At 35.3% G+C, this 135573-nt stretch overlaps 3 protein-coding genes across 7 annotated transcripts; all 3 read left to right on the forward strand.

Annotated features, from left to right (window-relative positions):
- Positions 1–19203: 19203 nt before the first annotated feature.
- Positions 19204–88687, forward strand: vdra (vitamin D receptor a). Of its 4 annotated transcripts, XM_058763830.1 has the most exons (10): positions 19228–19366; positions 19772–19830; positions 57081–57228; positions 59762–59892; positions 70346–70530; positions 71592–71691; positions 75640–75820; positions 77612–77763; positions 78100–78216; positions 79992–88687. In XM_058763830.1, the coding sequence occupies exons 3-10, from the start codon at positions 57083–57085 to the stop codon at positions 80243–80245; spliced, it is 1266 nt and encodes a 421-aa protein (XP_058619813.1). In that variant the 5' UTR covers positions 19228–19366; positions 19772–19830; positions 57081–57082; the 3' UTR covers positions 80246–88687. The 4 variants fall into 4 exon arrangements, with proteins under 4 accessions (XP_058619812.1, XP_058619813.1, XP_058619814.1 ...); XM_058763829.1 differs by lacking the exon at positions 19772–19830 and having other exon boundaries at positions 19204–19366; XM_058763831.1 differs by lacking the exons at positions 19228–19366; positions 19772–19830 and adding an exon at positions 46697–47448.
- Positions 88688–91543: 2856 nt separating this feature from the next.
- lmnl3 (lamin L3) lies at positions 91544–110310 on the forward strand. 2 transcript variants are annotated; one of them, XM_058763826.1, is made up of 12 exons: positions 91544–92104; positions 94079–94235; positions 95893–96018; positions 96104–96274; positions 100029–100160; positions 100243–100368; positions 101145–101365; positions 102810–103032; positions 105409–105516; positions 105586–105705; positions 107258–107359; positions 110153–110310. In XM_058763826.1, the coding sequence occupies exons 1-12, from the start codon at positions 91725–91727 to the stop codon at positions 110192–110194; spliced, it is 1908 nt and encodes a 635-aa protein (XP_058619809.1). In that variant the 5' UTR covers positions 91544–91724; the 3' UTR covers positions 110195–110310. The 2 variants fall into 2 exon arrangements, with proteins under 2 accessions (XP_058619809.1, XP_058619810.1); XM_058763827.1 differs by lacking the exon at positions 100029–100160 and having other exon boundaries at positions 91546–92104.
- A 10388-nt stretch (positions 110311–120698) lies between these two features.
- On the forward strand, positions 120699–127532 carry LOC131532476 (natural killer cell receptor 2B4-like). The gene is made up of 4 exons (XM_058764157.1): positions 120699–120880; positions 122009–122062; positions 125240–125494; positions 125603–127532. Exons 1-4 carry the CDS (start codon positions 120706–120708, stop codon positions 125743–125745), a joined length of 627 nt encoding a protein of 208 aa, XP_058620140.1. The 5' UTR covers positions 120699–120705; the 3' UTR covers positions 125746–127532.
- Positions 127533–135573: the final 8041 nt, after the last annotated feature.

The raw sequence follows: 135573 nt of genomic DNA on the forward strand, positions 1-135573 counted from the left end.
ATAAATTGAACATTAAGCAGTTAATATTAGCAATGTTTAGTTTTTATTATAAAACATTAACTGTATTTTTTCCAGAGGAATGTGACCTTTTCTGCTGAATAACAAAAACATATTTTAGTAAAAAAGCAAAGTGCATGTGTTCTTTGAGTTTTTGGAATGAACTGAATGGGTTTACCCCCCCCCCCCCCACCCCCGGTAGACCAACATTGTTCTGTTATTTTCCTTCCACTTTCAATCTTGCAAAAATACACAAACATTTTAATGAAAGAAAATGGCTTTTAAAATATCCAAAAATAAAGATGTGAATAAAAAGCAACAGGAAAAATGTTAAAAGTGTTTACTTCACTGAAAAATGAAAACATTTTGCTTCATTTACACTGATGCATCTGGCAGATAGATTCACCCAAAATAACTCACGCTGCGTTCAAGGATCGAACCCATGACCCTGCTATTAGCATCATGATTGAGAAACTCTAATCCTGTGTTGTTTTATTTTATTTTTATCCATGGAAAAAGTACTTAAACATAGTACATAATAGTTCATCTGACTGTTCGTCTCTTCTGAGGCCATATGTTATTTAAGTTGTTATTGACTGATAATCTTCCCCTCTGGGACTTTATTAATACACTCGAGAACACAACACACAGAGGTCACACGTGACTCCAGATGAAGAGCAGGAGCTACTCAAACACTCGTCTGAAGCTGAGGAAGTGAGTGAGGACCGATGGCTTTCTCAGAGGAAGAGACTCATTACAGCTGAGGAGAGTCACACGTAAGAATGAGTGAAAACACTTCACATGCACCTCTTCTGTCTCTCTGTGTGTGTGTGTGTGTGTGTGTGTGTGACAGATAAACCTCAATGTTGTTCTGCATGTAACTGATCATGTTCATGTCACACACACACACACCTCCTCATGCGACTCTGTAATCCTGCGATGTCTAACTTTAGTCCAGATCCTCATTAGAGTTAATCTCAACATTTACCTAATTACTGTTTCCTAGACCACTGATTAAGATGGATTTAAAACCTTAGAAACACACACACACACACACCAATCATATCATTAACAGAAACTCAACACAAGAGCAATGAGCCGTCAAAAGCCAAAACACAGATGAGACGAGCGGCTGTTATATTCATACTGACCAGCAGAGGGCAAAACTATCTATCTATCTATCTATCTATCTATCTATCTATCTATCTATCTATCTATCTATCTATCTATCTATCTATCTATCTATCTATCTATCTATCTATCTATCTATCTATCTATCTGTCTGTCTGTCTGTCTGTCTGTCTAACTATCATCCATCCATCCCTCTGTCTATTATCGATCTATCATCTGTCTATCTTTTTGTCTGTCTATCATCCATCCATCCATCCATCCATCCATCCATCATCTATCATTCATCTCTTTGTCTGTCTATCATCCATCCATTATTGATCTATCATCAATCTATCTTTCCATCTATCATCCATCCATCCATCCATCTCTCCGTTTGTTTGTCTATCATCCATCCATCATCCATTGATCCATCCAATCATCCATCCATCTCTCCATCTGTCTATCATCCATCCATCATCCATTGATCCATCCAATCATCCATCCATCTCTCCATCTGTCTATCATCCATCCATCATATATCATCCATCATCAATCATTCATCTCTTTGTCTGTCTATCATCCATCCATTATTGATCTATCATCAATCTATCTTTCCATCTATCATCCATCCATCCATCCATCTCTCCGTTTGTCTATCATCCATCCATCTCTCTGTCTGTCTATCACCCATCCATCATCCATTGATCCATCCAATCATCCATCCATCTCTCCATCTGTCTATCATCCATCCATCATCCATTGATCCATCCAATCATCCATCCATCTCTCCATCTGTCTATCATCCATCCATCATATATCATCCATCATCAATCATTCATCTCTTTGTCTGTCTATCATCCATCCATTATTGATCTATCATCAATCTATCTTTCCATCTATCATCCATCCATCCATCTCTCCGTTTGTCTATCATCCATCCATCTCTGTCTGTCTATCATCCATCCATCATCCATTGATCCATCCAATCATCCATCCATCTCTCCATCTGTCTATCATCCATCCATCATCCATTGATCCATCCAATCATCCATCCATCTCTCCATCTGTCTATCATCCATCCATCATATATCATCCATCATCAATCATTCATCTCTTTGTCTGTCTATCATCCATCCATTATTGATCTATCATCAATCTATCTTTCCATCTATCATCCATCCATCCATCCATCTCTCCGTTTGTCTATCATCCATCCATCTCTCTGTCTGTCTATCACCCATCCATCATCCATTGATCCATCCAATCATCCATCCATCTCTCCATCTGTCTATCATCCATCCATCATCCATTGATCCATCCAATCATCCATCCATCTCTCCATCTGTCTATCATCCATCCATCATATATCATCCATCATCAATCATTCATCTCTTTGTCTGTCTATCATCCATCCATTATTGATCTATCATCAATCTATCTTTCCATCTATCATCCATCCATCCATCTCTCCGTTTGTCTATCATCCATCCATCTCTCTGTCTGTCTATCACCCATCCATCATCCATTGATCCATCCAATCATCCATCCATCTCTCCATCTGTCTATCATCCATCCATCATCCATTGATCCATCCAATCATCCATCCATCTCTCCATCTGTCTATCATCCATCCATCATATATCATCCATCATCAATCATTCATCTCTTTGTCTGTCTATCATCTATCCATTATTGATCTATCATCAATCTATCTTTCCATCTATCATCCATCCATCCATCCATCTCTCCGTTTGTCTATCACCCATCCATCATCCATTGATCCATCCAATCATCCATCCATCTCTCCATCTGTCTATCATCCATCCATCATCCATCCATCATCTATCATCCATCCATCCATCTCCATCTGTCTATCATCCATCCATCCATCATCCATTGATCCATCCAATCATCCATCCATCTCCATCTGTCTATCATCCATCCATCATCTATCATCCATCCATCTCTCCGTCTGTCTGTCATCCATGCATCCAGTCATCCATCCATTCATCCATCCATCCAACTTTCTGTCATATATCTACCATCCATCCAATCATGGATCTATCTATCTATCTATCTATCTATCTATCTATCTATCTATCTATCTATCTATCTATCTATCTATCTATCTATCTATCTATCTATCGCTCGTTCTATCGCTCTATCGCTCTGTATCTGTGTGCCTGTGGTTGTGAATGCAGTATCAGTCTGTCACACAGGAGTCTTCTCTCATAATGAAACTCTTCTGGTGGATCAGACTCATAACTCACAGGTGTGGTGTGGTGTGGTGTGGTGTGGTACAGTGTTGGGTTTGTGTTGAGTTCAGACTTGAGCAAACACAGGAATCACGGCGTCTGGCACAGCAACAGATCGCAGCAGCAGCGCATGCGTGTCTTCTGCTAAATCAAAGAGCGCAGACACGTGCTTCACGAGCCGCGCTGATGCAGAACTACAGCACCCACAATGCTGCTTTAAAGGAGACACAGGAGGAAGAGATGCGGTAAATTTAGAGCGGCTAAAAGCAGGCAAACACTACTGCCAGTGTTCTGTGAGACTCTCACTTAAAGGCTCTTCCAAAAGACAGACAACAACAACAACAACATTATTCTGCCTTGTAACACACTCATTTTGCTCAGATTGTTTTAGGCAGCATTGCATGTAATTTCATAGACAAATCAATCCCAGAATGCATTCCAGAGCTCACTGAAAAAAAAATGACAGATGGTTGAAGGAAAGGTTGTTTATAAATAATATATTTTGGTAACACTAGTACACTTTGGGAATATTTTCCTGTGCAAATTGCCAACAAGAAAAAAAATAAGAATATGAGGCATTTTTTGAAGCATTTTTTTTTAAATTGTGTCATTAATAAGTCAATAAAATTGCATAAAATCAAATAATAAAAAATAAAAATAATAAAAATAAATAAAAGCATTATATTTGTTTGTTTGTTTATTTCTGAGATGCAGTTTTTTATTAATATTTTGAATCAGTTTTTACTTTTATATTTTACTTTTAGTCATTTTTATTAAGAAAAGGTTAACTGCATTTTTTTTTTAATATGTTGAAAATAAAGATGAATATTCACAAAGCAACTTTCGTATACAAACTCGAACTAAAGTTCAAAACTAGAGCATTTTACCTACATTTTTTTTTTTTGTGCTATTAAGAGTATCATGTTATTAGCTTAGAAATATGTTTATGTCTCTCATGCATTATTTGCTCAACATTTCTATGACGCATATGGTCGATGCCTTTAGAAGTTTTGGTCATTATTGAGTTTATTATTTAAGTTTATTATTTAAATGAGTGATCTGATTAGTTCCCACAAGATATCGTGCATACGTTCAGGTCATGAGTTTGTGTCTTTGTTTTCAGGTCAAAGGTCAGCAGATCATCATATATCTCACATGGGTCAGTCTTGATCAGAAATCAGCATCAGTCACATCAACATTCACATTTACGCATTTGGCAGATGCTTTTATATAAACAATAATGACATTGAGTTTTTAAGGTATGCCTTTTTATTTGTACTTGATTTATTGGGAAATGCAAGAAAAAAAAGAGCAGTTTCTCTATAAAAACAGCTTATGAATTAAGAGCCTTTATGTAAGATGTCAAAAGATGTAACTAAAATATTGTGAGTGTTTGTTTGTTTATTTATTTAATTTTACACTGTGACTTTTTTGTTGCTGCATTTTTGCATTTGTCTTATCCTTCTATATACTGGACTGTATAAAGAAAATACAATAAATAATTGATTTTATATGTCTTGCAATGTTGTTATAGTATCACTGAGAGACTATTACAGTTTTTATTACTATTTTATTCATTTTTAATTGTTTTTTTTTTTTTTTTTTAGTAATATAGAACAGCTATATATATGCTCAGTGCAAACAGCAGCTCATCTGAAATACTGCACGATCAGCACTTTCCTGACAGCAGCATTAGTGAGGGTCTTTGGCAAACAAGCGTCTGGTTGACTGCAGGGTTAATCTGCGTCTGGAGTTACATAAGAGCCGCTTCAACACACACAATCACGCAAAAACAGCAGGCGGGTCGAAGTCTGAAGACTCTGTGATGAGGCCTTGTGACACAAATAACCCCGAGCGGTCAAACATTGACTCTGATTTAGAGTCGGGGGAAACCTGACCGCTAGACAGAGAAACCCCTCACTGTCCTCACAGACCACATGTATTGATAGACCGAGTCCTGTCGTGTCATAACGCTGCCATATATAAAAAATAAAACACTTACAACATGCTAATTAAATGTATTAGGATAGGTTAAAATAGATTCAAACAAGACATTAAGAAATCCACAAGAAGGAGATTTTGATATGAACAACATCCCTGCCAACAGAGAACATCCTCACAACTTTCACTACTGTTTTTTTAAAAGCTAATTAAATGTTAGGACAAAACATTCTTAAAGTAATTTTTATGGAACGTTCTAAGAACTTTATTAATATTTGATATATATACGTTCTTATAACATTGAGAAAATATTCTTAAAACAACATTCTAATTAGCTACAGTGCATTAGAAAACTGGACATTTTAACATTCTTGAAATATAAAAAGTAAACATTCATATGACATTATTTTTGAAAATAAATTTAGTAGAATATTGTAAATATACATATATTTGTAACCTTTAAAAAACAATGTTCTAATAACATTAGAAAACTGGACATTTTAACGTTCTTAGAAAATTAATGTTTGAATGTTATATTTTGTTTGCAAAAATAGTTAGCAGAAATGTATTAACAACCTTTAAATAACGTTCTAATTACATTAGAAAGCTGCAAGTTTTAACATTTTTAGAATATTAAAAATATATATTAAAAATAATGCTACATTTTGGGTGAATATAAAGAACATGGTTGGAAACGTTCTTGTAACCTTTAAATCGATGTTTTTTACAACAAGAAAACTCAATATTTTTACGTTTTGAATAATTTAAAAAGAATGTTCCCACAACGTTTTTATAATCTATATGTCATCCGGGCTGTGTCCTGCAAAAACATGTTTTAGCAGAATAGTTTCATTTCGTCCAGACGTTGCACTTGCATTTGAGTGAGTCAGATGCTCTATTTGATTCATGTGAGTGAAGGATTCTTCAGACTGATTGAAACCAGCCACCTGCAAACAGTCTCATCTAAACTTTAAGCGCAGATGTCACAACCGTTTAACCACAACTGCAGAACGCAGGAGCTCACCAAAGCAGAAACTTGTCAAATCCACCAAAATTAAACGATTTTTGTCATCATGTGAGTCACATTGGTCAATTGTTTTGTTCTGTTTAATATAATATAAATGTCAGACAGATTTTGATGTTTGAAGGGGACCTTTTGCATGTGCTCACAGGAATTGTTGTGAAGAGTATGACATTTCAGCCTGGTCTCATGAAAATGCGTATAAATAGTACGCCAAAAAAACGAAAACTCGTGGTATTGATAGGCTACGCAAAAATTGGTGTTCATATGATACACACGTGTTTGGCGTGCGTATAATACGCAGTTTTCGCGTGCATATGACATGAAATTTGTTGCAACAAATTAGAATGTCGTGGAAAAGTTCATTTATTTCAGTAATTCAATTCAAATTGTGAAACTCGTGTATTAAATAAATTCAATGCACACAGACTGAAGTAGTTTAAGTCTTTGGTTCTTTTAATTGTGATGATTTTGGCTCACATTTAACAAAAACCCATCAAATTAGAATATGGTGACATGCCAATCAGCTAATCAACTCAAAACACCTGCAAAGGTTTCCTGAGCCTTCAAAATGGTCTCTCAGTTTGGTTCACTAGGCTACACAATCATGGGGAAGACTGCTGATCTGACAGTTGTCCAGAAGACAATCATTGACACCCTTCACAAGGAGGGTAAGCCACAAACATTCATTGCCAAAGAAGCTGGCTGTTCACAGAGTGCTGTATCCAAGCATGTTAACAGAAAGTTGAGTGGAAGGAAAAAGTGTGGAAGAAAGAGATGCACAACCAACCGAGAGAACCGCAGCCTTATGAGGATTGTCAAGCAAAATCAATTCAAGAATTTGGGTGAACTTCACAAGGAATGGACTGAGGCTGGGGTCAAGGCATCAAGAGCCACCACACACAGACGTGTCAAGGAATTTGGCTACAGTTGTCGTATTCCTCTTGTTAAGCCACTCCTGAACCACAGACAACGTCAGAGGCGTCTTACCTGGGCTAAGGAGAAGAAGAACTGGACTGTTGCCCAGTGGTCCAAAGTCCTCTTTTCAGATGAGAGCAAGTTTTGTATTTCATTTGGAAACCAAGGTCCTAGAGTCTGGAGGAAGGGTGGAGAAGCTCATAGCCCAAGTTGCTTGAAGTCCAGTGTTAAGTTTCCACAGTCTGTGATGATTTGGGGTGCAATGTCATCTGCTGGTGTTGGTCCATTGTGTTTTTTGAAAACCAAAGTCACTGCACCCGTTTACCAAGACATTTTGGAGCACTTCATGCTTCCTTCTGCTGACCAGCTTTTTAAAGATGCTGATTTCATTTTCCAGCAGGATTTGGCACCTGCCCACACTGCCAAAAGCACCAAAAGTTGGTTAAATGACCATGGTGTTGGTGTGCTTGACTGGCCAGCAAACTCACCAGACCTGAACCCCAGAGAGAATCTGTCAAGAGGAAAATGAGAAACAAGAGACCAAAAAATGCAGATGAGCTGAAGGCCACTGTCAAAGAAACCTGGGCTTCCATACCACCTCAGCAGTGCCACAAACTGATCACCTCCATGCCACGCCGAATTGAGGCAGTAATTAAAGCAAAAGGAGCCCCTACCAAGTATTGAGTACATATACAGTAAATGAACATACTTTCCAGAAGGCCAACAATTCACTAAAAATGTTTTTTTTTATTGGTCTTATGAAGTATTCTAATTTGTTGAGAGTGAATTGGTGTGTTTTTGTTAAATGTGAGCCAAAATCATCACAATTAAAAGAACCAAAGACTTAAACTACTTCAGTCTGTGTGCATTGAATTTATTTAATACACGAGTTTCACAATTTGAGTTGAATTACTGAAATAAATGAACTTTTCCACGACATTCTAATTTATTGAGATGCACCTGTAATAGGCCTACACAGTTTTCGCGTACATATGAAACGAAATTTGTTGGCGTGCATATGATATGCAGTTTTCGCGTACATATGATACGCATCTACCCCACAACCCTAATTCTACCCATCGCGTAGCATCTACACGCCAAAGTCCATTTTTTTGCGTATCAATACTACGAGTTTTTGTTTTCATTTGATGTACTATTTATAAGCACTTTCATGAGATCGGGTTGGACATTTTCAATGAGAATCAACTCATCAGCAAGCCATGTGCATTTACTTATTGTGCAAAATGTAGACGTAATTGCACGTGTGCCTAAACATGTGCAACTTGCTTAAATTAATAAGAAATTAAAATCTGCTTTGACCTTGAGTATTGTTCAGTGATTGTTTTGAGAAATAAAATATCCATCGTGAACTGAGCCAAAGCAATTGTGAAAAACTGTACAAAGGCAGTCTAATACACAATTCATGAGTTTATATATTTATAATATTGATAATATTTATATCAATATATATATATATATATATATATATATAACACTGTTCTGTATAATTATTCTGTACAGTGATCCTCAAAAATAATGGCAGAAATCAGCCTGAGTGCATTTGATAATTGTTCATGTACAGGATATATGCATTATGCAGCAGTTTGTTCATTTTTAGCAGTGATGTGCTAATGTTATGCCATTTTGGGTGTGTGCAGGTTTATATATGTATTTGGCAGCAGTTGATGCTACTTTAGCTGTCTCTCGGTCTCTGTCATCTTTTAGATAAGTGTCTCTGCGTCTGGCCTTTTTGGGCCTGTTTTACCATGCCATTTTTCTAGGGCAGTGTCTTCAGTGTTTGGCAAAGGAGTCCTGTTATTTTCTAAGTTTAGCTCTGGCAGTGGAGACTGATTCTTTAGTTCTGACGATTCGACTCTTTAATGTTTTTTCTTGAGCTCAAGTCAATATAGAACAATAGAAAGATGTAAAATTCCCTCCACAGGCCCCAGAGAACGCAGACAGCCGACCACCATCCTGACACATGAAAGTGTATGGAAAAAATGTGTTTTTTTCTTTTCTTTTTACACTGACTCAGACTTGCGGTCCATTGACTCATTGATTTGCTCAAACACTTTAAAGGAAACACGTCTGTCTGGTCATCGTTTGCTGAGGCGGTCAGCGTCCTGCCAATCAAATGACCATCAGTTTCATTAAAACAGGAGCTCTCTATGAGTCTAAACAATCACATGTATCTATTTGTGTCATTAAACAGGCAGAGATTACCCATCAGGCTAAAGTGAACACGCTAAACTCTCACCTGAACTCACCTGCACGCTTTTATCTTCCTAATCTGAGTGCGAGTCATTGCCAAAACAAGGATTTTTACAAGAAATTAATACTTTTATCCAGTAAGGATGCATTTATAATGTTACAAAAGATTAAATTTTTTTAAATAAATGCTGTTCTTTTGAGCTTTATATCCATCTGTGAATGCTGAGAAATAAAATATATCACAGTTTCCGCAAAAATATTGTGCAGCACAACTGTTTTCAACATTGATAATAATCGGAAATGTTTGTTGAGCAGCAAATCAGCATATTATTATGATTTCTGAAGATCATGTGACACTGAAGACTGCAGTAATGATGCTGAAAATACAGCTGCACATCACAGAAATAAAATACAGTTTAACAGATATTCGCATAGAAAACAGATGTTTTAAATTGTAATAATATTTCAAAATTTTACTGTACTTTTGATCAAATAAATGCATAAAATTTCCTTGACTTGTCATTACAGGTTTGAAAAACGAATTAGCTGTGATTTTTAACATTATTATGCAATTGCCAAATTGCATTTTCACACAAAATGGAAATACGGCTTTCTGTTTATAGTAAGTGGGAAACTAGTGTTATATTTCAAACACAGTCTGAGAAATCTCCAGAGAAACATATCGGCTGAAGGAAAAACTGTATTTGCATTAGCTGGACAAACCCCAAGCAGCAAAATACAATTCATTTGAGCCTTGTTTGAGTTAAAGAAGCACCATTTATAAAAGCCTTGTTGTCAGATTTTACTGTGTAAGTGAAGTATGTTATTGAGATGTGGGTTTGGCAGACGCTTGTGGAGATTTCAGTAAATAGAGCCGTTTTTAAACGGCGATGACTGAATGTGCTTTTACAAAAGACCTGAACACGTGCTGAACTTGATGATTGTGCTTCAGGTGTTTTAAAACTTAAAAGCCTACTGTGTCATATTTGATTAGCCTACATTTCTAAGTCTCTGAATGATCAACACGTTCAGTCTTTTCTGTCTCACACAAGCTACATCATGTCTTCGGTCGTCTGTTGTTTATCCAGTAAAAGCTCTTTTAGTGTAATTGTAGAAGCGTCCAGCCTCAGCTGCTGCTTCTCGTGTCAAATCTTGACTGATTTTGATCAAGTAAGCGTCAGAATAACTGCAGTCATATTTCCAGATGAACACTTACTGGACTGAAGCAGCTCAGCTTTACTTGATTCTCAATCAATCATTTTCTAGAAAAATCAGTGCGTCTCAAATCTGATCATCAGGATCTTTTGAGGAGCGTTTGTTTCTTCATCTCTCCATCAGCATTGGATTGCATTGCATTATATGTTTGGATCATTTCAGTCTCATCTTACTAAGACATATTATTGGAGATATAGATCATTTTATGTCAGCATCTGTTCTACTGTTACAAAGATCTCACTGATTTACATTGCAAGAATCAGATTTGCATCACATAAATTTCAGCATCTGCACCAAACTGAATAAAATCAAACAGTTTTTTCTTCTATAATCAGACTATATGAGCCACAAAAGCCTGATTGATCAGATATGATACAAAAACAAAAGGGATTTACTATTATCTCATCTCGTTCCTCTTCTGCTCTCCATTACTTCTGCTTCCTCCGTATTTAGACTCATAATTAGCCAGAATGAAGCTAATTGTCTAAATATTTCGGAATTTGAGCTCTATACACGTCTTTGATCTGGTAAGTGGAAGCTGCTTGTGTCTTATTATACATGACCTCTGAACTCTAAGTGTTCTTCACAAACATCATTTCCATTTATGCTATTGAGAAAAGATTGAATAAGCAAACAATTTCTTGTTTTTGCATAATATGTGAAGATGAGCCTGCTCTCAGATGTAAATGCATCTCAAAGGCTTTTGTCTCCAGATGATGAGCATAAAGACAGACAGACGACGATGGCCCCAACGGCGGACGCTGGAACCCCCCGCCACGACGGCTGTGGATGCTCTTGATTATAAATGAACATGACCGGTCAGGCAGCGCTGCTGTTGACCTGTTTATGAAGGAAGAAGAGCGAGGACGGTACATCACATACACACTCGCGCAGTCAGGACCGTCGCCTCGTTGGAAGAGAACATTTGAAGATGCCAGAGTTCTGCAGGAAATCACGCACAGCGTTACGACAACAATGTAAACAGAATTAGTGCGTATACATGCATGTTCTGAAGGAGATGCGAGTGCTTGACTCATCTGTGTCTGCTTTTTCTGAGACCATAAATGACATTAAATATGCGCTTCCTGAGCAATAATGTTTGTGTGCTGCGTTAAAGGAATAGTTTAGCCCAAAAATGAAATATTTGCTGAGAATGTACAACCCCCTCAGGCCATCCAAGGTGTAGATGAGTTTGTTTCTGAATCAGATTTGGAGAAATGCATCACTTGCTCACTAATGGATGTGAATGGGTGCCGTCAGAATGAGAGTCCAAACAGTTGATAAAAACATCCACACCACTCCAGTCCATCAGTTAACATCTGGAAACAAATCCAGCATTAAGACGTTTTTAACTAAAATACGAGTCCATAATCCATAATTACGCTTCCTCCAGTGAAAAAGTGATGATTGAGAGTCACAACATGAGCATTTTACCGCTTATTTTGAGTAAAACTGTCATGTCATATAAAAACAGAATCTTAAAGGTCTTAACAGCAACCTGTCAAAATAAAAGTTAGGTTTAACTTGAAGAAACTGTGACAGAAATATTACTTAATGTAATGTTACAACTACTACTAATAAAATTATTATTAAAATAATAATATAATAATAAGTGTGACAGCCTTTTGGATTCCATGCGTTCACAAGAGTTGGATTATGAGTCAGGATGTCCATTTCCAACTCATTAAATGCAAGCTGAATAAGGCTCCTGGGCCGGATGGAATTCGTGGTCGGGTCTGGAAAAACTGTGCTCTGGAATTAACTCCTATTCTTCGTTCTCTCTGCACTTCAAAAATACCTGTCATATGGAAATCATCAGTTCTCATTCCTGTTCCCAAAAGATCACATCCATCGGAGTTAAGTCATTACAGGCCGGTGTCGTTAACCTCAATCATAATGAAATTTTTCCATATGTATAACCATTTTTGGATTCTTTTCAATTTGCATACAAGCAGAAAAGAGGTACAGATGATGCAGTGGCTTGTCTTCTGCATTGTTTGCTTCAACACTTGGACACCCCTGAAAATTATGCTAGACTTCTTTTTATTGACTTTCGTTCTGCCTTTAATTCAGTTCAGCGTCATCAGGTAATTAAGAAATTACAGGGCCTGCAAGTTCCATCACCATTAATTCACTGCATTTATAATTTTCTGTCTAACAGGCCTCAAGTGGTAAAAGTGGACAATTCGTTATCACCCACCGTCGTTCTTAATACTGGGGCCCCCCAGGGATGTGTATTAGGTCCATTTCTTTACATTCTCTATACGAATGATTGTCAGAGTCCATTTACTACTATTCATTATTTTAAATACGCAGATGATACAGCTATTCTTGCGTTGCTCAAAAACAGTAATAACAATTCTTTTTTGGATTATCAACATATGTTCCATACCATATTTTAGCACATTTTTTTTTTTTTTACATCTTAACATTTCAAAGACTAAAGAACTGTTTTTTGGCTTTTCCAAAACACAGATTCATCCAAGTATTGATATTAATGGTTGGGGAACATAACTGTTTGTGGTTGTATTGTGATGTGTGTGTAGTTGTCCTTGTGTTCCATATGCACCTTCTGTGAAAATTAATTTCTTCTTTGAGGACAAATAAACTAATGTATTTAATCTATCTATTTCTAATCGATTAATTAGAGATGCTTTTCATGATTAATATTTAATGAAACCATTAAAATGGAATCCAGAAAATGTATGGGAAACAGAATTTGGTTTAGAAAAAATAAAACATATTTCATAGGGCCTTAAAAATGTTTTAAATAAATTGCTGTTTAATATTGTAAGTTTCATATTTTCAATTTAAAAAAATGAAAAAATGGAAAAAAACAAAACTGATTTCATATGGTCCTAAAAGCTACATGTTTGTAAGAAACAAATCCATCAAGATGTTTTTAACTAATATACGAGTCCATAATCATAATAACGCTTCCTCCAGTGAAAAAGTGTTCTGGTGTGAATCAGGAGAGGAATCTGCAGATCAAGCAGCGTTTACAAGACAAAACAGCTCTAAACAAATATGTGGCTGGGTTTTGATGCGAGAGACAACAAGAGATGCACTTTTTCACTGGAGGAAGCGTTATTATGGATTATGGACTTGTATTTTAGTTAAAAACGTAGTTAAAATGCTGGATTTGTTTCATCTTTTGTCTTCTCCAGATGTTAACTGATGGACTGGAGTGGTGTGGATTGTTGTGATGTTTTTATCAGCTGTTTGGACTCATTCTGACGGCACCCATTCACTGCAGAGCATCCACTGCTGAGACAGTGCAACATGCAACATTACATGTTTTTAGCCAAAAAAACCCCCAGCACATTTCATACATAGTGGTCAGCTGTCATCACTATTTGCAATATCTCCTTCTGCTTTCTGTCGCAGTCAAAGTTTATTGGCCAAAAGCGGTGGTTCTTTCGAGGAGTTTGTTTTGGCATCATTAAAATCAACACGAAACGGCATTTACAACCCATTTTACTTCCGTAACGTGACATGTTTCATAAGTGAAACTGAATATTTGATGATAAACACGTGGCCTTGATTTCATCCATCAGGAACTGATTAAAAGGTATCGATTACAGTCCGTGAGCTACAACTTGGAGGAAGTGGAGACAAATATTATTTCGATTAACGATTACAAAGAAAAACATGCTTTTTCTGTAGAAAAACGTGCCTGGTGAACATACTCAGTGCAATCTCAAATGAATCTCTGTGTGACTGAATATTATAGAAACATTTCTTAAACATTTCCCATATTAGTTGACATAATGGGCGTCGTGCCCAGATAGAAAACCTCGCCAAGTTTACAAATGTGCTTTACTGCGCGCATACCGTGAAATCTGAACGGACAAATCTCAGCATTAGGGTGGTTACCCCGCAGGTAGAGTTTGTTTTTGTTCTCAATTAAATCATTTTTAACTCAATTTTTCATATATTCTCAATGGGAAGTCATGAATAAAGAACTGAACTCGCACTCTCTTGACTTTCTCCTTGTTTTTGTTAATTGACTGGAGCGTGATTATTGATTTATTTGTCCTGATCAATCACTCATCATCATAAACCAGCGCAGTAACCCTGATGCATCACACAGACCAAACGCTTTCCCGACATCCGTCCAGCAGGATTCATTAAATGGCTTTTTCTCCTTTGGAGCTTTCGTTTATGTTTCTTTGAGTTTGTTTGTCTGTTTTATAGGACACGGTTAGTTCACATCAACATCGAATGCGTTGACTTTTCTCTAATGCACCTATATTATTAATGCAACTTACAGTAATAATTACGCTGAAAAACTGATGTAGGATTTAACACCATTTTCATTTAGAATTACTCAAATTTAAGCCAATAATTACAAAGAAAGGGCAAGTAACGCATTGAGTTAAACATGACATTTTGATGTAGAAATTCTGAAGTTAAACAATAATCTTAATAATCTTTTTTTTTAGCTACAACAAATTTTACTTAAAATTTATTTGATTTTATTAGTATATTTTCTGTTTTCATTTTTATTTTAGAGATTTTGTTGGATGTTTTTGGCATTTTATTATTGATATTATTATTATTATTATTATTAAATGAGTTCTGTATAAGTACTTCAACTTAAAAAGTTTACATTCTCTCCATCTCTCCAAATGTATATTTAAATTTTTGTTTTCATTTTTATTAAAGTTTAGTCATTTTTTGGGGATGTTTTTGTCGTCATCATCATCATCATAATTATTATTAAATATGTCTGTTTTATTAAGTTCTAGTTTACTTAAAGTTATTTTAGTACTAAACAAAAATGAGTAACGTTGCTTTGTTTTAAGTTTTACATTTTATTTATTTTTCATATTTTATGTGCTTAATATTTTTACATTTTTGCATTTTCTCTTTTCATTTTAATTTCAGTTAAAATTTAGTCATTTTGAAGTGTGTTTTTGTCATTTTTATTTAGTTTTTGTTTTTTAAATATATGTCCTTATGAGTTTTGTTATTTTTATTTCAGTTTAAGTTTATTGTAGTACACCAAGTTACACTAAATGAAAAGTGCAACTAGCTGGTATAAAATACATTTAATTTTTTTATGAATACAACTTTCATTTCATAGACAAACATTTTTAATGTGGGTTTATAATCAACTCGAGAAAATGAGTAAACGATGAGGGAATTTTCATGTATAAAATATTAAATATTTTATTTCAAGTACTTCAAATGTTTTCTTTTATGGTTAGATTTTCAGTTACAGATAATAACTCCAAGCTCCAAGTCATGCAATGAAACCTCCAGCGGTGACGTTCGCAGAAAATCCCGTTCCTTCGTATTCAGTTCAGTGTTTCCATCAAAGCTCTTCTCTTCTCTTCTCACTCCCACACTGTGTTTGTTTTTCCAGCTGGATGCAGGAGTAGGATCCCAGTAGAGGGCCGGAGCACACAGATCTCCTCCTGTGCAGCCGGACTGATGGACAAGAGCTGATCTCAAAGCGCGTGCATCAGAAAGCTCTTAAAATGTACAGTATGTGCACAAACATGGCTCTCCGGTCGCTCTTGCCCTTTGACCTGGGAAGAGCTCGCACCCTTCGGATCCCCTCCAGCCCTCCCCCTCGATCCTGATCCGCCTCGCAGACACAAAGCTGACGAGATGGCCTAGATTCAACCCTCAACACACACGGGCGGGGGGGAAACATTGAGAAAACATTATATAAGCCTGCTCATCCATGCACGCTCATGCAATCATGCTGACAAGAGAAAACGCACCACACGTGCTCATATATGACTTTGATTTTATGGTCGTTAACATTATTGCCTTTTGTGTTTGACATGAGGTCGAGTAGACGATGAGTGAATTTTCATTTTTAGGTGAACTGTCGCTTTAAATGTTGCAGGTTTAGAGTTGTCTATGGTTACTACAAGGTTGCAAGGCTTTCAGGGTGAGGTCTAAAAATAACTGAACAATTGGAATAAATACCTTTTTTGTCTCTTCTGCTCGCCAAGGCTGCATTCATTTGATTAAAAATACAGAAAAAATAGAAAAATTGTGAAATATTATTACAGTTTAAAACGGGTGTTTTCTATGTGCATGTATCATAAAGTGTAATTAATTTCTGTGATCAAAGCTGAATTTGTGTCACATGATCTTTCAGAAATCATTGTCAGAATGAATGCTTCATATTTTTGTGGAAAGTTTGGGGTTAAAAAAATAAATTAATATTTTTTATTCCACATGTATGCATTAAATTGATTAGAAGTTACAGTAAAGACATTTATAATGTTACAAAATATTCCTATTTCAAATAAATGTTGTTTTTTTAACGTTCTATTCATTTGTGAATCTTTATAAATAATATGCATCACGGTTTCCACAAAAATATTGTGCAGCACAACTGTTTTCAACATTGATAATAATCAGAAATGTTTCTTGAGCAGCAAATCAGCGTATTAGAATGATTTCTGAAGACTGCAGTAATGATGCTGAAAATCACAGAAATAAATTACAGTTTAACAGATATGTACATAAAGACACCTGTTTTAAACACTAATAATATTTCACAATTTTTTCTGTATTTCTAATCAAATAAATGCATCCTTGGTGAGCAGAAGAGACTCTTTCAAAAACATTAAGAAATCAGTAATGTAAATTAAAAGTCAAGACTTTCCTCTTCCAGAAAGGAAGTTCAGACCAGTTCAGCTCGGTTTCAGGAACAATTCTGTCCTCAAACTATAGCAAAATAAACACACACCTAATGTATAGATGTTTCAACAACAGAGTCAAAGGCCCTCAAACACACCCTAAACACAGGATGTGGCCCCGGTGGGAGCAACAGTGTTCAAAGCACGTCCCAGGCTAAACGAACAAAAGAAACGCTGAGGAAAACCAGGCCAGTGATGCTTCATAAAGATGAGGTCAGAAGTTTAACCGTAGCCCCTCGATTCGGGTTTCAACCTGAAACCACGTGCTGCTGCTGGGACTATTGTTTTGCGGTTCTGTAACACACACACACACACACACACTATACAGTGGCAGAAGCAACATATGGGAACAATACGTCTGGAAGAAGATTCTCTGTGGTCTCGGCGTCATTTTTCAGCTTTCACGTGATCTACTGTATGCATTACACATGAGACACAGCCACTCACAGTATATACAGGATTCACCCTGGAATTCAGAACATAATTAGACACTAATCCTATAGGATTCTGATGGGAATTTCCCAAAGAATACAACGAACAGGATCCTACTTGTAGGAAATACCTACAGTATGTTTTGGTTTTGGAATAATATGTTGCAGCTAAATAAAATCATAAAGATTTTGTTTGTTTTGCATGTTTATACCATGCATATTACATAAAAATAAATATTTATATGCAAATGAATGGCTACCATCTTGATGTACCACTGTATTTATATTATTTATTGTTGTTAGATATCCATCGATATCAGTATGTGGAATAATAATAATATACATATTCATTTATTGAAAAGGAAATCTCAACAAATTGTCATAAATTACAGTAAAATCCTACATCTTTTTGATATCATTCTTTATAGAATTTTTTTTTTACCCATTTTTACAAAAAAAAAAAAAAAAATTGTACAATTTACCCTGTTGTTGTTAGATGTTCAATAATACTGGCAATCGTATAATAATAATATTAAATGTTAATCATATAGTCATATTGCTTGCAAAGTAAATTATGCCACAATAATTACAAAAACATCATTACATTATACTGCTAAAATCATTTTTACCCAAATGGTGTTTTGAAATGTATACCATGCAGCTGATGGACATATTCAAGTACCATTGTATTTATATTATTTACAAAAAGTGGTACATTTACCCTGTTGTTGCTGGATATCCATATAATAATAATAATATAAAATATTACTCATAGAGTCATATAGATTTAAAAGGAGATCCCCACAAATGATGCCATAAATTACCATTAAAAAAAAACTACATATTTAAAACATTTGTACCTATCATATTCATGCACCGTTGTGTTTATATTATTTACAAACAAATGTACCCTGTTATTCACCCTGGATGTCCAACGATATCAGTTTATATTATTGTCAATAACGAAATAATAATATTAAATATCAGTCATAGTAATTGTAGAAGGAAATCCCTACAAATAACGCCATAAATAGCAATAAAATCCTGTTTTTTTTTTTTTTTTTTTTTAAATCATCCTCTTATTATGCTGCGAAGCTCACTCTTACCCAGATCTGTCCTCACACTCTTTGTGTCCTGACTGCACGGGTCTGCTTCTGAACGTGAATGACCTACTTTTGATATTTTTAACTTTTTAAACACAGAAACACTGTGAGGGACAGATTGTTTACCTCTTAGCGGCTGGGCGATGACGTCAGGACACACCCCTATAGAGCAGGGGGCGTCGCCCGCTTTCGCAGTCAGTGGCGCGCCATTCGGCCAATCACGATCGAGCTGTCAGGCGGCTCAGCCAATCGGCGGAGAGGGGGTCGCGAAGGCCGCTCGCGATTGGCCGTCGCGGTAACTATGTCTATAGATATGCGAGGGGAGGGCGGGGCGAAGCAAAGCTGCTGTCCGTTTAGCTGCTTGGTTTATCTGGAGAACGAAGAAGAAGAAGAAGAAGAAGAAGAAGAAGCGTTCTGTGGGACTAAACGCGAGTTTAAACTGCGGCCTGAGAACGGATTCAGTGGATGCTTACGGAAACAAGTCCGATAAACTCGGGTAAAATGCGCTTAAATGATATTCTAGTGTTCGTAGTGTGGGCAAAGTCAGGTTTTTTTTGCGAATATGTGGCTGTGGAGAGTGCGTGCGTGCGTGCGCGTGTGCGCGCGCGCGTGTGTGTGTGTGTGTGTGTGTGTGTGTGTGTGTGTGTGTGGCAGATTGACATGCTAACACACAAAACAACACAATCACACAAACATATTAGCTTCTGTAAAACAACACGATGTTATTCCTGTATTTGTTCGGTTATATGGTGTGTAAATGATTGTGAGGATTGGTTCTGGGCTCTCAGTGATTTATAACCGTGTTTGTTAAGTGCTGTTAATATGTGGTGTGTAATATTGTTGAGTGTTGCTGTCAAACTCTGTGTGTGTGTGTGTGTGTGTGTGTGTGTGTGTGTTTTAGGACTCAAATGTGAGAAGCTGGCGCGTGTGAATCCAGAATAAACGGTGATGCCACATCAGGTAGAGACACTTTCACTGGATCCAGTGTTTTTATTGTTTTTATGTTTCTGTTTATTTGTTTACAGTGTTTTGTGTTGCATTTTCACTACTTCTCAGATCACTTTAACTCGATACAGTGTTTCCATGTTGGTCAAGTTCAGTTTGCTGCTGGATCGTGAATGATAAGATCTTACATTTCACAAATAGCATTAGTAAAAGGTTTATAGTGTTTGTTAGTTTTTCTGTTTGGTCAGGTTACAGTAATGCATTCATTTCTGTTCGTCTTGTGCATTTCTCTGCATTGATATTGAATTACCACATTTTCATCTGAATACTGAAGTCTTTATTTAAAGAATAAGATGTGCTTCAATTATTAAATGGAAAAGAATTACATGTTAATGCAGAAATTACTTGGGATTTGTAGCTTGTTTATTTAATTTGGGGAAAAAGTATTGTAATATTTAATACCAATAAATTAAATTTATTTACATAGGACTTTTGAAAACAAATCAATGCAGTTCAAAGTGCATCACATGCAACAATTGAAACTAAAATTTGCATAAATAGACCTATGATAAAAAAACTAGGGAGAAAAAAAAAACAATAATACAGTACAGACTAAATTACAGATGCACAATTTATTGGAAGCCATATCAATATTGATCAATTAGCATGTTTTAATTAAATACATTGATCTGGTTCTGATGATAAATCTTTTTTTATAAGGTCACAAATATGAAGTTTTAAATTTTTCTTCAGGCTTTGTTTAAATGTCGATCTGTGCTTTAAAAACAACTGCTCACAAAGCAATATGGATTTGATCATTACATCATTTAACGGCCATAACGAAGCAATTATCAGAATCAAACCAAATGTTTTTGTCTTTTTATATATAACGATTTGTGATAATTGCATGATTTTACTGAAGAGTAATTCCACGTGTGTCCTTCAGCATAAATCCGTCTGTTATTGCAGTGATTGTTAGTGGTATTATGAGAGTTATTGAGTCTCTTCTTTTGGCTTTATTAGTTAGTTTTTGTCTGGATCAGACGCTTGCCTTGGGCTCAGACATACAAATAAGACGAGAAATACGAGACGTCTCTTTTTGGTTGAGACGGAGCAGGATTTCTCGAGTGTTTTCTGCAATGCAAACGGTTGTAGCAGTTATGATCAAATTCATAGTATGGTATTCCATCTGTTGCGTTAATATTTCTCAGTGCGACGGCCTGAAGTGTTGTATTTCACTGGGAACGGCTGCAACGTCATGCATTTCTGTATTCTTTAGAGGAAAAACTTGTGTTAAAGAGCACTTAGCATGCATTGCATTTTCACATATTACATTGTATATTTCAGAGCCGTTTGTAGGTGAAACAGCGGTGTGTCGCATGCCTTTTTTTCCCGTGCATGATTTGAGACAAACTTTGTCCTGTTTGGCGTCCACCGTGTTTGTTTTGTGTCAGAGCGTAGCCTTTGCTCCCTCTGATATAAATCTTTTATAGTCTTTTTAAAGGGAAAAAGCGCTGCATTGCAAGAATGGTTGTGAGCTTTAAACAGCACACGCGTCAATTGTGGTGGTGTGCCGTGAACATGTGCCCCACACACACACACACACACACACACACGGGAGGCTTTTCCAGTTCAGGGTGGTTATTGTGTACGACTCCGATCGTGCCTTTCATAATTGTGTGATTAGATATCTTTATGAGCGTGTTTGAATTACACATCTGTAAACAACACTCACGTCAAAGTTACAATGTGTGCTTGATGCCAGTTGTTGAAAGGAGGACAGAAAATGGCACCTGTGCTGTAGTTGTTTTTATATATAGCTGTTAGTTCTTTTATCAGACCAAAATTGTTTATTAAATACAGGATGATTTAAAAAAAAAATTATAAAATCGATCTTCTACAATAATTTTATTTGTTGTATTTTAATGACCAGTTCCTAATTTGGAGTTTCTAAACACTAAACACAATTGTTGAATAGAGTCTAAACTACTGCAAAACTACAAAACCAGTTTTTGTTGTTATTTTATTATTTATTGTTAAGCAAACATTACATGAACTTCTTTTATAGTCTGTTGTATTTTGGCAACCAATGTCTGAAATGCAAGTAATAAACTGTAAACTGTGTTCAAGAGAGTCTAAACTCCTGAAAAGCATCAAAACCCAGCGCATATGTTATTGTTATTTATTGTTAATCATAAGTTTATGTAGTGGGTTGTATGTTTGCTTAACAAGAAACAACGGAGTTCTTATACCAGTCAAAAATGTTAGGTAAATAAATTGGCAACTGAAAACGCTCTTATGAAAGAGTAGTCTTAATTAAAATTTTATTGAATTTATTAAATTAAAATCCGCTACATTAACATCATTTTAGCCTGTTACATTTCAGCAACAAAAGTTTGCAAATTCTAATCACTAACCAAGAGTACATTGTGTTCAAGAGAGGATAAAGTACTGAAAAATTATTTGATGACATTTTATTGTTATTTATTTTTAAGTTCATGTAGTGGCTTGGTTTTTGTTTTTAGTCTGTTGTATGTTTGTTTAACGACTTTTTTTTTTTTTTTTTTTTTTAAGGGAAATAAATTGTAATGTAATTAATTTATTACATTTTATTAAATTATAATAGTTGTTTTACAAACCAATCCTGATAACATAAGGGTCATAACTATAATGTAGGAGTTGATAAATAGGGTTGCTTGATTTGTAATTCATTAGATACAGAATTAGGGTGAGTGTTGATAAAGCATTGGCTGAAGCTGTGATAAATCATCATGTGCAGCAACATCCTGCTGTGAACATGAGAATCACCATCCGACAGACACGCAGTATTAAATCCATAATCAGACACTTATTGAAAGGGAAGATAACTCTGAGCTGTGGGATCTGATGTTATTTAGTTTTGTGAAACAAACAAAATATGAAAGGTCATGCAGTGGATATAGATTGGTGTAACCAAGTTGTTACATTAAAACTGCAAATTAATACTAGCCAGTGTTAGGCCACAGTTATAAAACACGGAACGAGAGAAATTGCGTTAGAGAAGTTAGACTCCTGAAAAAGTACGAAAACAGCTCTGTTGTTTGTTTGTTGTAAAGCAAACTACTTTTTTTAGTCTGTTGCATTTTAGCAATGAAAGTCCAAAAGGCAGTTTCTAAACATTGAACAAGAGTAAACTGTGTTCAAGAGAGACTAAAGTACTGCAAAACTACTAAACATGCTTATTTTTTGTTTTGTTTTTGATCAATATTAAGCAAACCGCTACATTAACTTCCATTTTAATCTGTTGTATTTTAGCAATGAAGGTCTAAACCTCAGTTGATTAACACTGAACAAACATAAAGAGAAGCTAAACTACTAAAAAACTACAAAACAAGCTTCTTTGTTGTTATTTATTGTTAAGTAGACCGCTACATTAACTGCATTAACATTTAGTCTGTTGTGTTTCTGCCAAAAAACTCTAAATTATACACTGAACAAGATGTTCAAGAGAGACTAAAAAACTACAGAAAACTACAGAACCAGCTCTTTTTTAAAATTTTATTATCATTTATTATTAAATAATCTTCTTCATGAATTTCCTTTTACTCTGTATTTCAGCAATAAAAATCTAACAGTGGACAAGAGTAAACTGTTTAATAGAGACTAAACTACTGAAAACTACAAAACCAGATTTTTTTTTTTTGTAGTTTATTGTAATTAAGCAAATCGTTACATGGACTTTTTTTAGTCTGTTGTTGTATTTTAGCAGTGAAAGTCTAAACCGCAGTTGCTAAGCAAGTCTGAACTACTGAAAAACTACAAAACAAAGCGTAAATTGTAGTTTCTAAACATTGAACAAGAACAAACTGTGTTTAAGAGCATCTAAACGACCGAAATACTACAAAACCAGAGTTTTTGGGTGGTTTCATTATTTTATTGTTTTAAAGCAAATTGCTACATCTTTAGTCTTCTAAGTTGCAGTTGATAAACACTTAACAAGTGTGAATTGCTTTCAAGAGTCTTTAAACTACTGATATTAACTAATATTATTTTTGTAGATTTTTTTTTCATTATTTTTTGCAAGTAAAGCAATGCATGAACTTCGGTTTTAGTCTGTTTTATTTTAGCAACAAAACTGTTAACAAACACTGAACAAGTGTAAAGCGTATTCAAGAGAGACTAAACTACTGAAAAACTACAAAACAAGTTCTTTTGTTTTAGTTTTGTTATTGTTAAGCAAACAGCTATAAACGTTTTTAGTCTGATCTATTTTAGCGCTGAAAAACTAAACTGCACTTTCTAAACCTTGAACAAGTGTGAAACATGTTCAAGAGAGGCTAAACTACTGAAAAACTACAAAACTTTTAGTTTTTGTAGTTTTTGTTAAGGACACGGCCACATGAACTTCCATTTTAGTCTATTGTATTTTAGCAATAAATAACATAACTGCAGTTTCTAAACACTGAACAAGACTAAAATATGTTGAAGAGACACTAAACTACTGAAAAACTACAAAGCTATGTTTTTTGTTGTTATTTATTGTTGTTATGGTAGGTTCTTGTAGTGGTTAGCTCCTTTTTAGTTGGTTGTTTGTTTAACAAGAAAACACCATTAGCAACGAATGTCTGAACCACATTAGACTGCAGTTATTAAATGCAGAACGAGCAAGTTGTCTTCATGACATGCTAAACGACGTCTGAAGCATGTTTTTGGCGTGCATGTGCTCCAGCTCTAAACGGACCACCCAGACACCACGAGGCCTCCACGTGACACTGCTCAGCGAGATAAAACCGTTTAGCGACGAGTTTAGCATTCCCACACTAATTACCCCGTGATTGCGCGGAGTGCTGAGTTTTAGCAGCAAGTGTCCTGGAGTAGGTGCGTTCCTGGAGTAGTGTAATGATTCCCACATGGGACGCTGCTCTTGTGTTACTGCGGACTTCCAGGAAGTCCTGCTTTAATAGTTTGGCTGATTAGTCGTTTCCAGGGGCGATGAGCGTCATTAGACCGGCTATTAATGTGCTCCTAAAGTTTATAAGTGTCATTAGTGGCACATTTGCTTGATTAATGCAGTGGTTGTTGTAGTGATATTTTATTTTGTTAATTGCTCATAGTTAGTGTTAGTGCCGTGATCAAACCTCTATATATTAAATTCGAGTGTGGATAACAAGCTGCAGCGTTTGATGACTCGAAAAAGAGATCAGACGCATAATTTTCACCATAAATGGACAAAAAATCGCGCATTATCATGTTTGTGAGTTTATATGAGGCAATAAATCTGGGTGTTGACACGGGTTTCACAAATCGATTCAATTCTATAGATATCTATGTATGCGTGTGTGTGTGTGTGTGTGTGTATTTTAATTTTCAAAATATAATAAATTTTTATTATATAAAAAATCTATTTAAAATATATATTTTTATATTCGTTCAATATTAATATATAATTATTAAATGAAATTATAATATAAAATATAATGTATATAACACATTCTTGCAAAAAAATAATGCTTTGTCATGTGTGTGTATATATATATATAAAAATAAAGTTCTTGTGCATTTCTTTATTTATTCACTCAAAAAAATCCAAACTGTTCAATTGCTGTTTATGTTTAGATATAATAATCTACACTCAAAAAAGCTGAGTTGTATACTAACATTAAAATTGCACATACAGCATAACTTTTGCATAACTTTTTAATATAATATTTATTTTTGCCAGTTTGTTAAATATAAACATTTAAATATATGATATACAATATATGAATACTTAGTGAATGTATTTACCAAAATATTTTTTTCTAGCATCAAAACCATTTGTTGAGTCATATTAATTTCATATAAAAAGTAACAAGTCATGAAATTTATTGTGATCTTTGCATGAAAACACGCTACAAATTTTCTTAAGAAAATTTAGTTCTAACACTAAATAGACTAAATACACAATCGATCTTGGGATTGAAGACGCGATAGTGGTTCGTTAAAATGAAGATCGTTTAATCAATATCAGTCACGCGCTTTCTGCACAGAAGGTATATGGATATTAGAAGTCAAGTGAGTTCATCTACTGCCGCCGACGTCATTATTTTTGAGTTATAATTTACTTTTCTCGCTTCATTTAATCGGACGTTAGCTTGCGTCTAGACGAATGCGTTTCGCCACTGCGCAGGAATGTTCAATGTGAAAGTGATTACGCGAGTTGAGATGATGGGAAACTCCCAGAGAGGCGGGGCTCCTTGAGCTGTCAATCACCCGAAGACACGCCCCCTCCTCAGCAGGGACTGAAAATAAGGTCACAGAAATAATTTATGAGAGTGTTTTACAGCACTCGAGAGTTTAAATACCAGATTGCATGTGTTTTAAGTGCAGTGGGAATCTTAAATGCGAAGATTATATGTTGTTTTTCTTGTGTGAGTGAACTCAGATCAGAGCTGAAGAGGAATTTTGTGCTTCCAGAGAAAGGCTGCTCGTCTCTCTCTCTCGTTCGCTCGCGCTGTGGTTGTCGGGGGCGAGGGTGGGGCTGCCGCGCTCTGATTGGCTGTGTAACCCGAGCCCCGAGCATCTGATTGGTTGCTGGGTGACAAGCCCCTCTGTTTGCGTTGCAGGCGTTCCCCCCCCGACAGGAAGCTGCTGATGTGATGGAATCTACAGGATGTTTCAAAGGGAACATGAGGGTGACGGGATACAGCATGTCTGACCCCATTCACGAATTCTTTGCACTGCTTTTCCTCTTTCTTTCCATCTGTTTTTCAGCTTTCATATTTTGTTTCCCTTAGAGACACGCTGTGGGCTTCTTTAAAAATAATTAGCATGATAATGATAGTTTGTGGATTACCGCAATCGCGGTGAGCCTCCAAAATACCATATTTATTACAGTTACTGTTTCTGCTGTAAAACGTGAGCTCTGCTTTAAACGGTGTAAGAAACTTAAAAAACATTTGTCTTTTTTTGAGGACAGGATTTCAAATAAATAGACAATTTAAAGAAATATATATTTTGTTTTGTCTCTTGACAGAAAAATATTGACAGAATCTGTGTGTGTGTGTGTGTGTGTGTGTGCATATATATATGTATGTGTGTGTGTGTGTATGTGCATATGTATATGTATATGTAATGGTAGAATCATTGGATTAAAAAATAAATAAATATGTGAAATAAATACTTTTTAAAAATAAATGTGAAATAAATACTTTTTAAAAATAAATATGTGAAATAAATACTTTTTAAAAATAAATATGTGAAATAAATACTTTTTAAAAATAAATATGTGAAATAAATACTTTTTAAAAATAAATATGTGAAATAAATACTTTTTAAAAATAAATATGTGAAATAAATACTTTTTAAAAATAAATATGTGAAATAAATACTTTTTAAAAATACATGTGAAATAAATACTTTTTAAAAATACATATGTGAAATAAATACTTTTTAAAAATAAAGTGTTTTTGTCACATTTTTGATGACAGAAAAATATTTATTTATAGAATTATTTTATTCATATAAAGTAAATAAATAATTTACGTAAATACATTTTAAATAAATAAATGCACATTTTTTCACGTTCAGTTTTTGATGACGATAACAAATATTGCATTACATATTTAATATTAATGTTTAACAAAAACTATTTTTTCAAATATATAAATAATTTGAATAAATGCATTTATTTAAAGATGTAATAATTTCAAATAAATAAATACATAATTTATTTAAATATGTATTTAAGTAAATATATATTTTTGTCACTTGTTTTTGATGGTAGAAAAAATATTTTTTATTTTATTTAATTATTTAATCTATTTGAATTATTTGTATAATTTTATAAACCCGTACACCTGAAGCGCGTGTGCTAAAAAGCCTGTCAAAGCCCCTAATTACTGGGCTACTGGAAGTTATGTTTTGCGTCTGATTGAGCTAATACTGTCAAAAACACACAAGCATTACATATAAACACTGTTGGTTATATCTAAAGTGAAAGTAAACGTTTGAGAGAAAAACAGATACGTGCCTGTATTTTAGATGTGTGCAGGTCTTAAAGGGACAGGACTAAACATGCTGCCACTTGTATTTAAAGGGATAGTTCACCTAAAAATTACATTTCATTATTATTCTTCATTATTTACTCACTCGTGTTGTCCTAAACCTGTATTAATTTCTTTCTTGTGCTGAACACAAAAGTAGATATTTTGGAGAATGTGGTAATGTGGCAGGTCCACACTAACTTTGATAGGGGGAAAAATTAACAAATCATGTGACACATGTGGTAAATGTCTAAGTACTATAGTACCAGTATGAGGAAGTGTTTATGTTCACTGCATAGTAGATTCTTATCAGTCCAAATAACAGAGCTTCTGTTGTCAGAAAAATGAAAGCAAACCTACAGGAAGAACTTATGGCGTGACCTTTACCCCAAATACTGAGACGTTCACCGCTGATACCACACACATTCACACACATTCACACACATTCGTATTACAGCGTGACCGAAGTCTTTCAGAGACCATTTTAGCATGTTTATTTCTCTGAAACGCACGTGCAATTTTACTCGAGGTTTCTTGCACCAAAAACATTCATGGTTTAGTTTTTATGACCATTTTCCACCCCCTATCTGTGCAATTAAACCATTGTTGTTTTCAACTGAAAAATATAAACAGCTACAAAGATCGATTTACTTCAGAAGTATAACTGCATCAAACCTGCTTTCAGAGAATATTATCTTGAATTTAAGGTATTTTCTGTCCCATTAGCAAATAGTGTTTTTTTATTTATTTATTTTTATTTATTTTATTTATTTTTTTTTTTTTAAGAATAAAGCTCAAATTAAATGTTAGATTTCTTCAAATTTATGCTGGAAAAAATAGGAGAATTCAGTTTAAATTTTATTAGTGTTTTTATGTGGTGGTTTCTTTTTTTAAACCATTAATCTTAACAATTTAATTTGAGTTTTCTCCTCTGAAAAAACAATTCCAATTTTAAAAAACAAAAAAACACAAGAAAAATATACAGAATTCAGTTTACCATTTATTAGTGTTTTTATCTAGTTTTTTCTTGTTTTAATCCATTAATCATTCAAGTTAAATGGATTTTTCCTCTTTAAAGCAAAAGCATTTATTTATTATTATTATTATTATTATATATGTAGTTGTTTCTGGTTTAAGTGCTGCTGTACCTTTAAGATGCATATCAAAGTCATGAATGAATATGAATATGTAAATGAGCTTTGCATGCATTATACGTTAGTTCTCAGAGGATGCAGGTTGTCTGTTCTTCACTAGAAAAGCTTGAAAAGCTCATTCTTGCAGACACACACTGTGTTTTAGCTCCATCTCTGTGGCCTGTTGTCTGTGGCGCTGGCAGCGGCTCCGGATCGTCCTTGAGTTTGAGAGCGTCTTCATTAGCGCCAGAGAGGGAGAGAGAGGAAGTGAGAGTGACTGCAGAGGAAATAGTTGAGCGAGTGTTTGTGTTTGGACTGGACAGCTGTTACTCACTACTCTCTCTCTGTGTGTTTGGCAGCTGTTTCTCACTTCACTGTGGCTTCGTTAAACTCATTAAGCCTCCGCTACTCTGCTGCTGCGTTGCTATTTTAAACACAGAACACTAAATTAATTGCAGAACGTGCCCCAATTTCCTCTGACTTTACCACAGTAACAGAAATGTTCATCAGTTCATTAATGAGTTATGTTTATAATAAATGACATCATGTTTATAGAACATTAGTGCCTTTAAATGATTTTTACACTGCAAAACATATCTGATTGAGACACCCTTAAAGATCGATTTTACTTGAACTTAAAATTGTTTGTTTTCAGAGAATATCATCTTGAATTCATTTTGTTTATCTTAGCCTATTGGCGACGTGTGCTTTAAAGAATTAACTTTGTTAATGCATATATTTTAAATCATTTTTTATTTTAATTCATATTGTTCATTTTATTTCCTAATTATCTTATATTTCATGATTATTTTTAGATAATGGTTAATATTTCATTTATACTTATCAATTTTAATTAGCGCTGTCAAAAATTTGTTGCATCCAAAATAATAAAAATTGATAAGTATAAATGAATATTAACTATGTTATATATATATATATATATATATATATATATATATATATATATATATATATATATATATATGCATATATATATATATATATATATATATATATATGCATATTTATATTTAAGAAAAATGTCATGTTTATATATATTTATATACAATATAAATTTACATGAATATAAATATATACATGTAAATATTTTCAAAATTGTGTGTGATTGATAAAATTTTTTGTGTGGGGTTTATTTATGTTATGGGTTTTTTTTTTTTTTGCCATTGCATTAAGTTTTTTTTAAACGCATGTAATTTCCCAATTTGTTTTGTGGGATCATTGTTCCTCATCTCAATACGTTTCCACAAACGCGCTAAAGATTTCTATCATATATTCTAGCAACTTTTACTTTGCTTTTGTTAGGTTAGATTCAGCTGGAGTTATTTGACGGAATTACAGCGGGATCTTTTCTTTGGCCCGAGCGTGTTCAGGGTTCAGTGCTCGGTCCGCTGCGTTTGTGAGTCGTGGTGAGACACGTGTTATTCTGCAGTGATTCTGAAGTGATTTTATCACCGCTGGATTGAATTAGACGCTCTTGATCAAATCACGACGGCAAGCTCAGAGATCAACAGAGATTTGCATCAGATCCAGAGCGAAAGCAGCGTGTGAAGCAGGTGTCCAGACGGGAAGATGTTTGTCGTCTCGTGGCGTTTGTTATTGCGATGCACAGCTGCAAACGAGATCGGCTCTATTAGCCAGAGACGTGATGGACTTTCAGCTGATGGACTGTACATATCACAACTGTTATGAGCCTAATGCAACATTTAAACAAGTATTCAGTATTTAGACAGCTCAGATTCATGTATTTGAATTGCATGCATTTATTAGTTTTAGCTTAAACTAATGAACTAAACGTGATTTCATATTTGTCAGTCGTACATAAATGAAAAGGATCAGATTACTGTAATACTACCAATAAACTGTAAAATAACCACAGGTGTTTTATATGTTTATTGTTAATAAATAAATTTGTTTCAGTCTAATGCATTTTAACTCATTGATTATTGCATGTTTCGACAGCTAGCCATATATTAACCATGTTCATACTTTTCAAATGAATGAACAGATTTATGCTGATTTTGGGCAATGTGAATAAAATGCATTAAAAAAAAAAGATTAAAAATATTGAAAATTAAATAAAATTTTTAAAATGATGATCTTATCAAAATAATATACTATGAAAGAAGAGGTTTAAAAATATGATAATTTATAAATAAAACTATTACAACTATAACTAATCTAAAATAAATATGGTGATTGTTTAAATAAAACAAATAAAATATAAAAATCGTGTTAAATAAAGATTTTGAAATGTGTATTTAAAATGATTGCAAATATAAACAATATAATATGTAGAAAAACAAGGATTTAAAAATGATTATTTAAATAAATTAACATGAAAATATACAAATAATATAAAAATACAAATATGATTATTTAAATAAAATGATTAAAACAAAAACAAGAATAAATACAAAGTCATTCAAGTAAAATTAAAAATCTAAAAATATGTAAAAATTAAAATTAAAATATAATTATTTACATTAAATGATTAAAATGTAAAAATAATACCATAAAAAAAAATGTTTATTTGAATAAAATCCAATAGATGCAAGTAGTTAATATAAAAAAATTGGCATGATTTTTTTTTTTTTTTTTTTTTGAGTGCAGAAATTTATTTATTTATGAATGACTGACCAATATGCATCACGTTACGTTTATGAGTATTATGTAAGAACTGTGTAATCCAAATGCTTAAAATTGGGACTAAATATTTTTTAGAGTCTTTCATAACATGCAGTGTTATTTTTGCACTGATGTCATTTGCTTGCTGTGAATCATCTAAGTTTTTAATCACTTGTATTACTCAGAAATTTGCATTTATTGTGGTCAGCAGAGACAGTTTCTGCAGAACTGGGCGGATGGATAGATGTCGTCTGCTGTTTACAGATCGAAAGCTTGAAGAGAAAAATCCATGTCTGTTAAACGGTCGGGCTGCTCGAACCGCAGGAGTTTAAGAGCTCGTAAACAGACCGATGGAGAGAAAAACAAAACAGGGTAATACCATGGTACTTGATTGAAGCCGGTCACAGTTAAACCAGATCTGAGTTGTGTTTGTCGTCAGTAAAGGTCAAGCACAGGATCAGAGGTCACGTCTGAAAGGTTTTAGTCAATATTGTGCTGCTAAACTGAGTGTGTTTTTACTGTAATGCATTTGATATTGTTTAGTTGCACTGTTGAATAATGAGTAAATTATACTCACATATTCACACAGAAAACAGCTAGTTTAAATTCTAACAATATTTCACAATTTTTACTGTATTTTTTATCAGATAAATAAAGAAGGGGCTTTGGAATCATTTAAAAAATAAACAGAATATAATAAATAAATGTTAGCAGTGACACTAGCACTATTTTAACCATGTTCATACTTTTTAAATGATTGAACAATGAACGGATTTATGCTTATTTTGGGGAACGTGAATAAAATGCATTTTAAAAAATGTTAAAATGATAAACCTACTAAAATATAATATGAAAGAAGAGGTTTAAAAATATGATAATTTAAATAAAACTATTATAAATATAACTATAATCTAAAATAAATAAATGGTGATTATTTAAATAAAACAAAATATAAAAATAGTGTTAAATAAAGATTTCGAAATGTGTATTTAAAATGCTTACAAATATAAACAATATGATATAGAAAAACAAGGATTTAAAAATTATTATTTAAATAAATTATTAAAATATGAAAATATACAAATAATATACAAATTTAAATATGATTAAATAAAATGATTAAAACATAATAAGAATAAAATATAAAAATTGGAAGAAATATATAAAAAGTATTAGTTCAGTAATAATAATTTTGTAACACTAGCAGTGACATTTATTTATTTATTCTATTCAGATTTTTTTAAATATTATTCCAAAGCTCCTCCTGTTCACCAAGGCTGCATTTATTTGATTAAAAAATACAGTACAAATTGTGAAATATTGTTACAATTTAAACTAGCTGTTTTCTATGTGAATATCTGTTAAACTGTATTTGATTTCTGTGATTAAATCTGAATTTTCAGCATCATTACTCCAGTCTTCAGTGTCACATGATCTTCAGAAATCATTCTAATATGCTGATTTGCTGCTCAAGAAATATTTCTGATTATTATCAATGTTGAAAACAGTTGTGCTGCTCAATATTTTTGTGGAAACCGTGATGCATTTTATTTTTCAGTATTCACAGATGAATAAAAAGTTCAAAAGAACAGCATTTATTTGAAATAGAATTTTTTGTGACAATATAAATGACTTTATTGCTTTTGATCAGTTTAATTTGTCCTTGATGCATTTTATATATATATATATATATATATATATATATATATATATATATATATATATATATATATATATATATATATATATATATATATATATATATATATATATATATATATATATATATATATATATATATATATATATTAGCATTTAACGCTTGATATGGCAATAAAAAAAAAAAGTATTTAGCACATCACTTTAGCACATCACTTGATGGACTTCATCTCTAGTCTTATATTTTATCATCTTGTGTTTGATTTAGCAGAAATTAGTTTAAAAGCGATGGCATGAAGCGTCTCAAAATAGATCCTCGTGCGGAGTTTGATGATCTTTCCTCTTTCCTCTTTATGGTTTTTCTCAGCTGGATGTTTTCTCTGATGTCCTTGGGTCCATGTGAGCCTGTATTTAGCGCTGAGTAAATTGAATTCTTGCGGGCTGATGGTGATGTTGAAGTGGAGCGGCTGCAGACGTAATTATGGCCGTTTCTCTTTGAAGGCAGCAGGTCGGGACGCTCTGTTCGTGGCAGAAGCGCTGGGTTCCTCTTGCTCACACTCACTCGACCGGTGTCTGTTATATCAGCGAACAAATATAAATTCACACTGTGAGGAAATATCTGGCCATATTAAAAGCTACCGATGGTGGAACGTACTGGGATCCAGTGTGACGCAGCTGCTTGGTAAAAAGCGGCGTTTCATAAATAAACGGCGGCCTTGAGGATGTCACCAGAAAGCTGTGTAACGAAAAATCTTTTTAATTCATTAAAAATGTATTTATTTAAAAGCAGTGCATTAAAATATATAAATATGTACATAAAATTTGTTACATTGCTTTTAATTAAATTAAATATATTATTTTAAATAAATTTTTAAGAATTTTAATTAATATATTTAAGAATTTTTAATTTAATATTATATATGCAGTAAAATGTTAGTGTGTGTGTATGTATGTAATATATACACACACACACACACACACACACACATATGCATACAGATAATTAGTTGCAATGCTTCTAATTTAATTAAATTCTTACATATATTATGTAATGTAAAATATATATACAATTTGTTGCACTGCTTCAATTCTATTGGAATTCAATTAAATATATATTAAGCATACAGTGCATGTATTATTTATATTAATTAATTTAATATACAATTTATAATATATAAAACAACATTTTTTACGTTTTATATAAAAAGTTTATGCATTGCTTTGATTTCAATGCAATATAATTAATTTAATCTAAATTATATGTATTATTTGTATTAATTTATTATTTAAAATACGTAAAGCATTTAATTTAAATAAATTAAATACATTAATATAAATGTGCAGTATATACGCGTACAGTTCAGTAGTATTTGTTGCAACGGTTTTAATTGAATTAAATTGCTGATCGCTGTCCGATCCAGACGAGTTTCCACGAGTGCTTTGCATTGGTTCTATTCAATGCGAGTTTGTCAGTCTAGTGTTTCTGTTTAATCAATGGAGTGGGTTTGGTTTCATGATGACTTTGGGTTTTTCTGCTGCTCTTTATTTAAGGTGAAGGAAGCTCTTGAGCATGAACTGCTCTTCAGAGAATCACATCTTTCTCTTCTGTTTCTCCTCTCTTTTGCTCCCACATAATCACAGTTTTTTTTAATCTGTATCTTGACGTTCAGTGGTAAAAACATCAATTAGTGGAGCGAGAAATGGGTTGCCGTGACAACGGAAGCTGTTTGCCAAGGACGGTACAGTTGTCATTTCTGTCCTTCATAAGACTTTACTGTAATCAACTCTGAATGAACAGGAAAACTCACGCTCATGCTGGAAGTACGTTGAGTGCTTTAAGAGCTGCTGGCCTTCATGTGTTTCAGATGAAGCTGCTGTGTTTTCTGACTCACGTGTGTTTGTTATCGGATGGTAGCAACAGTAACCGAGGGGGGCGGAGCTTGCCAGTATCTGCAGTGACCGCAACAGAACAAATCAGCACTTTTTCATTTTTAAATCTTATTTTTTGTTCGTTTCTACAGTTCTGTCAAAACCTTTTGTTGTTGTTGTTATTTCACTTTTCAACTCGTTTTCCAAATTTTATTTACAAACATTTTGTTTTGTTTTTAACCAAAAGGAGATTTACAACAAGCTGGAAATGACACAGCTGTAATGTAAAGTAAATTCATAAACTTGTCTACTTGGTAAAATTGGCACCAGTTTACATCATATTTGTTTTAATTGGTAATTCAATTTAATTGTCATATCATCATCATCATCATCATCATCATTAAAGGCTACTTTCATGACAAAAAAAAAAATCATTCTCTCTACATCGATTATAATTTTTAATCTCTTTATTTTGCTATACATTTTAATATATATAGTATGTAAAACTAATATCTAGAGAATAAAAATATATAATTGTATTAATTTATTTTATTTTTGTTTCTTAAACAAATCATATGTATAACAAATCAACATTTAAACAAATTTATATTACATTATGATTGTTTTTAGTATGAGTGTGTGTATGTACACCAAAGTGTAATACATGCCAAAAAATTTATAAATATTAATATTTTATTTAATTATATCATAAAATTATATAAAACATATAAATACATTTTATGTACAACATGTACTTAAAATAACAATATAATATAGCAAAATTATTTTTCTCATGAGCATATCTATATATTTTGTATCTATATACAGTATATATAGTAATATATATTCATTTTATATGTTGTGAATGTAGCCTTTGATACAGACAAACAAACCAATTAATGAATGAAGATGTGAAATGTTACTCTTTTTTTTTTTTTGTGTGTCATGAATATATATGTATGTATGTTTACAATTTTTAATGATAAAATTATATAATGCATAAATATAAAAATTATTATATTATTTTTTTAATGAGTCTTATTCTTTGTTCTGAATGTAGCCTTTGACCGAAATCAGTTATTTAATGTTAAACTGCTTCTAAATGTTTTTGGCCCATTCTTACTGATGCTTTCAATCTTTCAAGTCAGTTTTGCAGAATCCTGACAAAACCTCATGTTTAGATAACATCATCTCGCCACAGATCAGCAGAATGAAATCACAGTCTGCTCGAGTCTGCAGGGCATGAGAGATGATGCACATATTCATCTGTAGTTTCACATAGATTCACACACACGTGAGTGTTGTCTGTCTGTCTCTGTGTGTGTCTGTGTGAGAGTGAGTGAGTGAGTGAGGTGTCTGTGTGTGTGTGTGAGTGTGAGTGTGTGTGTGTGTCTGAGTGAGTGAGTGTGTCTGTGAGTAGGCCTGTCACGATAAAAACTTTTTGTTGTGCGATATATTGCCCCATAAATAATTGCGATAAGCGATATTATTGTCATTTTAAGACCATTTTATGCCACTGAATATATAATCATAATATAACCGCATAATAATGCAAGAAGGCTTACACACTTTCAAATGACAACAAACTTTTATTTCTTAAGAACATTTAGATAATGGAAATTAAGTATCAAAATATTAGTTACCTTAAAACTTGAATAAATAGTAAAGTAAATGCACAAAGTACTTGTATGGTGATTTTTTTTTTTTTTTTTTCCCCATCTACAAATTTTTCCTTGACCTTCTTTTCTCTGTAAATTAAGGGTGCACGCTATTACTGAAAAACACAATCACTACTTGGCAGTCAGATCTCTGTATGCACAAAATGCACAGAATCCTAAACAAGGCCATATCTGCAGATGAATTTGAACTAGCACCTCATGGCTACACCACATTATGTATGAGAAGCTGCAAAAGACACAGGTCCAAGTGGAATGCAAAAAACATGGTAACAGTAAATATAATGGTCAATATATTGCATCACCAAAAATGATTGAGGTCATGTACATATATTGTGCGAGAAGTCGATATATTGATTATTGCGACAGGCCTAGGTGTGTGTGTGTGTGTGTGTGTGAGTGTGAGTGAGTGTGAGTGAGTGTGAGTGAGTGTGAGTGAGTGTGAGTGAGTGTGAGTGAGTGTGAGTGAGTGTGAGTGAGTGTGAGTGAGTGTGAGTGAGTGTGAGTGAGTGTGAGTGAGTGTGAGTGAGTGAGTGAGTGTGAGTGAGTGTGAGAGAGTGTGAGAGAGTGTGAGAGAGTGTGAGAGAGTGTGAGAGAGTGTGAGAGAGTGAGAGAGTGTGAGAGAGTGTGAGAGAGTGTGAGAGAGTGTGAGAGAGTGAGAGAGTGTGAGAGAGTGTGAGAGTGTGAGAGTGTGAGTGAGTGTGTGAGTGTGTCAGTGAGCGTGTCAGTGAGCGTGTGAGTCAGTGTGTGAGCGTGCGTGTCAGTGTGTGAGCGTGCGTGTCAGTGTGTGAGCGTGCGTGTCAGTGTGTGAGAGTGTGTGAGTGAGTGTGTGAGAGTGCGTGTGAGTGCGTGAGAGTGCGTGTGAGTGCGTGAGAGAGTGCGTGAGAGTGCGTGAGAGAGTGCGTGAGAGTGCGTGTGAGTGCGTGTGAGAGTGCGTGTGAGTGTGTGAGTGTCAGTGAGCGTGTGAGTCAGTGTGTGAGCGTGCGTGTCAGTGTGTGAGCGTGCGTGTCAGTGTGTGTGCGTGCGAGTCAGTGTGCGTGTCAGTGTGTGAGTGTCAGTGAGCGTGTCAGTGAGCGTGTGTGTGAGCGAGCGTGTGAGTCAGTGTGCGTGTCAGTGTGTGAGTGTGTCAGTGAGCGTGTGTGTGAGCGAGCGTGTGAGCGAGCGTGCGTGTGAATCAGTGTGCGTGTCAGTGTGTGAGTGTGTCAGTGAGCGTGTGTGTGAGCGAGCGTGTGAGCCAGCGTGCGTGTCAGTGTGTGAGTGTGTCAGTGAGTGTGTGTGTGTGTCAGTGTGTGAGTGTGAGTGTGTGTGTGTGAGTGTGTCTGTGTGTGTGTTTAAAGTGGATGACTGCAGCATCAGGAGTGATTGTATCTCTGTTACTCCAGACGCTGATGTGTTGCTGTTGGGAGTTTCTCTGGCGTTTTATATTATTAAACTGTTGGCATGGTTTGCGTAAGCCGATCTGCAGCGCGAGAACATTCCCGCTCGTGACCTTTGACACACATCATAAACCTCCAGCAGTCACTGGTGTGTGACGAAGATGCCAAACGATCGGAGACGTCTTGTGCTTTTTACAGGAGTTTTGATTTGGTTTGCAGTGTAGGGCTGCAAGTTTAATGAAAATAAAACTGAAATTGCATTATGGCTTATTAAATCACAAAGCCTGTGTTCTATTTCATCTTCTTGCAGTTGAATCTTTTGAAATCACAATAAATGCGCATACAGGAATCGAGAAGCAGAATCGAAATTTACCTCATGATTTTAGTCATACGTGATAAATACCAAATAGCCTACGTTATAGCTTGACTACAAGTTTAAAAAACAACACTACAGTTGTTATAATCGAGGAAACTAAACTTACCATCATGAAATGTCTACACAGGTGATAATGCCAAAAAGAAAGAGAAACATCAGATAATAGGCACATTTTATTCAAGACATTACTATATGACATCAACATGCATTTATCATTCTTACAATCACCGCCAGAATGTCCTTCACCGCATGATGAATTTAAATTGGGTTCTATTATTTTTCCTCAACAGTTCTCCACACAAAACGAAATTCATTTCAAACACAAATTTGATTAAGAGCAGAGTGGAAATTATTAGCAGCACATGTTTTCTGTTAGTTTAAGCACAAACTAAGAAAAGTAAAACCAAACTTTAATGTGGCAATAATTAAGACCAAACGGAAAACGGTGTGTGTTTGAATTGAATTGAAATTGAATGCGATTGTCATGCACATCTCGTCAGTGAAGCCGGTTCTGTGATTAGTAGTAAATCTCCATCACATGCTTTCAGAAGGAGCAGCGTTTACTACACAGAACCGTAGTTCACTGACGAGCTACGCAAAAAAATGCGCAGATGATATAATCGCGTGATTATGCAATCGAAGAAATTGTTCGCAATAATGACAGCTGTTTGCGTAGCTTCCCAGTGAACTACGGCTCCGTGTAGTAAATGCTAATCCATCTGAAAGCACGTGAAAATACCACATTTAATAACATGTTTTTACTCCAAACTCGCTTCATGACGTCAGTCGAGTGTTTGAAATAAATCCTTCTGTGAGATGATGTGGCTTCTTCTTACACAGAATAAGACACGCAACATATTTCATAGTATTCTAAGCAGTGATAAAGGCATTGCATTATTACATACTTTATTATAATGAAAATTATAAGATGAACTCAGATGAACCATATATTGTCGTAGTCGTGTGTTTATTAGTCATGTCGAATCAATGAAAGCAGTTAAATATTCTGTTTACTCAGCTAGCGCTATAATTCCTGTGTTTCTTCTGTGGGGCGTATTTGGAGTTTCTCCGGCATTCGGGTGAAGATTTACTACTGATCACAGAACCGTGCTTCACTGAGAGATGCGTACGACGATCGTGCAGCCCTAGTGTTTATGGTGCATGTCGGCGATGTTGTCTTGGCTTGGGTAGACAATATTATCGGATATTGTGGATTTTTTTTTTTTTTTTGTAAAAAAATTTTTTTTTTTTTTAAGGCGATTATCGGTAAGATATTTTTGACTCTTCACATATGAAGTGTTTATTTGCAAAAACACCTTTTTTTTTTTTTTACATTTTCAAAAATCATGTTTTTTAATGTTATGTTTTATTGTGTTAGTTATCTGTATTTTTAGTGTTTTTTTAACCTAATCAGAATAACTCATCTGCAGTTTGATTGAGATTAATCGGAATGCACAATGAAAACACATGATTTTTGAAAATTGTTAAAAACGGAGTTATCTGTTTTTGCAAATGAACTCTTCATGTATTTAGCACGTTTACCATATGCTTTGGCCGAGATGATCTGCATGCGTCTGCAGGGTCTGTGCGGTGAATAATTTACAGGTTGTTGCGTAACGCCGCTGAAGGAGCTGGAATCTGCTCTTATCTCAAGTATGTAAGGCCAGACTGGTGGTTTTTGAGTGGTTTTGGTGTTTACACGCGGAGTTTGACTGCCTCGATAAGATCTGAGACGGTTTCTGAGCTCAGCGTTGTGAATAGTGCTCACAATCCAGTTTGAGTTGTAAATTTACAGCATTTTTACATGCTCAAACTTGCATTTACATTGTGTTACGGTCATATCAGAATGATTTCTGAAGATCATGTGACACTGAAGACTGGAGTAATGATGCTGGAAATTCAGCTTTGATCACAGCAATAAACGACAGTTTAACAGATATTCACACAGAAAACAGCTGTTTTAAATAATAAAATATTATTTCAAAATTTGATTAATTAAATAATATTTTATATAAAATATTTATATAAATATGATTTAGATGTTTTAAAATTTAAATAATATTTCAACAATTTTTACAGTAACTTTGATCTAAATAAATGACATAATAATATAAATTAAAAAAGAAAATGTTGTTGTTTTGGAGCTGTTTTCAGCTGAAACGAGGCCGAGTGGTTTTTCCATCTGCTCTCGTCTCAGTTGGAGCGGAGGCTGTGAATGAATCTCGTTCCAGTTTTCTCACACCTCTAATGAATCGTGTTGGATCTGGTTTCCCGCTGGACTTTCCTGCTCTTGGAACGGATCTAGACCTCACAGAGAGCTGCTCTGGCCGCCAGAGTCTGATTGCTGTTTTTGGTGATAACGATGAATCAAACACTGATATTTAGTGGTGAAACAGGTGAAACCAGAGCCGTATCTGGAGACAAGTACCACATAAATATTAAGTCTTTTCACTTCTTTTATTTATTTGTTTTTTAAATCTCATTTGGTTTTATTGTAGATCATATTATTTTATTTATATTTCCTATTCTATTTTTTTCTTATTTTATATCATCTTGTATTGAAAGTACTATTAGATTAAAACTTTTTTTATTTTTCTTATTTTATTTTGTTTGATCTTTTCATTTTATTTTTTTGAATTGTAGTTTTTCTTTATCTTATATTATCTTATTTATTTTTATATTATCTTTCAATCTTTCAATTGTATTTTTGATCTGATTTCATTTTGTTCATACCTTTTCTACTAGTTTATATAATTTTATTATTCTTGTAATATGTATTGAAAATACTGGCAGTTCTAAAATAAATGTTATTTTTCTTATTGTATTTTGTTTCATACTTTGTCTTCTATTTGATATTTTTTTAATATTATTTAATGCAATGAAAATACTGGAAAATAAGTACTTTTTTTCTTATTTTGTTTCAATTTTATTTCATTTTAATATATTAAAACTATATTATTTTATAGTACTATGTTTTTCTGTTTAATACAGTGTTCTCGACTGAGTCAGGCTTTTAAACCTGAGCTGGTTTTAATAGACCTCTACACCAGATGTTTCTGAGATGTGCGGCTGTGTGATTTTATCCTGTCGTGGTATTTGGACAGACTCAGATGCTGCTCTGTGGCTACAGGAGTGAAGTTGTAGGGAAACTAGGCGTCTGTCTGACGCTCTGATGTTACCTGCACAGGTGAGCATCGGATCCGGACTGATAGTTCCTCTGAGATGCTGAGCTTGAGTCGGACTGAAGCAGTTTTCATTCAATCCTGAGCTCTTATGTAATTCACAGAAGCTGTTTGCACACTTAAAGTCAACACGAGGGCAATATTGACTCTGTCTCGACTCTAACTTGACTATTTACTCAGTTCAGGCTTAATTCATGTTTCTGCTCACAAGCAATTTGTCCGAGTCTCAATATTTGTAGTCCACAAGGTTTAGTGCAAACTAGATTAATAAACCCATCTGACCTCTGCTCTAGTTTGGTTATTTGGTGCAGATTTATATTATTTTATTTTTATTTTTTTATCTTGTTTTAGTTTATATTAAGTATACGTGGTGTGTGTGTGTATATGTGTGTATATATATATATATATATATGGAAAAGGTGAGAGGAATAAATAATAAATTATTTTGAAGTGAAGTACTGATTTCATTCCAGCTTCACTTTTTTCATAATGTTTGTGCAGAATTAATTCATATATACATTTTTAGTTAAACATTCATGTAGCAATGAAGTAAACATTGTTTTTTTTAGGTAATTTAAGTAAAGTTTGATTTTCAGTGTTATTCTTCTTTCTCTCTGCACCACGTGGAAAGATGTCACGTTTGTTTTTTATTTTATTAGCATTTCTGTCAAACCACAGGTGAATTGCATTATTACAGTAGTATTGCAGTTGCATTAGTACAGTCTTTATTTTGTGTAATATTTTTATATTAGTACTATTAATGTTTTTCCCCGAAATATATATTTTGATCTTATATTAGTTCATTATTTCTTACTGTGTTGTTATTTATATTGTCCTATAGTTTTTCTTATTTTATTATATAAATATAGACACACATTTTATACACGTATACTCTATATATATATATCTCTCTCTCTCTCTATATATATATATATATATATATATATATATATATGAATGAATGAATGATCTTGTATTTTTATTTTTAATTTAATCTTTAAATCATTGGTCTAAAACTTTTTTTAAATTTATTTTTCTTAATTTTACTTTCTAGAATCTTGTTTTTTATTGAAAATACTGTTTTCATTTTTTGTTTAATATTTGTTTTAAAATAGTGTTTATTTTATTCTGTATAATTTGTTATAATAATAATAATAATTTTGGCTAAACAGATATTTAAAAAATGTGTTTTAAATTGTCATTGCAATTTTTATTTAAAAAAAAAAAAAAAAAAACTAGCTAAAAAAAAAAAAAAAGAAAAGAAAAGAAAAATAATTCCCCATATTGTGCAACCCCACTTGCTTTGATATGTAATGCGCTGCAGGGACACTCAGAGATATTTGGGTGTGTCTGTGCTCTGTCTGCTGTACGCTCATGTTGTTCTGGGCTATTTTTATTTTCTGGCGTACAGTGCGTTCCCTCACCTGGGTTAAAGTTGACGTGACGTCCGCTCTCCACCGAACACATGCTGTTGGTTTGATTTTGGCCTGCGGTGTTTGTGAAAGCTCGTCTGTTGTTTTCTGTAATCAGGTTTGGTAGCGTGCCGAACATCTGTGCCGCTTGTAACCGTGTTTGTGCAGGTCGTCGTCCTTGACTTGTTCAGCGTTTGATATCTGAAGCCGGATTTGAATTAGCAAACATGCATACTGCTCCTGTTATTTCTGCTAAATAGTGTGCTATTCTGAGAATTTCTCCCTAGCAGGCCGCGCCTCTCCATTAGAAGCCACACCCCTCATATGTTACATCATTGGCTTAATTCAGAGTAGAGTGCTAGAATTTAAGCTAAATAAGTAAATAAAAAGTTCCATGTTATAAAACGGAGAGTTCCGGTCCTTGATTCTGATTGGTTGAGCCACGTTTGAAGCTGTTGTAAATTACTCTACAAATATACACCTTTGTTTACAGTTGTGTGTTGCTATATATATATACAGTGAGGAAAATAAGTATTTGAACACCCTGCTATTTTGCAAGTTCTCCTACTTAGAAATCATGGAGGGGTCTGAAATTGTCATCGTGAGGTGCATGTCCACTGTGAGAGACATAATCTAAAAAAAAATCCAGAAATCACAATGTATGATTTTTAACTATTTATTTGTATGATACAGCTGCAAATAAGTATTTGAACACCTGAGAAAATCAATGTTAATATTTGGTACAGTAGCCTTTGTTTGCAGTTACAGAGGTCAAACGTTTCCTGTAGTTTTTCACCAGGTTTGCACACACTGCAGGAGGGATTTTGGCCCACCTCCACACAGATCTTCTCTAGATCAGTCAGGTTTCTGGCCTGTCGCTGAGAAACACGGAGTTTGAGCTCCTCCAAAGATTCTCTATTGGGTTTAGGTCTGGAGACTGGCTAGGCCACGCCAGAACCTTGATATGCTTCTTACAGAGCCACTCCTTGGTTATCCTGGCTGTGTGCTTGGTCATTGTCATGTTGGAAGACCCAGCCTCGACCCATCTTCAATGCTCTAACTGAGGGAAGGAGGTTGTTCCCCAAAATCTCGCAATACATGGCCCCGGTCATCCTCTCCTTAATACAGTGCAGTCGCCCTGTCCCATGTGCAGAAAAACACCCCAAAGCATGATGCTACCACCCCATGCTTCACAGTAGGGATGGTGTTCTTGGGATGGTACTCATCATTCTTCTTCCTCCAAACACGTTTAGTGGAATTATGACCAAAAGTTCTATTTTGGTCTCATCTGACCACATGACTTTCTCCCATGACTCCTCTGGATCATCCAAATGGTCATTGGCAAACTTAAGTCGGGCTGGACATGTGCTGGTTTAAGCAGGGGAACCTTCCGTGCCATGCATGATTTCAAACCATGACGTCTTAGTGTATTACCAACAGTAACCTTGGAAGCGGTGGTCCCAGCTCTTTTCAGGTCATTGACCAGCTCCTCCCGTGTAGTTCTGGGCTGATTTCTCACCTTTCTTAGGATCATTGAGACCCCACGAGGTGAGATCTTGCATGGAGCCCCAGTCCGAGGGAGATTGACAGTCATGTTTAGCTTCTTCCATTTTCTAATGATTGCTCCAACAGTGGACCTTTTTCACCAAGCTGCTTGGCAATTTCCCCGTAGCCCTTTCCAGCCTTGTGGAGGTGTACAATTTTGTCTCTAGTGTCTTTGGACAGCTCTTTGGTCTTGGCCATGTTAGTAGTTGGATTCTTACTGATTGTATGGGGTGGACAGGTGTGTTTATGCAGCTAACGACCTCAAACAGGTGCATCTAATTTAGGATAATAAATGCATGGCTTAAAGTAGTCCTGCCGGGGGCCGGATTTCCGGCTTGAGGGCAGGTCCGGCCTCCGGCGCAGACAAAATGTATTTATCAGGCTGCAAATTACAGTCGGAGGCACTTTCGGCGCAGACGCGCTTGGAAAAAACGAGCGCGTCGCTTCCATTATGAGCGCGCATACCGCGCGGCTACATTTGAAATAACGAACTTGAGCGCGCAAATGATGCGATATGTGAACAGGCACTAATCTGACTTGAATAACATACCGGTCCCCTTCAACCTATCACCTTGATTCAAGAGTCAGCGCGCACAGCTGTCACAGCCAATGGGAGCATGATATTAGGTTGTCTTAGCCAATTGCTAGAGAGGAGGGCGGGTTTTATGTTCTCTAACCTAATACAAATTTCTATTTAAGTTGGCAAAGTTTTCTGTTTTGGTAAAAGCACCTAAGAATGTTTGCTTATTTCAGAGTGAGCAATGTTGAGTGCACTTTATGCTGTTTGCACATTACAAAGAAACCAATGGTAAATGCACTTTATGTCATTAACATGTTTCAAAGCTAGCAATTCAATAAATTTTGGCACAAACATTCATGTTATGTTATTTTCTTGACACAGTACTGCAGTACTGCAAAAGTTTCAATTATTTTGGCACAATAGTTGTTAATGCGTTGAAAATATGACTGTGCTGTTGCTCATAGAATTGGTTAATAGAAAAAACTGGCTTGGTAAAAGTCCTGGTTGAGCCACAGAAAGTTCAGGCTCAGGATTTTTTTTCACTTTAAGCCCTGTAAATGGAGTGGAGGTGGACATTTTAAAGGCAGACTAACAGGTCTTTGAGGGTCAGAATTCTAGCTGATAGACAGGTGTTCAAATACTTATTTGCAGCTGTATCATACAAATAAATAGTTAAAAAATCATACATTGTGATTTCTGGATTTTTTTTTTTAGATTATGTCTCTCACAGTGGACATGCACCTACGATGACAATTTCAGACCCCTCCATGATTTCTAAGTGGGAGAACTTGCAAAATAGCAGGGTGTTCAAATACTTATTTTCCTCACTGTATGTATATGTATATGTATATATATATAATTAATTATTTAAAGAAAAAATCTCTGGATTATGATATTTCTTAATAAATGGGTTTTATTTTGGGCTGTTTGTCTTACAAGCCTTGTGTAGTTTATTCTGAGATTGCCATGAAAATAGCCATGATGCAGGCATGGTGTTAAAAAGTGAATGGATAGATAGATAGATACACAGACAGACGGATAGATAGTTATTGTTATAAGTTTTAAACAAGTCTGTATAGTTTTTGTGGTACATCAAGTCAAACTAAATTCAAATGAGAAATGAGAACTAAAACATATTCATATTCATGTTCTACTATTGTTAGTAGTTTATATATATATAAATATATATAAATTAGTGCTGTCAAATGATTAATCGCATACAAAATAAGTTTTTGTTTGCATAATGTGTTTGTTCTTTGTATATTTATTATGAATACATAAATACACATACATACAGTATATATTTTGAAAATATTTACATGTATTTACATGTCTATTTATATTCATAATTTATATTTTAAATAAATATATTTAATATATAAACAGCACATTTTTCTGAAATATATACATGCGTGTGTGTATTTTTATATTTATATTTATTTATATATATTTATATTTGTTATATATGTGTGTGTGTAATAAATATACACAGCACACATATATTATGTAAACAAAAACTTTTATTTTGGATGTGATTTAATCGTTTGACAGCACTTATTTATTTCAGGTAAAGAAATATTTTTCCATGCTTTTAATTTCAGCTTTAGTTAACTCTAATAACTCTGCTGGAGTCCATTTTCGAGGCCTGGATTCAGTCTGTGTTTTCTGCCTCCTGGAAATCTCTCCACTAAAGGAAGCTCATACTCCGTTTGTCACAGTGAGATGCTCAGAAGCGTCCTCAGAAGTGAGCGATGGCTCTTGCTGCTCAGGTAGTGAGTGTTTGTGCACATTCCTGCTGGGTCGTTTGGAGACGCCGCTAGTAATCCCCGGCGAGCGAGCGTTCAGCTCTGTCCTCGGCGCTGACCGTGTTCCTGCAGAGAGGCCCCGCCTGCAGCTCTTCTCTCCCTAAACGGGCCCCTCTGACGGGATTTAGGGCCCCCCGTTCCTCTGCATCTCCCGCCTGCCAGCTACGAGCCTTTTCTTTTCCTAGCGAGCGCTAAAACGAGGTCTAAAGTTCAGCGTCTCTGATGTGCAGATCTGGGTCGAGCCCAACATTTGGAAAGCGTTTCTTGTTGTTTTTTTTCTTCCCGGGGCAGAGCTGCAGTTTTTCTTCTTCGGTGGCGTGGGAGTCTGAATTCCAGCGGATTCTGGCCGGATCTGATCTGGGATCAGCATTGAGGCGTAACGCTGGTAAACGCTGCTGCGTTCGACTGTTAGCAGCAAACTTTCCAGAATGGTCAGTGCTGTATCTGATCCACAGCTGTTGTGTGATTCCAGAAGAGAACAGCTCATGCTGTACATGGCACACTTCGTCGTTGTAGTTTTCCAGTGTGCTGTATGTGGATTTGAACTTTTGCAAGCACTTGCTTTTCTTCATTAAAAATTAAGAAAGATTAAAACATAGTAACTTTGTGAATTAAAGATGAGTGTATTGAGATACTGAGAAATCTAAAAATACATTTTGTGAAATGTTTTTGCTCACTGAGGCTGCATTTATGCGATGAAAAGTGCAGTGAAATATTATTAGAAATTAAAACAGCTGTTTTCAATGTAAATATCTGTTAAACTGTAATTTATTTCTGTGATTTTCATCATCATTACTCCAGTCTTCAGTGTCGCACGATCTTCAGAAATCATTCTATACTGATTTGTTGCTTAATAAGTTTATGCATAATTATAGCATTATTATTTCACCATGCAAATTATTTTATTCGTTTTAATTGTTTATTTTCATATTATAAAAATATAATTTTCTTTTTAATGTAATTTTAATAAATAATAATAATTTTACAATGCACAAATTATATGAAAAATATATTAAATATTTACAATATAAAATATTTTTAGTTTTAATAATAATAAAGTAATGGTTGTATTATGTAAAATGTTATGTAGTCTTCATAATTATTTTTTATTATTATTTTTACAATGTACAACTGTTTTTTATTTTAATAATTATTTGTTATAAAATACTAATAAAAAGAATAATTATTTTTTATTATTATTTTTACAATGTACAACTGTTTTTTATTTTAATAATTATTTGTTATAAAATACTAATAAAAAGAATAATTATTTTTTATTATTATTTTTACAATGTACAACTGTTTTTTATTTTAATAATTATTTGTTATAAAATACTAATAAAAAGAATAATTATTTATAATTATTTTATTAATACATAATTATTAAATAATTAATTGAAATTAAATAGTAAATCAATGCAAATTATTTAATTTTAACAAGTTATTATTATTATTTATGCAATGGAACATTTTGTAGTTTAATTCTTGCATCCTGTAGATGTTTGTGAACTTCTCAGGGCTTTGAGACATACAAAATATATCTATAAAATTGTTTTCCTGTGATGCGAAGTTTGATAACATTGATAATAATGTTTAATTCATATATACACGGAAATGTTTGTTGAGCAGCAAATCAGCATATTAGAATGATTTCTGAAGGTCATGTGACACTGAAGACTGGAGTAATGATGCTGAAAATCACAGAAATAAATTACAGTTTAGCATATATTCACATAGAAAACAGATATTTTAAATCATAATAATATTTCACAATTTTACTACATATTTGATTAAATAAATTCAACCTGTGTGAGCTGGAGAGACCTCTTTGAGAAACATCTGAATTGCGCATATAAAAAGTCGGTGTGATGTTTGCGCTCAGTGATTCATCATCAGATCTGTACATCGAGCTGAAGAAGTTCAAAGCTTCATGCTGATCTGCGCTTATGAGTGTTTTGCATTTATAACCCATTTATAACACAATAGTGACTGTAAAAGTTTTTCATTTATAAAGCTCTAAAAACCTTACCGACTGACGTTTTAGTACACTTCCTGCAAATATGGAAAAAATAAAGGGTCTCAATTAAATATGTGCAGTTGCACATGATTAGTGCAAATTGTCACATGACCAGAGCAGTTTATTTCCTGTTTGCACCTTGAGATGATGATGGATGCTCCAAAAGCTCCAAAACGAAAGGCTAGTAAATTAACGCAAAGATTTTTGGTACACATTATCTTTAAGGTGTCTAGTATTAATATATGAATTCACATATATTTAGTTTTGTTGAGTGTGGTCATAGAGTGAGTAAACATGTTGATGGTCACAATAGTGACCGGTGGGATAATACAAATCAAATTGCAGTTGCTAGTTAAAATGACAATAAAATGTTGCAATGACAAAATATTGCACTAAATTTAAAAATTCAAATGTTACAAAAATTTACAATAATAATCAATGTAGCATTGATATGAAAATTTGATGTTATATTTTAAATGCGGTGATGGTTGAATTTTTTTTTGTCTTATCTCAGTGTTCTTATCAATGTTGCATAAGGTTTTTTTTAATGCATAATAGTAACCCTAGAATGTGATCAAACAGTTTAAAATAGCTGAGCTAAGATATATAACAATTTTTATGACTGCAGAAATATGTGATTTCAGTACTCGCCTTATCCCACCGGTCACTATTGACCTTATGCACGGTTACTTCCTGGTTGTAGATAAGCCAGCTCAGTCATTTCCGGTCAAGTGTACTGTGCCGTAAGAGGAGCGTCCTTTGCTCGGTTTCTCTACATAGTCCATTCACAATTAGGAGAAAACTTTTGTTAGTCTAAGATGACCAAACGTCCACATGTTCCGTTTCAGGAATGACAAAATGTGAATGTTAAATTTACGCGAGGGAATCCGTTAAATCATGCCACGAGCCATTGCTATGATTGACAGCAGCAACTGAATGAATTATCTGACGAGTCGATGTCAAAATAGAGCTGTGCATTCTGACTAAATTCAGACTTACAAAACTACAGGTCTGTGTTGGATAAGACTTAAACGATGTAGTTATTAAATTAAATCTAAACATTTCAAAATATTGAATGCATTATTTATGTTATACCAACTTATTTAATTTGTATTTGACTATATAGGTATTTAAATAATTCAACATTATAGGCTGTGACTTTGTGACTTCCTGCACTTGCTATACTTTATACTTCAGTACGTCAAAGTACTAAATTTGTTATAATATTTATTTTATAATAAATCAAAAGACGTGAAAAACTAAGTTGAAATGGCAGCTGCAGCCAATGAGTGATCCTCTACTGCCATCTCTTGGTTATAACGGCAGCAGTTCAAAGAGGGAGTGTGCTGGATGTGAGGGTCCAGAGTGATTTTGCCAGCCCTTTGCTCACTCTGGATGAGTACAGTTCTTGGAGAGCAGGGAGGGTTGTACCAATGATTCACTCAGCAGTCCGGACTACCCTCTGTAGTCTTCTGAGGTCAGATTTGGTAGCTGAGCTGAACCAGACAGTTACTGAAGTGCAGAGGACGGATTCAATGATGGCGGAGTAGAACTGTTTCAGCAGCTCCTGTGGCAGGTTGAACTTCCTCAGCTGCCGAAGGAAGTGCAGCCTCTGCTGCGCCTTTTTAACAATGGAGTCTATGTGAATGTCCCACTTCAGGTCCTGAGAACCTTAATGTGGTGCCCAGGAACCTTAATGACTCCGCTGCAGTCACAGTGCTGTTCATGATGGCGAGTGGGGTCCACGTGTTGAGCTCCAGGTTGTTAAGACTGCACCAGACAGCCAGCTCTTTAACCTCCTGTCTGTAAGCAGACTCATCACCGTCCTGAATGAGGCCGATCAGTGTGGTGTCATCTGCAAACTTTAGGAGCTTGACAGAGCGGTCTTTAGATGTGCAGTCATTGGTGTAGAGAGAGAAGAGCAGTGAGGAGAGGACATAACCCTGGGGGACACCAGTGCTGATCGTACGAGTGCTGGATGTGTATTTTCCCAGCCTCACTAGCTGCTGATCCACTGACAGACGGAGGTGGGCACGGAGAGCTGGAGGAAAGGAGGAGGTTTGGAATGATAGTGTTAAAGGCCGAGCTGAAGTCCACAAACGGGATCCTCACGTAAGTCCCTGGTCTGTCTAGATGTTGCAGAACATAATGCAGTCTCATGTTGACTGCATCGTCTACAGACCTGTTTGCTCTGTAGGCAAACTGAAGAGGATCCAGTAAGGGTTCAGTGATGTTCTTCAGCTGTGCCAGCACCGGTTTTCCAAAAGACTTCATGACCACAGACATTAGAGCCACGGGCCTGTAGTTATTTAGTCCTGTAATTTTGGATTTCTTTGGGATGGGGATGATGGTGGAGCGTTTGAAGCATGAAGGGACTTCGCACAGCTCCAGTGATCTGTTGAAGATCTGTGTGAAGATGGGATCCAGCTGGTCAGCACAGGATTTCAGACAGACTGGTGTAACACAATCTGGGCCTGGTGCTTTTTTCCTTTTCTGCTTCCGGAAGACCTGGCACTCATCGTCTTCGCTGATCTGAAGTGCAGGTGTGGGGGAGAGGGGGGTTGCTGGAGGTCTTAATGGTTGTGTGGAGAGGTGTTCAGAGCGTGTGTGGGGTGTTTTTTCAAACCTGCAGTTGGTTCTCCACAGTGCTGGGGGATGGTGTCTTGTAGTTGGTGATCTCTTTCAGACCTTTCCATGTTGATGCTGAGTCACTGGAAGTGAACTGAATCCTTATTTTTTTCAGCATAATTCCTCTTTGCCACTCTGATCTCCTTTTCCAGTGTGTATTTGGTCTGTTTATACAAAACTTCCTGTAAGAATCTTCTTTGTGTGTTACTAATGATGCATCATTTGGATATTTTCATGTCTGGGAAAAATTTGGGATTAAATGGGTTAAGATATCAGCCAATCATCAGAGAGCTCATTTGCATAAAGATATCTGGCAGGTACAGTTTTGTGAGAATGGAGAATGATGATGATCTTTCTTTCTTGGATGCGTGACGCTCCTCAGCTGATATATTTGTGTTTATGCCGAGCTTTCTCTCTTTCTCCTCGCTCTCGGAAGACACTTTTGTTTTGCTCAGACCACATTGTTAGAAACAACTGGTTGAAACTGGTTGTGAAACACCCAATATTCTGCGTCAGTATCATGAGATCTGGTTTATTCCTGAAGAACAGAAGTGAGACTTCATGAATTGTGATGAATGCAGAACAGCATTCACTCAAATGAACCTTTACACTCGGCAGTTTCTTCTCGTGATTATCGTGAGCACATGAAGTCATGAAATCTGACAGATTGAATTTCATGAAAATGGCTCATATTTTAAACTGTGACAATCTTAATCTGCATTTTGATTGAATGCAAAGCATGATCCTGATGTTACAACATTTTGCATGATGACAGTATTTTTTGTTTTGGTGAAGCACCATCTTCTGTACATTACACATTAGTTCAAAGCCAAAAATAGATGGATATAAAAGCCAAAATAAAGAAATAACTTCCAGTCATTTATACCTCATGGTATGATTTTTAGTTATAGCTGTTTTGAATTGGAGATTTTACTGGAAAATGTTCTTAATTGTCATCTTAATAAATACACACTGCAACTCTTTTCCCTTCTTTTAATTGCTTTTTATTTAAATTTTAATTATATGCATCTATAGTTATATATTTTTTGTAATTTTATTTTATGTATGTGTGTATATCAGTGTTGGGTGTAACGCGTTACTGTAATTAAATTACTTATCCACTGAAAAAGTAAATTAAGGGATTACAGTTCATTTTTAGGTAATTTAATTACAGTAACTTATAAAGTACTTGCTTCCACTCTCCGCACAAACTTGGATATAGGCTAGCACACATTAGCGCAGGTTTAACGTTTAAACCTTGTTATATACTATATTGAACTGTTTTAGTATATCTATAGATTTTATTTGTGATGATTTGAGAAGGCTAAATTGATCAAATAGGCTATGATCAGCTCACTGTATGCCGCTGGCCACTTGCTTGTTATACACAGTGTTGGGCACGTTACTTTAAAAAAGTAATTAGTTATAGTTACTAGTTACTTCTCACAAATAGTAACTGAGTTACATCATTATAAAATTAACTAATTACCAGGGAAAGTAACTATTGCGTTACTTTTTAAAAAATGTTCAAATGTCAAATAACTTTGAATGCCCCCAATATTAAATATGTTAAATTAATGAAATGGACACTAAAAAGAATAAATTATTATTATAAAACATTGTACATTAATCTACACTATGTATCTACTGACACTTAGTATCAGTCAGTCAAGCATTATAATATAATATTATGACAATTTAATATTATATGATGATAGTACTTTAGTAATTAGAATAACCAAGTATGAATGCATATTTGTCATCAATATAAAACGCCCTAAGGATTAATGAGCTGCTGGGTTCATGAATATTAATCACGTTGTCTGCGTTCGCTCGAATAGATTTGCTGAAATCAAAACAGGGAGGATAATAGGTGAGCGCCAGCCAATGAGATTGTCGTTTGCGCATTAGCTCCGCCCACCACCAGAGAAACCGGCAGTTCTTAAAAGCTGAAGAATTCCAAAGGAACTCCGTTATTTTGACAGGAAAATACAATAAAGAATATAGTTTACATGTAGCGCGTCAATTCTGCATGTTATGAAAGACTCTCTTGCTCTGTATCTTTCTTTGCGTGCGTGTCTGAGAGAAAGCGAGTTTATGGTACGTCAAATACAGCTACACTGCATCCATTCAGATGAACTGAAAAATTAATTCTAATAATATAATATAGTAACGCCACATTTTATTGTCAGTAACGGTAACGGCGTTGTAACGGGGGAAACAGTAATTAGTTTGATTACTCGTTACTGAAAAAAATAACGCCGTTAGTAAAGCTGTTTATTTATAACGCCGTTATTGCCATCACTGGTTATACATTATATAAAACTTATATTTAACGAACAAAAATACTCCAAACATTTTTCTAAATTAACCTAATTAAAAAAAAAAAAGAAACAAAATATAATAATTTTGCCATTACATACAAAAATGAACTATTTTAATAGCCGAAACAGTAGTATAAGCTGTTTTGGGAGAAGGGGGAAAAAAGACGGGCTCGGGTCGGTAATTCTGATAAGCTGTCGGACGCGGGCCGGGCCAGGGCCTAAATCTGAGGCCCGTGCAGAGCTCTACTCGCACTATCGCCAATTCCATCCGTGTTTTGACTTCAGTAAATCAGTTTTGGTGAATACAAACAAAGTGATTATTTTTCATGAGTCCAACATACCGCCGCGCAAGAGACGTGGTCAGTAAGACGTCTTTCACTATTGTAATGCTGTTAAATAGAGAAAAACATTTTATATTTAAGTAGGCTAACTAATAGCATAATTCTTAACCTTATTCTTGAAACACAAAATGACCAATAAAAAGGTGTCAAGCACCAAAAGCAGCCCATATAAATCCATAAGCTGTCTTTAATCGAAAAATACGCATTGTGTGTGTGTGTGTGTATACACGGTCACTCACCCAACGCAAATGCCCACACCTAGATAGATAAAAAAAAAAAAAATTCAAGATTCATCTAATTTTCATCATTTTTGAAAGAAGACCTGCTATGAGGAATTGACCTCATAAGAACAGCGCGATCTGACACGGCTTTATTCAGCAGAGAAGATCATTTCTGTAATTTATTCTTACCTACATTAGTTAACGTGTTATTTTTACATAAACCTGTATGGATTTTACTAGTTGGGCTTTTCCTGAACATCTTACCAAACTGAAATGTATTGTTTAACTTTTAAGCTTTTTTGTTATTCAGATATTTTGCAGAGTATTTATATTTGTTAACCAAAGAAGGTTAACATTTTTTATAAAAATGTTTTAGTATTAAAGTTGTGTTAAAGCTAAAAGGCTAAACTATTCTATGTTTGACTCAAATTGAAAGAATAAACAGTTTAATTTCTATTAAGGTTTATAGGGATTTTAAGATGTAGCCTAATTAGCGATTTGAATAATTTTAAGTAAATAAGTTAGTTTTCAGACAGAGTAATCAGTAAAGTAATTTAAATACAATATTGATGATGTAATTAGTAACTGTAATTAATTACTTTTTGAAAGTAACTTACCCAACACTAGTGTATATATGTGTATGTGTGTATAATATAATTATTTATTTTATTTCTATTTTTTTAATTATACATTTTTTTTTTTACTTTAGTGTTATGTTTTTAAATTATGTACAGTGTTATTAATTCTCATTTAAATAATCACACAATGCAAATAATTTTATCTTTTTCCCGCAATGTTTCCATGATAGGCCTATGTAAAATACTCTGTTTTACTTTGTTATATTTACATTTGATTCTATTTATCTATATTATATTTGTTTATCTTTTATGTGGGAAAATGTATTTGTCTGTCTGCGTGTGTGTGTGTGTGTGTGTGTGTGTTTTCTGAAATTAGATGTAAATGGAGTCAGCAATATAAATACACACACACACACACACACACACACGTATATGTATATATTGGTATATATGTGTGTGTGTTTTCCCACTATATTGTGATTTTAATCTATTACCTGAAAAAATGTACATTGATTTTAAGATTAACAGTGACCAATACGTCATGACCTTCACCATACAACACTGATGATAAAGACATTGTGCTGATTCTGATTATCATTTACCTGGAACAAAAAACAGCTGCACAGATGGATTTCTCTGGTGAATCTGGAGCAACTATGAACTGTAAGCGTCCACTGCTTTGGTTCTCCTGCTCTCACACACACACACACACACACACACGCGCGCGCGTCTGCTTGTTTGTGCATGCTGATGTGTATTCAGGTTTTGCTCTTCATCGCTGTTTGTCCTCTCGTTGTGCAAAACAAGCTGATCACTTCCAGGAACAACCTGCAGAATAACACACACATATTATTATTATCATAGCTGCTAGAAATGCTTTCAGCGTGAGTATTCATGGCAACCAGATCCGTTGCATGCTTTGTTTCTTTCCCTCTGCTCTCGGCGACCTTTGACCTCCAGATGCTCTTTTCATAATGGAACGCGCTTCTGTAACCGTATCTTCACTTGCTGAACATTCATTATTCCCGCAAACACAGGTGTGAATCCTGGTGTAATCCACACCATTAGTGACAGATGGGTGAGATAAAGTAATAGATCGGCCAAACATGAACATTTTCTGTAAATCTCTTCACCCTCAGCGCATCCGAGATCAGGATGAGTTTGTTTCTTCATCAGATTTGGAGAAATGTAGCATTACATCACTTGTTGACCAATGGAAGTGAATGGGTGCCGTCAGAATGAGAGTCCAAACAGCTGATAATAATCCACACCACTCCAGTCCATCAGTTAACATCTTGAGAAGACAAAAGCTGAGACAAATCCAGCATTAAGACTTTATTTATTTCTAACTAAAATATCCATAATAACGCTTCCTCCAGTGAAAAGCTGTTCTGGTGTGAATCAGGAGAGAAATCTGCAGAGATAAAGCACTGTTTACAAGCAAAAACAGCTCTAAACAAATATGTGACTGGATTTTGATGCGAGATTTCACTGGAGGAAGCGTTATTATGGATTATGGACTTGTATTTTAGTTAAAAACATCTTAATGCTGGATTTGTTTCATCTTTTGTCTTCTCCAGATGTTAACTGATGGACTGTGTATTACTTGTGGATTATTGTGATGTTTTATCAGCTGTTTGGACTCTCATTCTGACGGCACCCATTCACTGCAGAGCATCCATTGCTGAGACACTGATGCAGAGACACATTTCTACAAACCTGATGAAGAAACAAACTCATCCTGATCTGGATTTTGATTTTTGAGTGAACTATTCCTTTTAATCCATGCAAATCCCTTGGATGGAATAGAAAAGAGCGGGAATAGATTTGAGCTCATGTTTTTCAGTGGATAAAAGCAGCTGCTAAATGCATAAATGTAAGTGATTTATGTAAATGCGGTCGTGGGTTGATCGTATGCGCGGTGGTTTCTGACGCTCCTCTCGCTCTGTTTCAGTGATGGACCCCATGGCCGTGAGCACGTCCGCGACGGGTCAGGATGAGTTTGACCGCAACGCGCCGCGGATCTGCGGAGTGTGTGGAGACAAGGCCACCGGATTCCACTTCAACGCCATGACCTGCGAGGGCTGCAAGGGCTTCTTCAGGTAAACACCGTCATGATGTTAGACTTCTGCTTCAAATAAATGCTGCTCTTCTGAACTTTCTATTCATCTGTGAATCCTGAAAAATAAAATGCGTCACAGTTTCCACAAAAATATTGTGCAGCACAACTGTTTTCAACGTTGATAATAATCAGAAATGTTTCTTGAGCAGCAAATCAGCATATTAGAATGATTTCTGAAGATCATGTGACACTGAAGACTGGAGTAATGATGCTGAAAATCACAGAAATAAATTACAGTTTAACAGATATTCACATAGAAAACAGCTGTTTTAAATTGTAATAATATTTCATAATTTTACAGTTTTTACTGTATTATTGATTAAAACAATGCAGCTTTAGTGAGCAAAAAAGGTTTCAAAAACTTTGGACAACATTAAAAATGTTTTAATTATTACAAACTTTGACTAGTAGTGTGGAATATTGGAGGTTAAATTTATTTATATTACTAGTGTACAATAACAATAATAAAACTATTTAAAATATTACTAGTGTACAGTAACACTACTACTACGAATAAAACTATTCAAACTTTATTTTTTAAGCAATATCACACAATTTTTCTTCCTTGTTTTTATTTTAACAGTAAATAACAGTTACTTATATTGTTCAGCAAACTTTTATTTGCTTAGATTTAAAAATTAAATTAAGTTAAATTTAAATGTGTTATTGTTCATTTTATTAACACCATTTTTGAAATTGTACTAAATCATAAATCTTTAAGAAGACAATACAGAAATTTCATGTTTGGACAGTCCAAACATTTGACCAGAAGTATGTAAAATATTTCAGGTTAAATTTTATTAGTATTATAAAACAATTAATTAATATATTATTAAGCTTGTTCACTTATGCTGATTTTTCCCCCCCTAAAAATTCTAAAAATTTAAATGAATTTAAACCTTTGACCAGTAGTATAAAATATTTATTTATTTATTTATAATAATAATAATAATAATGATTATTATTATTATTATGCTCTGTCACTGATGCTGAAATGTTTGTCTCTAAAAATTGTGATTATCTCAAACCTTTGACCAGTAGTATAAATATTCCAAAGGTTAAATTTATTATTATTATTATTATTATTATTAGTAGTAGTAGTGAGCTCTATCAGCGATGTTGATATTTATTTTATTATTTATTTATTTTTTTGTTAAAAACATGCCAGCCTTTATGCTCTTTATTTCTCTCAGCGAGGACAGAAAACGGGCGTGTTTGTTCCCGCTCTGATCCCGGTGTTATTTTCATCCGTTAAATCCGCCCAAAGGTCAGTCGCTCAGGCGTGATCCGCGTCTGGTTCTGGAGAACCGCCGGTGTCTGCAGCTCGTTAGACGCTCGCTTTTATTACCCTGCTGAAAAATACCAGCTTATGTAACTAATGGGGTCGTTGTTTATGAGCGGGCTCATACGCAGTGACTGAGAGAACGGCTCGCCTCCCTATAGTCAGTGACGTCGCTGAAATAAAATGCCGTCTGAATGAGGGATGGGAAAGCGCTTTGTTTTCATTTGTTCTTGCAGTTTCTCGCTGATGTTCTCACTGATACTGTACCTTTAAGAGTCCTGTCTGCCCCTGACCTCTGTTCTTATTGGCTGAGTTCTTTATGGCGTGAATGTCGTTGTGATGTAAATGTGGGCGTCTGGTTTATTGGATGTGGAAAACACAGACGGAATTGTGGAATCCAGTCATAAACATGGAATTTACTGCATAATGCTGAACATGACTGAACCTGGTGAAATACGGAAGAATAAATCATCTGAGAAATTGAAATCAACAGAAAAAAATTATTCCTATTGTACAGCAGAGTTTACTTTCACTGTAACTTCAATGTTATTAATAATAAAATATAAAAATGATAAAATTAAGTTATTACAACTTTATTTTTTAAGGAATATTAGACATTTTTTTTCTTAAAGTCTAACTGTAAACCTCTATTGTGCAGCAAAGGAAGTGTTACATTTTTATTTGATGAAAATTATTCAAATTGAAAATTGTTGAAATGTATGTATTTTATGCCTTCATTTGATTACCGCCATTTTTGATAAGTTTGTATTAAATCATAAATTCAGAAAAATAAAAATAACAACACAGAATTTCTAAATAAACAAACAAACCGCAATCTATAGAGCCCTTATATTGTAAAGAATAATAAATCTATATTGTTAAGGTTTTATAAATTCATTGTTACTTATTAAATGTGATGTGATGCAGAAAAAAAAAAAATGGAATTTGAGAAAAAGATAAAACTGAAGGATCTGAACGGTCCCTCACTAACCATAGTTACCTCCAAAATACATCAGTGTTTATGAGGAGCACCGCAGTCATAAAAACATCAATAAGCCTGATAGAGATTGTGATGCTTTTGATGCACATCAACTCATATGAACTTATGATTTTACTGTGCCATTAGTGGTGTTTTGACAAATTATGTTTACTGGTTCATTCCTAATTGGTGACATACTGAGAATTAACAAATTTCTCTCTCTCTCTCTCTCTCTCTCTCTCTCTCTGTCAGACGCAGTATGAAGCGCAAGGCAAGCTTCACCTGCCCGTTCAATGGGAACTGCACCATCACCAAAGACAACCGGCGTCACTGCCAGGCCTGCCGTCTGAAGCGCTGCGTCGACATCGGCATGATGAAGGAATGTGAGTGTCACACGCCCTCAGAGTTGACCGCGGGTCAGAGGTCACACACGGGTCACGATGGCCCCTGCAGACTGAATGAACATCATCATATGAAAGAACCAACACACTGCTGTCAGACCAGAGACACACTCATCACGCCTGTCAACATCTCACACTGAATAAACCACATACTGACATACAGAAGAACATTTTATATCTATCTATGTATAATACACATACACATACACATATTTACTCATATTTAGTTATTTATATATACATTGATATCACAAACACGCACACACACACAGTTAGAATATATATAATTAGTTTATAAATATATATGCATCATTAAAATCATGTATAAAATTAAAAGTAATGTATTTAAAATATATACATACTTTATTTATATTTACATTTAGTCATTTAGCAGATGCTTTTATCCAAAGCGACTTACAAATGAGGACAATAGAAGCAATCAGAATCAACAAAAGAGCAACGATACGCAAGTGCTATGACAAGTCTCAGTTAGCTTAACACAGTACATGTAACACGTTTTTTTTTTTTTTTTAATTATATAATAAATAAAACGAAAACAGATAGAATTGAAAAATAAAAGCGCAAGCTAATGTTAGAGGCCTTTTTTGCTTTTGTTAACTGTATAATATATAAAATATTGTATAACTATATAATAAATAAAAGAAAACAAATAGATAGAATACAATAACATTAGAAAAGATATATATATATATATATATATATGTCCAACAAAAGAGAACATTATAACCTTTTTAGTCCACAACACCAATTAAATGCTTCCTTTTGTGATCTGAAGTAACTTCTTGTCACAGAATGAGGCAGAAAATATGTTCCATAGGCTACTAATACATCGATTGGCAATGGATTATAAATATACTTAATTATTATGAGAATACCAGAGATGGCTTGAATAACACGGATAAACTATACATTGTCATAGTTGAGTGTTTATTGTATTTGAGTAAACAAGATATAAACGTTTTGAATGATAAAACAGTTACATCCATAGCAATGCATTTGTCCATATTGGGGATTTCCTGGAGCTTCATGAGTTCTGCTACTTTTGTGACTGGATATGTGGATTTTTTGTGTGAGGGCGCCCTCTGGCATCCAGTATGAATAAAAGACATGTGTTTAGTGCTAATGGCCAATCCAATTATTAATTGGTAATTTTTATTTATTTTTTATTATTTTTAAGTATTGGTTCAGGCACCGTTTAGGCACCGGTACCGTTTTAAAAGTATTGATTTGGCACCGGTATCGAAAAAAAACCCAAACGATACCCAACCCTAGATGGAAGAGATGTGTTTTTAGCCGATTCTTGCAGATGGCTAAGGACTCAGCTGCTGGGATTAAGTCCAGGTCATTCCACCAGCAGGGAACATTTCATTTAAAAGTGAAAGTGATTTTGTGCCTCTTTGGGATGAACAATAATGTGACGTTCACTTGCAGAACACAAGCTTCTAGAGGCACATAAGTCTGAAGTAATGAATTTAGGTAAAGGGGTGCAGAGCCAGTGGTGGTTTTGTAGACAAACATTAATGCCTTGAATTGTATGCAAGCAGCTATTGGTAGTCAGTGCAAATTGATAAACAGAGGTGTGACGTGCATTCTTTTCGACTCATTAAACATTAATCTTGCTGCTGCATTCTGGATTAATTGTAAAGGTTTGATAGAACTGGCTGGAAGACCTGCCAAGAGAGCATTGCAATAGTCAAGTCTGGACAGAACAAGAGCCTGAACAAGGAGTTGTGAAGCATGCTCTGAAAGAAAGGGCCTGATCTTCTTGATGTTGAATAAAGCAAATCTGCAGGACTGGGCAGTTTTGGCAATGTGGTCTGAGAAAATCAGCTGATCATCAATCATAACTCCAAGATTTCTAGCTGTTTTTGAAGGAGTTATGGTTGATGAGCCTAACTGGAAGGTGAAATGGTGATGAAGTGATGGGTTTGCTGAAACTACAAGCAGTTCTGTCTTGGCAAGGTTGAGTTGAAGGTGATGGTCCTTCATCCAGCAAGAAATGTCTGTTAGACAAGCTGAGATGTGAGCAGCTATCGTCGGATCATCAGGATAGAATGAGAGAGAGAGTTTAGTGTCATCAGCATAGCAATGATATGAAAAGCCATGTTTCTGAATGACACAACCTAGTGATGCCATGTAGACGTAGACAGAGAAGAGAAGTGGTCCAAGAACTGAGCCCTGAGGCACACCAGTAGTTAACCCTCTGGGGTCTGAGGTCATTTTGGGGCCCTTGAGATGTTTTGACATGCCCTGATATTTGTGCTTATTTCAGCTACTTAAAACATACTATTGACCAACATGTAATTTTTTTTTTTGTATTCAGCACAAACTGTGCTACAATAACATATGACCAAGATGGATGTATATGTTTGCATTTTTTAGAAAAAAAATATTATGGGTGGTTAGTAAGTTTTGGGAAAAAAAATGTAGCTGAAATAAGGCTATAAAACCCATACTAAATAGTCCTGAACAAGACTTTTGAGTAATCAGTCTTGTAGGCTAGAATATTTACTTCAAAATTATGTGAAAATCATTCTGCTTACTCGTTCACAGAAAACAATATATTGATTTAAAATTTTCAAGACATGTTTTGTGGTCGAGGGTCTATATGCGAGGGAGTGGCAATGGCCATGAATATTAAGTGGGTCTCACCTGAGAGACAAAGGGCCCTCCCCTAATGGCCCATCAGTGTGACTGTGACTGTGAGGCAGGTAAGAGAGAATGCGAGGAGATTGAAAAAAAGGGTTTTTTAAATTATTTGTATTTTATTTACAACACAGTATAATTAAAACATACATAATGAAGGTCAAAGACACATTATTGTGCACACTGATCTAACCACAGAGATGTGAACAGACTTTGAGTCATTCCTGCAACAGATTCTGTTCAGCAAGTGAAACAAGGAAATCATACCTGATATTTACGTGTGTTATTTAAGTGTTTCTACTTCTTTCCATGGATTCAAGAAGAAAAAAACATAATCAGTAGAAAAGGAGCTTGTTTTAACATAGAATATCAGTGTAGTTGAACATCTGATGTTGGTGCAGCGCTCTCAGAGGAAAACAGTTTGAAGAGACAGGATATATCTGGTGCATGTATATATACATATATATATACAGATGTTCCTGCTATTAACATGCTCACAAATGTTTTTTTTTTTTTTTGTATTTTATTGAATCAGATACCAGCACCAGATGTATCCTGTCTCTTCAAACTGTTTTCCTCTGAGAGCGCTGCACCAACATCATATATATATATATATATATATATATATATATATATATATATATATATATATATATATATATATATATATATATATATATATATATATACATACATACATACACATACATACATACATACATACATACACGCACAGTGGGGCAAAAAGTATTTAGTCAGCCACCAATTGTGCAAGTTCTCCCACTTAAAAAGATGAGAGAGGCCTGTAATTTTCATCATAGGTATACCTCAACTATGAGAGACAAAATGAGGAAAAAATCCAGAAAATCACATTGTTGGATTTTTAAAGAATTTATTTGCAAATTATGATGGAAAATAAGTATTTGGTCAATAACAAAATTTCATCTCAATACTTTGTTATATACCCTTTGTTGGCAATGACAGAGGTCAAATGTTTTCTGTAAGTCTTCACACACTGTTACTGGTATTTTGGCCCATTCCTCCATGCAGATCTCCTCTAGAGCAGTAATGTTTTGGGGCTGTCGCTGGGCAACACGGGCTCCAAAGATTTTCGATGGGGTTGAGATCTGGAGACTGGCTAGGCCACTCCAGGACCTTGAAATGCTTCTTACGAAGCCACTCCTTCGCTGTTCGGGCGGTGTGTTTGGGATCACTGTCATGCTGAAAGACCCAGCCACGTTTCATCTTCAATGCCCTTGCTGATGGAAGGAGGTTTTCACTCAAAATCTCACGATACATGGCCCCATTCATTCTTTCGTTTACACGGATCAGTCGTCCTGGTCCCTTTGCAGAAAAACAGCCCCAAAGCATGATGTTTCCACCCCCATGCTTCACAGTAGGTATGGTGTTCTTTGGATGCAACTCAGCATTCTTTCTCCTCCAAACACGACAAGTCGAGTTTTTACCAAAAAGTTCTATTTTGGTTTCATCTGACCATATGACATTCTCCCAATCCTCTTCTGGATCATCCAAATGCTCTCTAGCAAACTTCAGATGGGTCGGACATGTACTGGCTTAAGCAGGGGGACACGTCTGGCACTGCAGGATTTGAGTCCCTGGCGGCGCAGTGTGTTACTGATGGTAGCCTTTGTTACTTTGGTCCCAGCTCTCTGCAGGTCATTCACTAGGTCCCCTCGTGTGGTTCTGGGATTTTTGCTCACAGTTCTTGTGATCATTTTGACCCCACGGGGTGAGATCTTGCGTGGAGCCCCAGATCGAGGGAGATTATCAGTGGTCTTGTATGTCTTCCATTTTCTAATAATTGCTCCCACAGTTGATTTCTTCACACCAAGCTGCTTACCTATTGCAGATTCAGTCTTCCCAGCCTGGTGCAGGTCTACAATTTTGTTTCTGGTGTCCTTTGACAGCTCTTTGGTCTTGGCCATGGTGGAGTTTGGAGTTGGACTGTTTGAGGTTGTGGACAGGTTTCTTTTATACTGATAACGAGTTCAAACAGATGCCATTAATACAGGTAACGAGTGGAGGACAGAGGAGCCTCTTAAAGAAGAAGTTACAGGTCTGTGAGAGCCAGAAATCTTGCTTGTTTGTAGGTGACCAAATACTTATTTTACCGAGGAATTTACCAATTAATTCTTTAAAAATCCTACAATGTGATTTTCTGGATTTTTTTTCCTCATTTTGTCTCTCATAGTTGAGGTATACCTATGATGAAAATTACAGGCCTCTCTCATCTTTTTAAGTGGGAGAACTTGCACAATTGGTGGCTGACTAAATACTTTTTTGCCCCACTGTATATATGCATAGGTTTTGTAGCCATAGACTCACACATTATTAAAAACTATTTCTGAACAGAGTAGGCTATTAATAATAAACATGTACTAAACATACTTAGACTCATAGCATTCATCATGTTACAGTGTACACTTATATTACTTTTATTGTTTTATATAGAGCATGAAAACATCATCGCGCCGTAAGAAATTTAAATACAGTGAATTGCCCCTCATATTAAAAATGTTTTACACGATTTCAAACATTGTAGTCAGGAATTATAGTTTGGGAAAAACCCAACTATGATTTTGTAGTCATATAGTCTAGTATGTATGATTTTATAGTAGCCTATGATATGATTCTGTAGCCACAGACTCAAGCATGCTTTGTACAATAAAAGGATGTACTTTGTACTATAAAAAAATGATATTTTATATCTGAGAAACTAATTATTATTGTTTGGCACGCTATTAAAATATATTTGTGAACAGAGTATTAATAACAAACATGGTCTAAACATTCTTAGACGTGTAGCATTCATCATGTTGTCATTTGGGAAAACCCCAACTAACTGTTAGTAAATCTGTTCAAGTTTATGTCACAATAAAACGTTAACTCATGCAAAAAAGAAACATTACTTACTCATCAGATTGATCTCCTCTGCTAGATGAAATCGTGTTCTTCTTTTGAGGGAAATCCTTCCTTTACTCAGCGCGAACAGTAACAGTAGCCACGATGAAGATCTCTTCTTTGTTTGTGTTGGGCGTTTGCACGTGCACACGTCCCACGCGGCTATTTACATATGAACGGCGCTCTTATCTGTACGATCAAAAATGGCAGAGTAATTCAAGCTCATTTCGGCCTTATCAGGAAAATCTGCCTCAAAACGCGTATACGCGTTTGTCGACCCCAGAGGGTTAAGATGTTGCGACTTGGACACCTCACCTCTCCAAGATACCTTGAAGGACCAATCTGAGAGGTAAGACTCAAACTACTGGAGTGTGGTTCCTGAGATGCCCTTTGCCAATAGGGTTGACAGGGGGATCTGGTGGTTAACCATGTCAAAAGCAGTGGACAGATCCAGCTAGATAAGTATTAAAGATTTGGAATCCGCTTTATTTATTTATTTATTCATAGTAATTTGTTACAAAGTAACAGGTTTCCAGCGGGGTTTGGAAAAGTATGGAATTTGATTTAAGAATTTTCCAGGTCTGGAAAAGTATGCAAAAATATTTGTGTTTCCAGACTTTCCCCCCCATTTCTTTTTTTAATAGAAAATTAAGAATTTAATGAAAATAAATTCATTGTACAAGAAGTGAGATTTCATGTCAGCTGTTAAGTGATTCTTTAGTGATTGTCAAATATGCATTTTGATTATGCAAAATCTAGGTTATAAGCATTTTGGTTTCTTCTCACAATATTCTTAGCACCGTATGACATAGCCTCAAGGACCTTAGCAAAATAAAAAATATACAGACTTTTATGTGCGCATGAGAAACCATTAAACTTAGCATATAGGACAACGCACACTGAGCCACCTATTGTGCCATCAGCCCATTTCGTCGTGTGGTTTCTGGGCCTCCACAGAGTATGTGGTAAAGACACCTAAGGCCTTGAAATATGGCATACTGCCCTAATGAAAGCCAAATTTTAAACACTTTTTATAGTACCAGTCTTTTTTTTTTTTATAGACCCTTGAACTTGGCAAATTTTGTCATTGCCCATTTTGTGTCATGGTTTCTGCGCTGCCACAGAGGATGTGCTAAATTAGACATTATGCCTTGATATTACACTGTAAAAAAATCAAAAGTTGACGAAACTTAAAAGTTTAAGGCAACCAGCTTCAGCAGATTTTTGAGTTTTCTCAGCTTCTTGTATTCAGTTTATACAACAAAAAGTTGAGCAAACTCAAAAATCACCTACAAAAATAAGTTGAGAGAACTCAAAAATCTGCTGAAGCTGGTTGCCTTAAACTTTTAAGTTTTGTCAGCTTTTGATTTTTTACAGTGTAGAGGGAATTCAATAAGAAAAGCCGAAGTAGATCTCTGTTAATTCATGTGCATCCATGCTCTTGTTTTATTCACAGTGATACACAAAGGAAATAGGTTTTATAAAACTAGAAATTGTAATGCATAAGCATGCAAAAAAAATTCCAATGCACATGTGAATAGTTTCTCGAGGGCACAAAAAGGTTTCTTGTGTGCATATAAAAGTCTGTATTTTTTATTTATTTTTATTTATTTTTTTTATTTTAAGGACTGAGAAAATACAAATATTGACAGATGACTGTACTATATACCAAATATAAAGCTGAAAATAATGCTCTATTAACCATTCATGCTAAATATAGTCCAAAAATCTACTGAGAGGTTTGGAAATTTGAGTCTGGAAAAGTATGGAATTTTAAAATGGAAAATGGGTAGGAACCCTGAAGTAATGTACATATTGTGCTTATAAAAAGATATGTATGATATTAAAATCATTAATATAAAATTAAAAGTAATATATTTTTATAGATATAAGTATTTATAAATATTTTAATGTATCATTAAAATCACATTTTATTTAATTATATATATATATATATATATATATATATATATATATATATATATATATATATATATATATACATTTATGCATTTATATTATTTAGTTATATATTTATAATAATTATATATCCATAATTTTCCATATACATTTGAAATATATACAATTAAAATAATATTTATATTACTTATTTTTATTAGATATTCATTACATATATCTGATTTATTAATATAATTTATTTTAAATATATGTAGCATGTTAAAATAATTTTAATATTTTTAAATTAGATTTTAAATATATTTTGAGAGGGTTACAATATATGATTATATTTATAGATTAGATTGTTTCAGACTCACTACTCCTTTCTCATTGTGATAGTATAACTGAGTGTTTATATATAATCTCTTGTGTTTATGAGTCAGTATTTATGTAAGATCATCTGTCTTTAATTTTACATATGGCATATTTCCATATGAGAGATATTTTGAGAGTTTGTCGGGGTTAAACCAACCACATTTAATAACTGCATTTTAGTATTGTTTTAACTAGATTTTCTTCTTCTTTTTTGGGGGGGCAAAACATTCTCATGGGTTGCTAGGGTGTTGTGGATGGTTGCCATGGCGTTGCTATGTGGCTGCTAAGGTGTTGTGAGCATTAGAAAACAGCATTGATTAAAAAAATAATCTGCTTTGTTTTCATGTTAATTCCAGTGAATTGAGGTGTTTTGAAGCGACACACACACACATACACATACACATACACACAGTTCATCTGAGGAAAACAGCCGTGGTTTCCAGAGAGAGGGAGAGAGAGCCAACAATGATGCTTTTTCTCCATGAAGTTGCACAATGAGCGACCCAGATTTATTCAGATGCGGGTGGGAGTCGTGGGGAAGGCAGATCGCTACTTTAAGAGAAAACGGATACAGTCGCGTATAAAAGAGCCTCTTTGTGCGTCGTGTTCGGTCAGCTGAGGACAGCAGGTCAAAGGTCAGCGCTGTTTGTAGCCAATAAGACGCTGATCTCACACCTCAGAGCTCTGTGATGTCATCGTGACATCATCGGGAGGGGGCGGAGTCAGATGTGATGTTTGTGATCGCTGGATTTGTTACACAGGACTTCATACATATAGTGCTGTTTCATTCTACTAAACAAGATTTGTTTTATTTTATGAGCAAAAATAAAATGTTAATTAAAAAGAAAATTATATATATGAATGTGTGTGTTTTTGTTTGTTATATTTCACCATGCAGGTGACTTTTTATATAAGCAAAGAAAGGAATTATATTAAATTTGTCGATCTTATTGAACATGAGAGAAAAGAAAATGTGTCTTCATAATCTTTAATCAATATGTGCATCAACTAATGTTTCTGTCTGACGGCAGGAATGCCTCTAACTCTGTCAGTTGTGTGTGAATGTGTTTTTGGGAATGGTTCAAACCCCGAGCGCGGCGTGAGTAAGAGACAGACGCACAGATGGCATGCACGAGACTGGCTCCCGATCCGCTCCGGGAAACACGCTCTGCTCAACAGCTCGGGACGCTTGGGCTGTCAGTCAGCGTCTGTATTTACTCTGCCGCCCGCCGGGCGTCTGAAAAGCTGCCACCCAGCACCTTCACAGGAGCCTGGAGAGTGAGCCAAGATCAGCGACAGAGAGTGTGTTCATCCACGCTGCTCTTCAGTCAGCATCACGCTCCCGCAGAGCTACTGAACACACTTTCTGACTCACACACTCGTTATATGAAGCAGCTCAACTACAGCCAAGCTTCCCATCAGCTGCGCTGCAATTAGGGCGACAAAATTCAATTTGCACTCATTGCAACTCATTTTTATAACGGATTTGGAAACGGCAGAAATTAACTGAATGTTTTGCTACAGAAACGCGTGAAATGTTGCACAGGGAATTAGTGAGTCAGTGTTGATTTAAATGAAACGCATTGGATGAAAGAGGGCATTCTGGGACAGAAAACGTCAGTGTTGACAAGGTTGTTTGGAAAAATCAACTGTTGTTTTTTAGTGTCATTTAATATGCTATTATAGTTTTTATTCATATACAATTTTAGTCATTTTGTTGTTTTGTCACTTTTTTTAAATATGCGTATACTTTTTATCAATTTTTTTAATTAGGGAATTTTAGTAATTTAGTTTTATTTTTGTCATGTTTTTTTAAATATGCATATATATATTTTAATTAATTTTTATATTAATGTTTTGAATTAGTTTTTATTTTATATTTTCCACTTTCATGTCACTTGGTTAATTTTTTTAGAAGGGTTTTTTTTCTTCATTTTATTTATAATTTTTTAAATGTCTGTATAGTTTTAATAATTATTTTTACTTTAATAAGTATGCTGTGCATTTTGCCATTTCATGTTTTTATTAATATTTTGAATTTGTTTATATTTTTGTATTTTCTGTTTTTATTTTTAGTTAATTTTAATTTTGTGTTTTTATGTCTATATAATTTTTATGATTTCATTAATCTATATTTTAAATTAGTTTTTATATTTATGTTCTGTCTTCATTTTAATTTTAGTAATTTTGTTGTTTTATTTATGTCCATATAGTTTAAATTTATTTAAATACATTATTGAATTCCATTTGTATTTTTTGTAGTATGCCTGTATAGTTTTTATTGTTATTAATTTAGTACTTCTGCTTAAACTGAATGAGAAATGTTGCTGAATGCTGAAATAATAGCTGTTATAAAACATTTCATAACTAGCTTTTTTGTATATATATATTTCATTTCAGTTAGCGTTAGTTTTATGTCAAGTCATGCAAATGTTTTTTTAGTTTTAGTTGACGTTAATAACCCAGGCTACTGGAAAAGCTTTACTACTTTAAAAAAAACGTGCTGGAGTTAGTAGTGTTGCAACCACAACACATGTATTCAGATGTGTAACTGGTTCTGTCTGTGTCTCAGTCATTCTGACAGACGAGGAGGTGCAAAGGAAGAAGGATCTGATCCTGAAGCGGAAGGAGGAGGAAGCGGCGCGGGAGGCGCGGAAACCTCGTCTGAGTGAGGAGCAGATGCAGATCATCAACACGCTGATGGAGGCGCATCACAAGACCTACGACGACTCCTACTCCGACTTCGTCCGATTCAGGGTCAGTCCCGCTTGCTTCAAACTCCTTCCTAAAGTCTCTTCTGCTCACAGAGGCTGCATTTATTTGATCAAAAATACAGAAAAATTGTGAAATATTTTTAGAATTTAAACTAGCTGTTTTCTATGTGAATATCTGTTAAACTGTAATTTATTTCTGTGATGCGCAGCTGTATTTTCAGCATCATTACTCCAGTCTTCAGTGTCACATGATTTTCAGAAATCATTCTAATATGCTGATTTGCTGCTCGAGAAACATTTCTGATTATTATCAATGCTGAAAACAGTTGTGCTGCACAATATTTTTGTGGAAACTGTGATGCATTTCATTTTTCAGGATTCACAGATGAATAAAAATTTCAAAAGAACAGCATTTATTTTAAATGGAAATCTTTCGTAACATTATAAATGTTTCTACTGTCACTTTTGATCAATTTAATGCATCCCTGATGAATAGAAGTATTAATTTCTTTAAAAAAGAAAAGAAAAAAGACTTATCTCCAAACTTCTGAATGGTAGTGAATGAGCTTTTCTGTTTCATGCATTGGTTTGATTAGAAAGCGATCTGGTTCATATTCCTTTTGTGTCAGTGAGAACCTGACAGTGGTATATTATTATTTTAAAAGCTGTCATAATCATATTATTTTGATGAAAAGATGTTACTAATTCAGTGATTTTAATTTGATGTTTCAGAAATTATTCATGATGAACAAACACATTTACAACCAATTGTGTTGCTGCTATTCTGGACTTTAATGACTCCAACACGTTTTTTTTTTCATGTATATGGAGTTTATTTTCTTTGTAAAGACTGAATGTGTCTGTAGGTTAATGTAGTTACTAAAGACTCTCCTTTTACAGTCATTTCATTTACGAGCAGAATTCGGGCTCGAGTTCACCTCGTGAAACCTGAGCTGGAGTTCATGATGAGTGATGTTTTATAAGTGTAATTATTTCTGATGTTTGTTGTGTTCTCTAATGGAGACTCAGTTCTGAACACATCCTGTGGATTTCCTCTCTAAGAGTTTGTGTAATGGTTTGTAATATCAGGTGTTTTTTGTTTAGCCTCCGGTCCGTGAGGGTCCGGTCACCCGCAGCGCCAGTCGAGCCGCGTCTCTTCACTCGCTGTCAGACGCCTCATCAGATTCATTCAACCATTCACCAGGTAACACACACACACACACACACACACACACGTTCGTTTTTGTGAAAAGTGGGGACATCTCCATAGGTGTAATGGTTTTTATACTGTACTTACTGTATGTGCTATTGCCCTACACCAACCCTACACCTAAACCTACCCCTTACAGGAGACTGTGCATTTCAACTTTCCCCAAAAAAACCTCATTCTGTGTGATTTTATAAGCGTTTTGAAAAGTGGGGACATGGGTCAATCTCCTGAAGTTACCTTCACCTTGTAATACCTGCCATACCCTTGTTATTATACACATCTATGTCCTGACTTTTCACAAAAACGCGCACACACACACACTTTTACTAAGCTATCTAAATGGGGTCATTCCATAGACTTCTATTGCTTTGTATATGCAGCTAATTATAAGTAATAAAACACACTTACAGAAAAACGTTGTCTTTTTTGTCAGATTTTGCTCACTTGTGATCACAAAATTGTCCCCAAAATACATTTAAGTATGAATACATACATCCATTCTGTGAGATCTTAGTTTCTCATAACTTAAACTAGGGGTGGGCGATATGGCAAAAATATAATATCACGATATTTTTAAGAAAAATCACGATTTTATCACGATTCTTTGTCATGTTGGTTTTACTATTTTGCAAGTTGTCTGAGCATTACAGCCAAACTAATTTCCCTATTATAAAGACAAAACCTTTCAATATAACAAAAATATTAAAAAGAATGGCGGATATTTAGGCCAAAGTGGGCGAAGATAAAAATCTTTGTCATTATTTTATCTTTTTTATTAAAAAATGAGAACAAAGATACACATTACAAACACACATACTATACAAATAAAAACAGTGTTTTATTTTCAGGTACAATAGGTGTATTTAGCAGGAGCATTCGAGAAATTGAATCAACAAATATAAAAATAAAACACTATATAGATTGATTCCTATTAAATCAACTGTATTAATGTTTTTCAGTCAAGAGTAGTGAGTGATTTTTCTCTGTGTTTTGGTGTTTTATTAACATTGAAGGAATAATTAACCCCAAAATAAAAAGTTTTATATTTATACCATCATTTACTCACTCAAAACTTTTCTAAACAATTAATCATAATCAAGTGATTTTATGCTTAAAATGAGAAAAATACCCTGAATTCAATGGGAAATTATTTAAATAATTTATCTGACCCCACTAACAGATGTTTGTCTTGTTTTAAGCATAAACTTGGGGGGTTTTTTGTCTTTTTTTTTTTTTTTTTTAAAGAAAGCCAGACTTCATGTCTTGAGGCAAGACACAACAGGTGAACGGGGTAAAAATGTAATGATCTTACCATACTTCCTCAGTTGATTAATCACAGTACATTAAGACAATTATAAGTTTGCATGATCTAATTAAATATGCACTATGTTACATACATTTCAAGAAAATAAATCTGAAAGTTGGATAAAGCCAGGTTCAAAATTATTGTTTGATTTTGTTGACATACTAGAGTTAAAGGATTTTATAAGGGGGATTTTGGTTAGGCTCTTTTTTTTTTTTATTATTACTCCATAAATTAGAAAATACTGTCAACAGACAGAAAAAAACAAATTTTTGCCATGTTTTTAGGAATAAAATGTTATATAAATCAGTGTAAATGATTTATAAGGAAATGCCTCAGTAAAAACTTTTAGAATATAAAGAGGAATAAAACTGCTAAGTTTGGTATATTCTATAGATGCAAAATAGACCAAAATCTCAAAATTGAGCAGTGCATGAAAAAAACAGTTTTGCCTGTAGTGTCTTGTCTTTGCTTCTCAAGTAAATATATATTGATTTAAAAATGTTTAGATACTAGTGCTGTCAATTAATCGCATCCAAAATAAAAGTTTTTGTTTACATAATATATGTGTGTGTACTGTGTCCATTTATTATGTGTATATATAAATACACACACATGCAGTATACATTTCAAAAATATTTACATGTGGTGTGAAAAAGTGTTGGCCCCCTTCCTGATTTTTACATTTTTTGCATGTTTGTCACACTTTAATGTTTCAGATCATCAAACAAATTTAAATATTAATCAAAGATAACACAAGTAAACACAACATGCAGTTTTTAAATGAAGTTTTTTATTATGAAGGGAAAACAAAATCCAGACCCACATGGCCCTGTGTGAAAAAGTGCTTGCCCCCTCCTATTAAATCATGAAAGAACTGTGATTAACCACATTATTTTAGAAAGTTGAGTTAAATTTCACTAGCCAAACCCAGGCCTGATTACTGCCAGACCTGTTGAATCAAGAAATCACTTAAATAGAACCTGTCTGACAAAGTGAAGCATGCTTAAAGAGCAACATTTCTAAGGCTTTGGGACTTCAGCAAACCACGGTCAGAGCCATTATCCACAAATGGAGAAAACTTGGAACAGTGGTGAACCTTCCCAGGAGTGGCCGGCCTACCAAAATTACTCCAAGAGCACAAAGACGACTCATCCAGGAGGTCATAAAAGAACCCAGAACAACATCTAAAGAACTGCAGGCCTCACTTGCCTCAATTAAGGTCAGTGTTCATGATTCAACAATAAGAAAGAGACTGGGCAAAAACAGCATCCATGGGAGAGTTCCAAGGCAAAAGAACACAAAGACTCGTCTCACATTTGCCAAAATATATCTTGATTATCCCCAAGACTTTTGGGCAAATATTCTGTGGACTGATGCGACAAAAGTTGAACTTTTTGGAAGGTGTGTGTCCCGTTACATCTGGCGTAAAACCAACACAGCATTTCATAAAAAGAACATCATACCAACAGTCAAACATGGTGGTGATAGTGTGATGGTTTGGGGCTGCTTTGCATAATTGATGGAGCCATGAATTCTGCACTCTATCAGAAAATCCTGAAGGAGAATGTCTGGCCATCTGTTCGTGACCTCAAGCTCAAGCGCACTTGGGTTCTGCAGCAGGACAATGATTCCAAACACAGCAGCAAGTCCACCTCTGAATTTCTCAAGAAAAACTAAATTAAGGTTTTGGAGCGGCCAAGTCAAAGTCCGGATTTAAATCCAACTGAAATGCTGTGGCATGACCTTAAACAGTCCATTCATGCTCAAAACCCTCAAATGTGGCTGAATTAAAACAATTCTGCAAAGAAGAGTGGGCCAAAATTCCTCCGCAGCGATGTGAAAGACTCATTGCCAGTTATCACAAACGCTTGATTGCAGTTGTTGCTGCAAAGGGTGGCACAACCAGTTATTAGGTTTAGGGGCAAGCACTTTTTCACACAGGGCCATGTGGGTTTGGATTTTGTTTTCCCTTCATAATAAAAAACTTCATTTAAAAACTGCATGTTGTGTTTACTTGTGTTATCTTTGATTAATATTTACATTTGTTTGATGATCTGAAACATTAAAGTGTGACAAACATGCAAAACAAGTAAAAATCAGGAAGGGGGCCAACACTTTTTCACACCACTGTATTTATATTCATATAATTGATATTATATATAAATATATTTAATTACAACTTATTTTTATTAAATATATACATGCATCTGTGTGCATGTACATAAACATAATAAATATACACAGCACACACACACACATTATGTAAACAAAAACTTTTATTTTGGATGCGATTAATCGTTTGACAGCACTATTAGATACTTTGAAAACAAGACAAAAATTATGAGGAAGAAATTCATTTTTTACATTGTTGAAGTCTATAAAAATCTGTTCACGACAAGTATGTCCCAACAAAAGACATCATAAAAACATTTTTTTGCACCAACTATAACGCATCAAGCACCACACAGATTTTCGCGCTTCTCTAATTTTGAGGAATCTTCACCTACCCGAATAAATGCTGAACACATACAAAAACCGTCTGATAATGCAAATATCTTAATGCAAGATATGACACTTTTCAATTTCTGGTTCTGGTATATGTGTTGTGTCTGACGTATCGTTTCGTGCCTCTGTAGAGTCTGTGGACACTAAGCTGAACTTCAGTAATCTGCTGATGATGTATCAGGACAGCAGCGGCAGTCCGGACTCCAGCGAGGAGGACAACTCACGCCTGTCCATGTTACCGCATCTCGCCGACCTCGTCAGCTACAGCATCCAGAAGGTCATCGGATTCGCCAAGATGATCCCTGGATTCAGGTGAGACTCTGCTCTCTTCTCTTTTGACCTGGTGTGAAGTGTGGTCTGCACCGTAGCTCATTCAGTCCAAAAAACGTCCCATTAGCCAAGAATTTGAGCGTTTGTTTTTTCCCTCTCACAATTCAATTTAAACTATGCATGTTGCACTTCCCAGTGATGTTACCCAACCAGTGCTGTCATTATTATCCAAAACTACAGTTATTGAAAATAATATTCGTTCATTGAAATAATTATGAAATAAAATATTTGATGAAACTTAAAATTTAAATACTTACATTTAGTCATTTATCAGACGCTTTTATCCAAAGCGAGTTACAAATGAGGACAGTAGAAGCAAGCAAAATCAACAAAAGAGCAATGATACGCAAGCGCTATAACAAGTGTCAGTAAGCAGTACACATAGCAAGGTTTTTTTTTTTATTATATAATAAAAAGAAAATGCATAGAATAGAAAAAGAATAGAGCAAGCTAGTGTTAGAGGCCTTTTTTGCTTTTGTTGATTTATATTATTGTATAATAAATAAAGAATGAAATAAAAAAAAAAATTAAGAAAACAAAAACTAATGAAAATTACAGAAGTACTAAAAATAAAATAAACTCACAACATCGAAACAATAAAAAATTATTTTCATTAATTGAAATAAAGCTGAAATCAAATATAAATATTTAATTAAACTGAAAACTTGAATGAAAATATTACATTTTACCATGGCATCTAACTTAAGTTTAAATTAAAGAAAACTGAAATTAATATAAATTACAACTAAATACAAAAACTAATAAAAATCACAAAAGTATACTAAAACTTAAACTAAAATGAAAACTGAAAATATCAAAACAATTACAGATAGATTTCATTTGTTGAAATAAAGCTGAAATAAAATATAAATATTTGATGAAAACCTAAAATGTAAAAAATTTAAATAAACATTTAAAATTTTGCCATAGCAAATATCCTAAGTTGAAGTACTAAAATTACTAAAATTGAAATTAGAAATTAAAATAAACTACAACTAAATTGAAAAATTAAAAATTACAAAAGCAAACTAAAAGTGAGCTAAAATGAAAACTAGAAATATCAAAAATCTAATTCTAAATAAGAATTAATAGTATATAAATAATACAAAAATAACAGTGTACCTAACGCCCACCATCTTCTAACAGCAGTTAAATGGTGATTAATGGTTTTATTTACTTAGCAAGGCCAGTTTTTCCTCCCATTTGGCTCTTAGCGCGAGTGTTAATGTTGGACGCCGGTGGCTCGTTCAGATCATCACAGTCCTTTCTGAAGAAGAGTCTGGAGTATGTGTGTGATCTTCAGTTCACAAGTATTAATAGCTGATTATTTCACAGTCATAAATAAATCTTCATTTGTGCTGCTGGATCTCAAACAAAACCTTAAAATCTTTCACTGATTTAGCAGACGCTTTTATCCAAAGTAACTAACTTTGCATTCAAGGTCTACAGTTCATGTGTTTCCTCTGAATTAAACCCATGAATTTAGTAGAGCTGTGCTCCATTATTTGAACTGCAAATCAGATACACTATTATAGGTATTATGAGCTTTAATGCTTATATGTTCTGTTTTCATTCAATGGCAAAGTTTTAGTAATTAGCAATTGCTGTCATTTATTTATTTATTTTTAAAAATGTCTATTGAAGTTATTTTTTAAAATCAGTTTTAGTTATTTTGCTACTTAAGGAGAAATATCTTGCTGTGTTTTCATGTGTCAGTGAATGCAAACCTGTCTGATGTTCATGAAGCTGGTGTGTGTGTGTGGTTTGTCTCAGGGACCTGACGGCAGAAGATCAGATCGCTCTGCTCAAGTCCAGCGCCATCGAGATCATCATGCTGCGCTCCAATCAGTCCTTCAGTCTGGAGGACATGAGCTGGAGCTGCGGAGGACCGGACTTCAAATACTGTGTCAATGACGTCACCAAGGGTGAGACACACACTCATGTCTGGTTTGCTATCCCTGTGGGGACTCTCCATAGGCGTAATGCTTTTTCTACTGTACAGATCGTATATTCTATTGTCCTACACCTAAACCTACCCCTTACAGGAGACTACAGGCATTTTTAGATTTTCAAAAAACTTTATTCTGTGTGATTTATTAGCTTGTTTACCCGTGGAGACCTCAATTTAGGAGACATGAGTCCCCATGAGTCTGTGTGCATTCAGGTTTAAGTCCCCACCTGAATAGAAAAACAGGTACACACACACACACACATGCATGCAAATGCTCTGACCTGTGTGTGTGTGGTGTGTGTGTGTGTAGCGGGTCACACTCTGGAGCTGCTGGAGCCGCTGGTAAAGTTTCAAGTGGGTCTGAAGAAGCTGAACATGCATGAAGAGGAACATGTGCTGCTGATGGCCATCTGTCTGCTGTCTCCAGGTGTGTGTCTGTGTTCACTTTTCACACGCATCTGCACATGCACTGCTGGATTTTTGGAAAAAACTATGTAACTTCACTACTTACCCTTATTCTTAAAAATACTTTACTGTTAATAATAATAATAATAATTTTCCCAAAAATTAAACTTAAAATTAAATTAAACTAAAATTATTTTTATTTTATTTTATTAATATTAGAAAAAATTTAATAAAATACAACCTGGACGGTTTAGAAAATTATTACATAAATGATTTACATAATAATAATAAAAAATAAAAAAACACAAAAGGGGATTTACATTAAACATAAATAGAAATTAATTTGATACTTTTCTTATCACGAGTGTTAGATGTTTCTAGAGCAGTGATTCTCAAAGTTTTTGACTCTTAAAGCAAAGTATGATTACAGTTTACATCTGGATTTTATGTTAAGCATTTTAAATTACTTTAATTATGATTATTTTAAATATTAATAGTAATTATATTAATTTATATTACTTGGAAGTTGATTGAGAATCATGAAAGCATCTGCTAATTATATTAATTTGATTATTTGTTCTGTAGATTGTTCAGCATTTTAATAAAGTTAATTAGGATTATTTTGATATATTAATATTAAATATATTAATAATAATAATATTTTCATTTTCATTTGTAAGTGCTGCCGAATAAAAATATCTGCTAAATAAATTAGTATTAATGTTCTCCTGTAGATTGTTTAGCATTTTAATGAATTTCATTAGGATTATTTTGATATTTATATGAAAGATATTAATAATATATTAATTTTACATTCGCAAGTGCCTTATGAATAAAAGCATCTTCTAAATTAATTAATGTTAATCATTTTAAGGTATTCTAATTAGGATGATCTCAATATATTAATATTAATTAGATCATTTAGCATTTGAGTTAGGAATATCTAAATATATTAATTTTAAATATGAATAATAATATACTGATTCAAATTTGATCTTCATTTGTAACTGCTGTTGAATATAAGTGTCTGCTAATTTAATTCATTTAATTGTTTAGCATTTCAATCAGGAATATCTTAATATATTAATATTACATATGAATAATAATATATGTGACCCTGGAGCACAAAAGCAGTCATAAGCAGCACAGCTATATTTGTAGCAATAGCCAACAATACATTATATGGGTCAAAATTATCCATTTTTCTTTTATGCCAAAAATCATTAGGATATTAAGTAAAGATCATGTTCCATGAAGATATTTAGTAAATTTCTTACCGTAAATATATCAAAATGTAATTTTTGATTAGTAATATGCATTGCTAAGAACTTCATTTGAACAACTTTAAAGGTGATTTTCTCAATATTTGGATTTTTTTGCACCCTCAGATTCCAGATTTTCAAATAGTTGTATCTCAGACAAATATTGTCCAATCATAACAAACCATACATCAATGGAAAGAATATTTATTCAGCTTTATTTTTAAAAATTGACCCTTATGACTGGTTTTGTGGTCCAGGGTCACTTATTAATTTAAGCAATTCATCTTTGGAAGCTGAGGTGAAGCTGTTAACATAATGTTAATGATACTCATAGTTTTGAACTAGTTCTTTTCTACACTAGTCAACATTTGAAGTGGATCAAGTTGTCCCAAAACATGAATGCGTTCTTGTCTTAGGACAACTTTGTTGAACTTTTTTCATCCACTTCAAATGTTGACGACTGTAGTTAACTTTGCATCTTTTGTTTGTGAATCAAGGTGTTTACGGTATGAATGCATGGGTCTGTTCTGTGCAGATCGGCCCGGTGTTCAGGACCACGCTCGGATCGAGGCGCTGCAGGATCGCCTGTGTGACGTCCTGCAGGCTTACATCCGGATCCATCACCCCGCCGGCCGTCTGATATACGCCAAGATGATCCAGAAGCTGGCAGACCTGCGCAGCCTCAACGAGGAGCACTCCAAGCAGTACCGCTCGCTGTCCTTCCAGCCCGAGCACAGCATGCAGCTGACGCCGCTGGTGCTGGAGGTGTTTGGCAGCGAGGTGTCCTAGCGTCCGAGAGCCCCCCGGCAGCTGACGGGACACCGCTAGAGCGTCACCCGTCACGCCCCGGGGGGCTACAGCAATGCGCACGCGAGCGAGGGCGAACGGTGCACAGGTCTGGATAACGTCTCGGGATTCCCGCTTTTAAGCTACCGGGGGATTCCCGAAAGGAATGTATTAATAATGTATGGATAGAACGATGCATAGAAACTAATATTTATATTTAAGAGAGAGAGAGAGAGAGAGAGAGAGAGATGGTTTGTATTAAATGAAAACGTATGGCCAGGTGATCCTCTGTTGTAATAGGATTAGCAGGCTCTTCTAGTTCATGTGCATAGATGAGTGTGTGTGTGTGTGTGTGTGTGTGTGTGTGTGTGTGTGTGTGTGTGTTTGAGAGAGACGTACACAAGTTGACAAATTAAATGCAATTCAAATACACAATGGCTCTGTTCCAAAATCTAGTGAGTGCCCTACGTAGGCGGCATTTCAAGATATCATATGTGACCCTAGAGCACAGTAATGAGTAGCACAGGTATATTTGTCGCAATAGCCAACAATACACTGTATGGGTCAAAATTATCCATTTTTCTTTTATGCCAAAAATCATTAGGATATTAAGTAAAGATCATGTTCCATGAAGATATTTTGTAAGTTTCCTACCGTAAATATATCAAAATGTAATTTTTGATCAGTAATATGCATTGCTAAGAGCTTTATTTGGACAACTCTAAAGGCGATTTTTCTCAATATTTCGAATCATTATTTTTTTTTTTTTGCACTCTCAGATTCCAGATTTTCAGCTTTCAGATGATGCATAAATCTCAATTTCAAAAAATTGACCCTTATGTCTGGTTTTGTGGTCAAGGGTCACCTGTGCGCGAATATATGCGTCCATATCACACTCTGGATGCAGTGCCATAATGCATAAAGTGTGGAGGAGAAAAAAAAAAAAACAGATTGCAGGGGCATAGGAACAATTTGAATGTTTTAATCAGTAGCATTGTTAAAGTTCAAAAAATATGAAATCATGTAATTTTCTTTACCATGTCTGTTATGGATTTGCTTCTACACACGAGAATTATTGATTATAAATTGACTTATAAATAATTATAAATGTATATAATAATATAAAATCATAATATAAATTATAACTATTCATTATTCTAATTATTTATAATTAATTTACGTTATATAAATGATATTATTATATAAATGTATAATCTGAGATGTTTATTATTAATAGTGTTATTATAATATAATATTATAATTATTTATAGTTAATTATAATTTTATATATTGTAATTATAAATAATTATAATTTTATATTATTATATACATTTATAAATTGTTTAGAATTTATATAATTAGTTTTGCAAAATGATTATTCTTTTTTTTTTTTATATATATAAATGTTTTTTAGAGTGGCACATTGTTAGATTAGTAACATACCAGTGTCTATTTCTATTGAAATCCGTTGCAAGTCAGGTCAAGCGCTATTTGCATGAGTTGCTGCCTATGTAGTGTGTTCAGAATGAGGTTCCTTTTCAGAACATTTTGGAGTTTACTGGGTTTTGGGACAGTGGCCACTTTTACTAACTTTTACGATTGGCTTGGTTGATATATTGATCTGTTTGTATGAGTGTATGTTGAGGGCGGATGCATTATAGACATACACTACATACACACACACACACACACACACACACTTTAAACTGAGAGAGGAGGCCTGACTGTAGGTCTAATGTCTGTATAGAAAGGATCTTAGTTGACCACAAGAGAGCTGAAGCGCAGACACCGGCCCCAGAGATCAGCCCGAATGCTGCTCGACATTATTTATCATTCATAACAAGGCTATCCGGCTGCTTCGACCTCATATTACCTGGATCTTCAGTGGATTTAGTTCAAGACAAGGCCTTGCTTTACCGTCTATCAGATATCTTGACATCAAATTATACAGACCCGCTTCACTGTAGTCCGTCACTAGTGCTGGATTTTGAAGAGCTTTTATTATTTTTGTCATGCCATGTCTTCAAACGTTGGGCCACATTCATGAAACGTGAGCAAAATTGTCCATCAACCATTTTACATGTAAATTGCGACAATGCCGAACATTTCCATACTCAAATGGTTCGTAAAACCATGTTTTTGGAAGGGTCTATGTAAATTGTTGCACAAGTGCACCAATTTTCATGCATTTCCAAAAAATTTTCTCAACTCGACTGTTTTATAAACTAATTCCACTAATTTTCCCCCATTCCAGAAGTTTTTGCGCTGCTCTCTTGTGGTCATGAGCTGTAAATACCACTCGTATTGTTTCTGTACATAAAAGATAGGCTAATACAGTTAATCAGCTGAAAAGAAGCTTGGGAGAAATATGCAAATCTGATATTTTCATATGTTTTGGTGTCTTTTTCTCTCTCGGATGACATAATAAGCTTTTACGACCGTATCTATCCCTGATGCTTTTAGGTGCGAATTCCACATCGAACTTTATTGTTTATAAACGATTATCATGGCTTAGTTTTGTACGGATTCTGAGACATCAAGCAGGTTATATTTTTATTTCCGCAAATCGACGAGACATCTCAACCAGGCTGCTGCTGAGCTGCATTAGCTGTTTCCGCGTTCGCAAACTCAACTCAAAACTGGTGCTTTAGTTTTGTTTTTGCTACAACCGCTGCCTCAAACCAGCCAATCTGACACACACACACACACACACACACACACACACACAACAGTCCGTTCAAAGGACTCAACGAAGCTTTAACATTACCGCGGGTGAAACGGGAAAAGAGGAGCTCGTCCAGACGTTGGCTGCTAACGAAAAAAACGGCGATGCCCTGTTCATCTCAGCTGGAAGGATCTTCGAGAGTTGGATGAACACCGTCCTCTAATGGCGAAACCGTCTTGCGGACGATAAACTGGATTGCAGATACATGTATGTACCAGTTACGATAAGCTTCGTTTGGATTATACTAGTTTTGCTAGCGCTAAAGAACATTGGATTATCAGCCGTTGAGTGTTTTCGCAACTGCGAACGCCCCTTTTCACCCTCAGATCCAGATCCTGGATCGCTTGCATCCGATCAACAAGGGAAATAAACCGGCAACCTCTTCGTCCCGCTCTGGATTTTCACAGGAGGCTTTGCCCTCGTCACCTCAACCAAGCTACAAAAGAAAGGACCTCCAACTGTGAGAGTCCTACAAGGTTTGCTTCATTGGGTGTCAACGGATGGACGTTATGAATGGAAAAACGGGGGTTTCTGCCGCTCCGGTGTCCGTTGATCAGTATTTTCATGAGGGGGAGTTTATCGTAAAAAAATATTTTCTTCGTATTTTTGTCTTATTTTCTAGTATAAATATCTAAAAATTCTTGAATCAGGATGCATTTACTTGACAAGTAAAATAACTTAAGATATTTTGTTTTGTTTTCTGAAAATATTATCCAAATTTTGTTAGTTTTTGCTTAAAATTAGGAACGAAACGATGAAAATCGATTCAAATATGTGACGATGAAAATCGGTTGAGATGCTAAACAAATCGCGATACAGTTGGAGTAGGAGTTTATATGAATGCATCTCTGACTGTCTTTAGGAAAGTTTACGCGGTATTTTCTTTATCTTGCCTCTGAACGATGCGTATTAAAGTGGTATTCATAAGCGGTAACCAAGGAAACGCTGTATCATTGCTGTTCATAAGCGCCACCTGCTGGCAGAGAGTGAATCTGTTTCGTTCAGATGTGTTTTATGTATCGTTTCACAAAACTAAAGTCAGAACATTCTGTGTTTGCTTCAAATTTCGAAATTATACAGTCTCTAATTTACATTAAAAACTGCTCATGCTGTATGTACGCTGCATCTTTTTTTGGATTGTGATTAAAATGCAGTGGTTGCCTCATTTTAAATGGAAGAGCTCAGAAAAAGCCATAGTTTGTTCATATTAAGATATTTCTTTTATTTGTGCAACTTGCTTATTTGATTTGGGGTTTGTTTTAAAATTTCAATTTAGTTTTGTTATATTTCAATTTCACATTTTTCAATTTCTCATTTTGTTAAAAAAAAAATGGTGAGAAAATCGAATCGTGAAAGCAAAAATATCTGCCAGTGGGGTAAGAAAAATAATCTTAATTCAAAGACTAAACAACTTATTTTTCTTACCCCATTGGCAGATAGCTTTACTTGTTTTAAGCAAAAACTAACAAAATTTGGATAAAATTTTCATAAAGCGAGACAAAATGTCTCAAGTCATTTGACATATCAATTAAATGCATCCTGATTCAAGAATGTTTGGACAAAAATACAAAGGAAGAATTTTTTTTTTGCAGTGTAGAAGAACATCATCTGGACTGTCTATGCACTTTGGATCAGTTATTGTTCATTTTTGCATCCACACGGATCATGAAGAGTTTGTTCTTCTCTGTTGGATGTTCTTGGCTGAATTGATGGTGAAAGACCAACCTAGCGCTTCAGGTGTTTGCGAAGCTTTAGGTCGGTCTTGCGCCGCACAGCTAGACTTAAGAAACCCATCGCTCGTGCTGCACTTTTCCTCCGAGAGATCGTCGATTTTTGGAAGCCGCGTGGGTTACTTGAGTCGAGCTGAAGGATATTTCACGTTCATGTACGTACGACGAAGTGGGTGAACGAATTGTTGATGACTGTCTGAATGCTGATTGTTTAAGGACAACACAAACCACCAGGTGCCGTTGTTAACCAAAATGAACTACCTCTCTCATTCATTCATGTAATCATCACACATTTCAATGTTTGTTTTTGTTTTTTCTTCATTTTTTTTTTAAGAAACACTAAATCTTCTACTTATTTATTCCTCTCCGACTCAAATGCTGGACTGTTTACCTCAAAACGTCTCCATAAGCCTGCAGCTTAAACGGTGCTTCACTGCCTCACCGGTGGCTAAAAGCCCATTTCTTGATGTGCTACGTTATCTCTGTTATGCTAACAACATGGCGGTTGTATGCACAGAAAGTTGGCGCACCTCCCCAAGACGCATGTTGAGCGTTTCCAATTGAAACGCTCACATCTTGGCGCATTTGTCGCGGGGAGATGTTCCTGCTAGCCTGACCGCTAGTATCCGTCAGTATTTACTCTTTCTCATGCAGAATGTCAAAGCATTGACAACCAAGCTAGCTAATCCCAAAGTATCCTCAATAAGCTAGTGTAAAGTATCGTCTGTTTTACAGCGCTATCATGAACTCTCTGTCGTTTAGCATCGGAAAACTGTGTATATCTACATGACCGGGCATTGCAGATGTTTGCTTTGCATGTGTATTGAAGTTTGCATCTGTATTAGTAACGGCTCACAACTCTGCCTCTGGCGCCCTCTAGCTGCTCTCTTCAGCCTTTTCTTGCCTATTTCTCTAAATCTCTTTGTCCCTATGGTCTGGCCAGATTCTTTAACCCATGTGGGAACTCAATCAAGGGTGGCATGAAGCATATCTGACTCCCCTCACATTATTATTATTATTATTATTATTATTATTAATAATAATAATGACAACAATAATAATAGTGATAATAATAGTTTTATTGTTAATAAAATGCTAAAAAGTTTAATGATAATTAGCACTAATAATAATAATAATAATAATAAATATATTACTTATAATAGTAAAATATTATTTAATAGTGCTGCTATTATTTTGTTGTTATTTTAAACAACAATAATAATAACAATAATATTTTGTATTATTATTTTAAAAATAATGCTGGTATTATTTTTATTAATAAATGCTTGTATTATTGTTTACAATATTAATTATAATAATAGTAATAATTAATGCTACTTCTATTATTATAATTATTTTTTAGCAAGAATAAAAGCATTTATTTTTTAAATAATAATAATTGATTTAATAATAATTAATGATCCAATGTTATTTATTCCATTGTTTCATTTTGTCTAGATGTTTTTGAACACATTCTTGTATACACCTGCCAAACATTGCTCTTCCAGTTTTATCTGGTTTTGATTGGGCCATCCATGTGGACACGCCCCTTTCTCCTCCTCTCTGGTCTCTCCCTCATCTAAAGCTCATCTAAAGCTCACTTTTTATTCACTAAACCTTCACTGTCATTCTGCCATTCATCCATCCATTTTTCCCTGAACTACACACACGAACGTACAGATTCGCCACCAGCATTTACTTTACAGACAGAAATACTTTCTTCAGCGTAGAAGTCGTGTTGTTGTTTTTTTTGAGTGACGGAGAGACTGGCGGATTACTGCTCAGTGTTTGGACACTATTTGAAGTTGATTCTCCACGCTAGCTCCGCTAAAGACCTCTGTGTGCCTACACCCCAAAGCCTTATTTTGGGAGCGTGTCAGGGTTTGGGTGTTAGTTTCAATGCAGTTTGTGAAGTTCTGCCCAGTTTGTGAAGTTCATTGGCGAGATCGAGGCTCACAGTCGGACTGTTCGGAAATTACTTATGAATCTCAGGCCAGAAACACTTTACTGAAGTATGGGTTCTTGAATGAGAACAAAATGTAGAGTGGGAATTGAATTCGTCCATTGGGAATCGATTGGATCGTTGTCGTGTGCAAAGAAAGGGGAAGTTCTTTTGTTTTTTTATTCAAGATTACGAGGGCATATGCATTTAAAAAAAATAAAGACGTGCACAGATAAACAATTGTGACCCTGGAGCACAAAAGCAGTCATAAGCAGCACAGCTATATTTGTAGCAACAGCCAACAATACATTGTATGGGTCAAAATTATCAATTTTTCTTTTATGCCAAAAAACATTAGGATATTAAGTAAAGATCATGTTCCATGAAGATATTTTGTACATTTCTTACCTTAAATATATCAAAACTTCATTTTTGATTAGTAATATGCATTGCTAAGAACTTCATTTGAACAACTTTAAAGGTGATTTTCTCAATATTTTGATTTTTTTGCTCCCTCAGATTCCAGATTTTCAAATAGTTGTATCTCAACCAAACCATACATCAATGGAAAGCGCATTTATTCCAGATTTTGTGGTCCGGGGTCACAATTTATAAAAAAAACAATAATGACTTTAAGAAAAACCTCAGGACTCAAGGGGAGCGTTAGTTTCCTTCAAATGCATCATTTGTGTGATTATTATTCAGCAACTCATTTTAAGTCGACTCTTCAAATTTCAGCTCCAACATGACAGCGGATCTAATCTGAAAGAGAAACAACGCAGCGAGTTTGCGTAGCGTTCTCCAGGTTGTTTGACTGAATCTGTTCAGTCTGACTGTGATTCTCGGCACTCAGAATGAACCGAGCCAAAACCACAGGATGGTTTCTTAGTGATCCAAACACATTTGTCTCAGAGAGATGAACCGAGAGAACGCTCCTGGAATCAGGTGCCTTATTGTCCATATTAACAAACCTTTACTCACGATTACGTGTCACATATGCAGTTTTGTTTTACTACGAGGTAAATTTTGCATTTTTCCAACATGGATTTTGACGAAAGATTCAAATTCAAAGAAATGGATTCAGTTTTGATATCACTGATTTAAGTTAATAATTCCTTAGTTGCAGGTATCTCCAAGAAATGAAGGATAATTCATGCAGTTGTTGGAAAAGCAGCACTTTTATTACGCTGTTTTAGACACGGTACTCATCTGTTTGAGACGGATTCACCACCGACACTGTTTTTTTTTTTTTTTTCAGTTTTGCAGGTTTTGTTTACTTGCTCTCATTCCAAACTTGTTTGATTTTCTTCTGTGAAACACAAAATGAGATGTTTAACCGAAGCTTTCCATACAACAAAAGTGGACGGTTATTTATCCTGCCAAGCTCCAAATTGGAAATGCAGCACACGAGTCAACTGGTTTTATACGATATGATAGTTTTACGATGCTTTTGTTTATCCTTTTTGGGAATTGGACGTATAAATCACAGTCCGCTTGCTTTTTGTGGAAAGGAGAAACTTGGACATTCTGCCTCAAATTCCCTGTTGGGTTTCATGGAAGAATGAAAATAATGCACGTCTGGAACAAGAAGATATGTAACTGTTTTTTTGGGGTGAACTATTCCTAAAATGGTGCAATTCTGTGGGTTCTGGAAACCAGAGAGAAATGCATTAAATTTGTTAAATGTGGTCATAAAAGAAGCTCTGAACTTGATCAAACACCATTGGAAATCTCAGACAAATCTTGGTCGGTGGTGAATCGCGGTTTGGATCTCTTACGAACCCATCGTGACTTTCCAAAACGCAGAAAGCGATCATGTCACCAACACGCCTCACATGATGTTTTATTTTTCTAGAGAAAAGCTCAAAACACTAATGTATAACTAGCGTTCTCTTGTTTTTAACCTGTCAGTCAGTGTAGACCGTCTCATTTGTGTTGATCTCTCTTTCCCTCGAATGTCTATTACACATTTATTTTGTGCATTGTATGTAGTAAATGAGATGTTTTGGAAAAATCACAAATAAACAGCTGTATATACTGATGCATAACCTGTGACTGTCTATGAGTACAGCATTCAGACAGAAGAGAAAGAGTTCAAGACATAAACATCCTTAAAGAACCGTTAGCAGTTATATTAAGAAATAAAAGTAATATAGCAGTAAAAAAAGGCAAAAGTACTACAAAACGGTAAAAAACATTACTGTAAATGTCTTGCATGATGCAATAAATGATGCATCCTAAGAAACATTGCAAATGAATGTAATAAGAAGCAATGGTATAATATAAAAATATATGTAATATCTAAATGCACGCAAATATCATCATTTAAGATCCTCGGCACTCACGTGCTGTTTCAGGCTATAGTGGAAAGTTTATTTTATTGCACTTTATCTATTTGCGTCTGTAAATGTCAATTACGGTCCATATTTTTAAAAGCTTTTTTTCTCTGCAGCACTTAGAAACACCAAACTTAGCAGTTTTATTCATATCTATATTCTGAAGGCTTTCACTAAAGGGTTTGTTCATATTTAATTTGCCTGATTTTATATAATGTTTAGAAACATGGCAAAATTATTATTATTTTTTTCTGATTTATGGGGTGATTAAAAGAGAAATCCAAAATAAATGTTTACAATTCTGAATGTAATCGATCAACTGGGGAAGTATCTTCAGCCGCCAGAACAAAACCACTGAAGGAAGAAAGAAGAGTGAGTGTTTCATGTGTTTTCACATTATTAATGCCATTTATATTTATTTTGATTAATGCAATTTACTTTTTAATAACTGGTGCATTTCTCAGTTTTGAAACGGACCCAGTAAAATACACGCATAAATCTGAGAATATTGTTTCATATGATAGGAGTTTATTAAATTCAGTGGCTGAATATAAATGTGTTAAACGAAGGATATAATATTATACATAATAGCCCTACCTTATAATATTCTTCGATTTAAATGTAACAATGCAAAACAAAGTTATATTTAAACTCTCAAGTAATTTTGTAACAGTACTTTTTTGTTTATAATCATCTGTAAATCATTTTGAGAAGAACATTATCAGCAGTTTACTAGAATTGGTGTGTTTGAGAATTTCTAGAACATGGATGTGTTAAATGAATATAGAATATATCTGTATGGGTCAAAATTATCCATTTTTCTTTTATGCCAACAATCATTAGAATATTAAGTAAAGATCATGTTCCGTGAAGATATTTTGTAAATTTCCTACCGTAAATATATCAAAACTTCATTTTATGCATTGCTAAGAACTTCATTTGAACAACTTTAAAGGTGATTTTCTCAATATTTAGATTTTTTTGCACCCTCAGATTCCAGATTTTCAAATAGTTGCATCTCAGACAAATATTGTCCGATCCTAACAAACCATGCATCAATGGAAATATATTTATTCAGCTTTCAGATGATGCATAAATCTCAATTTTGAAAAATTGACACTTAAGACTGGTTTTGTGGTCTAAGACACACATATGTCGTAGAACACTAGTAATTTCAGCAGCTAAGCAATGGTTTTAAGTCAGTTATTTCTATCTTTTGCTGTAGTGTGTCAGTAGGAAATATCAGTTTACATTTCCAAACATTCATTTGGCCATTAATTGTAATAATGCAGTGATATTTTTGTGCTCCACAAAGATCTGATCATCATCAGTCTGTCTGAAGTGACATGAAGAAACAGAACAAACTGAGACTAAATCCAGAAGAACTGTGTTTATGAGCCATTATGATCATCGATCTAATAACCTGCAGGACTCCGGGGACAGTACACTTCTTTTTTCATTACATGTTGGCCCAAGAACACATTAATATGCAAATTAGATTCATTGTATATAATGGGACAACCAGCATTGCATAAAGCAAAATGGTAAATCAGATCATTCTGTTGCATATCATTCTTTCATAACATAGTTGAGAATCATCTTTATACAAAATTTGGTATAAAAATCTGAAGCCTAAAAATGTGCCTATTTATGTCTATTCATGTCATTTTATTTGATTGTTTAATTAAGTCCTGGTGTCCTCTACATTCATAAAATATGAATAAAATATAAAAAAAAAAAAAAAAATCTTACGTTCTAAACAATGTAATGACATGAAAAACATACTAAATTAACAAAAAAAAAAAAAAACATTTATTTTAAAGTAAATAAAAGTATCCACTGTCATTAAATGTCAAGATAGTTGAGTAAATGAAGTACTGCAGCCCTTGTGGAGAAAAGTGCACTTAAGGTGTAATGATTGAGTACTTGAAATCTTAAAAGCACATAAATAATTCAATTTAAGATGAATTAAAAAGGTGCTTTAAGGGAATGGACTTTATATTATATAATTTTAATTTATTTATTTTTAAAGTGAAATTATATGTGACCCTGGAGCACAAAAGCAGTCAGAAGTCGCACATATATTAGCCAACAATACATTTTTATTTTATGCCAAAAATCATTAAGATAGAAGAAATTTCCTACCGTAAATATACTAAAACTTTAGTAATATGCATTGCTAAGAACTTAATTTGAACAACTTTAAAGGTGATTTTCTCAATATTTAGATTTTTTTGCACCCTCAGATTCCAGATTTTCAAATAGTTGTATCTCAGACAAATATTGTCCAACAAACCATACATCAATGGAAAGATTATTTATTCAGCTTTCAGATGATATATGAATCTCAATTTCAGAAAATTGACTGGTTTTGTGGTCCAGGGTCACATATATAAATTAGCCTACTATAATTAAGTAAATTATTAAACGTGCACTTTTAAATGTCAAGACATCTGAGAGACCGCCACAGAGCTCTAGTATTAGCACGCAGGTTTTGCCGCGTTTGTTTTGCTTCCATCTTTCCCTTTAAATGCGCTTCATCGCGTGCGTTCGCGGTCTTGTGATGTGACGTCACTGCGCAGCTGATGGCAATGAAGCGCAATTGAGTTTCCAAACGCGACAAACACCGCAAACCTCGCGCGAGCCACACACACGCGAGCGAGCGACGCGTTTCAGTCGACTCCTCTGAGTCAGCGCTTCATTTGTCGCGCTCCTGCTCTTCTCTATCGGTTGTTTTAGGGGTAAAGCGATGGCTATGATCACCTCCACCCCGATGGAGAGCCGCGCCTCCGCCGTGCGCTCCTCCAGGCGGAGCGGCGCGTCTCCGTCCGGCGTCAGCCCGACGCGTCTGACGCGTCTGCAGGAGAAAGAGGACCTGCGGCAGCTCAACGACCGCCTGGCCAACTACATCGAGCGGGTGCGGCAGCTGGAGAGCGACAAGAGCTCCATGCAGCTGCTGCTGGAGGAGAAGGAGGAGCACGCGCGCAGGGAGGTCGGGGGCGTGCGCCGCCTGTACGAGACCGAGCTCGCGGACGCGCGCAAGACGCTGGACGCCACCGCGAACGAGCGCGCAAGGCTCCAGATCGAGCTGACGCAGCTGCAGGAGGAGCACCGCAAACTCAGCGCCAGGTCACTGCCACCAATACATTCAAAACACAGTTGTGACCCTGGACCACAAACCCAGTCATAAGGGTCAATTTTTCAAAATAATGAGAACTATAAATAAGCTTTCCATTGATGTATGGTTTGTTAGGATCGGACAATATTTGGCTGAGATACAACTATTTGAAAATCTGGAATCTGAGGATGCAAAAAAATCAAAATATTGAGAAAATCACCTTTAAAGTTGTTCAAATGAAGTTCTTAGCAATGCTTAGGGTAGAGTGGGGGAATATTTTCAGAATGACATAACTTTTGTTAAACATAGTCAGTAGGGTAAACCATTAAAAAATGTATTCTTACTAGTTGGTTGAATAAAAATATTTGGACTTTATATTTAAAAATTACCTCAAGTTAGCGTCAGGTAGCTAGTTAGCTAGCCAGTTAGCATCAGCTAACAAAATCTTTCAAATAGGCTATTATAATAGTGTAATTCATAATTATTGATAATATTACTTTTCATTTTAAGCTAAAACTCCCTGTACTCTGATTTTGCTGTAAATGTTTAAAGCAAATTGCTTTTGTCAGACTGGGGGGGCATTTTACTCCACCCACGGGGCAAAACACCCTCTTGGTACAAATTACATTTGATGAAAATCTAATAACATGAAAACTTTTTCATACTTTTTATATTTATGTCATTGTCACTAAAACTGATAACTTTTCTGAACACTTAACTTTTGTTTCACAGAATAAAATTACACGCTCCTTAAGGGGGCCGTTTTCCCCCACTCTACCTTAATCATAAATTAAGTTTTGATATATTTACGGTAAGAAATTTACAAAATATCTTCATGGAACATGATCTTTACTTAATATCCTAATGATTTTTGGCATAAAAGAAAAATGGATAATTTTGACCCATACAATGTATTGTTGGCTATTGCTACAAATATACCTGTTTTATTAATTTGAATCACATTATTACTTTTATTACTTTCATTTAATTGGCAGTTGTTTTAAAACTAGTTTTTACAGACTTATTTTGACAGGAATTTATTTGACTATTTTGTTTTTCTTTGTTATAATTTCACATTTATTATACAAGTATTATTTTTATAATAATAATAAAGACAGAAATAATAATAATTGTTGTTGTTATTAAATATAATATTATTATTATTATTACTTTCAACTAGTTACCAGTTGGTTTGGAGCCTAGTTTTTACAGATTTGCTATTTTGACAGACATCTTTTATTATTTTATTGTTCTTTTGTTATAATTTCACATTTATTATAAGTATTATTATTATAATAAAGACAGAAATAATAACAATAATAATTATTATTAATATTATTCTTAAATGTATTATTATTATTATTTTCACCTAGATACCAGTTGGTTTGGAGCCTACTTTTTACAGATTTGCTTTTAATTTTGTTGTTGTTGTTTTTACATTTTATTAATTATATTTATTGAATAACAATAATCATCATTATTACTACAGCTACATTTATCTAATTACCAGTTAGTTTAAAACTAGTTTTTATAGACTTTTTGACTGCGGTTCTGATTTTTATTTTTATTTTTTTTTTGCTGCTTTTTTATATTTTTATTATCATTGCAATTGTTATTATTATTTTACATTTGCGTTATTTGTATATGTATAAATTTGTTTTAATTAAAAGTAACTTACAAATGAGAAATGTGTGATTCACCTTAAGGCGAAAATAACACCTAAGAAAAGGAGAAAGCATAGAATGTTTTTACTGTTATTTTAGTTGATCTTCACACACTTTTTACTAATTGACTGTCTGGTGTTTAATATTGGGGCCTCTGATAAAATTAGTTATAGACTGATATCTCATAACATGCCTGTCAGAACATTTTCCTTCTGCATTTGTTTAGTTTTATTGTGAATTTGGTGAATGATGTATAAAGTGTTTCTTCCAGTTGTGTTGTTGCACCGTTATGAATGTAATGTTTGTTGGCTGGTGTCTCAGGAATAATAAGAAGGAGAGTGAGCTGACCACGGCTGTGGGACACTGGAGGAATCTCGAAGCCGCTCTGAACTCGAAGGAAGCCGATTATGCTAATTTACTGGCCACCAATCGCCGGCTGGAGAATGAGATTTCTGAGCTCAGGAGTCAAACGGCGAATGTGAGTCCAGAACAAACCCAAAACACGATCTGAAGGCGTTTATACAGTGTTTGCACTAACTAGTAGTCAAGCTATGCTTCCATCCAAAGAGTCGAATTAAACTTATGCGCAAAACTGGAATATGTTTGTCTGCATTGTGACGGAGATCCACAAACTGTGTCAGTGTTGTTTTTAGTACCATTGTGATACTACAATTATGAATATTGTGAATTTTATTTTTATATTTTTACTTTTAATTGTAGTAATTTTGTGCAGTTTCTTTTTTTTTTTAACATTGATATAAAGGTTCATTTCAGTTTTTATTTATTTTAGTACATCAAATTATACTTAAGGAAAATTAGATGTTTTTCTGGCAACTAGATAAAATAAAGTTTTCTTATCTTTATTTCAGTTAAAGTTTTATTTCAAATAATGAAAATGTTGTAAAATAAACATGGAAATATATATTTTTTTTAAATAAATTTTGTTCATTTTAACTTTATAGTAATTGTGTTTTTATGTATTTATATATAAATACGATATATTATACATTTTATATAAATTATGTCGGTTTTATTATTTTTATTTTTAGTACATCAAGTTAGACTGAATGAAAATGAGATGTTTTGGCAATTATCTAAAATATATTTTATTTCAAGTCAACGGTTTGATTTTAGATCGTTAGTGATAATAACTGAAAATAAATTGAAACTTTATTAATTTTTATATTTAGTTTTCATATTTTTACTTAAACTAAAACTGAAAAAACAAAATTACTAAAAATAAAATTGTTTTTGTACATTACACTATATGAAAATGGTATGTTGCCATGGCAATTAGATTAGAATAAAACTTTATTTATTTATTTTGGTCAGTTTTATTTCCAGTAATGTGTTTTGTATGGTTTACTGTTATTTTAACAGTAACGTGAAAATAACTAACTTTCTTTTTCTGTCTATATTTTTGTACTTTTTAAATATTTAGTCTTCATTTTTAACTTTAGTTAGTTTTTAGCAATTTTGTGGTTGTCTTTCTTTCTTTCATTCATTTTATTCACAAAACATTTTATCTCGCCCCTAAGAGTTCTCCTAAATAGCAGTAAAAGTTTTCAGCTTAGTTTCCTCTTAAAACCTATTCACTTTTACTGAAGAATAGAGAAGTCTTAAGCTAAGAGTAAGGACGGGGTTGACCTCGCTATAATCAAAGGAAAATTTGTAGTTGGAATAACCTCCAAAACCAAAAGTGATACCTTTTTAAAAGCTCATTATCATCAAATGTTTCTAAAATATTAACGTTCTGCGGCAGATTGCCGGCAACAGCTATTGTAGGATAGTTTGTGGCTTGGTCTTAGAGTGACTTAGGATGTAAGAACATTATTATTATTTTTTAATAATTTTAAATCTCGGTATCACCAAGTTGTTTTTACAAGGTGTCTTTTAGCTCATACACATGGATATGTATTAAGAGGTGAAGAACCACCAGCATGCCTTACTTGCCAAATGACTGTGAAGCATATTTGATTGGATTGTACTGTTTTTAATGTAAATAGACAACGATTTTATTCAGAGGTGTTTAACTGGTTTATTTAAAAATGTATCACCTGAATGTATTTTAGAGTTTTTGTCTAGTGTACATCTGAAACGTAGCGGTGTAAAGTAAACTCCTCTTCTGCTCGCAGCTGGAGTCTGCGCTGCAGAACATGAAGACGCAGCTGAACTCGGAGATGCTGCGGCGCGTGGACGCAGAGAACCAGCTCCAGACGCTTCAGGAGCAGCTGGACTTCCAGAAGCACCTCGGCGAGCAGGTTGAGTGTGAGAGAGCTCTGCGTGTGCGATCAGAGCGGCTCGTGCGCAGTGTTGTGATTGCGTCTGCGCTGTGTGTGTGTGCAGGAGGTGCGAGAGATGCGCAGTCGGCACGAGAGCCGGGTGATGGAGCTGGACAGCGGCAGACAGAAGGAGTTCGAGGGGAAACTAGCCGAAGCCATGAAGCAGCTCCGAGAAGAACATGAAGCTCAAATCCAGCAGTACAAAGAGGAGCTGGAGAAAACCTTCGCTGCTAAGGTACAACCGCTGCTTGAGTGCTCACCAGACAGTTTTATTTATAACATAAAGATTTCTCACAGAGGTCAGCTTATGTGAATATTTTTATATTTGTACGTGTGTGTGCGTATATGCACACGAACGTTATCAGGAAGGTATTCCAGAGTTTGAGAGCCAAATGTGGAAAAGCTCTCCCTCCTTTAGTGGGCTTCGCTATCCTAGGCACTACCAAGAGTCCAGAGTTTTGCGGCCTTAGGGAGCCTTTAAGGGCCTTATAGGCAAGTAATAAAGTTTTTCTAACAGATACAGAACTTAAAGTCCGTGTAAAGTCAATATTACATGTGTTCTGAGTTTGTCACACCATAGAAAAATGTGTTATTAACCGCCCAGCCAAATTTGAATGCTAAAAAAAACCCACCAAGTAAATAAAATATGGTATCAAAACCTTGAAAATAAGCAGTATTCTCTGCTCTCAAATGCTGGGGGCGTGTCCACTGGTGGCGCTGAAACCACGCCCACTCGCGGTAAAGCTGCCGTCTGTCTTCCTCTAGCAGCTTAATTAATAAGGAGACCGAGCTGTTTTGTAAACGAACACAACCAGGTATTATGCATAGAGATCGTTTCCGCACAGAGTCTATTTTTGCTGTGCTGCATGCGCTGAATTAAAGTGACGGCGCTTTGTTCACGGTAAAAATGAACATGGATTGACATGGAAATGTAGTAATTTCACAAAAAAATTAGATATAATGTCTGTGTTTCACAGGCTTTTTGGCTAGGTTTAAAACAAAGACAAGTGCACTTTTAGATAAACAAGGCAACGTATGCTCTTGTCTTGTGGAGGTAGAAAAACAAAGTTCTTTAAGTCCCGCAGGACTGTTTGTAATAAAGATTTAAAAATGCAAAAGGCACGAGAGCCGACTGTTTCTGTCAGTGGTAAGTTTCCACTTGCTTGAGCAACTTAATGTACAAATCTAGAAGCCAAATGCATTGAATACATTTTCACTGTATTGTGATAAATGGTGTGTTTGTGGTTAACAGCCGCGGATCAGACTGCAAACTCGTCCTGTGTAAAAACACAATGAGACCGTGCTGCTTCTGCACCGCATACGCACTGCAGACGGAGCATGTGTGAAACAGGTGTAGTGTTGGGGCTGTGCTCGGTGGCTCGATTGCGTCATGAGTTCAATAGGAGTTCAATATGGCGGACCCAGACGTGCACGCATGTAGCCTGGCAGGTGCTGCGTGTTGTTTGTGCTGTTTGTTTAAACCATCCAAGCCCAAACCTGCATTACATCATTGGATTATAGTTCCATACATTGTGGCGCTGTTGTTGCTGTCTGTGCAACATCGCTTTAACAAAGAAAACACCTGTGTTGGCAGTAGCTTAACAGCTTAACATCAATGGATGCGCAAAGATGTCTTTCACATCGCGTGAAATGCCATCTAACCCACGCCATGGGCTCGTTAAACTCACTGTATTATTACTTCTTGCTGGTGATGTAGAACGCAATCCCGGACCGTAACCAACAGCAAAAACACAAACTGGCATTTTTCAGTGAGCCCTGTTTGCAACTCTCCTCAACAATCTGCTCGTAGCCAATGCTAGGCCTGGACTACCAGTGCCCTACATTCCCCTGGCGTTGCCAGGACAGCCCCTGTTCGCGACTCGATCAATGGCCTGTTTTTCCTCACCCCCTGTGCTGCCGTGGTCGTCTGTGCCGGTCGCTCGGTTGGGGGCTTTTGTTGGCGGCTGTTATCATATCTAAAGAACTAAACACCTTCTTTATAGACTCTGTTTATGAAATAACTCAATTTTTTAATTCACCTAGCTATTCGGTTTGCTCCATTAATTATGCACAGCCGATTTTCCACCTACAAGAAATAACTGAAATAGATGTAGCAAATACCATCAGTGGCTTAAAAAATTCTAAGGCCATTGATATCTGTGGCCTTGATTTACTCATTTTTTAAAAAGACACAAAGAGATCCTTCTACAGCCTATTACATATTTGATTAATCAGTCCTTAAGACAATCCATTGTGCCATCAGCATGGAAGATGGCCCTGGTTACATGGTTACATTTTTTAAATCAGGTGAAAGATCAAATATGAGCAATTATCGGCCAATCAGTATTTTGCCTGTTGTTTCTAAAATAGTCGAAAAATGGGTGGCTAAATTGATTCAACATCTCAATAAAAGCAACAATTTATTTCACCCTATGCAATTTGGGTTCAGGGCCCATCACTCAACAGAAACGGCTAACTGTTTGTTTTTGGAAAAGGTTACCTAGATAAGAGTTCTTATGTTGGTGCTGTTTTTCTAGACCTAAAGCGAGCTTTTGATACTGTTAATCACGAAGTTCTTTTATCTAAATTAACATATTTCAATTTCTCTGAACAAGCTCTCAACTGGATAAAATCATATCTGTCCAGCAGAAAGCAATGTGTTCGTATTAATGATTCAAAGTCCCCATTCTGTCCAGTAGGGGTCCCTCAAGGCATACATTTTTAAGTTTTGACAACTTCAAACGTCTCAAGTATGCTTGTTTGGTATATAAAGTGTTACATAATCTTGCCCCTCCTCTGCTGCATGGCTTTTTCCAAAGCGGAGGTAGTACACGGGCCTCTGTGATACCATTTAGGCGTACCACTTTTGGACAAAACGTATTGTCGATAATAGGTGGTAAACTCTGGAATAGTTTGCCCCTCCCAATAAGAGAGTGTCCTGCGTTCAACACCTTTAAAACTCACTTAAAACAGTGGCTTCTAGAAAAGCAGAGATGTATTCATTTTTAACTGTCACACATTTATCACTCATACACTTTCACTGTTAAATTGAATGCAGTATAGAGGTGGATGAACAATGTTTCTTCCATGTATTTTTGTTTGTTGTCAATGTATATGTCACCACTATGTGTACCATGTCATTTTATAGTTTTATGTTACCTGCCTAGGGACTGCAGATGGAAAGTAGTTATTGTTACTAATTCTGGCATATTTACGTTGTTTTTTTTAATACAACAGTGTTCATGAATATGCATGGTCCCTATTAAATAAACCAATAAATAAATAAATAAAATGTAGCCCCGCCCAAAAAATCCTGATCATGAAAATGGTGAAAAACTGTTTAACTCCACAATTAAGTACTACATAGTTCAGTCTTTATAACATGTTTCAGCAATGCATTTCTGACACTTGTTTACAAACAATTGTAAAAATTTACTTTACACGGACTTTAATAGGGAGCCAGTGCAGAGACCGTAAAATTGGGGTAATATGATCATATTTTCTTGACCTGGTAAGGACTCTAGCCGCTGCATTTTGCACTACCTGTAGCTTGTTTATTGAAGATGCAGGGCAACCAGCTAGCAGTGCATTACAGTAGTCCAGTCTAGAGGTCATGAATGCATGAACTAGCTTTTCTGCATCAGAAACGGGTAACATGTTTCATAGCTTGGCAATGTTTCTAAGATGGAAGAATGCTGTTTTGTAACATTGGAGATATGATTTTCAAAAGACAAGTTGCTGTCTAATATAACACCCAGATTTTTGACTGTAGAGGACGTAACAGTACATCCGTCTAGTTGCAAATTGTAATCTATGAGATTTTTTTTTTTTTTTTTTTTGGGTCCAATAAGTAATATCTGTCTTATCTGAATTTAATAGGAGAAAATTATTGGTCATCCAATCTTTTAAATTTTTAACACGCTCTGTTAGTTTAGATAATTTAGAAGTTTAGAATTGAGAAGATGTGCATGTATCCGTCTGTCTCTCAGAGCGAGGTAGTCTGCAGATTCTCTCAGCTGAGGTGCAGGAAAACTGTAGTTCAGGGCTTTGAGCGACAGGAAGTGGCTGCTGTGACCTGGACACACAGGAAGTGCTTGAGTCCGTCCCGTCTGTCTGTCATGGTACCTCCGTAACGCCGCGTCAGTCATTCCACAGAACACGCTCTCCTCCAGATCCTCAGTGCCTTGCCTTGATCTCTTGCAGCTGGAGAACGCGAAGCAGTCGGCGGTGAAGAACAGTGACTTTGCGTCTTCGACGAGAGAAGAGCTGGTGGGAACCAAACTCAGACTGGAGTCTCAGTCGATCCAGATCAACAACCTGCAGAAACAGGTAGACCCCACCCACGTCTGAAAAGACCATCAAATCAGAATTGGACTTTTTTTTTTTTCAGATTTGTTCATTTTAAGCTCAACTAAAATACTGTTGACACAGTTTAGGGTCAGTAAATGTTTTTTTTTTTCCCATTTACTTTTTATTTACTATACTTTTATTCAGCAAGGATGCAGTATTTTTTAGTTATTTGTTTTTGTATATTTCTATATATTTTTGTGTGTATATGTATGTACACACAATTATTATTGTGTATAATAATTATTATTAAATTTATTTTTATTTATTTTATAACTACCATTCAGAAGCTTGAACTCGGTATGATTTTTTTTTTTTTAAAGAAATTAATAGTTTTATTCATCAAGGATGCATTAAATTAAACAAGTGCCAGAAAAGGCATTTCTAATATTACAAAAGATTTCTATTTCAAATAAATGCTGTTCTTTTTTTTTAACTTTGTTCATCTGTGAATCCTGAAAAATAAAATGTGTGATTGATTGTGCAGCACAACTGTTTTCAACATTGATAATAATCAGAAATGTTTCTCGAGCAGTAAATCAGCATATTAGAATGATTTCTGAAGATCACGTGACACTGAAGACTGGAGTAATGATGCTGAAAATACAGCTGCGCATCACAGATATAAATTACAGTTTAACAGATATTCACACAGAAAACAGCTGTTTTGCATTCTAACAATATTTCACAGTATTTTTGATCAAATAAACAGCCTCTGAGAGCAGAAGACGGGTATAATCGGTGTGTCTGTGTCTCAGAATGCGGTTCTGGAGGCTCGTGTTCAGGAGCTGGAGCAGATGCTGGACCGCGAGCGACAGATGAACCAGCAGCGGCTCTCGCAGAAGGAGCAGGAGATGGCCGAGATGAGGCAGCAGATGCAGGAGCAGCTGGAGGAGTACCAGAACCTGCTGGACGTCAAGCTCATGCTGGACATGGAGATCAACGCCTACCGCAAGATGCTGGAAGGAGAGGAGAAACGGTGAGCTGCACAACAGCACTTCTGCACATAGATGCAAACTACTCGCCTTTAGCTGACAACTCGCTTTAAGATCAAAATAGGTCACCTATGAGGTTTGCTTGGATCCAGTGAGAAAGTGTTTTTATGAGGGGGGGTCTTACAAGGGTAAATAAAGAACTGGGGCTGGTTGCAGACTGGTTTTAACTTTTTATGTTTAGTTATGAAAAGGTAGACTGGACTTATTTGTATTGGAAAAGGAAGACTGATAACCACTTGGCAACTGCTAGTAAGTTTGTTACTTTTTAACAAACTATGTCTAAAAAGGGTAATATTATGTATTTGAGGTCTGAGATGTGAGGAGGAGAGAGAGAGAGAGCAAACATTTAGCATTTTAGGTCAGCATTGCTATCTAATCAGCCAATGTCATCTTAAATAGCCTGCATAGCACTTCATCTTTTATAACATGGGATTTTGACCAAATATATTCAATCTTGATTTTTGTAAAATGTTGCACCAAGATGTAAATTTTTCATGTGTGAAAAATTACAGTTCTGGACATAAAAGGTAATAAAAATATTTTTAAAAATAACTCCAAGTACTCAATAAATAATTCAAAATAAATCAATCTTTTTTTTTTTTTAAATGGAATGCTTTGCATTATTTCTATGTTCTTTTTATTATTTTTTACCATTCAAACATTTGGGCTAAGATGATTATTTTTTTACTAAGATATTACTTTTATTCATCAAGGATGCATTAAATTGATCAAAAGTGAAAGTAAAGACATTTATAATGTCACAAAAGGTTGTATATTAATGTTAATTTACGCATTTAACTTTAAATGCGTGTCCTTTCCAAGCTCTACTTGAATGGAGGAATTGTTTATTTTATTTATTTGTTTGCTTATTTAGTCATTTTATTTGTTTGTTTGTTTATTTATTTTATTTAAAATACTTTGTTGAAATTAACATTTAACTAATTTTATATACCTTGTTTTTATGCATATATATATATATATATATATATATATATATATATATATATATATATATATATATATATATATATATATATATATATATATATATATATATATATATATATATATATATATATATATATATATAAAACTTAAATTTGTTCATTTAAAAATTGTATGTACCTCGTTTTATGTGCCATTTTACATTTATATAATATTAATAATACCAAAAATGGTGACAATTAACATTATAAACATTACAATTTTAATAATTATATAATTTATTGCATCATGAACTAACATAAACAAACAACAAACGTTACATTTAATCATTTAGCTGATGCTTTTATCCAAAGCGACTTACAAATGAGGACAATAGAAGCAATTTTATTAGCTAACATTTAACAAAGATTAATAAATGCTGTGAAAAACACATGAACTAGTAAGCGAGGCGTTTACGGCTGTTTCTGTGTTTTTCTCTCTCAGACTGAATCTGTCTCCGAGTCCGGTCCAGCAGGCGGCGCTGTCTCGCACTCACGCTCAGCCCGTCAGGAAACACTGGGCCAAGAAGCGCAAGCACGAGGGCACGAGTTCAGGACTGTCCCCCAGCTACAAGCTGTCCCAGCATTCCTCCTCACGCGGAAACATGTCCATCGACGAGATTGACCTGGACGGACGCTACGTCACGCTCAAGAACAACTCCGACAAGGTGCAGCATCTTCAGGAGTTATATCACAGTAACTTCATACCAGTGTTAATGTAGCATCATTGAGTTATGGTTTTTATTAATATGTAGAATTTTTATATATATGCATGCATGTGTGTGTATATATATATGTATGTGTATATATATATATGTATGTATGTATGTATGTATATGTGCTGTCAATCCAGTTAAAAAAAAATTAACTAATTAATCGCACATTTTTCTGAAATTAATCGTGATTAATCCCACCTAACATTAAAGTTTTTAAATATATTTTTATATTGCAGTAATCCACATTCAATCTTCATATTAATGTACAAACAACATAAAGACAATATATATATATATATATATATTTTTATATTTGTTTATATAAAATAAACAAATATATTTTTGTTTAATGGCATCTTTTTTTTTTTTTTTTTATGACTGAAGGCCAGTATCACTGATACCAATTAATACTGATTTCTCTGTAAAATTGCTCCCAACCAGAAATATACAGAAATTGAAGTTGGAAGTTATCAAACACTAAATTCTAAATTAAATATAGATGAATCCTTAAAGCTATAAAAGTTCTTTTTTTTTTCCTTGTCCTTTTGACGAATAGACATCACAGCAGCTAGTTATTAGGTTATTTTGGCTGTTATTTCTTTAAGTGCTGACGCTGTTGAACATGAGGTCGCGGTTGAGGTCACCGGAAGGAAAAACAACAGCAGCAACTTGGCTTAAAGAAAAGTTAGACTTTTATTTTTGCACTTAACTTGCATCGATCTATAGAATGTGTGGTAGATGCTTCGTCCTACAGAGCTATATTTTTTATTAACCACCAGGTGGTGCTGTTTGACACTCGACGCTTTGAATCTTTTCCCAAAACAGTCAGTGCATCACAAGGCTTCATTTGCCCATCAGTACCGTTCCAATTCTCACGTGTGTTTTCATGACAAAACATGGTTTAGGGACCGAATCGAGTCGTTGGGTGACAGAGTTGTTGTCAGCTCATGTAGTGTGTAACCCCTGGTTGCAGATCATTTACACAGAGTCACGTAGCGTGAACACCTCAACGACTTGGAGACAGACAGTCAAGTCATGTAGACTGAACAGCACAGCGATCTGCCGACGTGTAAAGTCGTGTAGTGTGAACTTGGCTTTAATGAGTTGAATCAGGTGTGTTAGATGAGGAAGACAGTGCTGGGCTGCTCCAGGACAGTTTTGAAAACCATTTCAGAGACATGTTCTTAAATGCTACTCATATATAAAATATTACATGCATTCACAGTTTTAAGGCAGCTTTAATCGCCTTTTTGGTAACTTCACGACTTAACTGACCATGACTTAGCATGCACGTAGTTTATTTGGCGCTTTGATATGAAATGATACGAGGACCGTACCGTTTCCACACTCGTTTGACTCGCACCTGCCGCTGAAGTGGAGCGCACATCTGAAACGTCTCCTGTTTGATGTGGTCATATATTGACACCAGTTTTGTGTGTGTATATATATATATATATAATATCTTCCATTTTATAATTTGAAAGTTTTTTTTTTTTGTCACTTTTATTATTTTATTTTGTGTATAAAGTTTTATCTTGAATTTTATTCTGTTTACATTTTGTAGTGATTTTGTGGTTTTTGTCATTTTTATTTTTTTTAAATGTCTATATAGTTAAATATTGAGTTTAGTTTTTTAATATAATCTTTTATCTGTTTTTTTTTTTAAATGTCTGTAGTTTTTATTAATATTTGAAATTGTCTTTTTTTCATTTTGTCACTTTTATTAATTTTCTTTATCTGTATATTCTTAGTAACATTTAGATTTGCTCTCAATATTCATGAGGAAATATCTATACATTTTATTCATTTTAAGTTTTTTAGTTTTTTTTTTTTTAGAATTTTCGTCTTAATTTGTTAAAGCAATTGTTTGTTTGTCTTTTTGCCGCTTTCATAATTTTTGTTAGTGTCTATATAGTTTTTTTTTATTGTTCAGAATAATTATTTTTGGTTAAGTTTTAGTAATTTGTTGTCGTTTTATTCATTTTATTTTGTTCTTCACTTATTTTTGATTGTTTTTTGTTTTAAAAAACAGTTTGAGACCCCTTTTTTTTTTTCTTTCTTTTTTTTAAATGTCTGCATAGTTTTGTTATATTTTAAGTGTAGTTTGGTACTCGCAAGTACTTAAGTAACAAATTAAAAGGTGAGTAAGTAACAAAACATTGCATGGTTAAGTAAATAATAGCCCTGCAGTGAACATCACAATCTAAGTATTTGTACAGTAATGCAGTGCAGAAATGTTTCTATCTCAGATGCTCCTCTGTGGTAGTAATGTCTGTTTGGGATGATCCAGAGCTGGTTAATCCGAGCGTGTGCTGATGATGGTTTCAGGATCAGTCTCTGGGCGGCTGGGTGTTGAGGAAGCGTGAAGCTGAGGCTCCTGAGGTGGTCTTCCAGATCCCGTCTCCGTGTGTGCTGAGCGCCGGCCAGACGCTGACGGTGAGCGCGGTGAGATCAGGGTAAAGCTCTGTGGCGAGCCGCGTCTGACGCTGTGTGCTGTGTGTTCAGATCTGGGCGGCGGGTTCGGCGGCGGAGCAGGTGCCTCGGGGCGATCTGGTGCTCAGGAGCCAGGAGACCTGGGGCCCGTTCGGAGAGGCACGCGTCTCGCTGCTCAACCCACAGAACGAGGTGAGTTTCACATCCGTCTGAGAAACCTCAATATGGTCAGGATATTAGTCAGTGAGTAATTGTGCTGGGAAAATGCGTCACAGTGAGCACACTCTCAAAAATAGGAGTTGTGTGTATATATATATATATATATACACACACACAAAAAATGACTGAGCCACACTCGTCTGAAGTTGATAGTCAAGCAAAGTCAGTTCTGAGAAAAATCAAGTTGAAGTTTTACATTTATTTTGATTTATCATTTATTTTGTTTTATATTATCTATTTTGTTTATTATATTTTTAAAATTTCAGCAATTTTCTCGTTTTATGCAGCTTTTGCATTTAAATTATATTTTATTTAATAATGATGATGATAATTTTACTTTAGTTCATTTATTATTTATTTATCATTTTATTTGTTTTATATGATCTACTTTTTTATTTAAAATAATTTCAGCAATTGTTTTATGCAACTTTTTGTCTTTTTAAATGTTATTTTTTAGTAATATTAATATTAGGGCTGCACGATTCATGCTAAAATGTGAATCACGATTTTTCTCCATGAGAATTGAGATCACGATTCTCATTTTTTCAACAATTTTATTGCACTCAAGTACCAAAAAAAAAAAAAACTCAGGACATTCAGTATAATAAAGTTGTGGAGTAACAAAAAAGTCTCTTCTTTATTTTAGACCCCTTAAAGTGAATAATTTTAGAGCTTTAAGTTGTTGAACATAAGAGAACATTAACAATAATAAATAAAAATATTCACATTCACACGGGGCGTCGGCGTCAACGCCTCTCGTTTACTTTGAATGGAGTGACGTCAAGCGTTGCTGAACTGAATTGTGAGTCCGTCACGTCGCTTCACTGGCGTTGCTCGCAGCAGAAGTTGAAAACCTTTCAACTTTTCAAGCACCAACGCAGGCATCAGCCAATCAGATCGCCTTATGCAAATACCCTAGCGCAGACGCTAGCCAATCCCGTTCATGCAACGGGAGTATGTGATTGGCTGTTATCACTGTGATGGCGAGTCAGCACCAAGCTTCAGACACACCCTCCGTTAAGCGTTGACACTGATGCTGCGTTCAAGTCCTGCTGGGACGTTCATACTTACGAGTTGACAAGTCGTTATTACAAGTCACTTTGGTCGGAAAAAGATGGCAATTTAACTTCTACACAACTCAACTTTTTTTTTTTTTTTTTTAACTCTACATCTACAAAATATTGAAAGAATGTGCATTGTGTTTTTTTTTTCCGTTTTTATTTAATTTATGAAGGTGATGTAAACTGAATAATTATATATTCTATTATATTTATACATTAATATAATATTTTGTGTATGTAACTTGTATAGTTTTATTGTACATTACAAAAAATAATAATTTTATTCAGCCCTAATTAATATTATATTGAATAAACAAATCATGATCTATAGAATTCAACATCGGTCATGCTGATTTATCGCTTGAAGCTCTCCGTGAATATAAACGCTTGTAGTTTTGCTGAAGTCTGAACTTCTGATTGCTTTTGAGAGTGCAGTCGCTAAAATGATTGTGTGTGTGTCACAGGAGACGGCAGAGTTTTGTCTGGTGTGTGTTCAGGGTAAAGCTGACGAGGATCTGGAGTGTGATGAGAACATCATGAGCCGTGACGTTCACCTGCGCCGACAGGTAAACCCTTCATATCACATCATATCAGAGTCTGAGCTCAAGCAGATGAACATCACAGGTTTTGCATAAACTCATAAAACACAGACTTTAAATGCAACGCAAGTCATTTTGGACGAAAGCATCTGTCAAATGCATGAATATAAATAAATGTGTATCTGTTATTTTCTGTTTCTTTAAAACAACATCTGCATTCATGTGGTTTCTTCTTCATCTGTGTTTTGTAAAAGCCCAAGAGAAAGAAAAAGAAATGTTGTTCTCTGTCCTGATGGGCTGCAGGTGAGATGGCTTCGCTGCGTCTGTGCTTTGCATGTTTGCTCACACGCAGGGCCAGTTCTAGACATTAGGAGGACCGAGGCTAAATTTGTGTTGGAATGTTAGAAACGGTGCTTAATGTTTATTTTATAACCTGTGATACTTTTTTCAGGATTTTTTTTAATTAAGTTGCTTAAAAATAAATAAATGTAAATCTTTTATAGCACTATAAAAAAAAAACTCATTACGATCACTTTTTTAAATCTATTTAACACATCTGTGCTGAATATTACGGTTTTGTTCCGTGTTTTTGATCAAAGACATTTTTAAAAATTTGAATGGGTCCAAACTTGTGCATATTAATCAAACTTTATCTAAGGTAATCTCTTTTTGTTGTTGTTGTTGTTGTTGGATGATGTTATTGTTATTGTTGCTGTTGTTTATTATTATTATTATTATTATTATTATTTTGCTGATTTATTCAATTTAATTCATAGATCCAGAATACAGCTTAAGTAGATGAACAAGTTCTTTTTATATATATATTTTTTTATATTAGATTTCTCCTCCCATTTGATCAATACTGACAACAGATATTATCATATGTGACCCTGGACCAAAATTTGCTAAAATTGAGATTTATGCATCATATGAGAGATGAATAAATAATCTTTCCATTGATGTATGGTTTATGATAGGACATGATATTTGGCCGAGATACAACTATTTGAAAACCTGAAATATTGAGAAAATCGTCCAAATGAAGTTCTTAGCAATGTATATTATTTATCAAAAATTAAGTTTTGACATATTTACGGTAGGAAATTTACAAAATATCTTCATGGAACATGATCTTTACTTAATATACTAATGATTTTTGGCATAAAAGAAAAATGTATAATTTTGACCCATACAATGCATTGTTGGCTGTTGCTACAAATATAGCTGTGCTGCTTATGACTGCTTTTGTGCTCCAGGGTCACTAATATGATAATGTATTGCATGGTTACCTTAAATAAGATGCATATATACACATCAAGTGGAAGAGAAACACACGATCGTAGCTATTGTGCTAGTCCGCTCCCGGCGCGATGTCGTTCATTGTACGCACAAATTCAAAGCATCGCGTCTAGATGCGTCAACGGTGCTCGCGCTCCTTTAAACTTGTAATAAAGCAGTGAATGATCTGTCCAGAAACGATCGACAGAATACCTTGCAATCGCTCTAAAATAGATGACGACAGCTCGCACCCCTGCATTAGGAGCTGTACTTCTTTTCGTACTACTTCTGTTCATTACGCAGACATTTAGAAGGCGGGACCCGCTTTGAAACTACAGCATTAATTGGTTTAATTGCAGATGAGTGACAATTCAACTGTATCCAATAAACTTGACTGGTGGAGTGCAGGGGATGTTACGGTTATGGAGGCCCTGGACGATCGCCTGCTCTGCCTGTAGCTAGCGCCGGCCCTGCTCACGTCTTCAGCGTTATAACGCTTTATAACCTGCTTATAACCTTCTCACCGCTCAGGAATTCAACACTAACACTGTTCTTCACATCCAAACAGCCTCCAGAGCTTTAGCCTCTTGATTTGAGCTGTCAAACAGTATTTTGCATTATTTCATTTTGATGAAACGGTGTTTTTAAGGAATTAGTTGCTGGCTTTTCTGAGACCCGTTTCAATTTCTTGCTTTATCACAGGAGTTATAGGACAAATTCACTGAGCACAGTTAGTTTTTATTTATTTTTTATTTAATCATATTTCATGAATTTATTTTATTCGTTTGCTTTTATTTGTATTAAATATTTTGTTCTTGTGTTTTATGCATTCATTTATTTGCTCTTTATTTATATCTCTTGTATTTGTTTGTTTTTATATTTTGTATTGTCATTTTATGTATTCTTTATATTGTTTTTTTTTTTTGCAGGTTTATATTCTGTATGTATCGTAAATATATTTGTGTATTTATATACAATATATTATTGTATATTGTTTTAATACTTATTTAACTTTATGCATTTGTTTGTTTTATATTATGTATAGTCACTTTATGTATTGTTTTCATATTTATATTGTTTACTCTTATTTGTTGGAATTTTAATTCTATTTTTTTTTGGTATATATTTGTATATTCATTGTATATTTATTTAAGTTTTCATTTAATTAGCAATTTTATATTCCTGATGTTTTATGCATCCTTTTTTGCCTATTATTATTATTATTATTATTATTATTATTATTATTATTATTATTGTTGTTGTCACCGAGCAGTCATCTATTTTCCATCTACTGAAGGTCGATTTACTTGAAAGACTGACATTTTTAATCTGCAATAAATCCTGACAAGAAAGTTATCCTAAATCTACCATCACAAACTGCTTTTTTAGGCTGGTACATGCAAGCGCATGGTTTTTAACTTTCTGCTTCCGTTCCTCTGCTGCAGCTTCATTCAGATGTCAGTGTTTGTGCTCTGCTCGAGTTCATTCAGTCGTCTCGTGTGACTGATCGTGTGTGTGTGTGTGTGTGTGTGTGTGTTTCAGGCTCAGAGACACAGTCAGGACGCCAGCTGTGCCGTCATGTGACGCACCTGATACACCTTCAGAGCCTCAACCGGAGTTTTACATGAAGAATTGTTTGTTCTTTGTTCAGATAATAAAGTTTAAATAACTGTTAGGTCCTAATTAATTAAAATAAATGCTTTTTGCAAAATCATGTTTAAAGATTATTTCTTCACGTCTTAAATGAGCATAATGTGGAATTTTTTTTTTTTTTTTTGTTTTAATAAATAGTGCTGACTTTAGAAGGTAAAACCCTTAAAGGTTCTTCAGTGGACAAAAAGATTCATAAAGTTCTTCAGTTGTTTCATATGATTCTTTGGTGCTTAATATTATTAGTGTTTCATTATATTGCATTCAGATCAAGAACAAGATCTTCACATCTTGTGGGATCTTAAAGTCCAGTAACATTGTAGGTTTGAGTGAATAATAAAATCTTATTTTTAGTGATCTAGTTTTTTTTAAAATATACTTTATTAGCATGGAGCAAAGTTACACTACTTTTTTTTTTTTTTTTAACCTGTTTGCAGTCTACCGAGATGTTTTAAATTATATATTTAAATGTAATATGTGACCATGGATGACAAAACCAGTCTTAAGTGTCAATTGAGTTTTATACGTTGTCTGAAAGCTGAATAAATAATCTTTCCATTGATGTATAGTTTGTTAAGGATATGACAATATTTGGCTGAAATACAACGATTTGAAAATCTGGAATCTGAGGGTGCAAAAAAATCTAAATATTGAGAAAATCTCCTTTAAAGTTGTTCAAATGAATTCTCAGCAATGCATATTACTAATCAGAAATTAATTTTCGATACATTTACGGTAAGAAATTTACTAAATATCTTCATGGAACATGATCTTTAGTTAATATCCTAATGATTTTTGGCATAAAAGAAAAATGGATAATTTTGACCCATACAATGTATTTTTGGCTATTGCTACAAATATACCCCAGCGACTTAAGACTGGTTTTGTGGTCCAGGGTCACATATTTTTATAACATTACAAAGCCACGTCCGAAATTATTATTTTTGGTCAGTGCGATTTAATGCCATACGTATACACACATTAAAGTTTACATTAAGCACCCATTTAATGTCAGAAGGCACAAAGTTTTCTTGTTTTTTTTTTCCAGAAAATGTTTTGGCTAATGATGCACCGAGGAGAGATCCAGGCAGACGAAGTCTTTCTGTAAAAGTGTAGTTTATTAAAAATCAATTATAAGTGATACTGATTACAGATGATTAAGTGTTAAAATATGAAAGTTAAAGAAAGATTAAAAACTGGATACAATATCCAAGCTGGACATATTCTGCTAAAACAGATAAAAGTCTAACGATATGAGTAATATTCAAAAGCCTCGAGATGAAGATCTTCAGAGCATGCAAAGAGAAGGAAAGATTGAAGATGAAGACGTCTTCATAAGTCATAGAATATCCTCGTCTGATCAGCAAAATGTTAAAAATATTTACTTGCTATTTTCCTTTCCCTCCTCCTTGTTTAGAGAAGGTCAGAGCGAGGTCAACTGGACTTCTCGGAGGAAGTTGCTGTGATTTTTACACCTTTTGAGCAGAAACAGCAAGCTCTGCAAATCTTCACTAGGTTAAATATATCAACTTGAGTCAGTGTGGAAGAGCTTGACTGGTCTGCAGAAAGCAAGTCCTAATCCAAGCTGAACACCTCTGCTGTGACTTTAAATGCAGGTCTTGAGCCAAAAACTCATCACCAAACACCAATGACTTGTACATATGGGTACAGTCATTTTAGACGCTTCCAAAACTGTTGCAACAGAGATGGAAATACAATTTTTAAATACATGAATTATGTTTCCAGTTTTGGAAGTGCCTTTTTCTGTTCTAAAGAAGGGGGTGTCCCAATACGTTTGTCCATATAGTGTATGTACAAGTCATTGGTGTTTGGTAAAGAATTTTTGGCTGAAGGCCTGCATTTAAAGTCACAGCAGAGGTGTTCAGCTTGGATTAGGACTTGTTTTCTGCAGACCAGTCAAGTTCTTCCACACTGACTCAATCAATCATTTCTATACACAGAGACACTGTCATGTTAGAATAGAAAAGGGTCCTGTCCAAACTGTTGCTTTAAAATTAGAAGCACACAATTCCCTAGAATATCATTATATGCTTAAACATTAAGATTTGTACTCATGGAAATTACTAAAGTAGTCAAACCTGTTCATTACAAGGGGGTGACCCAATACTTTTGGCAATATAATGTATCAACGTCAGCTGACGTTGGTATTGGACATCAATATAACATTGACATTTGACGTTGAATTTACATTGAATTTTGCTCACCTGAAATTTAACCAAATATTAACGTCATATGACGTTGTGTGCCTGCTGGGCATGATCAGATGGTAAAGAAATAAAATCATGTTGCAAATTCATAAATGGTCCAGCGGGACGAGGATCATGGCCAATTGGATTTTTTCTGAATTAAATCCTCTTGTGTATCTGCCTTAGACGCAGATTCAGAACCTACACAGAGTCTACCGAGGAAACCACAGCTTTCTCTACAGCCTCTTTTGCTGCTTTGTCTGCGAGGGCGTTCCCCTTTGAAGAGCTAGGACTCGTGACTTTACAGACCGCAAAACAATTTGGTGTCATCTTATCACGTATTTCAATTATGCATTTTATCAGTGGTTGATGACGAATTAGAGTATCAGAGGCGATTAAAGGGGTGGTTTACTGCTTTTTTTCTTTGCTTGATTGTGTTTATGGGGTGGAATGTACATGTCTTCGTGTTTAGTTTGTTAAAAAACGCCTAATTTTTCATATATTTCACCTTTATTGTAAGCCACTTTCTCCTGTCATTTGAACGACCGGTTGACTTCCTGATTCTCTGAAACCACTCCCTCAGAAACAGGCGATGGGCTCAGATTGGTTAGTCGGGCCGGTTAGTGGTTAGTCTGCGTACTGCACATTGTCCGGAAACTTCACGCGCATCACCTTCACGGCGACAGTTGCATGTGCTCCGGTCAAATGTAAATAATGGTGTCAATATTGCCGTCTCAGTTTGAGCCAGAATCAGACCCAGAAAGCGGTAATGAAGAGAGTCAAGCAGAACTTCCGCAAGCACAGCTCTTACAAAACGTTTCTGAATGGAAGATTGCTGTTGTGATTACATATCATTTTTTGAAGTTTGTACACGTTTGTCTTATACACACGAAATAGCATCGAACTAACTGGCTACTACCAAACAGCGCTGGCTTGTGTTTACGTTCTTGATCAAATCGAAAAATTACGTCATAAAGTATACATGGAAAATACATTTACAAAATTAGTACATAATTACAAATTCAGGTCCAAAATGTTTGTACGCGTTTCCACTTAAATAGTTTTTAAACCAGGAAATAACATCACTTGAAAAAAATGTGTGCGTGCATGATGTGTGCATGATCTTACAAACTGTAACTGACTGAGCAACTAACTAGTAATTTCCTGTGCAGGAAATTACATCTGCTTCTTGTCTATGTGGATACCCGCAAACACCAGAGGTTTAATTTTGCACAAGCCAACATCAAGTTTAAAAACAGACCACAAATCAGGAAACAATTCTGAGAAATGCTGCAGAATTGGAGATTCAGTGAACTCAGCAAGTGTTTGCACCACAGCGCTGACACCTCATTTAGGACACTAGTCTTGTTCAGTACTATTATTGGAGAGGAGAATGCTTTACCAATTAATTGTCAATGTCAGCTTCCAACTGATTCAAAATATCCATTCCAATACCAATACTAACTTGACCCAAAATTGTACCCAAAAAGATTTCCTGAGAGATTCAATTTGGAGAGGTACTGGTTTCAACTGTGTGAAGACACTAGAGCCAGATGAGCAGATAAGCCTTGCAGATCCATTTGTTTGCTTCAAGTTCAAGTCGATCTTCTAAGGCTCTAGCAAGTCTGTCAACTCATTTCACAAACTCTCTCATCTGTGTATCAAAATCAGTTTCAGTTCCTGCAGCAGAAGTGAGTCTGCAGGGGAACAGCTGCTGTGTTGAGAATTTTAAAAAAGGTTGTTTTGTTTTTGTTTTTTTAGAAAATTTGGGATTCATGTTAGTTTAAGTCACATTATTACTACTTCCAGCTTCATGATAACACGAAAAGGGATGGCACCCAGGATGGTTTTGGATTCAAAGCAGTCTTCAGCCTTATCAGAATTTACTCAGAATTATCAGCCTTTGGAGGAAGAATTCCAGCCAATTGGAGACCACTGTTTGCGGAGGTGTCCATGACATCTCTGCCTGCTTTTTCTACCACAGCTTTGAGCATTGTGGCAAAACGCTGCCATTGCAATACATCATCAACAGAGGGGACTTTGCCCGGTGCGGCCTTTGGTTGACTGATAATATCTGCCACATGTCACTCTTCCACTCTTATCTGCCAAATCCCCTTCGCTTGTTCAATCCATGTGCGACACAAAAACCAACCACATTGTCTACGCGGACCCATCTGTCCTGAAATTCATCTTTAATCATTCGCTGTCTAATTTTGACATCATCCATTAAAGCAATCCCTGCCACCTGAGAAGTTAAAGACTCAATGACACCGGTTCTTGTAGCCAAGTCAGGATTAACAGCCATTATTTCGTATTCTGACAACTCCGACAACAGAAAAAAGCTAAATATTACTATACTCAGATAAAGCAAAACACAAAACGTGTCACTATCCAGATTGATGCGGAATATCCGTATCTCAAATACTGACCACTCTATCTCAATTTAGACATTTTCAACAGCAAGGCTGGTTGTCTGTTGTGACTGAGAGCGTACACCTGACCAAACACCCAGCGCTGACTATACCATAGGCATCATAAACTTTACAAACGATGGCTGGCACTGGTTGTTCTTTCGCAACCTAATTTCAGTTACCTTCTCACAAGAGCTCTCTAATTAGTGACCCCCAGCGCACATCCCTTAATATGCCACATTAAAAGACATATTAACTACTTAAACATTTGATATGGATGGCACCTACCGAGCCTGGTGTTCTTTCTTTGTCTCCAGCCAAAACTGAAGAACCCTGCTCCTCAGGTGTATCCCAAGAAACCTCACACAGTCACACAACAGCAACCCAGAACACAGCCAGTGCTGCCAACTAATTTTCAGGGAAAGTTGCTAAAGAAAGGTCGATTTGTTGCTAAATTTGCTAAATGACGTTGTGATGTCATTGCGCGATGACGTCATTATGTAATCACGATGCAAAATTGTGTCACTACATCAAATCAAGTCAAAAATATATTTTATATAGCTTATATAGCTTAAAATTTTAAGGCAACCAGCTTCAGCAGATTTTTGAGTTTTGCAGAAACAGCAAGCTCTGCAAATCTTCAAATATCACTAGGTTAAATATCATATCAACTTACAGTAGAAGGGAGTGCTTAATACCAAGAAAATGAAAGACAAACCGAGCATATATAAAAAACATTATGCATAAAGAATGAGTCTCCAACATAAATGGAACATAACAGGGTGCACCTTTATATGTCAAATGAAGGAAGTCTACTACGTCAATGGAATATGAGTACAACTGGAATTATGAATATAAATGCATAATACTTGAGTAACTGAGTATATGAGTAATACATTAATATGAATGTAATAAAACCATAAAATAATCTGTCATAATGAATATACTGTATATGAATGAAAATAAAAATATGAAAACATAACCACATTGTAAATGGGCCTACACCAGCTAATAAACGTGCAAAATTCAATATAAAAGAAAATTATAACAAATGTTCGGTGCGTACGTTCATTTTATGAATCACACGTACGCATATTTGAGAAATGATCGTAAGATCAGTTTTAGGACATTTTATAAACGAGGCCCCTGGTATTTGTTACAGGCAATGTTTTTATTATCTGAGCGGTGACTGAGGGTCTGACTCATGTCAGGAGTTTAGCCCGGCTTCGATAAATATGTATTTGTTTTTTTAATGATTCATTTGGAAACACTACTAAGATGTAAGAAGTGAGCAATTTCTTGTTGGCTTTGATTCTATTCCAGGCTACTACAACATTACTCATTTGAGGACCAACCAGAGGTTTCAGTTTGCTGATCATTTTATTGATCGTATGTTTTGTGTATTGCAGTATTTGCAGGGAATGATCAAGACAAGCCTTGTAATTATTTCTAGATCACAGTATTGGACTATGAACTGAAAATTGCATATTGTACTTTATTTGCTTGACATTATTTGAAAAGTACTGTCACTTTAAAGAACAGCCTTAGCCGTTTTCATCAAAAGTGAAGCACTACATCATAAATGATTTAAAGTGGCTATTGTTAACATTTCTTATTTCTTGGGCCTCACTTTTAATTACTTTTTTATGTGCCCATCACAGACACGCTTAGACAAAACAATAACCACCAGACCTTGGACACACACACACCCTATACACACATCCGCTTCTATTTATGAAGAGTCTTTCACCTTTGATGTAATTTCCTGAAAAAGATAAGCACGCACCACTGCAGCACTTTGCACCTCAGCAAGCTTCACCGCAGGTTTGTTGGAGAGAGGAGGGGCTGCTTCAAGGCTGTATGCAGACTCATCAGTAGCTGTGAAATGCTGTTCAGTTCTCTTAAGATCTTTTTTGTTTCATCCAATGTCCAAGTGTGCCACAATAATGATATCTGCACTCCCTCTTAGGACATTTAGGTTTTTGATGGTTCTCTGTGTTTACCTTAAAGGGTGATGTTGCATTTTTTTTTAAATTCAGAGTCTCTTTGCCAAGTAGCCAGTTATTTCGCAAACTTCGACCATGTGAAGTTTAACAATGCATTGCTATACTCTGATCAATGGCCATCAAACCAATTATGGACTAGTGGTCCCTTATCATCTAGTATCAGCTATTCTGCTTGACACAATGCTCACAATATGCTCAGACAATAATGTTTTGTAAAACTCATCTTTTACTAATTTCATCTTTACTGACATGCTGAAATTCAGAATGATTTCCAGCAGTTTCAAAATCAATGTATGAATTCTGACTCTGTCAAGATGTGTGCTGGGTGACTTAAGCTATAGGAACACAGAGCTGCATTTTTCTGGACAACAGTCTCCTACTCTCAAAAAAAAAACAAAAAAAAAAACAGCATGCTCTGATGGCAAACTCTCAGCAAGCCTTTGACCTCAGGACATAGAGCATTGGCTGCTAGTAACTGCACTATGGAGGTTGCAGAAGGAACTGTTTCAACCCCTTCTACCCTAATCTGAGCCCTCTGTCTCGCTCCACATACTTCAACTGCTTTCTCAGATTTATTCACCAGTCCTGTATTGTTCTCTTGTCTACATAAAGACTGTAAATCAGGATAGCTTTCATCTGACTGCAAGTCACTTTTGGTAGAGGCCTTGCTATGCCCTAACTTTTTTTTAGTGAGGCAGGACACAATACATTGCATTTATTTGTTGTTCTCTTCCTTTAAGCAATGCACTGAGCTGGAAACTCACATGGTCAAACTTTACAAACAGGCTTCATGGGAAACCCAGCTAACAGGGAACGTTCCCACAACTTTCATTAACATTGTTTCAAAGATATTTAAAGGTTAGGACAGAACATTCTTAAACTAATGTTTATAGGATGTTCTAACAACGTTATTAATGGTTGATTTACATTCTCGTAACGTTAAGAGAAAACGTTCTTAGAACAACATTCCCAGAACGTTCTTTTGATGTTATATGTACACGATTGAGGTTCTTGTAACGTTAAGAGAAAATAGTTAGGCCAAAGATATGTGTTTTTAATATGTGCGTTCATAAGATATGTGCCGTTTTTAAGTCTTGTCGAGCCCACAGGAGCAGTTTTAAAACCCTGTCTTGTCTTGAGTCCACAGAGACTCGTCGAGGGCAGGAGGCTCCTCTAGTCATGGCCACGGAGGCCATTCCCTGTCATGGAAGTGGAGGTGGTTGCTGAGGGACCCTGTGAGGGCCCCTGACTCCTTGTCATGCCCAGAAGAAGCCTCAGCTTCCAAGCTAGCCCAGGAGGGCTTCCTGTTCCTGTGGGCTGTCGTGTTCCTGTATGTTGAGCCCTGGTGGACTGCCCTGTCTGTTTGGCCGCAGAGTGTTCCTGATACTGCCCCATGGAATTTTTTTGGGGGGGGGTAGTAAGGCTCCGGCTGTAGTGACCTGCCATGGCCTCCAGAGCTCCCAGCTCCGCCTTGGCCCGTTCTGTCTGTTCCTCCAGATTGCCCACCCCCCTGGTACTGTTACGGCGCAGGTCGCGCCTTCCGGGAGGGGGGAGTTATGTCAGTCCTCTGTCGTGTGTGTCTTGTGTTCCTGCCTCCTGTGTCCTAATTTGGTCATGTTCCTGTCCTTGTTCTGTGTGATTATTAGTTAAGTCCAGCTGTGTTTGTCTAATTATCAGTAATTATCATGAGTATTTAATTCATGCCTGTTCAGTTAGTTTTCATCTGGTCTACTCGTTATTCCCGGTGTTCCTGTGTGTCTGCCCTGCCTTGCCTTGTCGTGCCCTGTCTGTTTTGGATTCATTAAAGACTGTATTTTGAGTTATCCTCGTCTCCTCGTTCCTCCCTCCTGTGTGCACCGTGACAGCTATATATAATTGGCTATGTCCGATCTCGTGGTCAGTGTTCCATAGGAACTGAAAGTCATAGGAACTGAAAATCTTCACTGATTTTCATCAGATGAGATTGCGCTTCAGTGATAAGAGAAGAGAGAAAATCAACACACTTATAATAATACCTGATAATTGACCAAAATGTCTATCAGCATGTGGGTTTTCACTGTGCTTTTCATCAGTATGCAGGGTAAGATAAATATTTGAAGTATATTTTCTTTTTGCTAGCAGTCTATTGTTTTAGTGGTTGTGGTCACTGGTCAAGGGTAAACATTTTCAACAGTTTGTAGTCAGTTCATGCTGCATACAAGTCTTGTACTTTTCCAAATTTCTCTTAACGTGACTGTTTCTGCAATCTTTCTGAGATCTGGAAACATAAGATACTGCTATTGAAAAGACATGTTCTGAAACCTCAACGTAGGTTAGTCTAGAGATACTTGAGATTAATTAGATGAAAAATTATGCTTTTTCAGTTTAACATATAGACACTTTGTCACTAGTTTGTGAAAAACAGCAGCACATTGTAAATGTACCATTATAATTGATGCATTACCTATTTGCAACACCTATTTTTTTGGTTTCCTTTGTAATATTTTCATTTGAAATATGTAGTCATTGAATGAATTTAGTGCCAAAGCAATGATAAATGAAACACAGTTTAGCCCACATTCATGCTGTTGTGTTCACTGTGTGTGCGTTTTTAAATTAACCTAATTACAAAGAAATTAGCCAGTGGTTGTGAAAAAATGGTGAACTGCATAAATGTTTCTACATATTATACATAACATTCAATTATGCAGCAATGTTTAAAAAAAGCATTGTCACAGTAAAAATCATATTACAAATGTCATAGTTAAAGGGTAGCCTATCTATGAATACAGAAAAAAGAGAAAAAAATTACATACTGTAGAAACAGTAACAAGTAACATGGTATATCTAACAAGTTTTAAAGGGGTCCTATCATGCTCTTTTACGAGGTCTTGATTTAGTTTTGGTGGTGTACTAGAACATGCTCTCATGCTTGGTGGTTCGAAAATCACATTATTTTTCACATAATTTAACAAACGGCTCGATTAGTTTGATGAAGGCCCGCCTTCCGGAAAACTAAATGTGTTGTGATTGGTTAGCTCTCCCAGTGCGTTGTGTGTTTCAGTATTGCCCCGCCCCTTGCCAAAGCAGCAAGTTCGTCAATATTGCCATATCAATTCAGACCCGGAGAATATTGAACAAGAGGATCGCCAGAACCTTTGCACGCACTGATATTGCAAGACATTAAGGTGGTAACGTTATTGTTTTTTTTTTTTTTGGCTAAATCACATTTTAGATAGGATGTCAACAAGAGCTTAAAAATAACTGCATTTACTATGTACAGATAAGTGCAACGGTAATATGTTTATTGTTCTTTAATTCTAACATTATAACATGAATTGCAGTGAAACTGTTATACAGTTGAATTTATTTATACCATAGTCCCACAGAGTTACACTGTTTGTGGCGGCATATATATGCAAATTAATTATCTGCCATTCGCATTTCCGTAGGCGGGATTTATTTTAATGATATTCTAATGGACCGCTTTGTGATATCACAAACACCGGAAAACAACGCTGTAGTCCAAACGAGCCGTTCGTTGTAGTTCTTGAAAAGGGATTTTTTTTAAAACGAAACATCTCCCTTTTGGAGTGGACTTTGAGATTTGTAACTTTGTAGATCTTTTTATGCCCAAACATACACACTACACACTGACTAAAATTCAAAAAGCATAATAGGACCCCTTTATTATTCTTTCAGATCTTGTGAATGGTCAGTGGGATGAGTTAAAGATTGTGATGGAGGGAGATGTTCTCACTCTACAAACAAGCGACACTGAGAGTCTCAGAGAAGTGATGTGGCTGTTTAAACGAGGTGATCAAACTGTTCGTATCGCACAGATGTATCAGGGTTATTCACCCTTCTATGCTGAGAGACTAACCGGCAGAGTGAAAATGAACCCAAAGACTGGAGCTCTGACCATCTGGAACATCAGCAGCAGCGACACTGGACTTTATCAAGTTTCTCTCCACAGTGGATCTATCTCAGAGAAAAGGTTCAGAGTGGATGTTTACAGTAAGTTTTACTGGCAGCGGGTTCATAAAAATAGCAAAAATTATCAAAATGAAAAAGAGGTGTTAGTTAATGAGTAAACATCTGTTTAATAAGATCACTCAATTATGATCTGGCCAACCTTTTTAGAAATGCAATGGTCTGGCTGCAGACATTTCCCAGTAAATTGTACTTAAGTAACGCTTACCATGGAAATGAACTCTGATTCACTGAAAAAAACAATAAGTATACTTAAGCACTTTTCACTCAGTCACAGTTTGTAAAACTTCCTCAAACAATGTAGCACTGGAAAAAAAGCATGCTATAAAAGCATGTGGTTCACTTACAAACATGTAAGTAAGCGAGTAGACAGCTTATCCTAACATATCCACTCAAAATAATTATTACCCAATTGAACACAGAGACCTCAATACTTGGTACACCATACACAATGACAGTAACAATCAGTGGATAGTGTTTGAGTATGAATGGGTCATTTTGAGTAGAAAATGAACTCCAGATGCCAGAAATCATCAAGTTACTAAACTTAACAATAAAAGCAACCATAAAACAGTGTAAATACAACTCGGTGAAAAATGTAACCTTTTTAATTATTCATGCCCCAGTGCATGATGGGAAAAACAGGATCATAACTTTCATATTTACTTAAAGAATTCTTGTAAACATAACAAAAAATTCCAAGTAAAATATACTTATAAGTTCAAACTTTAATTTCTACAAGCTTAAATTGAGTAATAATATAGAATTTACTTTAATGTTTTAATTCTTGCCTGAACTAAATTATTTAATGTAGAAATTACATTTGTTTTTATGTAGTATTTACTTCAGCACAAAAGCATTTTTATCAGTGTACTTTATAAGGCAAGCAGATGGCCAGAATATGAATGGAACGTGCAAAGTTGAACTTAAGTGTTTTACTCCTATACCGCAAAACACTTAAAGTGACGTCGCAGGTGACACTTGCATGTGAAATTGTAATTTTGGTGGGGGTGGGCCACCTCAGTAAAACTCGTGTTCTGGGCCCTTGAAATTGTCACCAGCAGTCACTGGCATTCATACATTGTTGATTTTCCATCTATGTTTTCCCTTCAAATTCCCGTTTAAAGATGATGCCAATGTGTCTTTTTAAAGGGCCTGTTTCTGTACCTGTCATCAGGTCTCCAGTTGGTGTAAACCAAACTCAAGGTGAGACCCCCCACCCTTTTTTGTTTGTTCATTTAGCAGACCACAACCAGCAGTTCAATATATGGATATAAGATGACTATCTGTATTTAAATAAGCAAACCCTTAAGATTTTAGGATTTGTTAGGGTTAAAAGAATTGTTGCAAAACATAACATGCCAGAAACATATTAATCACTATAATAATGATCCAGTCTTAGACTCTTCAGTGTTTGTCAGCAGTTCAGTATGAAATCCATATGGCAACGTTTTTTGGCAAGGCAGTTTATATACACTCACCCACCTTATTTATATACCACTTAATTTGCATGGGCCCACCAAAAAATGGGGAATAGAAGATTGGAAAAAGGTTGCCTGGTCTGATGAGTCTCAATTTCTGCTGCACCATTCAGATAGTAGGGTCAAAACTATTATAGGTTATAGTTATTATATCTGCTTCACAATGACACTGGCTAAAGTGAGGCTGCAAAATAGGGAACGGACAACAAAACTCATTCAACACGTTTATTTACTGAGGAATGAGCAAAGACCCTTTAAAAAATAAGATAAGATACAATTAATCACATAGCCTCCTTGTCTTATAATAATAATAAATAAATAAAAAAGAAACAAGAGAAAACATCCCATCACAGTTTCCAAAGTGAATAAGTTGTTTATAATCATTTACAAGATATCTACAAAAAAAGAAGAAGCTGACAAATAAACTATCAACATTTAAACAAACAAACGAAGCAAAGCAAAGCACAGGCAGGAAAGCAATCAAACTACAACATAAAATATAGTGCTGGGCAAGAATTAATCGTGATTAATCACATCCAAAACAAACGTTTTTGTGTACATAATATATGTGCGTGTACAGTGTATATTTATTATGTTTATATAAATGCACACACAAAATATATTTATATATACACTGAACAAAATTATAAACGCAACACTTTTGTTTTTGCCCCCATTTTTCATGAGCTGAACTCAAAGATCTAAGACTTTTTCTATGTACACAAAAGGCCTATTTCTCTCAAATATTGTTCACAAATCTGTCTAAATCTGTGTTAGTGAGCACTTCTCCTTTTCCGAGATACTCCATCCACCTCACAGGTGTGGCATATCAAGATGCTGATTAGACAGCATGATTATTGCACAGGTGTGCCTCACAGTGCGTTCACACCAGATGCGACTTGCGTAGTTGGACGCTTGAACATTTTGAGTTTACTCGCTTCATTCGGGTTTGAAATTCACTTCACAACAGACGTGAATTTGCATCAGGGAGGGGCTTCTGCCAGGCGGCTCCAGTCTCGTTGTGAAATGGCTGACATGGATTTTAAGACTCTTCCACTTCCTTCTGCACACTTCCTCTGAATAAACACATCAACTCAATATGTATATATACATAGCTCAAATTGAGTAAAGAGCGTTTTTTTACAACTTACCAGATTGTCCGACCTCCTCACTCACTTTCTTCCAAGCAAGATCCTTTTTATTCCTGTTTCTGTAAAAGTACGAAGATGTATCGTGCAGCTCCGGGTATCCACATACAGCGACGATGATTTTGTCCTCCACTGTTGTTTCGGATTTCTGCCTCCACTCGCTACGTCGTAATCACGTCACTACTAGAGCAAGCTCCTGATTGGTTAACGCCGCAAATATTCGCCAAAATTCAGATTTTTCAACTCACGCAAATAACGCGTTACGCGCATCAAATGCCCAAAACGCACAATTCACGCCGCAGGATGCCTATTCGCGTCTTTGCATTGACTTAACATGTAAATCACTCGCGCTTAACGCTTCATTCGTGTCTTCATAGCACCATTAGGCTGGCCACAAAAAAAGGCCAGTCTAAAATGTGCAGTTTTATCACACAGCACAATGCCACAGATATCACAAGTTTTGCTGACTGCAGGAATGTCCACCAGAGCTGTTGCCCGTGAATTGAATGTTCATTTCTGTACCATAAATCGTCTCCAAAGGCGTTTCAGAGAATTTGGCAGTACATCCAACCGGCCTCACAACCGCAGACCACGTGTAACCACACCAGCCCAGGACCTCCACATCCAGCATCTTCACCTCCAAGATCGTCTGAGAACAGCCACCCGGACAGCTGCTGCAACAATCGGTTTGCATAACCAAAGAATTTCTGCACAAACTGTCAGAAACCGTCTCAGGGAAGCTCATCTGCATGCTTGTCGTCCTCATCGGGGTCTCGACCTGACTGCAGTTTGTCATCGTAACCGACTTGAGTGGGCAAATGCTCACATTCTATGGCGTCTGGCACTTTGGAGAGGTGTTCTCTTCACGGATGAATCCCGGTTTTCACTTTACAGGGCAGATAGCAGACAGCGTGTATGGCGTCATGTGGGTGAGCGGTTTGCTGATGTTAGCGTTGTGGATCGAGTGGCCCATGGTGGCAGTGGGGTTATGGTATGGGCAGACGTATGTTATGGACAACGAACACAGGTGCATTTTATCGATGGCATTTTGAATGCACAGAGATACCGTGACGAGATCCTGAGGCCCATTGTTGTGCCATTCCTCCACGACCATCACCTCATGTTGCAGCATGATAATGCATGGCCCCATGTTGCAAGGATCTGTACACAATTCCTGGAAGCTGAAAACATCCCAGTTCTTGCATTGCCAGCACTCACCGGACATGTCACCCATTGAGCATGTTTGGGACGCTCTGGATCGGTGTATACGACAGCGTGTTCCAGTTCCTGCCAATATCCAGCAACTTCGCACAGCAAAAAAATGGGGGCAAAAAAAAAAAAGTGTTGCGTTTATAATTTTGTTCAGTGTATAATGTAAATTATATGAATATGAATATATAAATTGAAATCCATGTAAATATTTTCTAATTATATGCTGTATGTGTGTGTCTTTATATATACATAATAAATAAACACAGTACACGCACATATATTATGTACACAAAAACGTTTATTTTGGATGCGATTAATTGCAATTAATCCTTGCCCAGCACTAATAAAATAACAAAATAACATAAACAACAAAACGAAACTAATCCATATTTGTGTTTGTGCTCTGGAGAGCCTCTAAGGATTCTATTTGCAGCGTTGAGCAATGTAGCCAATCACAGGCATATCTGTTGATTTCTTGATATGAAGACAAAAGGTGCTCTCAAAATGTTCAGAATTAACCTGACACAGCAGATGTCCACTAGGTTCATCAAAGCAGAAGATGGAGGAGTTCTGCTCAGTGTTCTGCTCTGTGAAAAATGATCAAGGTGTGTTCATCTCATGGTATAAAGGGGGTGAAATGCTGAAACAGACCAGCAATCCTGATCTCAACGTCAACCTTAGTTTACCATTACAGCTTGATTATAATGATTCAGAGACCTACAGCTGCACGGCTGCAAACCCAGTGAGCAATAAGACCATCCGTCTTCACATGAAAGAGATCTGCCCACGACATGAAGGTACAAGATATCAAACTTAATTTAAAACAGAACTCTCTTCCTGCCACAATGTCTTCATAGACAAAGACATTCATTCACATGTTTATAAATAACTCTGTTCTCTTTCAGATTATCAGGATCATTGCAGCATCAATGAGGCTCTGGTTCGTCTGGTTCTGTCTGGTCTGGTGGGAATCGCCACCGTTGTATTTCTGGTTGAGCATCTGAGGTTCTGCTCATCTCGGAGGAGAGCTGCTGCTTCTGCACGGTGACTTCCATGAGATGTCACAATGGCCTTCAAACGGCAGCCTCAGCCCCTGTGGTTGTTTTGTGAGACCACACAATGTCGTGTTCTTCCAGTTTTGTCTGTCATCCTTTCCCTGTCATCATGGTTCAGGTCCTTTGTTCCTTCCTCCCGCTGATTATTATTGTCCAAGGAACACTCTTGTCTCATGATCCACCATCTTTAAGGATTCATCTGTGGATTTACTTGCTGATTTTTTCAGGGCTAGTTCAAAGATATGGATATAAAACAATATATTTACTTATATATAGCCACTTTTTATAATATCTTTGATTTATTCATCTATGACAATAATAATTACATTTCTCAGCAATTACTGATGTGGTTTAATTTATTAATTTGAATAATCAGTATATTTAGAAAATTTGATTTTTTTCAGATTCTAAAGTTGCAACAAGTAATCTTCCTGGCATTATATCCTTCCAGGGAACAACAATCGAATATGTTGTAAGTTATAAGTACCTGGGCATCCTATCTGATAGTCAGTTAACTTTCAAGCTACATATTGACAAATTCATCTCTAAAATTAAGCACCTAAGCTTAAATTGGGGTTTTACTACAGAAACAGATCTTTATTTTCTTTTAGGGCAAGGAAATATTTGGTATCTGCTAGCTTCTTGCCACTTTTGGACTATGGAGATCTCCTCTATATGAATGCCCCAGGACATTATCTTTAAAAAACTTGATACTGTTTTTCATAGTGCTTTATGTTTTATAACTACGGTTGTCGTTCTGTCAGGACCACTATTGTCAAAATGATAGATACTTAGCATTTGGTTTGGCGGTATGGTTCTGTTCTGTGCATAAACTCCCTGCCCATCCATGCAGCCTGTCATGAATGAGCAGGGAGAGCAGCAATAATAACCCCCCTAGGGTAAACATAACAGAACAAAGCAAATATCATTAATGTACTTAATGATATTTAAGTGTAACATTTTTCAAGATAAAGGAGTCTGATTCAACAAGGAATATCAGAAAGCCAAGTCCTGACTGTGCGAAAGGAGGAGTTGGGGATGGAGGAGGGTGATTTGCTCCTGAGCAAGCAGAAAAAGCTGCTGATTAATACTGAATAGAGCTTATATAGGAATGTTGCGATAGGTGTCATATTCCTATAGATAATGTGATCAGCTGAGAATTGGCTGACATGACCTGCCAGAACTAACACTATGCGCTTAATTTATCAAACACATCACTGCACTTTATATGAGATGACCAAGTTACCATCGTTGCATATCCGAAGAAGTTTTAATTGGTAGAGTTTCATTTATAAGTCTATTTGTGGTCTAACTGTATCTTATTTGTGTCTCAGTTTTTTAATTCAAAAGTATGCTACAAACTACGTTCAAAAACGATCTGTTATGTTTTAAAGTTCCTTGGGTTCGAACAGAACTAGGAAAAAAGAGTTTTGGATGTAATGCTACGTTGGCTACGTTGAGTTTAAACAAACTGTATGTTTTATCCTCTGGTAAATTGTTGTTGTGATCTTTGATTTGTGTTTTGTGTAATGATGTAAACTTGTATATTTTATGTTATTTGTTGCCGTTTTCTTGGCCAGGTCACTCTTGTAAAATAGATTTTAATCTCAATAAGTTAAATAAATGATGATGATTTTGTTTTTAAATGAATTAAATTTTTAATGATTAAAAAAAATACATTAAAATGCTAAATAATTTGTAATTTAGTAATCAAACGCATGTCAAATTGGTGTAACTGTCCTGATATTGAGTAATAAAAAAAATCTGGCTGACAAATTATAACTGAGAAAAACCTGTGTTTTGACATAGTTTTGACCAAACTATTGTTAGATCGGGTCTCCACGCCAGATAATATTTAGGATCCAGCCCCGGATGCCAGATCCCGTCAGAAAATATCAGTTTGTCCAGTAACAGAACAACTAGTCAGTAGAGCTGTTGATACCCAAAACAAGTGTTTAACAGTCTTCTGTCAGTCAAGAAGTTGCCCGAGAAAATCCACAGAAGAGCAGAAGCAGGAGACGAAGTGATGATGGTAAAAAGTAACAGAGTTTATTGAACAATCTTAGTTGCGTATGTTTCAATGTTCAGACTTCGTCTGACCAGCACAAACTCAACATGTACATACATACAGACAATATAGTTCATGAAACCCAACAAGCATGAGATTGAACAACAATTAAAATGCATAAGCAAGGGAAAATTAATAAGAAATATAAAATATAGAAACATAATAAATGAATAAACAATAAAAAGACTTAATATAATGATAAAAAATAATCAAATAATCAAAATAATAAATCATAAGAATGACTAATGATTATATATATATATATATATATATATATATATATATAAACGATTATAAATGAATTAAAAACATTAAAAAAAAGAAACACAGCACACACAATTTGCACGTTAGGATCTAAGGATCCTTCACTATGTAATATTATTTCTTTAAAGAAAATATCTTTGGTTTTCTCAAAACTTCACTGCTGTTTCAGCACAGACCCGCCCTGAGTGAGCTGCAAACACAGTCCACCATTGTTTCGACGCCGGAGCAGGGGTAGACAAGAATGGTTCCTAAGCGATTGAGATCTTTTGTTGTTGTTGGATGTAATAATGAACATAGCAGTCGTCATTTACTCCCGGCGTCTGAGCCGCTGAAGACACAGTGGATTACTTTTGTTTTTGAAGCGAATGCGCCCTTCAAAATGTGAGCAAAGCTCATTAGCATTTAAAGAGCAATGCACCGAAACGGCTCGCTATGAACAGAGCTGTTTTTGACAAGGTAAAAAGGGTGTTGCTTTACACGAACACTGAGGAATTTTATCCCAAATATATTGCAGACATTCCATGAAGACCCTAAAAAAACTTACCTACTTGTGGAAAATGGGCATACGATGACCCCATAGGCGTAAATCCCGGGGGGGACAGGACCCCCCCCATCGGAGGGTTGTCCCCCCTAAAAATATCATTACAAAGCGACTCAGTGTATTGAAAATAATATAATGGACATATACTTAAAATAATTGTGTAAGTAGTAACACAACTAACACGGCGATAAGCCTGTGTGTGAACTGATATTAGGCTAATATTGTAGACCTACCGATGTGTTGGGTTTTGCTCAATATGATGTTAAGTGGCAGATCAGTGGGCTTAATGCGGTTGAATATCTAAAGAGACGTACGGTTCCAGACGAAACCTAAAATACTATGGAGGACGCAAAATAATAATTCTAATATGACCGCGTGGTGAACCATATGAACCTGTCACGATCCTCTGGAGCAAAGGAACGAGGAGACAAGGGAATCTTTCCAATACATAGACTTTCAAACATAGGAGCCGCAGGAGACACGGAACACAGGAAGACAATTAACAGCAGACACCAGACTTCTTCTTCTTCTGATGTTGTTTTATGGCGAATGGCAAATCAACTTTAGGTGCATTAACGCCACCAACTGGACTGGAGTGTGAAGCACTAAAAACTACTAAGAACAACAACAAAAAATAAATAAAAAAATAAAATAAAATAAATAAATAAATAATATATATATATATTATATCAATTTATATACACTGTAAATAGCCATATATATTAGTACCGTATAATTCTAAATTCTCCTTATTAGTCCTATTTCTTTAATATACTTTATAATAGCACCATATATTTTACCTTGTTCTGTATGCTTTTTCAAAAGATTTGTCAAATTAAATGGTTCAACACCTATATTTCTTACTTCCTTAATTAATTTTAACCTTTCTTTTTCATATTTTTTTTACATTTTATTAAAACATGCTCTATATTTTCAGCCTGATTACAATAAATACATTGACCTGTTTCATGTTTTCCTATTTTAAAAAGAGATTGATTTAAACTTGAATGTCCTATTCGGATCTTTAGAACCATCAGTAAATATATGTAACCATGATGGATAAGACTGATCTAAATACTGCTGTGCAATAATGTTCTTAGGGGTATCTTTCTCATTCTTAATTTTTATTTGTATTTGAAAATCTACTTTTGGCATAGGAAAAAACCATGGTGGAATAGTGGATAATATCACAGCTGGGCTAACATCACAATCTGCAATACCAACCACTTGTGCTTCCCTTTCAGCAATCCATCCAAAGCTTTTAATATTTTTGTTTCCATGCTCCCAGCATTCTTCAATCACTCCCTTTACCGGATGACTTTCTTTATGTCCTTTTAAATTGACCCAATAATTCATTCTTATTTTATACCTACGAAGGAATAAAGGAGCTTCCCCAACCTCTACCTGCATGGCTGCAATGGGAGATGTTTTGAACGCACCACAACATATTCTAAGAGCTTGATTCTTCAATCTTTTTGAGTGTGGATTCTGATGCAAATCCATAGATAATACTTCCATAATCTAAACTTGGTCTGATTAATGAACAATAAATTATTTTCAAAGACAATCTACTAGCTCCCTATTCCACCCCAGATAGACATCGTAAAATATTTACTCCTGTTTTACATTTCCTGATCAGTTTTTTAACATGCATTGCAAATGTCAATCTAGATTCCATCCATACACCGAGGTATTTAACTACTGATACTTGCTCCAGTTCCTGTTTGTACATCTTCAACTTAACCCTTGGAACTCTTTTACCTTTTGTGAAACATATAACTTTTGTTTTAGCCACAGATAATCTGAAGCTCCAATTATTTGCCCATACCTCCACTTTATCTACTGCTTTTTGTAATCCTTGAGACACACATGCAATATTACGTCCTCTTTTCCATATTGCCCCGTCATCTGCAAATAATGCCCTTCCAATGTCACCTTTAAAATTACTGAAAATATCATTAATCATAATATTAAAAAATATTGGGCTGCATACACTTGTATTGTTCTTTGAAGGAGGAAATCCATAATCCAGTTGTACATCTTTCCTACAATTCCCATACATTTAAGTTTTATTAAAAGTCCCTCTTTCCAAAGCATATCATAGGCTTTCTCAATATCAAATAAAACCTCTACCAGTACTTCTTTATTTGCCTGAGCTTTCCTGATATCAGCTTCTAGCCTTAAAACAGCATCCATTGTATTCCGACCAGCCCTAAATCCACTCTGATATGGCGATATTAGACCTTTTATTTCCAACATATAATTTAGTCTATGTATGATCATTTTTTCCATCAGTTTACATAAATTAGAAGTTAAAGCAATTGGCCTATAATTAATCGGATTGGATTTATCCTTTCCAGGTTTGCCTACTGGTACTATTATTCCATGCTTCCACGAAGAAGGAATTTTTCCTGCATTCCATATCTTGTTGAAAAAATTAAAAATTTTTTAAAGATCTATCTGATAATTGTTGAATCATTACATAACATATATCATCTTTTCCAGGAGATGTATGTTTAACTCCCCCTAGAGCCATCTTTAACTCATACATAGAAAAATCTGCGTCTAAAGTATCTCCAGAAGGAATTTTTTTCATCATCACATCTGGGTGCTGTTTCTTGTTCTGGATTCTGCACTTTTTAATATCCTCTGATACATTATCATCACTATGGATTTTCACAAATACTTTAGCCAGCATTTCAGATTTTTCATTATCTGTCACAGCTATTCTTCCTTCATCATTTTTTAAAACTGGTAGACATTGATTTCTATAAATTCCTCCCATTTTCCTAATTGATCCCCATACTTCACTTATGTCAATATCTTTTCCTGTAGTATTACACCAATCTCTCCAGTACTTCTTTTTAGCTGCTCGGACTATCCTTCTTACTTCAGCTTGTGCTTTCTTATATTTAACAAAATGTTCAAATAAATTAGTCTTTTTTATTTTTCTGAATGCTTTATTCCTATTATGTACCGCAATACTACATTGTTCTGTCCACCAAGGCACTGCTTTCTGCTTTTTACATTGTCCCTTTTTCCCTATAATATTATTGGTAACATCATACAATACTTTACTTATTTTCCCATTACATTCATCTATGTCTTCCATCGTGTTTAGTTCTACTGCTGATAGTTCTACCTCATATGCTTCCCAGTTTGCTTTATTAAATCTCCATCTTGGAGCTAAAATCACCTTATGTTCTAATACACTCATCCCTACCTTACATATAATTATATAGTGATCACTACCCATATTATTATCATCCCAAACGTCCCATACACATTTACTAGCTATATCTTCAGAAACCAATGATAAATCTATAGCTGACCCAATACCACGTACCAAATCTATTCTTGTATTTCTACCATCATTTAAACAAACTAAGCCATTACTGTCTATTATTTCTTCTACAACATCCCGTTATGATCATCATTACTGCTTCCCCATAAAGTGCTATGTGCATTAAAATCTCCACACCAAATTATTTTTTGATTTCCCAATAACCTTTTCTAAATCTTTACTCAATCTACTACAATGATTATAATAATTTATTATTCTGATATTTTGTTTCTCTGCATATATATATATAACCACCAATTCATATTCTTCAATCTCATTAATAACTCTGTATTCTAATTCATTTTTTATAAAAGTGGCTACCCCACCTCCATTACCTATCTTTCCTTACAATATTATATCCTTGCAGGACAAAATTTAATTTAGGTTTTAACCATGTTTCTTGTACACAAATAATGTTTGGTTTCTTATTTAATAGGTCTATACATTTTTAAAATTCTGGTCCATTTGCAATAAGACTTCTGGCATTCCACTGCAGAATCGTTAAACCCATTATTATAATTACGTATTTCCACATGTTTCCGGTGCCTGTTCGCCGTGTTGTCCGTCTGTGTGCGCGACCGGACTCGTGGCTATAGCAACAACATGAAGGTGGGTGTAACAACCGTAGTTGATGCGTGGTATTTTATGTAGTAAATAATTTTGCTTATTCCTTTTAGGAGGAATAGTTTAGTTACGCGGTCCCGCGCTGATCTAGGATTCATTTCTTTCAGTGCAGCCTGCGGGGCAACAGTCCTTGATGCTGCTGCTTTGTTGACGTTACGTTACTGCTGGGGATTTAATCCTGCTCTTCGGGGCGGCGTTGTTTATCGCTCCCCTTCGATAGACCAGTTTTTCTGCGTGTAGTTCTCATTGTTGTTGTCTTATTCATTTCTGTTGGTATTTGTTCGTTGCTGCATATTTGTTGAAGTTATTTTTCTAGTTAGTAATTTATATATTGTTTTGTTGTTCTTTATTTTGTATTCACTTTTTGTTTTGTATAATTGTGTTATGATTAACTTGGTTTTGCTTGGATTTATTGTTTACTTTGTGTAAAGTTGGATTAAACATCCGCTTTTCATTGGATGGTACATTTTTACCTCATAGTAGGAGTTTTTTTGGTTTTCTTTTATCATTAATTGAGCAATTGTATAATTTGTTATCATTATTTGGTTAATTTTGTCTTTTGTTGCAGGAACCGAGGCTTTCAGGCAGGCCGCTAGTTGGCCCTTGTGTGCGGTGGTGGGACCATCACGGAGTGTAGTGTGTTTGTGTGGTTTTGTAGTGTGTGTGTGTGTGTGTGTGTGTAGTGAGATTTGGGCACTCGGTGGTAAGCCTCGGTTTCCTCTTTCATGTTTTTGGTTCTTTTGTTTGTGTAATATATTCTGGTCTGTAGCTAAAAGTTTTTAAGGTTAAACCTTTAATGTTGAATATTAATATTTAATGTTGATATTGAGAGTGCTTGAATATTGTGAAATAAAGCTTTTGTACCTTTGGTATCCACATCTCCGGCCTCGGTTTCTGGAACCACATTCCTGTGTGCCCTTTGTAGGTGATAAATTCGTAAATTTTCCCTGTCTTACAGGGTGGCGTAGTCAGCTAAATTTAAAGTGTTCCTTTCCAATACGCTTCTGCCACATTTTGGCGTAGTCGGCAGGGTCGTTTCCTTTTGTGGGACGGAGGTGTGGATGCATATTGTTATTTGGGTAAATGTTTTAGACTGTGATCGTGTATAGATTAGTCTGGGGTTTTTGTATATTTTTCTTTTTTTCTTTTAGTGTTTGGAACAAAGCAGCAGTGTCATTTCAGTGGACTCGGAGCATCTTCGCAGTGGGTTCCCCTATCGGTGTACCGAGATTGTTGGGTAAGTTTCTCTTTGAGGGAAAAATGGAAGAGGAATTGCGGGAATTGAGGGATCTTGTTGCTCAGTTAAAGGCGGATAACGAAAAATTGCGCCAAGAGCAGAGCCGTGCTGTCCCCTCCAGTCCAATCGCTGGCCCTTCTCGGGAATTTTCAGGGCCATCCACTGATCAATCAGTGGGTGCTAATGCAACATTAACCGAACGACTCGTGTTTATCCCAAGGGACAGAAAATGTCCAATATTTGATGGTAGATCAGGTATTGGCATTAATGAGTGGATCGAGGAAGCAAAAGCTTGTATAAGAACTCGCCATCTGTCGGTGGCAGATCAGGCGTTTTTCCTATTTGATCATTTAGGAGGGGACGCACGTGAGGAGGTTCGGCATCGCTCTATTTCTGAGCGTGGGGACCCAGAGAAAATCTTTTCCATTTTGCGAGAACTATATGGATGTTCCCAGTCTTACGTTGCCCTGCAGGAAGCCTTTTTCTCTAGGAGGCAATGTGAGGAGGAAACGTTGTTGGAGTTCTCCTTGGCTTTGATGGGCCTCCTAGAGAAGGTGAGGCAGAAGTCACCTACTGCTATGCCAAATGCAGAGGTTTTATTGAGAGATCAATTTGTTGAATATGTCTGCGACACTTCCCTTCGCCGTGAACTGAAACAATTGGTTCGTCGTCAGCCCCACTCTACACTTTTGGATGTGCGTGGCGAAGCTATTCGTTGGGAGCGGGAGGGAATGCCGGGCGGTGCAAGGGGCCGAAGTTCTTCTGTTCCGTTGGCGCATGGGTTTCAGTATGAAGTACAGGGGCATCGTAGCTCATTTCAGAAGTCTGAAGTGGGGGAGCTTAGAGAAATACTAAAGTTACAACAAGAACAATTAAATCAGCTCACCCAGAGTATTGGCCAGTTGCAGGACCCCCATCCTCGCCCGCGTGCCCAATCTGTTCGTAGTGGGCCCATCATCTGTAGGCGGTGTCAGAAACCAGGCCATTTTGCACGGGAATGTGAGGGTGAACGTGTTATGTCTCCTTTGCGTTCTCGTGTTGACCAAGTAGTTGGAGGTGGGCAGCCGCAAACTAATAATGTGTCGGAAAACTAATTCCCACCGTGTTGAAGAGCCATCGCTCGGTTGGGAAAAGGACTGGCTCAGATGGTAATAAATCCAGTTCCATTCCAAATTTAATGTCTCCCTGCCCGCATCTGGACGTTTTAATTGGTGGTGTGGTGGTCCCTTGTTTAATTGATACCGGTTCAATGGTATCAACCATTACGGAAAGTTGCTTTATCCAACATTTTGAGCCCTGGGGCCAGGAGCGTTTGAGGTCGTGTTCATGGTTGCAGCTAAGGGCTGCAAATGGGCTTTCTATCCCATATATTGGATATATGGAATTGGACATTGATCTCTGTGGTAGGATAGTACCGCGATGTGGGGTGCTGGTGGTCAGGGATCCTCCTGGTGGCATACGTTGTAGAGTCCCTGGTGTGTTGGGGATGAATGTACTCGGGCGATGCTACCAGGAACTCTTTGAACAGCATGGCCCCGCTTTGTTTGATTTTCCCCCAGTCGCTAGCGCGCCGTTTTCGGTTTTTCAAGCTTTACAACACTGCCATCAAGGTAGTGAGCAGCCTCCTGCTGAGTGCATGACTAAGGTAAGGGTGCGCGGTCCTCGGGCATGTCGCATCACAGGCGGTACTATTAAGTTGGTTGCGGCAACTTGTGCAGAACAGTTGGCAGGTAGTACAGTACTG

This window comes from Onychostoma macrolepis, chromosome 23, assembly GCF_012432095.1.
Source record: "Onychostoma macrolepis isolate SWU-2019 chromosome 23, ASM1243209v1, whole genome shotgun sequence".
NCBI lineage: Eukaryota > Metazoa > Chordata > Actinopteri > Cypriniformes > Cyprinidae > Onychostoma > Onychostoma macrolepis.

What these genes read in the sequence shown, in the direction of transcription:
- vdra (XM_058763828.1), top strand. Translation starts at nt 55,753, where the DNA reads ATGGATTTCTCTGGTGAATCTGGAGCAACTATGAACT. An exon ending in TTCATTCAACCATTCACCAG is followed by an intron (nt 71,692 to 75,639) that starts GTAACACACACA and finishes GTGCCTCTGTAG; the next exon opens with AGTCTGTGGACACTAAGCTG. An exon ending in AAGATGATCCCTGGATTCAG is followed by an intron (nt 75,821 to 77,611) that starts GTGAGACTCTGC and finishes GGTTTGTCTCAG; the next exon opens with GGACCTGACGGCAGAAGATC.
- LOC131532476 (XM_058764157.1), top strand. Translation starts at nt 120,706, where the DNA reads ATGTATCAGGGTTATTCACCCTTCTATGCTGAGAGACTAACCGGCAGA. An exon ending in GTTCAGAGTGGATGTTTACA is followed by an intron (nt 120,881 to 122,008) that starts GTAAGTTTTACT and finishes GTCTTTTTAAAG; the next exon opens with GGCCTGTTTCTGTACCTGTC. An exon ending in GATCTGCCCACGACATGAAG is followed by an intron (nt 125,495 to 125,602) that starts GTACAAGATATC and finishes GTTCTCTTTCAG; the next exon opens with ATTATCAGGATCATTGCAGC.
- lmnl3 (XM_058763826.1), top strand. Translation starts at nt 91,725, where the DNA reads ATGGCTATGATCACCTCCACCCCGATGGAGAGCCGCGCCTCCGCCGTG. An exon ending in TCAGGAGTCAAACGGCGAAT is followed by an intron (nt 94,236 to 95,892) that starts GTGAGTCCAGAA and finishes TTCTGCTCGCAG; the next exon opens with CTGGAGTCTGCGCTGCAGAA. An exon ending in ACGTTCACCTGCGCCGACAG is followed by an intron (nt 107,360 to 110,152) that starts GTAAACCCTTCA and finishes TGTGTGTTTCAG; the next exon opens with GCTCAGAGACACAGTCAGGA.